At 42.7% G+C, this 144,179-nt stretch overlaps 1 protein-coding gene and 2 non-coding genes across 3 annotated transcripts; 2 read left to right on the forward strand and 1 right to left on the reverse strand.

Moving 5' to 3' along the window:
* The first annotated feature begins 13,639 nt into the window (after window positions 1-13,639).
* Window positions 13,640-91,912, forward strand: ENPP6 (ectonucleotide pyrophosphatase/phosphodiesterase 6). Its single transcript, XM_049771429.1, has 8 exons — window positions 13,640-13,924; window positions 51,317-51,496; window positions 71,629-71,740; window positions 74,249-74,390; window positions 75,684-75,863; window positions 78,085-78,222; window positions 84,578-84,701; window positions 91,523-91,912. Exons 1-8 carry the CDS (start codon window positions 13,687-13,689, stop codon window positions 91,726-91,728), a joined length of 1,320 nt encoding a protein of 439 aa, XP_049627386.1. The 5' UTR covers window positions 13,640-13,686; the 3' UTR covers window positions 91,729-91,912.
* LOC126007318 (U6 spliceosomal RNA) lies at window positions 21,936-22,042 on the reverse strand. The gene has a single exon (XR_007494900.1). It is a non-coding gene; the product is annotated as a U6 spliceosomal RNA (small nuclear RNA).
* A 35,730-nt stretch (window positions 91,913-127,642) lies between the features above and the next one.
* On the forward strand, window positions 127,643-127,825 carry LOC126008147 (U2 spliceosomal RNA). The gene has a single exon (XR_007495531.1). It is a non-coding gene; the product is annotated as a U2 spliceosomal RNA (small nuclear RNA).
* The last annotated feature ends 16,354 nt before the right edge of the window (window positions 127,826-144,179 follow it).

Raw genomic sequence — 144,179 nt, forward strand, 5'->3', positions numbered from 1 at the left:
TGGTTTTTGAGCCACACCCAGTGACGCTCAGGGGTTACTCCTGGCTATGTGCTCAGAAGTCGCTCCTGGCTTGGGGGACCATATGGGACACCGGGGGATCGAACCACGGTCTGTCCAAGGCAAGGCAGGCACCTTACCTCTAGTGCCACCGCCCGGCCCCAGTTTGTTGTTTTTTAACCTATAATCTGACCCTCCAAAGATCTGAGGGACTGTTGGATTAGGTTTTGGATGTATGTATTTCGAAGTATGATTTGTTAGGACTGACTATGCTTTGACTTCTGTTTTACACTTTGCTTAAGGGACCTTTCTTAGTTAACATAAGTTCAGCCATTACAGGACTTTTGACATTACAGACCGTGACAAGTGAACAATAAACAACTCACTGTCAAGAGTGGCCCAGCTAGTTAACAGCTGGATGAGAGAAGAAATGACTGCCTATTCCTTGCACCAAAGATGGGAACTGCAAGCTGAAAACATGGTTTAAAGTTTAGCATTAAGGGATGATGTGGGTATTATTAGAATACGCCATGTGAAGCAATAAACATAGAATAATAGTAGGATAGGAATCAATGCTATTTCTCACTTCTGTTATGGGCTTGCTATAGTATAAGTTTGCATAGTTCCCAGAGATCAAACTTCCCTAGTCAGCCTCACAGCCCTCACCACTCCATTACCATGGGAACTCGGTCTCCACCCTGGTACATCAGGACCTTTCTGGGGGCCATCTTGCACCACCCAGGCAGATCAGGACCCTTTTCATGGGCCATCTGATAGATACAGGCCATTTCTATGCAGACCACCAGGATGTGGGCTAGGGGAACTGACATCAGAAAGTAACTAAGAATGTTAAGAACTTGCGCCTTTTTATGTTTGCATTATTGGCCATTTTTGAATTGTAACATCTGTGTAAACCAATGAAATGTTTGAAATGTGGAACCTAATAATCATATGGATGCTATATAAACCCAAAGCTTTAGAGGCTCAGGATTCCACTAGTGAACCTGCTGCATCAGGAGATGATGGGACCTTGGAATGCTCTAGGTAAATAAATTCCACATGTGTTTTTACATCACTGCTTGGTCATTTGTCTCTTCCTTGGGAATTGGGACAGTGGGCTATTTGGACCCTTTAACAGGACAATGAACTGGCCCCCTGTTTAAAAAGTTTGAGGACCCCTGCCTAATCTAATCTGAGGTTATCCATGTTTTTGTTTTTGTTTTTTTTGTTTGTTTGTTTTGGTTTTTGGGCCATACCCGGCGATGCTCAGGAGTTACTCCTGGCTGTCTGCTCAGAAATAGCTCCTGGCAGGCACGGGGGACCATATGGGACACCGGGATTCGAACAAACCACCTTTGGTCCTGGATCGGCTGCTTGCAAGGCAAATGCCGCTGTGCTATCTCTCCGGGCACGTTATCCATGTTTTTTATTTGCACTCATTCCGGCTGTTAGTGTACTTTTCTATGAAAATAGAAATATACTTTGGCATTAGGTGGAGCCACAGACTAGTCTACAGATATTTGTATGAAATATAAAGAAATGATAGAATATAAATTCTATATTATTATAATATAGCTATAATATAAATGAATAGAATATAAATTTATATTCTTAGAAGATAATGTTTAAAGGCATGACAGAGCCTTTTAAAATCAGAAAACAGCTCAGTTCCCAAAGAGTTGACCCTGAGTGTTTCCACAGAGGGAAAGTGGGCCTGAACTTTTTTTTTTTGGGGGGGGGAGGTTTGGGCCACACCCGACGATGCTCAGGGGTTACTCCTGGCTGTCTGCTCAGAAATAGCTTCTGGCAGGCACGGGGGACCATATGGGAAATCGGGATTCGATCCAGGCACTTTAGGTCCTGGATCAGCTGCTTGCAAGACATACACCGCTATGCTATCTCTCCGGGCCCAGGCCTGAACTCTTAAAACCAAGAAAATAATAAATATAGAGCAGGCAGAGAGACAATAAAAGAGTGGGAAGGCAGAATAAATAAAGTTGGGATTGAACAAATATACTTTCATGGGGGCTGGAGAGATAGCAGGTAGAATGTTTGCCTTGCATGTGACCAACCTGGGTTCAGTCCCTGGCATCCCATAGGGTTCCCTGAATATTACCAGGAGTTAATTCAGAGTACGAAACCAGGAGTAACCCCTGATCATTTCTGGGTGTGGCCCCAAAGCCAAAATAAATAATAAATTACCTAAATGCACTCCTTGCATATAAATAAATAAAATATATTCCAGCAGGAGATAAAACCTATGTTAGACTCTGATCATGTTTATTCCTGCTCTCTCCTGAGTATTTACCTACTGGCTCCCCTAGGCAAGTTTCTTCAACTTTTTGGCATCAACTTCCTTTCCCCCAAATTGAAGAGCTCAAGACAAGATTATTTCTGGGTCTAGATCCCAGGTTCAAACCTGACATCTTATATGGACTCTGGCACCACCAAGTGTAGCTCCAAAACAACCTACCAAACAAACAAACAAACAAAAAACTGGATTATTTCTTTTATGTCTACCATCCCATAATTTTGTGATTCTAGTCAGTTTTCTTTTCCCCATAATAATCCATCTCATCTGAGTTTTCTTTGGTAAGCATTGTTTATTGACATGGTATTGCATTGTCCCTTCATTTTCCATATTTTAAATATAGAATTAAACATAATCCATTTGGCCAATCGTGGCTCAGTTTTCTTTAAAAAAGAAAATTAAAAAGAGAAAAAATACTGAGCAACTAAGTTTTTATTGGTCTTAAATCATGACATTCCACAATTGTATAATCATTATATAATCCACGTATTTCTCATTCGTATGATGAGTTCCACGTTTAAGGCCAAACAAGACATAAAGCCCGTAAGGTCATTTGCTCAAGGTTTTTGAGTCAGGACCCAGAACCTCTCTTTTTTGATGGGTGTGGTGACTTTGCTCATTTCCCATGATCTAATTTGAAGATCAAGTTCCTTTGTTACCTTGAATTCTGGTTTTAATGAGATGAACTTTCTTCTTTTTCCTGATGTATGGATGTGTTGATTGCTTAAAGATGGCGCCATTCTACAGCAGAACTTCTATGCCATCAATGCACAATTTTGGGGTTTCTGGATACTAAATCTTTATGACACATATCACCTGTATTTTCTTAAGAATCAGTGATTTACTGAATAAAGGAATATATCAAAGATGATTTTAATTTAATTTTGGATTTTAAGCTACACCTGGTGGTGCTCAAGGGTTACTTCTGTCTCTGTGCTCAGAAATCACTCCTGGTGAACTTGGGGAACCTTATGAGATGCTGGGGATCAAACCTGCTGTGCTATCACTCTGGCCCCACAATTGGGGAGGGGGGTTGGGCCACATCCGGTGGCTCTCAGGGTTACTCCTGGCAGGCGAAAGAGACCATATGGAATGCTGATGATCAAACCCAGGTCAGTTTCAGGTCGGCCGGGTGCAAAGCTATCGCTTTGGCCCCAAGCCCCACGATTTTAATTTTTAAATTTCCTTGAGAACAGGGATGAGCTGCCCACTCTGAGAACAGATTTGACTAGCCTTGGTCTTCTTTGATTCCTGAACTTTAAGATTTGAATCCTGGGACTGGTTACGACCTAGAGCAGCATTGTTACTTGTCAAATGTGAGTTTGGGACTAAGGAGAGGCTCTGTACAGGGGTGGTGCCTCACCAGGAGAACCACCTCGTGATCATAGGGCTGGATTTGGCATCATCTGACCTACAGCTAGAGTCTCATTACTCATTAATCCAAAGATTAGTTTCCTTATTTTATCTTCATTCTCCTAGTCTAGGACATTACCTATCATCAAACCCTTTAAAAATGAGAAGTTCCAGGGGCCGGGTGGTGGCACTAGAGGTAAGGTGCCTGCCTTGCCTGCGCTAGCCTTGGATGGACCGAGGTTCGATTCCCCAGGTGTCCCATATGGTCCCCCAAGCCAGGAGCGACTTCTGAGTGCATAGCCAGAAGTAACCCCTGAGCGTCACCGGGTGTGGCCCAAAAACCAAAAAAAAAAAAAGAGAAGTTCCTGATTCTTAGATCTAACCCAGTGTTTTTCAACCTTTTTTTGTGCAAAGACACACTTTTTTTCATGAAAAAAAAAATCACAAGGCACACCACCATTAGCAAATGTTAAAAAAATTTAACTCTGTGCCTATATTGACTACATATAAAGTAATTCTCTTGAATAGGTATCAAATAAACACAAATAAATTATTTTATAATTACTTCATTATGAAATAATAAAGTATTTTATAATTGTTCATATTTCTGTTCACGTACTTAGTGAAAAACCTGGGCCTGTTTGGTCTATTTGTGAGCCAAAGCCGCATGTTATGAATGAAATTGGAATTTTTCCCATGGCACACCAGACAATATCTCATGGCACACTAGTGTGCCACAGCACAGTGGTTGAAAATGCTGATCTAACCAGAAAAGGGACAGTTGGATGCTTACCCCAAGCAATGATCAAATCGAAAACTTTAATGAGCTAAGAATTATGTCTGCTTAGACGCAGAAGGACGGTGGTTCGAATCTCGGCATCCCATATGGTCCCCCAGTCAGCCAGGAGCAATTTCTGAGCATGGAGCCAGGAGTAACCCCTGAGCGCTGCCGGGTGTGACCCAAAAATTAAAAAAAAAAAAAAAAAAAAAAGAATTATGTGAGGGGGGGCAGAGCTGTAGCTCAGGTGACAGGGCATTTACCTTGCATGAGGCCAACCTGGGTTTGATTCCCGGCATCCCATAGCGTCCCTTCAGCCTGCCAGGAGTAATTTCTGAGTGTAGAGCCAGGAGGAACCCCTGAGAAGCTGGGTATGGCCCAACAGCCCCCCCCCCCTTAAAAAAAAAAAAGAATTATTTCTAGGGCTCGGTTACCAGAGCTCTGAAACATTGGGCTGGATGGACAAGACCCAGAAGGGCTAATGTCAGAGAATATGGCCTGACTTGTGCTTCCACTTTTGAGTATTTCTGACTCAAGCTACAAAAGTCCTTCACCTGTGATCACTCTTCAGAGAAGAGGCTGAGCCTTGAAGAGCTTGTTTCCTCAGAGTTCCCCCACTGCATGAAGCCTATATCCAGACTCTGGAATTGTGTCATTCTCCAGACCTTTCCCCTGGCCTCCCCTCTCCCAGCTTCTCCACAGTGTCCAGGAACCAGATGTGCGGGGAAGCACATTCCTGGCAACTCATGCAGATCCCTAGCAAGATCTGAAGCAACTTTGGGGCAAAGGTAACTCCAGCAGTTTTGCTCCGTCTGCAGAACCTGGGAATGCAGGGAATGGCCTGATAGTGTCATCAGCCCTTGACAAACAAGAGGACAATCCGCTCTGCACTATCTCATGCAGATAACCCACACAGGGCACCAGATAACGCCAGGTTTTGGACCACAAGATAGCTCATTGATTTCATTGATAATCTATTGTTATTCATCTCATTTAGGGGGACACACCTGGCAGTGCTCAGGCTCTGCACTCAGGAATGATTCCTGGCAGGCTTGGAACACTATGGAATGCCAGGGATTGAATCCAGATCAGCTGTTTGAAAGGCAAATGCCCTTTCCTCTGTGCTATCACTCCTCCCCCTTCTAGTTCTGTTTGAACTTTAAGATCTATCTTTTTCTAGACCAGGAAGTTCCAGATCTGGAATCTACCTATAGGCTATGTTAGGGTTTCCATATTTTTTATTCTGCTCCAGACATTTTTTCTTCATATGTTAAAAGGTTGAAGATGATTATTTTTATAACTTATTGATATATAACTTGAGAAAAATTTTCTAAACACAGTCATGATAAACATAACAGTCATCCAACAGTCATGTGGATCCTGGGGGACATTCTGAATCAAAGTTAGTTTGTTGTGTGTTATCCTCTTCAAAAGGCACTCAAGGAGCTATATTTTTTTCTTTTGGGGTCATACCCTGCATTGTTGAGGGGTTACTCCTGCTTCTGTGCTCAGGAATCACTCCTGGAGGGCTCAGAGGACCAAATGGGATGCCGAAGATCAAATCTGAGTTGGCCAAGTACAAGGCAACTACCCTAGCCACTGTGCTATCACTCCAGCCCCAGGGACCTATATGAACCATGTTTTGGTTTGAACCCTCTGCTAGGAGCAGATCAAAATAGGTATCATTTTAATACTTATCTTTAACCATTTTTGGAGATTCCAAGTGAGCTCAGGGAGCATCATCAGGGAAATCATGTGGACTTTGTGCTATGATTCTATCTACATTGTCCAAACTGACTTCTTTCTTCCCTGAGTCTTTTGCTTCCTCCCTCCTTCCCTCTGTTCCTTCCTTCCTTCCTTCCTTCCTTGCTTCCTTCCCTTCCTCCCTCCCTCCTTCTTTTCTTCCTTCCCTTGTTTCTTTCTTCCTTCCCTCCTTTCTTCCTTCTTTTCTTCCTTCCTTCCCTTCCTCCTTTTCTTCCTTCCTTTTTTCTTCCTTCCCTCCTTTCTTCCTTCTTTTCTTCCTCCCCTTCCTCCTTCCTTCCTTCCTTCCCTTTTTCTTCCTTCCCTCCTTTCTTCCTTCTTTTCTTCCATCTCTTCCTCCTTATTTCCTTCCTTCTTTTCTTTTTTCTTCCTTCCCTCCTTCATTCCTTGTTTTCTTCCTTCCCTCCTTACTTTCTTTCCCTCCTTCCTTCCCTCCTTCTTTCCTTTCCCTCCTCCTTCCTTTCTTCCCTCCTTCCCTCTTTTCTTCCTTCCTTTCTTCTTTTCTCCTTCCCTCCTTCCTTCCCACCTTTTTTCCTTCCTTCCCTCCCTCCTTCCTTCTTTCTTTCCACCTTTTTTCCTTCCCACCCTCCCTTCCTTCTTCCCTCCTTCATCCCTTCCTCCTTTCCTTCCCTCCTCTCTTCTTTTTTTTCTTTTTGTTTTGGGTCACACCCAGCAGTACTCACGGTTACTTCTGACTCTGCACGCCTGGTGGTGCACAGGGGACCATATGGGATGCCAGAATTGAACCAAAATTATTTGTGTGCAAGGCAAAAGCCTTAACTGATATGCTATTGCTTCTGCCCTCTTTCTTCTTACCTTCCATTCTTTCTCCCCTTCTAGTCTTTCCTCCTCTTCCTTCCTCCCTCTCTCCCTTCATTCATTCATTCTTTCCTTCCTTCCTTTCTTCCTACCTTCCTTCCTTTCCTCCTTCCTTTTTTTTTTTTTTTTTTTTTTTGTTTTTGGGCCACACCTGGAGATGCTCAGGGGTTACTCCTGGCTGTCTGCTCAGAAATAGCTCCTGGCAGGCACAGGGGATCATATGGGACACTGGGATTCGAACCAACCACCTTTGGTCCTGGATCGGCTGCTTGCAAGGCAAATGCTGCTGTGCTATCTCTCCGGGCCCCTCCTTCCTTTTCTTTTTTCCTGTCATTTTTATTCCTAGTATAACAATATATTATAACCCAGATATACAAGAATAAAATTTTGTTTATTTTTGTTGTTGTTTTAGAATTTTATTATTTTTTTGTTTTGGTTTGGTTTGGTTTTGGTTTTTGAGTTACACTTGGTGGTGCTCAGGGATTACTCCTGGCTCTGCACTCAGAAATCACTCCTGGCAGGCATGGGGGACCATATGGGATGCCGGGATTCGAACCACCATCTGTTCAAATCAGATGCATGCAAGGCAAATGCTTTACCATTGTGCTATCTCTCCAGCCCCTAAATTCTTATTATTTAACTAGTGAAAAGCCTTTCCATCTATTGGGAAAAAGAAAGTTTTATATTTGTCTCAAGTAAAGTGAGATGAGAATTTGTATGGGAAAATTATTTGCATTATTTTTATTGACTTATCAACAGTTTTCTATACAATAATATAATATTTGGGAGTACAAGGTTCATCTTTATATTTGTATATACAATTATAAAAATTCTAATATCATTTTATTATTAAATCATCTCTCTCCATTCATCTCATCTTCTCCTTTCCTTTCTAGAGGCCACTATAGTTTCTACTGAGTATAGGAGTTACTTTTTTGCCAGTACATTTACTTGATATTTTTATCAAGTGTGTAAAGCCAACCAGTTACTGTCTGTTCTTTCCTTTATTTTATCACTTAGCTTAATCACTTCATATTCCATTCATTTTGTTCCAAAGGGCACAGTGTCACCTTTTTCCTGGCAGATTAGTATTTCACTGAGTATTAATACTACAGAATCTTTCTCAGTCATTATCCCATGGGTTTTTTTAGGTCTATTTCATGCTTTTAGTTATTGTGAATGATGATTCTTTGAATTTAGGAGTGTAAAAATTTTTTTCCAAATGAGTATTTTCCTCTTCTTCAGATAAATACTTATGATTGAGAAACTAGCCCTTTCCTCTTTTTTTTTTTTTTTTTTTTTTTGGTTGTTGTTGTTTTGTAGTTTTTGGGCTACGTTCTGCAATACTCAGAGGTTACTCCTGGCTCTTTGCTCATAAATGACTCCTGGCAGACTTGAGGGACCCTATGGGATGCCAAGGCTCAAACATAGGTTGGCCACATGTAAGGCCTTCCCTCTGTGCCATTGTTCTGGCTATGCCCTTTTCAATTTTATTTTTCAGGAATATCCACATTGTTTTCCAATTTATACTCCCCGAGTTCCTTTTCCCCTATACCTTATTATTTATAATTATTTACAATTAAGTGTTATTCCTCAACACTTGTTATTTCCAGTACTTGTCATTTTCTATGATACAACACCTTGTTCTGGTTTGCATCTGAGATGTGATTGGCTTTGATCAATGTATTTCTACTTATTTTTCTTTGCAGCTCACTTTAGAAAGTGACCAGTGATCTCAGTTAAGGGACTGAACTCAGAAATAGGGACTGGACATAGAAAGAAAGGTGAGATTTTAGGGTCATAGTTCAAAGAGTCATTTTCACACCCATCGAGGCAAGAGCCCTTCCCTGTAATACTTTACTGAAGGCCCCTGATGACAGAATGCTGATGATCCCACAGTGATCAGATACGCATTAAAAGTCATTACTTTATGCAGATGTTTTATTTTGTTTGGGGGACATACCTGGAGGTGCTCAAGGGTTACTCCTGGCTCTGCACTCAGAAGTTACTCCTGGCAGGCTCGGGGGGACCCCATGGGAAGTCAGATATCGAACCTGAGTCAGCCACATAAATTTCTGAAGATCTTGAGCCACCTAAAAGGGCATCAGGATATCGAGGCAGAGAGGCAGATTTCTGTCTAAGAGACTGGCAGGGGATGGAATGGGAGAGGGTTATGGAGGGGCATTAGTGGGGGAAGATCACAATAGTGAAGGGTGGTATACATTCTGTGACTGAAACCCAGTAAGAAAAATTTTGTATACATGGTGATTAGATAAAAAATAAAAAATTTTAAAAAAAGATGGCACCAAGGTTCCACACTGTGCTTTTCCTCACCACCCACTTCTGCTTATTACACCCCAGCCTCCTCCTTATCAGCCTTCTATGGCCCCCTCTACTCTGGCCCTCTGGGCATGAGGTCTATGTGACCTTTTCTGGCTCTGCCTTTCTTTTCCCACTCTCTCTCTCTCAGCTCTCTGTCTCATTTCTGCCCTTTCCACCCTTCTACCAGTAACAGCTTCTGCTTATCCCAGCTCTAAAAACTTCTTTCTGGTCCTATTGCTCTGCAGAGATACACACACCCCTCTCCATGGATAAAAAAAGAAACACACCCTATAGGTAGGATCAGTGCATGTGAAGACAATAAGTGGTCAGGGCATAGACCCATTATTTATTTTTTAATTTTTTCTTTTGGGGGCCACACCTAGTGATGCTTAGGACTTCTTGCTTTGTGCTCAGCGAGCACTTCTGGTGGAGAACTTACGGGGTGCTGGCAATCAAGTGCAAGTCATGCTCATGCAAGGCAAATGACAATTTCCCCACTGTACTGTCTCTCCATCTTCTAGAAAGGTTTTTTCTTCTGAAACAGATGTGAACTGCAGAGAAAGTTCCCAGAAAGCCCTCATGCTTCTTGTTCTTATACTTACTTTTGATGTGTTTGCTACAGAATAGTCAGCAAGGAATCTCCATATTACTTTCCATAAAGGCTGGACTAGACAGCATTCCCACCAGCAGTGAATAAGAGTTCCTTGATTCAACTATACCACTCCTAGGGATATATCCTAGGAACACAAAAATACAATACAAAAATCCCTTCCTTACACCTATATTCATTGCAGCACTATGTACCATAGCAAGACTCTGGAAACAACCAAGATGCCCTTCAACAGACGAATGACTAAAGAAACTGTGGTACATATACACAATGGAATATTATGCAGCTGTCAGGAGAAATGAAGTCATGAAATTTCCTGTACATGGATGTACATCGAATCTATTATGCTGAGTGAAATAAGTCAGAGGGAAAAAGATAAACACAGAATAGTCTCATTTATCCATGCTTTTTTTTCATCAATTCAGTTTATTTAAAAAGTAGAATAGCAATAATAGGTTTGCTGCCAAGTATTCATTAATTCAACTTTATTCAACTATTATTTTTTATTTTTATTGTGACCAAAGAAAGTTATAAATCTTTCACAGTAATATTTAAGGTACATAGTGATAATGAATAAGAGGAATTTGCACCACCAGTGTTGTCCTCCCTCCATCCCTTTTCCTAGCATGCGTCCTACTTCTCCCTCCTTTAATCCTCAGGATGCTAGTGTAACTGGTCCCCACTTGTACAGTTTATTGTAGATTGGATATTGATTCTGTTGTTGACTTTAGATTTGGTGTTCAAGTCTGATCATTTTTTATTTCCACTAAATGTTCATGTGACTGTCTAGTCCTGATGCCATCCTTTTTTCCCCTTAAAATATGAGGCTGAGTAAGATGATTTTAGTAATGTGGTTCTGTTGGAAGTAAAAGAAATGAAAAGGGAAAAAAGAAAAACAAAACAAAAAACAAACAAATGAAAACAACCTAGAAGGAATCGTCTAAGATCTCTAGCTACAGAGGCCTGCTGTTATCATTCACAACTGAGCGGAAAGATTCCTGGCACCATAAAAAGAATTCTAAATGTGAAAATGAACGTGTATGGAGCCTATAGTAGTTCCTATGGCAGTATGCTTCAAGGGCGGAGAAACCCTGTATCTCTTAGGCTAAGAGAATTTCTTCTCTAATTTCCCCAAAACTTACTGTGCCTATGCAAAAAGAAAGAAAGAAAGAAAGAAAGAAAGAAAGAAAGAAAGAAAGAAAGAAAGAAAGAAAGAAAGAAAGAAAGAAAGAAAAAGAAAGAAAGAAAGAAAGAAAAAGAAAGAAAGAAAGAAAAAGAAAGAAAGAAAGAAAGAAAGAAAGAAAGAAAGAAAGAAAGAAAGAAGAAAAGAGAAGCAGAAGGAGGAAGAAGAAAAGAAGAAGAAAAAGGAGGAGAAGAGAAGAGGAGGAGGAGAAGGAGAAGAAGGAGGAGGAAGAAAAAGAGAGGAGGAGAGGAAGAAGAAAAGAGGAGGAGGAAGAAGAAGAAGAAGAAGAAGAGGAGAAGGGAAAGAAGAGGAGGAGGAGAAGAAGAATGAGAAGAGGAAGAGGAAGAAGAAGAAAGAAGAGGAGGAGGAAGAAGAAAAGAAGAAGAAAGGAGGAGGAGAAGGAGAAGAAGGAGGAGGAGGAGGAGAGGAGAGTTTGGAGGAGAAGAAGGAGGAGGAGGAGAAGGGGAAGAAAAGGAAGAAGAAGGAGAAGGAGAAGAAGAGAAGAAGAAAAAAAGAAGAGAGGAGGAGGAAGAAGAAAAGAAGAGGAGGAGGAAGAAGAAGAAAAGGAGAAGAAGGAGAAGGAGAAGAGGAGGAGGAGAAGAATAAGAAGAGGAAGAGGAGGAGGAAGAAGAAGAAAAGAAGAGGAGGAGGAGGAAGAAGAAAAGAAGAAGAAGAAGAAGAAGAAGAAAGAAGGAGAAGGAGAAGAAAGAAAGGAGGAGGAGAAGAGGAGGAGAGGAGAAGAATAGGAGGAAGAAGGAGAAGAAAAGGAGGAGTTTGGAGGAAGAAGAAGAAGGAGGAGGAGAAGAAGAAAAAGAGAGAAGAAGAGGAAGAAGAGAAAGAAGAAGAGGAAGAAGAAGAGAAAGAAAGAAGAGGAAGAAAGAAGAAGAAGAAGAAGAAAAGAAGAAAGAAGAAGAAGAAGAAGAAGAAGAAGAAGAAGAAGAAGCACAAACCTTTTTTTTAATTTATTTATTTTTGTTTTTTGTTTTTGGGCCACACCCAGCATTGCTCAGGGTTTACTCCTGGCTGTCTGCTCAGAAATAGCTCCTGGCAGGCACAGGGGACCATATGGGACATCGGGATTCCAATCAACCACCTTTGGTCCTGGATCAGCTGCTTGCAAGGCAAACACCGCTGTGCTATCTCTTCGGGCCCACACAACCCTTTTTTAAGTAATTACCGGTTTGGGTTGTTTTTCTTTTCTTTTCTTTTTTTCTATGCATGGGTGTTTGTGTTTTTTTTTTTTTTTCTTGTTCTTTTGTCTTTTTTTTTTTTTTTTTTTTTTTGCTTGGTTGTTGTAGTTGCTGGTTTTGGTTTTGTTCTTTTTTTGTGTGTTGTTACCTTTTTTCCCTTTTCCCCTTTTCTTCTTCTAAATTCATATTTAGAACTTTTTATTTTTGGTTTTAGGCTCACACCCGGCAGAGCACTACATTCAGAAATCGCTCCTGGCAGGTTCACGGGACCATATGGAATGCGGGGATTTGAACCACTATCCTTCTGCATGCAAGGCAAATGCCCTACTTCCATGCTATCTCTCCGGCCCCATATTTAGAAATTTTTTAAGAAAATTTAAGGACATTATTGTAATAAAGCCCAGAGACAATAAAAATGAGGGCCAGAGAGGCCAGAGAGATAGCATGGAGGTAAAGCGTTTGCCTTTCATGCAGAAGGTCGGTGGTTCGAATCCCGGCATTCCATATGGTTCCCCCCGAGCCTGCCAGAAGCAATTTCTGAGCATAGAGCCAGGAATAACCCCTGAGCGCTGCTGGGTGTGACCCAAAAACAAAAACAAAAACAAAAACAAAATTGAGGGCCAGAAGGACTGGCTCACAATATGAAGCTCACCACAAAGAATGGTGAGTGCAGTTAGGGAAATAACTACACTAATAACTATCATGACAATCTTGATGAGTGAGAATTCCTGTCTCAAATACAGGCAGGGAGGCAGGGGTTGGGAAAGAGGGATATTGGTGGTGGGAATGTTGCACTGGTGAAGGGGGGTGTTCTTTTTATGACTGAAACCCAACTACAATCCTGCTTGTAATCTATGGTGCTTAAATAAAGATTTTATATAAATAAAAAAAACAACAACAAAACCAGACTCAGCAAGGGTTGAAATCAGGCCAGGATATGGAACCCTAGCCAGTGTCAGGGTCCCCCTTGGCAGGGGGTGGGGGAGATTGACCCTTAGTTGAGCCAGGGACAGGATCATTTGTGACATCTTTCTTCTAAAACTTCTGTAGATGCTCAGATTATGGGGACACCCAGTCCCCAAATGGTCAAGTAATATGCTTCACATTCCTCTCTCCCAGGCCTTTTTTTTCCTGGTTCCTAGGGAAACCCAGATTCTCTGAAGGATACCATATGTGTCTTCCTGGGCAAGGGCCAGCAAGATAAATGGATGCTGTACCTTTAAATTCTGCAAGTCAACTTGGCCAGGAAGGGCCAGCACTCAGGGTCCAGCCCCTACACAGAGAATAGCTCCACTCTGCCTCCTGCTCTCTGCAAGGGGTCAGGCTGTGCCAGCTGAGCTCTCTCTGGCAGCTCCGGGCAGCATGGCAGCAAAGCTCCAGTCCCTCCTTCTGGTCCTCCTGCTCAGTCCCGGGCAGCTGGTACCAGCCAGGAAGCTTCTGCTCTTTCTGCTGGACGGTTTTCGCTCTGACTATATCAGCGAAGAGGCCCTGGGGACCCTGCCTGGTTTCAGAGAGATGGTGAACAGGGGCGTGAAGGTGGATTACCTGACCCCAGACTTTCCAAGCCTCTCCTACCCCAATTACTACACGCTCATGACTGGTGAGTGTCCCCAGTTCTGGGGCTCAGAGGGGAGGGGGTGTCAGGACACTCCAGGTGTCCAGGTTTCTTTTTTCCTCTGGTGACCCAAGAATTGGTAAGAAATCTGTGTTGTTCTTGGTCGTGTGTGTGTGTGTGTGTGTGTGTGTGTGTGTGTGTGTGTGTGTGTGTGTTCTCTGTTCTGCAGAAAGTTCTCTTGAAAAATTCCTTTAGAATTCCCTTGAGGAGGGCAGAGTAGCAGGGATGCGCGGTGAGGGGAAAAAAGGGAGGGGTGTTATTTCTAGAGCAGAAGTCCCAGAGAACCCTCCTTTATTCTAAGCTCCAATTTTCAAAGCTCAACAAGTGTTTCCCCTACATTTTCCACATCTAGAACCTCCTGTCCCTTTGCTCAGGGACATTTGTAGTTCAGGAGGTGTGTGTGTGTGTGTGTGTGTGTGTGTGTGTGTGCGCGTGCGCGCGCGCTCATGCACACCTTGGTGATCGATGCACCAGATTGAGAAGGTGACACCTGTGATTCCTGTACAGTTCCGAGGGAAGTGCTAGGTCCTGTCCTAATATTCCTTGGTAATGCCACTTGTTACTGCTTTGGGCAGAGGACAAGGTGAAGGGGGAAATGTCATGAATTTTAGCTTTTTTTAAATCTTTTTGTATACGATTCTTGGCACTACATAGCCTTCTGGAAGTACTGTTAAGTAGTGAGCCCTGAGCACAGAGTTAGGAGGAGGCCCTGAGTACTTTTGGGGAGGGGACTTGGGAGATTATCAAATTCCTTCCCCCCCCAAAAAAAAAGAGTGAAAATCAAAACAAATCTCATATCCCTCCAAGTTTGAAGAAGCTTCTTTGATCCAAAGGCGACCTTTGTCTGGTGTTCTGGAATGTCAACCACAACTTCGATCTTACCAGGTCTTTCCTGTACTCCAGCTGGCTTCTCAGTGAAGCTTCCTGAAGACCAGGGAGAAGTCAGGAATTTAGGAAGGATTTAGGAATGTGCTCTTCGCACTTCTCTGTGGGACCCCGTGCTCTGTGCAGGGAAAAACACTGGAATGGATGTGAACTGGGAGGGGATCAAGCGCTCTGCCATCTCCCCCTACAGCTTCACAAAATCTGGGTGACAAATGACTCTGGAAACCTGAGAAGAAACTGGGGACTTGATCTGGGACTTGGTGTTGAGGTACCACCCAAATAAAGGCAGAAAGGAGGTTGAAGAAGTTAGAATCAAAGGCACAGAGAGTAAAAACACCAGTGCAAACTGCTCACAGGCAGAAGAATTTGTAGAACAATCAGAATCTAGGCTCTAAGGAGGATGAACCCGAAGAGGCTCTCTGGCTGCCCTTGGCACCACCACCCTGCCCAGGACGCCGCGTGCGGGCTGCTGGCCGCCACACAGCTGTCATTGTGTCTTGCACATGGGCTCCAGCCAGCCCCAACCTCCCTCGTGTAAGAGCGCATTGAAGAGGGCAGCCGCCTTTGGGGCTTCTTGCAAGTCTACAGCAGCTCAACAGAATCCTCCTCAGAAAATCAAGAGTCAATAGTGTCTGTAAGAGTCCTCAGAGATGCAGCCCCAATGACAGGGTGTTTTGTGGGCTGGACCCTCAGATGTCACAGAGAATACTGTGTATAGAGCTTCAGTCACAGGTGGTCTCATTTCCTGCCCTGGCTTGGTCAAGATGAAATAGCCCTCTCGCAGGTATGGGATCAGCTTCCAGGATCTCACATGCATCTCACCCCGGAAAGTCCCTGATCTTTATACATGTTCTTCCTGTGTGCTTTAATTATTTTTGTTTGTTTGTTTGTTTGGAGGCCATACCTAGAAAAGTTCAGGGTTACTCCTGGCTCTTCACTCAGAAATCACTCCTGGAAGGCTCAGGGGACCTGGGATGCTGGGGATCAAACTCAGGTGGATTGAGTGCAAGGCAAACTCCCTCCCCACTGTATTCTCTCTCTCTCTCTCTCTGTCTCTCTCTGTCTCTCTCTGTCTCTCTCTGTCTCTCTCTCTGTCTCTGTCTCTGTCTCTCTCTCTTTCTCCCCACTTCCTGTGTGCTTTGCAATGGAAATGCCAAAGTTCTCTCTCTCTCTCTCTCTCTCTCTCTGTCTCTCTCTGTCTCTCTCTCTGTCTCTGTCTCTGTCTCTCTCTCTTTCTCCCCACTTCCTGTGTGCTTTGCAATGGAAATGCCAAAGTCTGTTTCTATTTCAGTTGATCTTGCCATTTGTAAGGTATAGAGCCACATGTTCTCCCTGGCAGTGCTCAGGGTTTACTCCTGGTTCTGTGCTCAGGGATCACTCTTGATGGTGCTGGGGGACCATATGTGGTATTGGGGATTAAACCAACATTGACCATGTATGAAGCAGGTGCCTTAATTCCTATCCTACCTCACTAGCCTTGGCTTTGCCATTTCCATACAAGTATGAGTATATGTAGACAGGATGTGTCTGTAACATGTAGGTTCATGCACTCATGCCTTTTGAATTATGAGATGCCTGGCTCTAATGTTCTATAGTGAATTTGAGAGTTCTCAGCAGGATTGTGGGTTGGGAGCTGGTTGACCATGGGGCTGGAGGCATCTTTAAGCCCTGGAAGCAGAAATAAAGTTACACTTTTTCCATCTAGATCTAACTGTAAAATAAACCTCACATTGTGAAATTAATCCCCACACACCATATATCCAACCCAGGCAGGCAGGTCTGAAGCAGGTAGGGTAGTGGCAAAGAATTAATAAACCAAGCCAGTCAGGAGAGAGTCATGGAGTCAATCTGTGCCTTGTGGTGTCTCTCTGCAGGAGGGCAGCAGCCAAAACTGCTCTTTCTTTATTCTCCCATAACAAAATCAACCTGGCAGGGTTGGACAGAGTGATCCAGATGAGTTTTTACATATCAAAGGAGAGGTTTAAAGGAAAGAAGAAGATGGGGGAATGCCTTTGTTTGGGGTTAATAGCTGGATGTCAATTGCTCACCTAAGATTGAACACATTTTTTTCCTTCATATAAGAACATGAATTTGGGGGTCTGAGAGAAAGTACAGTGGGGAGGGCATTTGCCTTGCATGTGATCCCCAGCATCCCTTAGGGTTACCCAAGCCCTCCAGGAGTGATTCTTGATCACAGAGCCAGGAGTAACCCTTGAGCTCTGCCAGGTATGGCTCAAAACAAAAACAAAAAGAACAGGAGTTATACAAAAGCATTTAAGCATTATATGAAGCAACCAGAGAATCATACTAAGTCCTTAATTTGGTTTGTCTTTTGGACCACACCTAGCAGAGCTCAGGATTAACTTGGTGCTATGCTGAGGGATCTCTTCTGGGCATGCTCAGGGAACTATGTGTAGGGCCAGGATCGGATTCAAGTCTGTCACATGCAATGCAAATACCCATTGTATTACCTGCTATATCCTTGTGGTACAAAAAAATATACAATTTCTATTGCTGTTGTCTTTTGCTTCAGTCTAATTTTGTAAGGGGAGTGTTGCCTAGTAGTGCTGGGGGATACTTCCAGCTCTGTGTTTGGGTATCTCTCCCAGCAGAGCTCTGGGGACCATATATGGCTCAGAATCATGCCAGTTTGGGCTGCATGCAAGGCAAGAGCCTTAACTCCTGTACAACTCCTGTACTTCTCTTCAATCTGAGACATAGTTTTAAGTTTCTTCAGAATTTATTACAAAGGCTAGAGCAATCTGGGTTTGGAGCAACAGCACAGTGGAGATGGAATTTGCCTTGTATGCAGCCAACACAGATTCGATCCTCAACATTCCATTTGATTCCCTGAGTACCTCCAGGAATAACCCCTGAGCACAATAATACCTGAGCACTGCTGGGTGTGGCCTAAAAAACAAAAGGCAATGATCTTATCTCATGAATGATTGACCATGATCCATAAAGCTCTGAGCGCTCTTTTTTGAGGGGTTGTGGGAGAAACTTTATCTGGTATCCATAAGAACAGCATTGAAGGACCAAACCTTTTCATTGCTCTGCACCCCATTCCTCAGTAGCTAAACCCTAGTTGGGTCAAGCATGTAGGGGCCATTCCAAGATTGGAAAGCGAACAGTGGAAAGAGGATTAAAGAGATGTACATCCTACCTCCTCCTAGAAGGTGCTGATGTAGAAGTCAAGCAAATGAGGGAAGCTCTCAAAAGAATTTCAAGGAAAGCCAGTTGAGTGGTGAGGAAACCTGAGCAGTGACAGACCTTGAAGGAACCCTGCAAATTGGCCAGGACAACTTCCAGTACACTTGCTCTAGTGGATTTTCTCCATCAAACTGATTTGTCAAACTGAAATTGACAATCCACTAGAGATAAGAAAAATCATCCAGGGGCCAGAGAGATAGCATGAAGGTAGGGCATTTGCCTTGCATGCAGAAGGATGGTGGTTCAAATCCTGGCATCCCATATGGTCCCCTGAGCCTGCCAGGAGTGATTTTTTTTATAATATTTTATTTAAACACCTTGGTTACAAACATAATTGTGGTTGGGTTTCAGTCATATAAGAAGACAACCCCCATCACCAGTGCAACATTTCCACCACCAATGTCCAAATATCCCTCCTTCCCACCCTGCCCCCACCTGTACTCTAGACAGGCTTTCTATTTCCCTCATACATTCTCATTGTTAGGATAGTTCGCAATGTAGTTATTTCTCTAACTAAACTCATTACTCTTTGTGATGAGGTTCATGAAGTGGGCTGTAACTTCCAGCCATCCTATATTTTATCTCTGAAAATTATTGCAAGAATGTCTTTCATTTTTCTTAAAACCCATAGATGAGTGAGACCATTCTGCATCCTTCTCTTTCTCTCTGACTTATTTCACTCAGCATAATAGATTCCATGTATAGGAAAATTTCATGACTTCATCTCTCCTGACAGCTGCATAATATTCCATTGTGTATATGTACCACAGTTTCTTTAGCCATTCGTCTGTAGAAGGGCATCTTGGTTGTTTTTAGAGTCTTGCTATGGTAAATAGTGCTGCAATGAATATAGATGTAAGGAAGGAATTTTTGTATTGTATTTTTGTGTTCCTAGGGTATATTCCTAGAAGTGGTATAGCTGGATCATATGGGAGCTCAATTTCCAGTTTTTGGAGGAATTGCCAAGAGCGATTTCTGAGCGTAGAGCCTGGAGTAGCCCCTGAGTGCTGCCGAGTGTGACCCAAAAACCAAAGAAAAAAGAAAAGAAAAAAAAAAGAAAAATTATCCAGGGGCCAGAGAGATAGCATGGAGGTAAGGCATTTGCCTTGTATGCAGAAGGACAATGATTCAAATCCTGGCATCCCATATGGTCCCCCATGCCTGCCAGGAGCAATTTCTGAGCATAGAGCCAGGAGTAACCCCTGAGCGCTGCTGGGTGTGACCCAAAAGCCAAAAGAAAGAAAGGAAGGAAGGAAGGAAGGAAAGAAGGAAGGAAGGAAGGAAGGAAGGAAGGAAGGAAGGAAGGAAGGAAGGAAGGAAGGAAGGAAGGAAGGAAGGAAGGAAGTTAGTTAGTTAGTTAGTTAGTTAGTTAGTTAGTTAGTTAGTTAGTTAGTTAGTTAGTTAGTTAGTTCATCCAACCATTGCATGGGGCACAAAGATGAATCACACAGGGCCCCTGGCCCTACTCTCATGTTGAGGAGAGACATTTCAGAGTCCTACTGTCAGTCTCAGTTGTGTTAAAGGGTGGTTTGTGGTTCCTCAAATTCATCCTCAATTCTCAACCCACAGGACCAAAGTATCGTGGAGGATAAAGTCTGATGATGAGGTTCCAAGGGGGCTTGAGAGCTGGACCTGAACCAGAATGGCTCATGTTTTTTAAAGCAGAGAATATAAAAATAGACTGTGGTGATAATATCCAGAGACAATAAAAGCAAGGGCCAGGAGGACCAGTTCATGGGCAGGAGCTTTTCACAAAGAGTGAGGAGTGCAGTTAGGGCAGAGAAGAAACCACTAGGACAGTAAAAGTGGGAAATGGTCACTCTAGACAAGAACTGGGTGCTAAAAGGAAGGAAAGGGATAGACATTATACCCCTTAAGGAACAATATTGCAAACCACAGTGTCTAAAAGAAAGAGGGAGAAGGAGGGAGAGAGGGAAGCAGGGAGAGAAACATACACAGAGAGAGAAGAGAAGACATGAGAGGAGAGGAGAGGAGAGGAGAGGAGAGGAGAGGAGAGGAGAGGAGAGGAGAGGAGAGGAGAGAAGAGTCTGTCCATCCCAGAGGCAGACAGGGGAGAAGGTCTTAGAGATGGGAGGGAAACTGGGGACATTGGTGGTGGAAAATTTGTCCTGGTGAAGGGTATTGGACATTGTATGACCGAAACTCATTCACAAACAACTTTGGAACTGGGGGGAACCCAACTGTATTATGAGCAACCTTATAAGCCACAGTGTTTAAATAAAGTAATTTAAAAGAGAGAGAACATGCTGCTAGGTTTAAGCAGAGACTCCCCAGGAGCACCCAGAGCAAGGTCATCCATCTTTCTGCTCACCAATGATCAAAGCTTCAAGAAATGTCAACCTGGTCAGATGCTAGCCTGTGGATCCACCAGTGGCTGTCAGCCTGCTCTTTGGTCACTCAGCACTTTGCTGTGGAGACTGGAACTGATGGGCAGGCAAAGAACCAAAGATGCTGATCTTTCTATATTCTGAAAGAGAGAGAGAGAGAGACAGAGAGAGAGACAGAGAGAGAGAACAGATCTAAGCCCACATGCCTGAAGGCTGTTGGGGTAGATCTGATTTGCTGGTCTGCATTGGGTGTAGATTAACTGAAATTTTGTTAAAGTATAGCCAAAGTGGGCTTGCACTTGGGATCCTTTCTGCCTTCATTTGTGGCTCTGTAAGTTTCTTTCAGGGGTCAGAGAGATAGCATGGAGGTAATGCATTTGTTTTGCATGCAGAAGGATGGTGGTTCGAATCCCGGCATCCCATATGGTCCCCCGAGCCTGCCAGGAGCGATTTCTGAGCATAGAGCCAGAAGTAAACCCTGGGCACTGCCAGGTGAGAGCCAAAAACAAACAAACAAAAAAGTTTTTTCTTAACCTCTCTCCAGAGGTCCAGGTACATTTGATTTCATGAGGGTAAAAGTACTGAGTGTCCAATGCAGATCAGAGCTATGCTCAGGGAAAGCATGCTGTGTATATGTCAGAGCTGATAAAACTCAGCCTCACTTGGCTAAGGATAATGGCAGAATTTGCTTGTAATATTTGTTTCTTTGTTTTGGGGTCACAACTGGCCATGCTCAGGGCTTACTCCTGGCTCCATGCTCAGAGATCACTTCTAGCACAAAGCTTAGAGTTCAGAACATTGAACCAAAGTGGTCATGTGTAAGGCCAGGATCTTGGCCCTTTAACTGTCTGTCTTTCTGGCCCTACTTTGTAATTTTTGATATCTTCTGGGGAAGGAGTTGTCAAAATAAATGTCCTGCATTGTAGGAAAATCTACCTAAGATTTATTATTTTATAAAAATAAACTACCAAGAGTTGCATCTATACTGGAATATACTTTCTGTACAGTAGATTAGTGTTTGTACCATATTCAGGAACTAGAAAATTTAGAGTTGGAAGTAGGGGGGTTTGCACCAGAAAAGAAAGTCAGAAGTTGGGCCGGAGAGATAGCGTGGAGGTAGGGCGTTTGCCTTTCATGCAGGAGGTCATTGGTTCGAATCCCGGCACCCCATATGGTCCCCTGTGCCTGCCAGGAGCAATTTCTGAGCCTGGAGCCAGAAATAACCCCTGAGCACTGCTGGGTGTGACCCAAAAACCACAAAAAAAAAAAAGAAAGAAAGTCAGAAGTTGTCCTTGAGACTGTGTCTAGTAGTCACACAAGTCACTGGTGACACTGATTTTTTTGGTATTGTTTTAAAGGTTTGACCCAATATCTTAGGATAGATTTTATTTTTTACATATATATTTTACTGATTTATTTAATTTTTCTTTTTTATTATAACACTATGATTTACTAGTTGTTCATAATACAGTTGTTCTAGGCAGTAAATGTTCCAACACCAACAACTTCCCTGCCCTGTGGACTGGACAGAACTGTGGATATTGAAGATTCAACCTCTGGAACGCTTCACGAATTTGCGTGTCATCCTTGCACAGAGGCCATGCTAATCTTCTCTGTATTGTTCCAATTTTAGTATATGTGCTGCTGAAGCGAGCACTATTGATGACCCAACCTCTGGGACCCTAGAATGTGATCATTTTGAAACTCTCTGGAGCTGGGTTAGTTAACCATGAGGTCATGAAAGGGGCATGACCCATGGTAGCTGCTGGTCTGGGATTAGAGAGGTTGGGGCTAAAGTACAGATGAGAGGCAACCTGGGAGGACACAGGAGAGGAAGATGGCTATCTCTATGCCAGGGTGTGAGGCCTCAGGAGACACTTTCCCTGATGACCTTTTGCTCTGACTCTAGAACTGGGAGAAAACACTTCTGCTATGAAAACACTAGGATGTCCAGAGAACATTTTTCTGAGGATTGTGGGCCACAGTCAAGACAGGATGCTGACAGGAGGCCAAAATGGGGTTGTGGTTGTCCCCACATCCCCACAGACTGCATCCACCTCAACCTGACTGTCCCAGAGAATTCTGGTTGTTTCTGGAATTGAGGCACTAGTGCTAATGCATGAAACTATAGCCTGGAAAGTGACTATGAGGCTGGAATGGGGGTCCTCACAACTTGGAGAGGCAGGGGAGGGGCAAATAAGGTGAGGAGAGGACCCACTTCTCTCTGATTGCTCTTGGGAGCAGCTGCACCAGCCCCTTCAGCTTCTGGTCTTGCCAATCATGTACATCAGAGATGCTTTGGCAGTATCTTTCACATTGGTCAGCATGGCCGCTAAATCTAAGAGTCTCTGCATCTCTGTCTCAGCATCTGTCTCTGTCCTATCTCTTCCAAGAAGGACACCCATCATATTGGATCAGGGCCAATCTAATGGCATCATCTCCATCAGTTGGAATTCTCTCTCTCTCTCTCTCTCTCTCTCTCTCTCTCTCTCTCTCTCTCTCTCTCTCTCTCTCTCTCTCTCTCGTTTTTGGATCACACTTGGCAGCGCTTAGGGGTTACTCCTGGCTCTATGTCAGAAATCGCTCCTGGCAGGCTCAGAGGACCATATGGGATGCCAGGATTTGAACCAACAACCTTCTGTACACAAGGCAAATGCCTTACCTCCATGCTATCTGTCCGGCCCCTAGAATTCTCAATGAGCTTAGTTCCCTAAAAACAATCATACTCATATCTACAGGTACCTAGGGTTAGAACTTCAACATCTATTCATATATCTATAATACATTTTGGTGTATATAATTAATTTGATTATAGTTTAGGTAACATGGCCACCTGGCATCATTAACATTTGTGGTAAAAATGTACAAAGTTACTGTACCCCATTACCACACAAGACCTTATCAAGGTCCCCATGACACCTCTACTGTGCCTCTTCCTCCTTCAGCCTAGCCCCCAAGTCTTTGGTCATCTGATTATTAGTCTATAACCCAAAGCCAAGGGTTTGATATCATTCAGTACTGTCTATTTCCTTGTTTAGTCTCACAAATGAGTGTGTCACCCTATATTGGCCCTTCTCTCTCTGACTTAAAACTGATGGGAGGAATTGATGGTTCCACTGAAGACATTCCAATAAAGTGCATTCTTCCTCTTTCCCACATCAAACACTTGAGCATCTCCCATTCTTGGTGGTTTGCATTTACAGAGATGAGTAGAACTATGAGGCTGCATCCTAGTGACCCTGAGATGATGGGAAAAGTGACCATGGAATTACTAGAAGGAAGGAAACGGAGCTGGGACACCAGTGAGCAGCAGTGAGAAAAATTTGATTTGTCATCAGAATCATTTTCAAGTCAGACTAGGTTATTCTCCTTGAGGGATTCGGTGTCAGTGTCATAAGCAAGAGTTCCATAAACACACAAGGACATTAAGGAAAAAAACTGCTCCTGGGGGTCCCAGATATTACTCAACTGACCACACAAGAAATAGAGGATACTCCTCACAACTGTCTTCTCCATCTGCATGAAATTTTTGGTTTGGTTCTTGGTTTTTAGTGCTTAGGAGTGACTCTGGGCTCTGCGGTCAGGAATCACTCCTGGAAGGCTCAGAGCACCATATGGGATCCCAGGGATCAACCTGGTGTTAGCTGCATGCAAGGCAAGCACCTTCCCCACTGTTCTATCACTCCAGCCCCATGTGCATGATTTTTCACTGACATTTTGCCAGTTCTGTCCCAAGGATACTAATATTGCCTGCTTACAAAGCACATCTCTGGGAGACCAGAGAGAGCTCAACATAATGATTGCAAGTTCTTCAGTGGGAGGGCAGCATTCCAGCCCAGCATGGCGTGGTACTCCCTCCAGCACCAACAGGAGCAACCCAGGAGCACAGAAATGAGAGTAACCCCAGGGCACCAACAAGAGTTGCAATAAGGAAATAAACTGTTTCTGTAGTGAGTTGTGACTCAGTTGCCCAGCTGGTTTGGTAAGCCAGGAAGAGGATTGATTGATTGATTGATTGGCTCATACCTAGAGAAAAAAGGAGTGCCCTAAGAATGATGTACACCCCAGTACATCCCAGGGGAATCCCCTCAAAAACATCTCTAGCTGGGGCTGGAGAGATAGCACGGAGGTAAGGCATTTGCCTTGCATGCAGGACGGTGGTTCGAATCCTGGCATCCCATATGGTCCCCCGAGCCTGCCAGGAGTGATTTCTGAGTGTGTAGCAAGGAGTAACCCCTGAGCAATGCCGGGTGTGACCTAAAAAATAAAAACAAACAAACAAAAACACATATCTAGCTGTAAAACTTTGGATACTGTGATGAGAGGGTCCCAGTTACCTGGAGGACAACCGAGGAAGTTTCTTTCTACACCAGCCAACCCTCATTTCATAGCCTCCCATCCTATGTAGACCGAGTCTCTGGAGCTCAGGAGAATTCGGTTCCCTCATTAGCTTCCTCTCTGCAGATGTGCAGGAACCAATGCCTCTACCCAACGCTTCTGGGAGTTAGGATGGGGAAGTTGGGAGATGTTGCATCACCCAAGTACCTGCTAGTCTTCCAATATAGGTTAAAGGACATCAACTGATAACTCAGAGGGAGTCTACATTAGCCTGTTAATGCTTGAGCTTATTTTGTAGCTATTGGGCCACACCTGGAAGTACTCAAGGTTTACTCCTGGCTATGTTCAGAGGACCCTATGCAATACTAGGAATTGTGATTCAAGTCGGCTGGGTATAGCATAAGCACCTTAACCTCTCTTTTGTCTCTCTGGCTCAATGTGTCAACATTTTAAGCATCTGTGAATGGGGCCATTGTGTTCATCATCTCCCAGCCTAGGTTCTGTGATAGGCTAGAGCCCTCTCCACTCACCACCTCAGTTCTATGTATAGCATTTGGGTCTCAGGGCCAATTAGGTTGACATACTCCCTGTCTTCAGCCCTTTCATGGCAAAGAGAGATGTTGGAGTCTGGTGTGGGCAGACAGACAGGAGGCTGCCTAGGATGACATCCTAAATAGACTTCTGTTTGTTTGTTTAGTTTTTGGCTTTTGGGTCACACCCAGCAGCGCTTAGGGGTTACCCCTGGCTCTACGCTCAGAAATCACTCCTGGCAGGCTCGGGGGACCATATGTGATGCCGGGATTTGAACCACCGTACTTCTGCATGCAAGGCAAAGCCTTACCTTCATGCTTTCTCTCCAGCCCCTAAATAGACTTCTGGTAAGAAATCCTGCAAAAACTTTTACCCTTAAAGAAAGTAACAAGTCCCCAGAGAATGTGGTGTTTCCTTCTAGGACTCAAAATAAGAATTGATATCAAATCAACCATCTTGGACTTCTCTTAAGTTCACTGGACTCCAGAAATGGATCTAATTCCAGGTTTCAGTCAGTCTCTTCCTGAACTTTTGTCCTCTAACATAGTCAAATGGCCTCGTCCCAAATCAAGACATGCCTCTTGGGACATCTCTGAGGAGGGTTTGCAAAAGCCACTGAACAGGCATTTGTCTATGCAAAACTGCACACTCAGACTATGTGAATGAAGCAAAGCATAGGTTAAAACATCTACTAGATCCAATCTATGCATTACCTATGCAGGACATTTAAAAATATAAAATAAGAAAAATAGATGGAACCTTCAAAATATTAAGTATATTTATCGGTCTTCAGATACACAACTCAATTCTAAAGTCCTAGATATGAAATCAACAGCAGATAATTGTAGAAATAGCAAGCATTAAAATTGGCTTGTCTTTTTATTATTTTTTGGTGGGATTCCTTTCCATTTAGTGGTATATTACTTATAAGATATATGATTACAATTATTTTTTCTCACACAGGGACTGTCTTTTTAGTTTCTTGGTGGAGGATCATGAAGAGGCAAAAGTACTTAATTTTGATGAAATTCTATTTATCAATGTTTTCTGCCAACTATATGTACTTTTTGTGTCATATCTAAGAAACAATGACCTAATATAATATTGTGAGTATGTACTTATGTGTTTTCTTCTAATGTACCTTGTTTTGGGATTTTTTGAGGTTTGGGATCCACTTTGAGTTAATTTTTTAATTTATTGAATCACCATGAAATAAAGTTACAAAATTGTTCACGATTTTCAGTCATACAATGTTTGCACATACATCCATTTATCAGTGTCCACTTCCCTCCACCAACGTCCCCACTTCATTTTTGTGACTTGTATTAGATAGTTATCACAGTACTATTCATTGAAAAGACTATTGTTTTTTAACCATAGAATGGCCATTACACTTTTGTTGAAAAAGCAACTAACCATGAATGGTAGATCTTGTTCCCATGCTCTTAGGTTTATTCCATTGGTCTGTAGATTTTTTTTCTCATACTTAGACCACAATGCCAAGATTTCTGTCATTTTGTAGTAAACTGTAAAATCTAAGTCCTACCATCTTTTTCTTCTTTTGATTAGTTTTTCTATTTTGAGCCATCCTATTTCTTATTGAGTTTGTCATCTTTGTGGGGAATGGTAGAAATCCAAATAGGATGTCACCAGGAATTGTAATGTCTTTAAATTGTGATTATTGAACAGATATTAAATAAGTTAGGCAGTGTTCTTACTCATGCATATGGAAAACAATTCTGTTAATTTGGTTTTCAAATTCTTTCAGGAATCATTTGTAATTTTCAGTACTTAAGGACTGCATTTATTTTGTTAAATATTTTTCAGCATTTTATTCTTTTCAAAGTGGTAGTGAATGGATTTTTTTATTTTTTTGTTTGTGTTTATTTGGGAGAGGACACAATTGGCAGTGCTAGGGTTTACTCCTGCCTGACTCTGCTCTCAGGAATCACTCCTAGCAGGCTTGGGGGACCAATATGGGATGGCAAGAATCTAACCTGGGTTTGCTGCATGCAATATGATTACCCTACCCACTGTACTACTGCTCTGGCTCCTAAAATTGTGCTATTAAGTTCATTTTTGAAGTGTATGATAATGAATTTGGGGGTATTACTTGCATTTTGTTACTTAATGAAGTTATTCATTTTAATAATAGTTTGTGGATTTTTCAGGTACATACACATACACAGACATGTAGGATTGGTCATGTTTCATGAGTGTAGCAACAGCTCCTTCTTCCTTTTTTTTCTTTTTCTTTTTCTTTTTTTTGTTTGTTTTTTGGGTCACACCCAGTGGCGCTCAGGTGTTACTCCTGACTCTGCACTCAGAAATCACTCGTGGCAGGCACAAGGGACCATATGGGATGCTGGAATTCGAACTACTGTCAGTCCTGGATCAGCTGCATGCAAGGCAAATGCCCTACCACTGTGCTATCTCTCTGGCTTCTCCTTCTTTCTTTCTAATCTTGAGACCTACACTGATCTTCAGAATAATCTACAGAATAGCTATTTCTGCAGATGACAGAATTCAATCTAGAGAGAGTAGATAGGTGCTGTGTTTGAAGTCACTTAGACAGGAAGTGAGACAATCAGAACAGGAGCACTGAACATTTGTCTCCATTCAGCATTTGTACCCACCACCTCCAGGAAGCAGAGTCAAATATTCCAGCCACACTGATTGTCTTCCTTGGTTACACCCTGATAAATGCATCCAACAAGGATCAGAACATGCCTTTCCGATAAATGCACCCATACTGTGCACCTGGGTTGGGTGGGGGTGGTTGCCACCTTCCAATACCCTTGCAACTAAATTCCCACAAATGCCCTCAAGGCTGGCATAGTTTTATTTGACAGATGAGCAAACTAAGGCAGAGAGAGACTAAATGGTTCAACATCACAGTGCCCCAGCTATGGTGGATGGAAGCAATTGGAAACTTCACACTCCTCCAAGGACATCCTTCTTCCTCCTTGATGGAGTGACTCTTGGGGAGGAGGTTGAGGCAGCAGCCCTGGCACCAGGCTGTGTCTGGTCCTCAGACAGTGACCTTATAGCTTTGATCAACACATGGCAGAATGCTGAACACACAGACATCCACAGTGCCCAATGCCCTGCCTTTCCAGGCTTCTTCCAGACTAAGGTCCCTCCTAGGCAGTTGTAGACCTTCCTTTGTGCCTCTCAATGGACAATGCCCTACAATGAGCGCCTCTGGGCCCGAGCATAAAGAAGAGGATTCAACCCAGACACTCAGCTGCTTATCCGAGAGGGCTGGGGCTGAGCCTTTGTGAGAACTGCTGGAAACAGTCCCCCTTTATATGTGCCACATCTGGTCTATGACCCCCCTCTACCACCAACCCCCACCCAATAGTAGCTGTGCAGCCCAGAACTAAAGCTTCTGATTGCACTTTCATCCTGGGGTGCCAGGAGGGCCTGGTGGTCCCCATGGGGGCAGGGGCTATGTCACTCTCTGTCCCAAGTCCACTGTCTCTCTCACTAGCTCTGAAGAAGAACTCGATAAATGGCCTCTTTGTCTGCTGGCTTTAAAGTGACTCGGAAGTTGTAGTGCCATTAATATTCAGCCCGATGCCTTTGAAGCTGTTCCCTGTCCCCCTCGCATCCCTGACTTCTAATAGAAAGGGAATCCCTGTTGCCAAGCCACCAACAAGGCATGCAAATAGAAAACCCTAATGGGTAGTAAGAACCCCCTCAGAGCTCCATGATGTCTCTTCCTCGAGCCAGTCTATATTCGGTCTGGAAAAGTCGTAGGAACCTTGCCGAGACAGGTTTAATGAAGGCATCTGCAGACAATCTCAAGTATTTTAAGAGGCAAGTAGATACCTCACTGAAAACCCAGTGGCTTCACATTCCTGACCAGTGAGTAACCCAGTAGGTGCTCTCTTGTCAAGCAACTTCTTTTCTATTCTTGAGCTGTTCCAGGTTGGGGAGTTGAAGTCATTCACAACTTTGTGTGGAAATGTTCTCAGCAGCGACGGGTCCCAGGGCAACATGGCTTGTGGGCCAAGCAATTCCAAGTCACCAGCCTCCTGTGCCAGGTGGCTTTGTGGTAGGCGGGAGAATATGGATTTCCTCAGAATGTGAAGAGAAAAGGTCATGTTTCTGTCAGCCACGGTTTCCTTGAGTGCTGTAGGCATCTTGTGTCTCAGCAATTCTCGTGGGTCATAGTCCTTTCACGAGAGGAAAACGGGTAACACGAGCGGCCAAATATGAAATATGAAATACATAAAACCACACAGGGAATGTGGGGTCAGCACGTTTCTGGCAGGAGTGCGACAAGTTTAATTTTTTGACCCGGGGAATTTATAGGGGTAATAGTAGCCACAGGTGAAGAATAATTGTAATCACAAAGCCTAGTACAACAATAACAATACCTAAGCTATGGGTGTGACTGTAAAAATTCTAAGTTACAAGAGAAAAGGTCACAATTCAAGGTAACTCCTTGCAAGCTTACTTTAAATGCAAAATCAGGATTAGGAGGAAGTAGGAAATATCTAGAAACTTGATCTTTCTAGGCTGGACTCTATAGTTTTAGAGGTTAAGTGAAGGGAGGAACCTAATCCCCAAGAATGAGCTTCCCTATTTCTAAAGGAGGGTCAATAGTCAAGATCTGCATTCTACAAAAAAAAAAAAAAAAAAAAAAAGATCTGCATTCTGGTTACACCCTTGATTACCAGAAACTGCAGTTGCAAAGAGAAAAATTGTCTTTGCTTTTAGGGCTGACTATATCCAGAAAAAGGGGTTCTCAAATAAATGTTGGTGCTGGAATTTCTGAGCCAAATTATTTGATAGAGGCCATTATTTTGCCTGATATATACAAAGGAGAGATAGTCAAATACTGGCTGAACATGTAATGCCAGGCATCTCTTTGGAAATTCTTCAACCATCCACACAGGGGAGAAAGGCGTCCACAGAAGGCCTTTTGAGGAACCCCACGGGGGTTAAATTAGTTCTATCCACCAGGAAAATCTGAGGATACATCTGGTGGGCTGATCCCTGTAAAAGCTTAGGCATGCCCTAAAATCTTAGGTATGCCCTGGCACTTGAGCTTTCTATAGCCATAGCTTTTATATTCTCAGTTCCTTGTGATACATAAACCCTTATTGTTGCTCAGACCCAACTTCAGGACATGTGTGAGTCCCACTTCTGGCTTTACAAAAGCCTCACTTCTGGTCTTGCACATGTTTCTCACTTCTCTGAGAGTCCTGGTGGGCTCATTCCTCCAGTCTTTATATTCCTAATCTTACCCTGCCTGTTCCCTGTTGCCCCTATCAAGACCTTCTGCTACTGCCTCTGGGCCTCTGGGTCTATAGCTGACTTTTTCTGAGCCTCCTTTTTCCTCTCCTGAAGGTTGTTTTCTTTTTTTGGGGGGGGGGGCCACACCCGTTTGATGCTCAGGGGTTACTCCTCGCTAAGTGCTCAGAAATTGCCCCTGGCTTGGGGGGGACCATATGGGACACCGGGGGATCGAACCTCAGTCCTTCCTTGGCTAGCGCTTGCAAGGCAGACAACTTACCTCTAGCGCCACCTCGCCGGCCTCTGAAGGTTGTTTTCTATTAGTTCAGAGAGGACATGCTTCAGGTCTGCAGCTTCTTGTCTGGTGTGTGCCATTAACAAAGGAAGCCTGAGGTCTCCAGTTCTGGAGGCCATTAGGAGTCACTGAATAGTTGATGAAGAAATGACCTACTTTACTTGGAGCAAGAATCTTTGGTAATATTTCTTTTCTTTATATGTTATGGGGCTGGTATTTCAGGGAAATGTATGTCTGTATATCTTGGAAGTCAGCCCATAGAAGCCAATCTTAGTTCATGTTTTTGCAAAGAGACACAATTCAGAATGGATTTAGGCAGCATCTAAATGAACTCTTGACTTCTGGAAATAAAACATCAACATGAGAAGGAAAACAGATCTCTGGGCTTATTAAACTTGTGTGCTTCCAGACCTCTTTCTTCAGATGGGCTCCTTAGAGCACAGCTTCTTCACGTGACTTGAATTATGTAGCACTAGTGACTTTAGCTCCTCTAAGGAACCCAATAGAGCTCCAACAGCCAATAATAAGAGGGGATGTATGATGCATTTTGGGAGAGAGGTGCTAGTGACAGGAGTTAGCTGCACTCAACAACTGGCGTACAGGTTTTTGTAGTTATATAAAATCCCAGTGTGGCAATGCTCTGAGGTTACTCCTGGCTCTGCCCTCAGCTTCAGGTTTCCTAAGTAGATTAAAGCCTTCCACCACTAAGGCATTGTCCAGGAAAAAGGACTTGTCATGTTGGGAGGGGGGGACTATGTCTCCTTCTGACCCATTGCTCCAGCCCCTTCATACTAGAGTTTGATTGAACTAATACTATGCCATCCTATGATTAACCTTCCCAGGTTTTAATAGCCTGAACATCCACATTCTGAACATTGTGCTTCTCCAGTTGACTTTTTTCTTCCCTTGAAAAGTATGATTCTTTTCTAAAGGGGTACCATGCATTATTTTGTTGTGTTTTCTGCTGAACGAGCTGAAAGCAAGATGCAATCACCCCACCCCTAAACACTGCAACATGTGCGGGGTTGAATCCCCAGGATTGGAACCTCAATTATTTTCAGATTTTCTCAATTGCTGAAAAAGAAAAACTTCTATAATGCTTTCCAAATTCCAAATGAAATCAAGACTCAAGCTTGTTTGTTGACCCTTGTGAGAAAGCATACTCCTTAGTTTGGACTTTTGTTTGACTTTTTTTAAAATAATGATTTCTTTATTTAAGCACCTTGGTTACAGAAATGTTCATAGCTGTGGTTCAGTCATAGAATGTTCACTGCCCTTGACCAGTGCAACTTATCGCCATCAATGTCCCCCATTTCTCTTCCATCCCCCAAACCCTGCTGTCTCTGGGACAGGCATTCTGCCTTTTTTGTTTTGTTTTGTTTTGTTTTTGGGCCACATCCGGCAATGCTCAGGGGTTACTCCTGGCTGTCTGCTCAGAAATAGCTCCTGGCAGGCAAGGGGGGCCATATGGGACACCGGGATTCGAACCAACCACCTTCGGTCCTGAATCAGCTGCTTGCAAGGCAAACGCCGCTGTGCTATCTCTCCGGGCCCGGCATTCTGCTTCTTGCTCTCTCACACTCTCTTTCCTTTCTAACATTGTGGTTTGCACTATTGTCAATGAGGGGTGCCATGCCTATCACTTCATCCCCTTTCAGGACTTGGGTTCGGGGCAAGAATACCATGTTTTGTTTTAATCCACATAAGGATAAGGTGCCATATTGGCTGGCAAGGGGTAATGAGTGCAGAAGGCTGAATGGAGGACTTACTTAGCCTGACTCTAGAAATTCTATATTCTCTCTCCACACCCAAGCTGAGGTCATGTGGAGTCATGTAACCTTGACTGGGAATGTCCCTTAGCCTTTTCTTTGTTTGTTGATTTGGTTTGGGGTTTGGTTCACACCCAGTGACAGAGGTTACTCCTGAACCTAAGCTCAGCTATTACTCTTGCAGTTTCTGTGGACCATATGGGATGTCAGGGATTGAATCAAGAGAGAATAGAACTTGAATTTCTTAAGCTGATAGCTCTAGCCCAGGTTCAACCAAGGCACTGGTGGGCAACATTGCCTTTAAGTAACCCCAGTGCACCACAGCTAATGAATACATGCAATCAAATCCTGCATGCCCAAAGAGTACAAACTAAAAGAGACCCCAGAAGAAACACCCCAAGACACATCCTAGTCACAATGACGAATCCCACAGATAGAGATAGAATTCTGAAAGCAGCAAGATCGAAAAGAGAAATTACATTCAAGGGAACATCCTTGAGATTTACTGCAGACCTGTCACTGGAAACACTCAAGGCCAGAAGGCAGTCGTGGGACATAGTGACAAAACTCAATGAAATAAATGCTTCGCCTAGAATATTGCACCCAGCAAAACTCACTTTCAGGTTTGAAGGAACAATACATGGTTTCACAGACAAACAAAAGCTCAGAAACGTTACAGACTCAAAACCATTCTTTTTTTCTTTTTTTTTTCTTTTCTTTCTTTTTTTTTTTTGGTTTTTTTTTTTGTTTTGTTTTGTTTTTGCACCACACCTGGCGATGCTCAGAGGTTACTCCTGGCTGTCTGCTCAGAAATAGCTCCTGGCAGGCACGGGGGACCATATGGGACACCGGGATTCGAACCAACCACCTTTGGTCCTGGATTGGCTGCTTGCAAGGCAAACGCCACTGTGCTATCTTTCCAGGCCCTCAAAACCATTCTTTTTTTTTTTTTTTTTTGGTTTTTGGGCCACACCTGGTAATGCTCAGGGGTTACTCCTGGCTATGTGCTCAGAAGTTGCTCCTGGCTTGGGGGACCATATGGGACACCGGGGGATCAAACCGAGGTCCGTCCAAGGCTAGCGCAGACAAGGCAGGCGCACCTTACCTTTAGCGCCACCGCCCCTCAAAACCATTCTTAAAAGAAAAACTGAACTGCCTATTTTAAGACAAAACTGACCAACAGACACACCAAAGTAAGATATAAAGATGGCACTAACTCCCAGGACAATTCTTTCTCTCAATGTCAATGGACTAAATGCACCAGTTAAGAGACACAGAGTGGCTAAATGGATCAAAAAACTCAATCCAACCTTCTCCTGCCTACAAGAAACGCACCTGAATAGTCAGAACAAACATAGGCTCAAAATAAAAGGCTGAAGGAAAATCATCCAAGCAAACAACACCCATAAAAAAGCTGGAGTGGGGGCCGGCGAGGTGGTGCTAGAGGTAAGGTGTCTGCCTTGCAAGCACGAGCCAAGGATCAGGACCGTGGTTCGATTCCCTGGTGTCCCATATGGTCCCCCCAAGCCAGGGGCGATTTCTGAGCACTTAGCCAGGAGTAACCCCTGAGCATCTAATGAGTGTGCCCTGAAAAAACAAAAAAAAAATCTGGAGTGGCCATACTAATATCAGATGATGCAAACTTTATACTTAGGAAAGTTGTAAGGGATAAAGATGGACATTTTGTACTAATCAAGGAATATATACAGCAGGAAGAAATCACTCTTCTAAACATATATGCACCGAATGAGGGGCCAGCAAAATATTTAATAAAATTGTTGACAAATCTGAAAAATAATATCAATAGCAACACAATAATTGTGGGGGACCTCAACATGGCATTGTCAACATTTGACAGGTCAACCAGACTGAAATCCAACAAGAATATACTAGACCTGAAAAGAGAAATGGAAGAAAGAGGCCTAGTATATATATACAGGACACTCCACCCCCAGAAGCCCGGATACACATTCTTCTCTAATGTACATGGGACATTCTCCAGGATAGATTATATTCTAGCACATAAAACCTACCTCCATAATATCAAGAGCATAGAAATTTTACAGGCTACCTTCGCTGACCACAAGGCCCTGAAATTATATGTGAACCACAAAGGGACACAGAAGAAAAACTTTAATACATGGAAGTTAAACAGCCTAATACTGAATAACCAGTGGGTCCGAGATGAAATCAAAGAGGAAATCAAAACCTTCCTAGAAACAAATGACAATGGAGACACAAACTATCAGAACCTATGGGACACAGCAAAAGCGGTACTGAGAGGAAAATTTATAGTTTTGCAAGCACACATTAGGAAAGAAGAAGGGGCATACCTGAATAGCTTAATGATGCAGCTCATAGAATAAGAAAGTACTCAACAAAAGGGCCCAAAAATAAGGAGACAGAAGGAAATAACAAAGCTGAGAGAAGAAATCAATGAAGTGGAAACCCGAAAAACAATCTAAAATATAACGAAAGCAGAAGTTGGTTCTCTGAAAAAATAAACAAGATTGATAGACCACTGGCAAAATTAACAAAGAAAGAGAGAGAGACAAACTTGATAACTTGTATTAGGAATGAAAAAGAAGAGATCACTACTAATATGGTAGAGATCCAAAGGGTAATCAGAAACTACTTTGAGAAACTCTACGCCACTAAAAATGAAAACCTGGAAGAAATGGATAAATTTTTGGACTCTTATAATCTTCCACGGTTGAATGAAGAGGATGTAGCATATCTAAACATACCCATCACTATTGAGGAAATTAAGACAGTAATCAAATGTCTGCCCAAAAACAAAAGTCCAGGCCCAGATGGATTTACTAATGAATTCTTTCAAACCTTTCAAGAGGAACTTCTACCAATCCTGGCAAGACTCTTTCATGAAATAAAAAAAAAACAGGAACACTTCCAAATAGCTTTTATGAAGCCAACATCACCTTGATACCTAAAGCAGACAGAGATGCTACCAAAAAAAGAAAATTACAGACCAATATCGCCGATGAATACAGATGCAAAGACCCTCAACAAAATCCTGGCAAATAGGATTCAATGCCTCATTAAGAAGATCATCCACTACGATCAAGTAGGTTTCATCCCAGGAATGCAAGGCTGGTTTAACATCCATAAATCTATCAACATAATACACAACATCAACAACAAGAAAAATAGAAATCACATGATCATATCAATAGACGCAGAGAAAGCATTTCATAAGGTCTAACACCCATTCTTGATCAAAACTCTCAGCAAGATGGGAATGGAAGGAACCTTTCTCAATATAGTTAAGGCCATCTACCACAAGCCAGAGGCAAATATTGTCCTCAATGGAGAAAAACTGAAAGCCTTTCCTCTAAATTCTGGCACAAGACAAGGCTGTCCTCTCTCACCACTCCTATTCAACATAGCACTGGAAGTACTCGCTATAGCGATTAGGCAAGAAAAAGATATCAAGGGAATCCAGATAGGAAAGGAAGAAGTCAAGCTCTCGCTGTTTGCAGATGACATGATACTCTACCTAGAAAACCCTGAAGTCTCTACAAAAAAGCTTCTAGAAACAATAAACTCATATAGCAAGATGGCAGGCTACAAAATTAACACACAAAAATCAATGGCCTTTCTATACACCAATAGTAATAAGGAAGAAATGGACATTAAGAAAACAACCCCATTCACAATAGTGCCACACAAACTCAAATATCTTGGAATCAACTTGACTAAAAATGTGAAGGACCTATACAAAGAGAACTATAAAACTCTGCTCCAAGAAATAAGAGAGGACACGTGGAAATAGAAGCATATACCCTGCTCATGGATTGGCAGGATTAACATCATTAAAATGGCAATACTCTCCAAAGCATTGTACAGATTTAATGCAATCCCTCTAAAGATACCCATGACATTCTTCAAAGAAGTGGATCAGGCACTTTTGAAATTCATTTGGAACAATAAACACCCTAGAATAGCCAAAGCAATCATTGGGAAAAAGAATATGGGAGGAATTACTTTCCCCGACTTTAAACTGTACTACAAAGCAATAGTTATCAAAACAGCATGGTATTGGAATAAAGACAGGCCCTCAGATCAGTGGAATAGGCTTGAGTACTCAGAGAATGTTCCCCAGACATACAATCACCTAATTTTTGATAAAGGAGCAAGAAATCCTAAATGGAGCAAAGAAATCCTCTTCAACAAGTGGTGTTGGCACAACTGGCTAGCCACTTGCAAAAAATTGAACGTAGACCCCCAGCTAACATCATGTACGAAGGTTAAGTCCAAATGGATGAAAGACCTTGATATCAGACCCGAAACCATAAGATATATAGAATAACACGTAGGTAAAAACACTCCAGGACATTGAGACTAAAGGCATCTTCAAAGAGGAAACTGCACTCTCCAAGCAAGTGAAAGCAGAGATTAACAGATGGGAATATATTAAACTGAGAAGCTTCTGCTCCTCAAAGAAAATAGCGCCCAGGATACAAGAGCCCCCCACTGAGTGGGAGAAACTATTCACCCAATACCCATCAGATAAGGGGATAATCTCCAAAATATACAAGGCACTGACAGAAATTTACAAGAAAAAAAACATCTAATCCCATCAATGAAATGGACAGACACTTTGACAAAGAAGAAATACAAATGTCTAAAAGACACATGAAAAAATGCTCCACATCACTAATCATCAGGGAGATGCAAATCAAAACAACTATGAGGTACCACCTCACACCCCAGAGATTGGCACACATCACAAAGAATGAGAACAAGCAGTGTTGGAGGGGATGTGGAGAGAAAGGAACTCTTATCCACTGCTGGTGGGAATGCCATCTAGTTAAACTAGTTAAACCTTTATGGAAAGCAATATGGAGATTCCTCCAAAAACTGAAAATCGAGCTCCCGTATGACCCAGCTATACCACTCCTAGGAATACCTTAGGAACAAAAAATACAATACAAAAATCCCTTCCTTACACCTATATTCATTGCAGCAGTATTTACCATAGCAAGACTCTGGAAACAGCCAAGATACCCTTCAATAGATGAATGGCTAAAGAAACTGTGGTACATATACACAATGGAATATTACGCAGCTGTCAGGAGAGATGAAGTTATGAAATTTTCCTATACATGGATGTACATGGAATCTATTATGCTGAGTGAAATAAGTCAGAGAGAGAGAAAGATGCAGAATGGTCTCACTCATCTATGGGTTTTAAGAAAAATGAAAGACATTCTTGCAATAATAACTTTCAGACACAAAAGAGAAAAGAGCTGGAAGTTCCAGCTCACCTCATGAAGCTCACCACAAACAGGGATGAGTTTAGTTAGAGAAATAACTAAGTTTCAAACTATCCTAATAATGAGAATGTAAGAGGGAAATAGAAAGCCTGTCTAGAGTACAGGTGGGGGTTGGGTGGGGAGGAGGGAGATTTGGGACATTGGTGATGGGAATGTTGCACTGGTGATGGGTGGTGTTCTTTACATGACTGAAACCGAAACACAATCATGTATGTAATAAACTTGTTTAAATTAAAAAAAAATAAAAGTAACCCCAGTGCCTAGGTACCAATCATCTTCACAGCTGCTATTGCCAGATAAAGCAGGGAAAAGCTTTTTCTTCAGGCTCTGTCCCAGTGGCCAAGAAGTTAAGTGAATAGGAGGCTCTTTCTTGCACAACAACAGACAACTAACCCATATACCCACATCAATGTCAGGTGTGGCATTCTAGAAAGAACCTGGTTATTTTTGTAAAGGTTCTTATGAGGAGTGGGGAGAGGGAGGTTGCAGCCTTCCTATAAGCAATGGATTCAGCTGAGGGTCCTATTTGGTTGCTAAAACCCTAAATTGAAATTTGATGGGAAACTTCATAGGCAAGTAGCTGAATCTGACACCATGAAGCTCCAAAAACCAGTTTAATGAAGAGGGAGTCAGGCAGAAACTAGGAGCATGTGATATGTGGTAATTGCAATTACTCAGTCCCATCCATGAAAGGAATAAAAAATGTGAATATAAGCAGGCCTCCAGATTGGACTTATGGTTTGCTAGAAATATGGAAGCAAAAAGAACCAGTGAGTAAGATGATGGGGTGGCAGTGGCCACATTAAGCAGATAACACTCTTTCAGGACAACTGACTCTGTGTCTTCAATAAGTGACTAGAGATGAAGCAATAAAGGAAATAGCAGAGAACCCCCAAAGATAGCAGGAAACTGAAAGGCACCATGCCATCTCTGGGTTCTGTCTAAATCCATATTCTAAGGAATGAACTGCACAGAGATAATTTTGAGACTGTCAGGGGGAACGTTTGAGTGTAGACAGAATGCTGGCTACCTGGTTTGGGGAACTTACTGTTCAGTTTGTTTACAATGGAATAAACAAATTCTCTCGTGCATGAGATAGGCATGGAAATCCTGGTGACTTAAAATAAAATAAAATTCTGGGATTGGCTTTAAAAATATTTCAGAAGTGGTGTGTGTGTGTGTGTGTGTGTGTGTGTGTGTGTGTGTGTGTGTGTGTGTGTGTGTGTGAAAAAGCATCTGAAATTGGGACAGAATGTTCTTGGCTGTTGTTTATCCTCCCATTTTGTACGTTTGAAAATTTTCATAGCAGAGAAATTGTGAAAACAAATGTACCTAAGCAACTCAGAAGGAGAAAATGTTGACTTAGATTAGCTCTTTGGAAAGGGGCGAGATTTGACACTAGTTTGTGGGATTTGGAAAAGGGGTGGAGCCAGGTTGCACAGGGTTGGTGCAGAACCATCACCCTTGGGATCCAGTCTCCTGTGGAGACTGGTTCTGAGGCAACAAGGTCCTGGGTGGGACTCACATAGGCCACTGTGAATTTAGTGGGAAAAGAGACAGATATAGGATGACTGCAGAGAGGTGGGTCACAGGGGGGGGGGAGGGTGGTGATGGTGGTGGTAAATTAAGGGCACAACAGGCTAAATAACAGCCTGGCAGATCAACTTTAAGGAGCCCAGAGCAATCTGCTGCCTGCAAGTGTCCATCTCTACCGCTCCCTATAGGCAGTGTAGAACGTAACCCTATGAGTCAGTTCCTGCAGGCTGGCTGCTTGGAGGCAGCTGTGCCCAGGGCAGTACCATCAATGGGAGACCACACTTGGGGGAAATAAGGCATTTGCCTTCCATGCAGGACGGTGGTTCGAATCCCGGCATCCCATATGGTCCCCTGAGTCTTCCAGGAGTGATTTCTGAGTGTAGAGTCAGGAGTAACCCCTGAGAGCTGCCGGGTGTGACACAAAAACCAAAAAAAAAAAAAAAGAAGAAGAAGAAGAATGCTGATATTCAGGGCGATAGCACAGCAGGGAGGGTATTTGCCTTGCATGCGGCAGAACCAGGGTCAATCTCCAACATCCCATAGGGTCCCCTGAGCACAACCAGGAGTGATCCCTGAATGCAGAGCCAGGGGTAAACTCTGAACACCGTCAGGTGTGGTCCAACACTGATATTCAATACTGATCTCCAAACAAGAAGTAAAAACCCCTTAATCACGACCAATTTTGTAGCACAGCACTAGATATGCATATACCTTAATAACATGTAATACAACAGATTATTATTTGTGAGTTCATGTATTTGTAATAAAACATATATTAGAATTGATGAACCAGCATCAACTTCTTACTGTTAAGCAGAATCAGAAAATGGCACTTTGATTTTTCAATGTATCAGTCTCTAATTTTGATGTGCTACTTATTATACTCCAAATCTTTGAATGAAACATTATCAGAAACTCAAAAAAGAAAAAGAAGGGCCCGGAGAGATAGCACAGCGGCGTTTGCCTTGCAAGCAGCCTATCCAGGACCAAAGGTGGTTGGTTTGAATCCCAGTGTCCCATATGGTCCCCCGTGCCTGCCAGGAGCTATTTCTGAGCAGACAGCCAGGAGTAACCCCTGAGCACCGCCGGGTGTGGCCCAAAAACCAAAAAAAGAAAAAGAAAAAGAAAAGTGAAAACCCTAAGAAAAGGGAAGTGAATCAACAAGGATAGGGACAAAAGGAGGGAGGAATGACTAACTAACCGGCGGGCCCCCGGATTTTCCCCAGGGCTGCAGTGCAGAGGGGGGCCTGATTGGATACTCAGCCGCCCCTCTCCGTTCCCATCTTGTCCTGGGTAAATTCAGCATCTTTTTAGGCCCCTCTGAAAGATCCAGGATGCTCTCAAATCTGACTCTGAATAGCTGTGGTTGGTGGCGATTATCTTGATGACCACTAGAGGGCAGGGTCGGGCCAGGCATGGCCCAGGCTCAAGCTCTGTTTTTCTGTTGGTTGGTTGAGTTTTCTGTTTGTTTTCCCAAACCGGATTTATTCCCCTCATTCTTTCTCCCACCACACCACCCCCCTTACAAACATTCCCCAGCACAGTGCTTCTGTGCTGACATCTCTTTTTCTTTCCAAAAATTTGCCTCAAAGTCTGCCTCCCAAAAGTGAAGGAAATCTATGAAGAGTGAGGCAGCCCCAGCCTCCTTCCTTCTAAGAAGCTGCTCAAACTGTGGCTACTTGATGTGAAATTCTTTAAAAGAAGGTGTAGGTGATGGTGTGTGTTTACCAAACGCTTACTTTGTTTCAGCCACCTACTGGCATTTTACCTCTATAAAATAAATGTCTTTAGGGCTGTAGTGAAAACACAATGGTTAGGGCATTTGCCTTGCATGCTGCTGTCCCAGATTCAATTCCTGACAATCTATAGGGTCCCCTGAGCCCAGCCAGGAAGGATCCCTGAACACAGAGCCAGGAGTAAGCCCTGAACACCACTAGGAGTGAAGCAAAAGCAAAACAAAACAAAACATCCTCCCCTGCAAAAACTATAACCCTGAAAAGAGATAAAATACCTCCTTTTAAAACAAATGAATTCTTTAACCATTATGAGATAGACATTCATAAAGTTGTTCATTATTGAAGTTTAGTCATACAATATCCAACACCCTTCATCAGTGCACATTTCCTACCATCAATCTAGCATAAATTTTTCTTCTTTCTTTCTCTCCCTACCTTTTTCTTCCCATTTTTTTCTTTTAGGTACTGATTCGGTAATATGCATGATTCTCCTTCAGTAATGATTGCCTCCATTTCTCGAATAAGAACCAGGACTCTCTAGGTCAAAGTGACTTAGGGCAGCCCTCAACCTCCGAAATCTCCTAACTTCTGAGCTCAGGTGTGGGTATCTCCTCCCCCAACTTCTTATTTACCCCACCTGAGTGATCAGAACTGCCCACAATTGAAATGGGTGGATAAAGGAGGCTGACTTGGGGGAGGGGAGTTTAAGAAGGAGTTAGAGAAGTGGGGCAGAAGCGAGAATCAACAGTGAGATTCAACAGAGAGATTCAGCATCAGCATTGAGCAGCAGCAAAGAAGCATCAGAAGTAGCATCAGCAAGGGGAGTCAGTCAGCAAGGAAGTCTGGAAAAAGCACCTGAAAGGGAGACAGAGGCAGAGAGAGCCAGAGAAGGAGCAGAGAAGTGGTTCCTTGGAAAAGGCTTAGCATTGAAGCCCTGTGAGGAAATGTACCTGGTGGTTAGGAGACCATGAGAGAAAGCTGGCTGACTCCTGGAACTTCATCTGACTGCTTTGTGAATTTCTCTGCCCTTATCCTGCAACCTTCAGACTTGCCAGACCATAGTGGCTGTGGGAGCCAGGCCTAGCTTTCTCACCACCACCCCCACACACACACACACACCAACTTAGGACTCTTTAATTTATATTAAAACAACACTCAGGGATGAGGTTCAGACTGTGGCCTGTTGGACTCCAAAAAGCTTTTCCCTGAGCTCTGGGTTTCTAGGTGCTGGGATCTCACTATTCTCCTCCTGCCTAATGCTTGATTCTTCCTAATGTCCTGCATGGTCTGGGAGGCTGTCACCGCATTCAAGACCCCTTATCACAATGTATAGAATTAGTTTGTCATTCCCACCATGAATCAGAATTTCTCAACACTTGGTTCTTATGCTGGGAGACTCATAAGGAAGGCAAAGATCACCAGGCAAGGCTCAGATTGGCTCCAAATCCTGTTGGTAGCTAATGGGCACCGAGTGAGGCTTAAAGCTCTGGCCATGTGTGAATAAAACTGTTTTCCTCCAGACCCAAGAAAGGTCCGTCTCCCTTCCCAGCATCACCTGACCAGATCAGCATCCGGTGGTGGGTACCCAAACTCACCAGGTTGACAAAGAGGAGTTTTCTTCCACTTCTTATCAGAAAATGGGAAGAGGATGGATTTCTTGTTCTGGGCTTTTCTGTTTTATGAAGATGTGCTGACACAAGACGAAGCCATCGAAGTAGTTGATAACATCAGGTTCCTAACCAACTGTACTTCATCATTTTTCCCTCTAAATTTCAAACAAGGATCCAGTGTATTTGAGTATCTATCTCTTGCTCTGTTAGATTTTTCCACCAGGTTCTATGCTAGTTGAAAAAGCGAATTGAAGAAAGCGCTTGGATTCATGAGTCAATATACCTTCTTTATAAACATTGAATATTTTGGGGCACCATGATTGTAAAGTTCATGGTGGATATTTCATGAATATTTCAAAAAAAAAAAGAAAAATAAATAAATACTTCAACATCCCACTATCCACCAATGTCAACTTTCTGCACCATGGTCCCAGGAATTTGTGCTCTATACCTATTATCTTTGGATGCTTATTGCTTTCTTAATATGTTCCTTCGTATATGATGGAAGGAGGTCATCTGTATCTGTCTATCTCTCTCTCCCTCTCTTTTTATTTATTTATTTTTTTGGTTTTTGGGTCACACCTGGCAGCGCTCAGGGGTTACTCCTGACTCCATGCTCAGAAATCTCTCCTGGCAGCTCAGGGGACCATATGGGATGCTGGGATTTGAACCACTGACCTCTGCATGCAAGGCAATATACTACCTACATGCTGTCTCTTCGACCCCACTCTCTACTTTTAATGCTCAGACTCAAGTCAGCATTGAACCACTGACCTTCTGCATGCAAGGCAAATATACTACCTACATGCTGTCTCTTCGACCCCACTCTCTCTCTTTTATTAACTCAGAACTCAAGTCAGCATGAACATCTCCAGATCCATCCACATAGCAGAAATTTGTATGGTTTTATCTTTTCTCAAAGCCAAGTAGGATTCCATTGTGAAACTATGTACCATAGTTTCTCTATCCAGTCATTTATTCTTGGGCACTTGGGTTGTTTTCAGATTTGGGCTATTATCAACAGCACTGCAATAAATATAGCATTGCAAATGTCTTTTCTGAAGAAGGTTTTGGGGTCCTTGGGTAAGTACCAAGAAGTGAAATTGCTGGATCATCTGGGTGATTGATTCCTAATTTTGGGGTTTGCTTGTTTGTTTTTGAGGCCACACTCAGCAGCAATCAGGTGTTACTCCTGACTGCACTCAGAAATCACTTCTGGCAGACTCGGGGGTGAAGGGGGGAATGACCATGGGATGTCAGGGATCGAACCCGATTCATCTTGGGTCAGCTGCATGCAAGGCAAATGCTCTACCGCTGGGTTATCGCTCTGGCCCCTGGTCCCTAATTTTTTGTTTTTGTTTTTTGAGGGGCCACACCAGGTGAAGCTCAGGGGTTGTTTCTGGCTATGCGCTTAGAAATTGCTCCTAGCTTGGGGGACCATATAGGACCCTGGGGGATTGAACTGTGGTCCATCCTAGGCTAGTGTCAGCAAGGCAGACGCCTTACCACTTGTGCCATTGCTCCAGTCACTGGTCCCTAATTTTTTGAGATGTATCTATATTGTTGTTTTTTTTTTTTTTCAAAAGGCTGAACTAGTATACTTTCCTACCTGCAGTGGATGGTGAGGAAATGGGCTCTGTTTTCTGTAAGGGAAAGGACAATGATGCTTTGGGATAAAAGCATAAACTAAATTGCTGAAATCAAGAAAGAATGAGAACAAAGAAAAATTCCCTCCAAACTCTCTTTTTAGAAGTCTCTAGACATACACAGGTTCCATCTTAAAGGCAGTGATTGATTCCAACTTTTTCTTAACTCTCCCCACAGCTGAGGTTCAATTCAATAGTCTTAAAATTTCCTGGTGTATTCCTAAAAATCAGCTTGCCAGAAAATGGTTTCAAGAAGATACTCCAAGTTTTACTATGGTTTTTGGTCCTTTTGCAGGCAAAAAAATTTTTTTATTTCTTTTCTAAATTTCACTTGCTGAAATCATTGTGCCAAGGCCTGAGCACTTGGAGAAATAAAACAGTTCATTCCTTTGAGTGCAGTGACCTCAAAACTATGCATGTGAATGTCTGGAATCAAAATTATCTCCCCTTTTAGCATTGGGGGGTTATTTTTGTTGCAAGCCCTGCACTTCACACTATAATCAAAGCCTGTTATCTCGGTCTTGTAATATTTGTGACTCAGACTAATCAGGACCGTGTCTGGCACATACATCAGTAGCTGAGTTTTAAGGATGTGAAAATTGTGATCTTTTAACTTGAACTTGCCTCTCCACTGGAAAACACTCCTTTAACCTCCCAATCCCTCCTTTTGTAACAAGTGCAGAAAACAAGATGTTCTCCCGTTCCTCCACCCCACCCCACCCCCATCCAGAGGTGAATTATAAAGCAAATGTCAGTTTGTGAATTTCATGCTTTAAGCATGGTCTTATTCATTCATTTACTCATTCATTTATTCATTTGTTTGTTCACTTGTTCATTCATTCATTTAAGATGTGGATTGTGAAGTAGCTATTCACAGGTTCACACATCTCAACAGGATACAATCAGATATTTGAACTCTCCAAAGGCTCAAGGAAAAGTTCTTAGAGGAGCCAATTAGTGGGCAAATCTGATTTCATGAACGTTTTCAGTCTGCCTGGTTCTGATTCAGGCATTGACACTCATATTTTTTTAATTTAAATTTTAGGTAATTTAGAAATCACTGATTATAGACTTTCAGACATTCAATGTTCTAACTTTACACATTCCGCCAGAGTGTTCCACCTCCTCAACCTATACCCCCTGTCCCAGACTCCTGGTTCTATATAGATTTATATTCCTTGAATAACCCACATTGAGTGCCATTTAAAAGTGCTCTGCATGGGACTGAAGTGACAGTACAATGGGTAGGGCATTTGCCTTGCATGCAGCAAACTCAGGTTTGATTCCTGGCATCCCATATGGTTCTCTGTGCACTGCAAGGAGTATTCCTGAGAACAGAACTAGGAGTGACCCCTGAGCATTGCCAGGTGCGGTCCAACAAACAAACAAACAAAAACTCCCAAAAGAAAAAGTGCTCTGCATCACCCATCATTGGAAAATGCAAATTTAGATGAGTTATCACATTAAAAAGAACAAAAACAACCAGTGTTGGTTGTGGGGGGAAAAGGGACCCTCTTCCTTGCTGGTGTGATTGTTGACTATTTCTAAAAGTATGTACATCTCTTAAGAAACTAAGATGTGAGCTTCCATATGATGACACAGCAACTCCACTTTTGGACACTTCTTGAGGTCACATCAGCTTAAATAAATGTAGCATCTTCAATATCTAAAACATAACCATGAACTCCTAAGTCCCCAATTTTAGACATTTGGGAACTTCTCCGTCCACAGCTGGACTGCTTCTGGCAGGGGAAGGCATGGAAAGTTCTGGTCTGCTTTGTTGGAATCTCTTGTCTGGAAACCTCTTTGCAGTGAAGATGCTTGCTGGTCATCTTTGCAGGGGAACTCATGACAAGAGATAAGTGTGTCTGGTTTGTGGAGTTCTGTGCACCCCACGTAGTGAGCTGGTGAAATTCTGTGGTGAAGACCTAGATGATGAAGCAATTTCCATTAAAATACCCAGCCTCAGGGTCGGTGAGCCAGCCATCAGTGTCTAGAGGAGAGGGCGAAAGCCTGGCAGAATGTAGTGCAGGTCTGAGAGACCTGACTTTTTTTTTTTTAATTACTTTAGAAAAACAACATAGTTAAAAGGTTGTTCATAAGACAATTGAGTTCTTTTATAAATTATTTTATTTTATTTTTGGTTTTTGGGCCATACCTGGTGTTACTCAGAAATAACTCCTGGCAGGCTTGGAGGACCATATGGGATGCCAGGGATAGAATCTGGGTCAGCTATGTGCAAAGGAAATGCCTGTGCTATCTCTCTGGCCAAGGTGAGTTTTTTTTTTCAATTATAAGGTTGTTCATAATTGAGTTTCAGTCATACAATACCCAATACCCTTAACCAGTGCACATTTCCTACCACCAGTGCCCCCACTGCTGCCTAATCTCTGATTATCACCAGGAATGACCCCTAAACATTGAGTTGGGAGTATCCCCCAAACAAAAAATAAATAAAAATAGAGCTAACATATATGATACAGCAATTTTTCTCCCAGGTACCTGCTGCAAGAACACAAAAACACCAATTGAAAAAGATTTACACTCGCCTATTTTCACTCTACAATAGCCTCATCCAGATGGGGTTCATCCCACATGGCAACACTTGCTCAGCGACAGAAAGGTGCATCTTGCCAGTTGCAGTGGCATGGGTGAGGCTGAAGTAGGTTGTGCTGAGTGAAGTGCAAGGGAAGAGGCGGCAAATATCAGGTGACCATACCCCTGTGTGTGATGGAAAGAAGCAACACAGAAACAGACAGAATCTATGAAAAGAATGCTTAGATGAGGAGAGTAAGACCACAGAACTGAGGTATAAAAGAAGGCAGAGAAAGCACAGCGATCTCTGGTGGAGGGTTAACTTCTGACTTCCAAGGGGGCAATGGAACACCATTTCTGGGACATAAGACAGTAGAACTGCAACTGAAACAAAAGTGATGAGGTTCCAATTCAAAGAAACTTCTTTTTTCTCACCACCTTCCCCTTTCCTTTCCTTCCCTTCTTCCTTCTTTCCTCCCCTCCTTCCTTTCTTCCTTCTTTCTTCCTTCCCTCCTTCCTTCCATCACTCCTTTCTTTCTGTTCTCCTTTCTTCCTCTCTTCCTCCCTTTATTCCTTCTCTCCTTCCTTTCCTTTTCTCTCTTTCATTCTTTCCTTCCTTCTTTCTTTTTTCCCTTCTTTCCTTTTTTCCTTTATTCCTTCCCATTTCTTTCTTCCTTTCTCCTTTTCTTTTTCAGTCTTAGTAACAATATGCAAATTTGAAAGTAGAGCAAGCACTCTGTAAGACATAATTGAGTTACTTGGTTTTTCTTTTTTCAAGGAACTAAATTGTTTTTGAGAAAGTTTAAAGCTGAGGAGTAGAGAATGGGAGGAAATGAACACATAAAATTTATACAAGTCTGAGGCTCAGCGTAAGGGCCACAGAGAAAGTCCTGATGGGGTGAGCTGCAAAGACTTCTCTTTTGGGGGGAGATTTGGGGGTCTCCAAATTATGATCAGGAGGGCTAGAGATCTTTGTTCCCCTGGAGCTAGTGAGATGAACAAGGTTGGCTACGTGCAAGATCCCCTAGCCCTGAGCTATGAGGAGTTTTCAGACTGAGGGTCCAGTGTAAAGTTCGCTGCATCATTCCCTTTCTCCCTTCTCTCACCCCTATATCCAAAGTCAGCTTTTGTGTATGTGGAGTTTCCCTGTGGGTTATTGTCAAGGATAGTTTCATACTCAAGGAAAAGCATTTATGATGGAAGTCAGAGAAGAGACTGTAATGTGACTGTAATGAAGTGAATCTCCCAAGAAGGATCAAATTTTGGGGAAAATAGGGTTGGAACAAAACCAAGTGGAGCAGTGAAGAGGAAGAGGAAAGGAAAACCAACTCTAGACTAGAATTTCATGTGACCCACTATTCTAACAACAGCAATAATTTTCTATTTATATCATTCTATTCTAAGTTGTGCTTACCCTGAACTCAGCATACATATATCTATGCTCACAGCTTGACATGTATGCAAAGCATCCTACTCATATGAATGGTTCACATAAGGACAAGATACAGCTGCAACACTTGAGTTCAGTAATGCTAGTTGCCCGACAACACAACTTCCATTTCAGTTAGGCAATATCTGAACGAAAATAAATCTGGCAACCTTACTTGTTTTCACACCTTTTTCTCAATGAGGAAATTGAGGCCTTTGCAGGAGAAGCTACTTTGTTCTTAGTCACACAGATCAAGAGAAGCTGAGCTTGGGTTTGAACTTGGTGCTCTGAATTAAAAATCTGTGCTCTTAGTGACATTCGACATCATCTCTTACCTCTCCCAGACTCTTTCTTGTGCCAGACTGATAGCTGTAGTCTGTGTTAATGCCTGTAAACTCTGGGATCTCAGGGATGACATTGCCCTTGGGGATAAAGGAGAAAAATATCCAAGTAGGTTTGGGCATTTGACTACCAGGAGCTATACATGTTTTGTTTTTATTCCAGTGAAGATTGAATCAAGCTGAATTTCAGATGCATGAAAATACAAGTGGGGGGCAGGCAGCAAGAGGGAAGAGTGTAGGTTGCTGGAGCCCAAATGCTGTGTTTTGCTCTGTTCTAGACTTCCAGCCACTCCTTCTCTCCAAACAATTCAACAGAAGGAGATGGGGAGAGAAGGGCAGGAAGGTAGCCTGCCTAGACTGCTAACTCTAAATCTCAAATAAAAGGAAAAACAAGTTCAACTGAGAGAGAAGTCTAGAAGGGAACATGCACTCAGAGCACAGGGGCACCCCAAAACATTTGTGATGAAGTCTAGCAAGAACATACCCTGATAGGTCACCTTCAGGTTTAATAGGCCAAGAAACTAGAACTCACTGTCCCAAGGTCAGAGGTGACCTTCTGGGAAACTAGCTCCATCTATAACTGAAGATGGAGGAGACTTATGCCAGGAAACAGTCTGGTTCTAATATCTTCTTCAGGTTCCAGGCACTCACAGGGACAGTAGAAGCCCCATCCTGCACACCCTGCTCAGCCTTGGCAGAGGGTTGAGTCTTGGTGGAGGGAGTGGGTCTCCCAGCTCCAAAAGTCTGACTTTCCCTCAGAAGGGCTGAGCCCAGACCAGCCAGCCATCTGTGAGCTGAAGCAGGAAGCAAAGTCCTCATTTGAGTTTGTGTCTCAACAGGCAGGACCATAGGCAAGTTACTGCCCCAGGCAAGACCACAATTAAGCTTTTGTGGCACTCATTGAGTCTCAATACCACCAATTTCATGGGCAGGGCAAGGAAGGTTCTGGCGGATGCTACCCATAATATAATTAATGGTGAAGAAGGAATGAAGACCCTTGAGGAAACCAGGCAAATGGACTCATTACAGGAAATGGGATTTCTTCATCTGAAAACTTGGAACAAGCTCTAATTATACACTCACCACACTGGCCCATCCTGGTTTGCATCTCTTGCATCGGAAAGTAGGTGTATGACATGGAGAATTAAGGTTAGCAGAAATCTCTAGGATGTTCTTTCTGCATCTTTCCCTCTCTCTGTCTCTCCCCCCTCCCCACACCCCACTCTCTTTCTCTCTTCTCTATATCTTTTTTTCTCTTTCTCCTTTCTCTTCCTTCCTTCCTTATTTCCTTCCTTCTTTTCTCTCTCTCTTTCATGTACAATCGATATGTATTTCTTTATCTTTTTTCTAGAGAGCAAAGAAGAGGAAGATCATATTCACTTGTTAAGGTCTAAAGAATTTAGCCTGAGTGTGAGAAAGAAGAGGACATGGTTAGCAAAAAATTTGGTGGGGATTCTGATATGCAAGTTTAAGTTATGAAACGTTCTCTTTGATGACTTCCCCATTTCATCTTGTGAAAAACACACCATTCCTATTTAATTTTGTGTTTCAAGCCTTTCTTATTCAAGAAAGAGTCCAAATCATGCCATATTAAAAAAAGAGATCCCTGCACCTCTCCCTGCTTACCACTCTCCTATCTGATGTCCGCAGTGTTGTCCTGATATTCATTCTGAAGCATTTTCTATACACCCTTTCCTCAGTGTCTGAGGACCCAGGTCTAGCTCAGACATCTGGGCATGGGCAGATGCTAAAAAACCAACATCTGTTGAGTTCACCTCCTTCAAAATGACAACAGCCCTTATAAGTGACTGGATTTACATGTGCTTAATCCCAATGAAGAAAGAAGAAAGGAGGGAGAAGAAGAGAAAGAGGAGGAGGAGAAGGAAGAGGGGAGAAGGGGGAGGAAAAGGAACAGGAGGAAAAGGAGGAGAAAGAGGAGGAAGACCAAAAGGAAGAGGAGGAGGAAATAATGGAGGAGAAGTTAGAAGAGAAGAAAGAGGAGAAGGAGGAGGAAGAGGAAGAAAAAGTGGTGGCAGAAAAGATAAAGGAGGCAGAGTTAGAGGAGTAGAAAGAGGAGGAGGAGGAGGGAAGGAAGAGAAGAAACAGGAGGAAGAGGAGAGGAGGAGAAGGATGAGATCTTGCCCTAATTTTGGACTGTATGAATAGGTCTTATCAGCAAAGGTAAAGCATAGGACTCAAAGGTGAAACACAAAACTCTCCAACACAGAGACTTTTTGTATTAATTATAAAATATTGAGTGCTGAAGTTGAGGAGAGGCCTTTCTTGTCACAGTGCTTATAGCCCCTTAGCTGGTGGGTCTGAAGGTTAACGGTGGAGAGATTCACAGCAGTCAAAGTTTCAGGAGATATTTCATAGCCCTAGCCTCCCTGTGCATTTTTCTCACATGGTTTCTATGCTAAGCTTTTCAAGCAGCCTCTTTCAGCTGCCCTCTATGATTCCTTGCTGCCTCTTTCTCTTCCTCCTTCCCCCCAGGAAACATCTTTATTTCCAACTGCAGACTCTTCCCTACTGTGGGTGGGTCTGACCATCCAGGTGATATTAGCATATGTAATTGGGGGAGGAGTAACACAGACCGACAGCCCTATGTTCTGCTTACCCAGGTCGCCACTGTGAGGTCCACCAGATGATCGGGAACTATATGTGGGACCCTGCCAGCAACAAGTCATTCGACATTGGTGTCAACAAAGACAGCCTGATGCCTCTCTGGTGGAATGGATCGGAACCACTGTGGGTGACTCTGATCAAAGCCAAGAAGAAAGTGCACATGTACTACTGGCCAGGTGAGTAAGCTGAACCAAGAATCCTCCAACCTACTAAACCTCAAAAACCCACAAGATCACTGGAGACAGAATGCAGGTGTCATGTGGGTGTCCTGCTTGCAGGCCCAGGCAGGGTGTGGCGAATGGAATATTGACTCAAGAACTATGTCTTAGGGCATGTGTGGTTTTAACTTGGTTGTGATCTCTCTAACAAACCTTATCTCAGCAGTGATTAACACAGGCCTTTATGAATGTTTTTGGGATGTCTAAGAGAGATAGGTTACATAGTCTACTTATTTGCTTTGCAAGAGAATTAGGTGTGTCATTTCTTTAAGATTCTGAACTTTCTGGCCATATTGGAAAGAAGGTTCAAAGATGAAGTTGATAGTACAGCAATTAGTATGCTTTTGCCTTGCATGTGTCCAACCTGAGTTTGATCGCTGGCACCATGTGGTCTCCAGGCATCCCAAAAAGTAGCCCTAGAGCCTCCTGAGCATGCCCAGGTGTGGTCCTTGGAGGTGCCTCACTATTGATGGACAACTGGGTGATCCCTGACCTTGCATTCTGGGCCCTTGACCAGAATTGCAGGTAGAGCCTCTTTGTTATTCTTTCATTGAAGAAAACAAAGTCACTGTGCTGATTGCTATGAGCTTAGCAACCCTGCCAACATCTTGGGCTGGTTGAGCAGCCCTCAATACACTCCTGGTGTCCATCCTAACCTTTCAGCACAGAAGAGAGGAGCCATGAATAGAAATAACCCCACCCATGCTAGCTCCCATGGTGGGATTCATTCTTTATGTGATTAGGCTACTTGGCTTTTCCACGAAAAAGGTATAGCATTGCCATCTGTAGATGTTATGGAAGGCATGAGAGCAGTAAAGGGACACAGGAGAGGGAATGCTCACCTAGCAAAAAAACAGTTTAGTAGACCTTCAGACAATGACATCATGACACCCTGGAGAGATATGACAATTTTCACGAATTTTATTTTAATGAAGTTTTTTTTCTTGATGATTCCATTACCATTTAGTTGTGCCAAGAAATATTTAGCAAACATTCATACCTGCCAAAGGGCAGGCTTTGAGGAGGCTGGGAAACTAATGACAAAGGTGGAGGAAAAGTTACAGTGGTGATGGGATTGGTGTTAGACTGTGGAATGTCAGAAATATCTGTGTAATGACTGCAATAAAGACTGAACTGGAAGATAATATACTAAATAAAGTAAACCAGAAGAAGGCTTAATAAAGGATACTATCAATTAGAATAACTGCATTAAAGAATGCAGTGTTTTAAATGGTGTTTGTTGAGAACACTCTTGACCCCAGAGTATAGTGATGAAAAGGAAAGAAATTGAGTGAGAAGAAAGACAAATATGAAATAATGGAAGATGAGGGCCAAGGGCACTCAGGTTCATCAGTGGTGTTAAGAACGGACATAACTAAAACAAACAAACAAACAAAAGAACAGAACTAAATATTCAAGCTATAGAGTCAACAATACTGAAAACATGAGATCCAAACTCTAACAACCAAACTTAAAAAGGTGCCTGTTAGGGCCGGAGAGATAGCATGGAGGTAGGGAGTTTGCCTTGCATGCAGAAGGATGGTGTTTCGAATCCCAGCATCCCATATGGTTCCCCCGAGCCTGCCAGGAGCCATTTCTGAGCATAGAGCTAGGAGTAACCCCTGAGTGCTGCCAGGTGTGACCCCCCCAAAAAAATGCATGTTATAATGGCAGGTTAGGGCAGAGAACTATGCATAAATTCTGGCAACATTGGTCGAAGGATACTGTTGATGTAATTGGTGCTGAAACACTATATGTCTAAAATCCAACTTAAATAACTTTGTAAATTACAATGCTTAAATACAAAATAAGAAAAAGAAAGAGGGGCTGGAGTGGTGGTATAAGCAGTAGGGCACTTGCCTTGCACATGCTAACCTAGGATGGACTGTGATTTGATTCTCCAGTGTCCCATATGGTCCCCCAAGCCAGGAGCGATTTCTGAGTGCATAGCTGGAGTAACCCCTGAGTGTCACTGGGTGTGACCCAAAAGAAAAAAAGAAGCAGGAAGGAAGGAAGAAAGGAAGGAAGGAAGGAAGGAAGAAAGGAAGGAAGGAAGGAAGGAAGGAAGGAAGGAAGGAAGGAAGGAAGGAAGGAAGGAAGGAAGGAAGGAAGGAAGGAAGGAGGGAGGGAGGGAGGGAGGGAGGGAGGGAAAAGAAAAAGAAAGAAAGAGAAAGAAAAAGAAAGAAGAAAGAAAGAAAGAAAGAAAGAAAGAAAGAAAGAAAGAAAGAAAGAAAGAAAGAAAGAAAGAAAGAAAGAAAGAAAGAAAGAAAGAAAGAAGAAAGAAAGAAGAAAAAAGAAAGAAGAAAGAAAGAAGAAAGAAAGAAAGAAAGAAAAGAAAGAAAGAAAGAAGAAAGAAAGAAAGAAGAAAGAAAGAGAGAGAGAGAGAAAAAGAGAAGAAAGAAAGAAAGAAAGAAAGAAAGAAAGAAGAAAGAAAGAAAGAAAGAAAGAAAGAAAGAAAGAAAGAAAGAAAGAAAAGAAGAAAGAAAGAAAGAAGAAAGAAAGAAAGAAAGAAAGAAAGAAAAGAAAGAAAGAAGAAAGAAAGAAAGAAAGAAAGAAAGAAAGAAAGAAAGAAAGAAAGAAAGAAAGAAAGAAAGAAAAGAAAGAAAAAGAAAGAAAGAAAGAAAGAGAAAGAAGAAAGAGAAAGAAAGAAAGAAAGAAGAAAGAAAGAAAGAGAAAAGAAAGAAAGAAGAAGAAGAAAGAAAGAAGAAGAAAGAAAGAAAGAAAGAAGAGAAAGAAAGAAAGAGAAAGAAAGAAAGAAAGAAAGAAAGAAAGAAAGAAAGAAAAGAAAGAAAGAAAGAAGAAGAAAGAAAGAAAGAAAGAAAGAAGAAAGAGAAGAAAGAAAGAAGAAAGAAAGAGAAGAAAGAAAGAAAGAAAGAGAAGAGAAGAGAAAGAAGAAAGAAGAAAGAAAGAAAGAAAGAAAGAAAGAAAGAAAGAAGAAAGAAAGAAAGAGAAGGAAAAGAAAGAAAAGAAGAAAGAAAGAAAAGAAAAAGAAAGAAGAAAGAAAGAAAGAAAGAAAGAAGAAAGAAAAGAAAGAAGAAAAGAAAGAAAGGAAAGAAAGAAGAAGAAAGAAAGAAAAGAAAGAAAGAGAAAGAAAGAAAGAAAGAAAAGAAAGAAAGAAAGAGAAGAAAGAGAGAAAGAAAGAAAGAAAAGAAAGAAAGAAAAGAGAAAGAAAAGAAGAAAAGAAAGAGAAAAAGAAAGAAAGAAAGAAAAGAAAGAAGAAAAGAAAAGAAAGAAGAAAGAAAGAAAGAAAGAAAGAAGAAAAGAAAGAAAGAAGAAATTTGATGTAGAATAAAGATGAGAGGGGCTTCAGTCACATACCCTGCCTAGCAAGGAGAGGAGGCAGCAGTTGGGAGGCCAGGACCCAGGCCAGTTGTGGGGGCAGCAGAGACAGTGGAGATAGGGGAGCAGCTGAGTCGTCCAAGGCTGAGTCACTGATGCCCATATGGGGGGTGGGGGTGGGAGGAGGAGTCTCACCAGCCATTTGGAGGATGCCTGTTGGGTGGGTAAGAGCTGTGGGAGCACAGGCTGTGCTAGCAGTCAGGAGCATGTGAGCACAGACAGATGGAACCCAGGAGAAAGCATGTAGGGTGGAGGATGACACCCACAGGGGAGTCCCCGAAGGGCAGAGCCGGCTGCAAGGGCTGAGAATAAGGCTCTGGATTGGCTCAGCCAACAGTTAGCTTCCTCCGGGGACTTTCAGAAGATACCAGAAAGTCTCTCCTCCAGCCTCCCTTTGACATGACAGAGCTTTCAGCAGCGGAGGAGTTGAGGAAGACCCCACTGCCTGCGACGGAGACGCCCCTTTACAGAAAGGAGCAGAACAGAAGAGAACAATCTGCATTAGCGGTTTGCTGGAGGAACCCAGAAGTGAGCTCAGCCGGGTGATAAGGGTTGCGTGGGCCACTCGCCCTGCATTCGTGATTCTTCCTCAGGAGCATCTTTTTCAGCATATCCAAGGGCTGCTGCACCAGCGCAGGAGAGACTGGATGAGCATGCTGCCTCAGTTTCCTCTTGGGACCATCAAGAGGAGCATGACCCCAAAGCCATGAGGACCATGCCTCTGGCCAGTTGAACTTTCTATGCTCTATGCCTAGGACTTGAACCCTAGGCCTTTTGAAGAGCCTCTCCCCTGTAACTTCTCCACAGCTTGTCCCCTGGACCCCCTCCTGTTGCTGGCATTTGGACAATCATAGAATGATAGTAATGCCCACAGCAAAATGGGGAGAGGGCCTAAAAGGGGAGCAATGGGCAGGTATTTATTTTGTCTGCATTAGGATGGAATATCAGTCACTATACATACATACATACATATATATAAATATATATATATATATATATATATATATTTGGTTTTTGGGTCACACCTGGTAGTTGCCAGGGGTTACTCCTGGCTCTGTGCTAGACATAGGTCCTGGCAGGCACAGGGGACCATATGGGATGGCAGGATTCGAACCACCGTTGGCTTTGGTCTGCTGCTTGCAAGGCAAACACCCTACTGTTGTGCTATATCTCCAGCCCCTATTAGTCACTATTTTATCCAGGAGCACCAACAATGTGAATGTCTGAATCAATGGCAGCTAAACACTCTCAAAGTTGATTTGCATGCATGTGAAAAAAAGAAAGTCCTCCAAAAACACTTTCTTCAGGATGAGAAGGGACCAATTGCTTCTATGGATTCACATTTCATTTCAAAAGCTAATATGACATGACAAATACTCCTCTTTTTTTTATGGTTTTTGGGCCACACCTGGTAACGCTTAGGGGTTACTCCTGGTTATGCTCTCAGAAATTGCTCCTGGCTTGGGGGACCATATGGGACGCCGGGAGATTGAACCTCGGTTCGTCCAAGGCTAGCGCAGGCGAGGCAGGTACCTTACCTCTAGCGCCACCGCCCGCTCCCCCCCCCCCACTAATACTCCTTAAGGCCACTTTATAGTGTTAACTATCAGGAGGAAGGAAGCCAGAAGATAATGCTCCTCAAGATTTTCCCAGAGGGGACCAGAGTGATAGTACAGTGGGTAAGGCACTTGCCTTGCACAAGGCCAACCTGAATTCCATCCCCAGCATCCCAGAGGGTTTCCTGAGTACCACTACAAGGACTGATTCCTGAGTGTAGATCCAGAAATCACCCCGGAGCATCCCTGGGGGTGGTTCAACAAACAACAAACAAACAAAAAGATTTCCCCAGATGAAGATTAGGAAAGATCTAGCTATGTCAAAACCTTGTTTGAAATGAGATACTCTTTTGTTTTTTAGAGACTGTTCAGCCCTTTTAAACTAGACCCACAGAGAAACAACAGTTCCCAAGAACTCAGTATCTCTGTGGGTCCCTGTGGAGTTCAGGAAGCTTTCATTCTTGTTGGTTGATTTGAAGGATAAGTAATCCCTTCAACCTCCACCTCAGTTCCCCCAGCTCCATCGAATGAATGCCGAGGGAGCATTCATTTGTCTTGGCAAGATTAAGCAGAGTGCAGTGGCATTTCTTCTAAACATGTCTTGATTTCCTTAAGTTTTATATTTCCTGCCCAAATCCTCCTCTTCCTTCTTGACATCCCTCAAGACACTGTGCAGGCCTGTAGATGAGGCCTGGAAATTTTTTCTTGCTCGGGTGAAGTTGTGTTACGACACTTTGAGTCCCGCCGTTATGTCAATATTTAGAAGTGCAATTTAGAAATGGCCCGAGTTCAAGTCCTTCTGTCGGGGAGCTAAGTCAGCAGACTGAAAAATTAATCCAGAGGAAGAGGCCCAAATACCCTTCCTTAAATCCAGAGAAATTGAATATTGTAAATAGATATTTTATTATCTCACCTCAAAGTACCATTGAGCTATACAAATGTCCCTTGGTCTGTGGTTCTGGGTCCTAAACTAAATATTGTATGTATGAAGTGAAAAGACCCAATGAAATCAGCTGGGACCTGCATTGTAAGACCCTCATAGTGGTTCTGCAAAGGATAAGAGATGTGTTTGTGTGGTTTGGTGACTATCTCCTTGTGTCCATCTCTCTGTTTTGAGGACCAAGGAATTTTAGAAAAGGGAAAAGAAAGCTACTCTAATAATGATTATACCTTGAGAGTAGCCCAAAGTAGAGAAGGCAACCAATAAGAAGGAAGAACCAGTAAATATAGATTAAGTAAGATGTAGGGACATGGAGCTTACTTAAATTCTTGGCATAATGAACAATGCTCGCTAACACAGTGGCTCTAGTCTTTACATTTCCTCTTCCGGTGACCATTAAATATAGAAAGGGACAAAATTCTCATTTTGTTTTTGTTTGTTTGTTTGTTTGTTTTTTGCTTTTTGGGCCACACCCAATGACACTTAAGGGTTACTCCTGACTATGCACTCAGAAATCTTTCCTGGCTTGGGAGACCAGAGGGGACGCCAGGGAATAGAACCACAGTTTGTCCTAGGTTAGCAGTTGCAAGTCAAGCGCCCTACTGCTCCGACCCTAAAACTCCCACTTTTAGGTGAGTTCATGATAAGAACTCTGGGACTTAGTGACTCTTGTGTGTTCTGCCATGTTAAGCCAACTACAGCCATGGAATGTGGGTAACTATATTTCAACCTGATGCTTCTTCCTCTACCTGGCTTTGGAATGGTGTTGGTGTTGGACTGTGGGTTCTTCTTTTGACCTCTTTATGTCATTAGCTTCCTGCTTCCTCTCTCCTTGGCTGAGCAGAGTGAGGCTGGGTGCAGAATTAGAGGGTGGGCATTCAACACATCACACAGGGCTTGTCACACAAAAGGTGGTTTTGTCTAGATAACCAAGGAGACACACGTGGGCCACCAATTAGGGATGAGCACTCACTCATTCTCTGCACTTTCTCCTTTCCTGCCACCATAAGTTCCCAACAACTTTTCATTGAGCTGAACTTGGGTCTACACTTAGAGGATAATAGGCAGTTTAGATCTCAAAGTGCTAATTTCTGATTGGGTGGAGAGATTTCTTTACTTTTGAATCAAATGATTCACATAGAATTACTGTCTAGTTGATTAAGGATAAAGCTATCTTGCAATGATAGAAGCATCTAATTCAACTGGCTGCCTGAAAAGGGCGGTGTGGGGGGGGGGAATAAACCACTAAGGGCAAGGTAGGAAAGGAGCAAGGAAAGTCCAGTGTCTCAGATAAAAAATTTTACTGGCACTGGGGTGAAGGGAGGAGGCTTCATTTCCAAGCAGAATTTTGTGTGGCAGATGCAACACTGGAAAAGGTTTTAGAGACCTACATGTCTAGACCTGGTGTCTAGAAACATCTCCGACAGACTTAACTGACCCATTATATTTATACTACTTTCATGGGCGTATTATCATGGCAAAAGCTGTCAGTTTTATCTTGTTTTCACTATCATTGGCTCTCAAAAAGTTTTTGAATTCTCATGTCTTACCAAGCTAGTGGCTGTTCTCAATGATAGCAGGAATTACCTCAATCACAAGCCAATTCCTAGCCATGATCAACATAGTATCAACACATGTAAGACTCAAACACAGGGAAAACTAGGCCAAGGTGTGAGTGAACATTAGCTCAGTTCATTACCTCGATGGATCTGAGACCAAGCGTAGGTCTAACATGTAGATTTAGGTCAGGCAAATATTTGCTATTGCCAATAGGAGGGATCTATTATTGCTGAATTTTCCCATAATATCACCAGCTTGACTTAACATTAGGTTTTAAGTGGTTTGTCATATCACAGCCAGAAGATACATGGGTCAGTATGTCCTTTCCTGCTTTCAGTGTTTGCCAAGCAACAATCTTTTTATTTTGGAAAACTGATTCTGGGCCAGAGAGATAGCACAGGGGTTAGGGAGCTTGCCTTGCATGTTGTCAATGCTGATTCAACCTCTGGCACAACCTCTAAAGGAGTCCAGGGGTTACTTCTTAGCACAAAGACAAGAATAGCCCCTGAATACTGCTGGGTATGGGCCAAATTTTCTGCTTCCAACCTGCCACACTTAAATGAAGACACATAAAATAATGATGAATTTCTTTATTTCTAGAAAAACATACTTGCACATACTTCACTTGGGATTTTGCACTTACAATATGCCAGAGATGAGAACTTCCAAGTGGTCTTTGACATGGTAGCACAGATGCCTATAAAATAAGATTGCTGTGAAGTTCTTATGTGCTGGGAATATGTATTATAAACTCCCAACATGTCCTGTTCACCCTAAGTTCCTCTCATTAATATTGTCTGGCAAAGGTAGGCTTGAGTCAAAATTCTCTCTAAGATTCTTTGGGTTGACTTCATCTTGGAGTCCTTCCTTTGTATGCTGAATGACACTGGGAATGCCTGCATGAGTGACATACTTGCCCTGCTACAGCAAGAAGATCCCAACTTCACCTTTCAGGTTTGATCTATCTCAGAGCAAAAACCTTCATAGGGTTCTACAGGAACTTTCCGCAGAAATGGTAGCGGTGCTGCTGCTCTGAACAGCTGCACTCAGTAGCAACACCTACAGTTTCCAAAGGTCCTCATAGCTCTGTCACCATATCCATCCTCCCTCTGCATGTGGTCATCCCTCAGAGCATGTGCTAAGGTGCAAAGACAGAGCCAATAAGGTGAGTTGAATTTGTAGAATTGCAAATGCAAAAACCATCATGCAGTTGTCTCCCAGGATGGGGCTATGGGAAACCACAGAAATTATATAGAGAGATGGGGGACACATCTAGCAGTGCTCAGGATATATTCTTGGCTCTGTGCTCAAGGATCACTCCTAGTGGTGCTCAAGAGACCATGTGGTGATGCTGGAGATGAAATTGGGGTTGGTCATGGACAAGGCAAGTGTCTCAACTATGCTATATCTTATCCCAAGCATTATGGTGTTTGTGAGGGACCCACACCTGGCGGCGTTCAGAGGTTACTCCTGGATCTATGCTCAGAAATCACTTCTGGCTGGCTCAAGGAACTAAATGGGGTAACAGGGATTGGTCCCAGGTCAGTTTCATGCTCCCCTCTGTACTATTGCTCTGGCCCACAGAATGATTTTTTTCTATTTTGATTTATGTTAAGGCTATATATGGAAGTATTCAGGTTTTACTCCTGGTTCTGTACTCAGTAATTACTCCTGAAAGTGCTCAGAGAACCATATGGGATTCTGGGGATCAAACCCATGTTGGCTGTGTGCAGGGCACAAGACATAACTGCTGTCCTATCGCTCTGTATCCAAAGCATAAGTAGTTTCTAGAGTGTTCCATTGACTTTGGGTGAAGCACAGTGGATAATAGTCAAGTGACCACATTTTGTAGACGCATGTGACCTCATGCAGTTAACTGTCCACGGCATCTCTCAGAGCTGCAACAAGCCCAGCTCCTTTGCTCACTGGCTCATCTTCTAGGTTCTCCTGCAAGAAATTCCAAACCTCCTTAAAGATTTGCCCAAATACCCACAACACACACAAGGAAGGAAGGAAGGAAGGGACATGGATGAGGTTTGGGAGCCTGTGCTCCAGTATGAGGGGTTGAAAACTGAGGTATCTCTGGATGGGGCCAAAAGATAAAGTCCAACCAGCTTTGGTGTGAAAGGCTTGTGAGCTTCTTGCTGGTTTTGAGCAGATCTGACAGGCTATAACCCAGGAGGGGTTTGTAGCAGGCATGCCCAGCTTCCTCTGCAGGGACCAGCCCTACTTGAGCCATTTGCAAGATGATCTGAAATCACTTGTCTCATCCCAAGGTGCTGCTGTTTACTTGCACCAAAGGGCACCTAGGGTCGACATTTCAGGGATGCTCACTCAATTTTTCCCAGATCTCTGGGAACAAGGCAGCCTGTCTCAGGGACCATCTGAAGCTTCCATGCACAAACTGCAATGAAAACCCCTCCTTGGGTGTCCCATAGTCTCTTCTGAAAGCAAAGGCCAGACCAGGAGTCATTTTCAGGGGACTTTGGTAAAATTCGCTCTACTGAACGGTGGCTGCATATTAAAGCAATTGTCTCCTGGCTGTCTCCTGCTTTGGCACACTAGGCTAGCTTCAGAGGTCACCTCTGCTCACCACCAACTCAGAAGAATCCAGCAGGACCCAGCTGCCAGGCCTGGTCTCAAGCCCAGGGGCCCACCAACCCTAGAAGGAAGGTCTAAGAGATCAAAAGCTCTGTTTCCACCCCCAAGACTTGTTCCCACATGTTCCAGCACCTCAGATGTGTTTTCCTGGAAAAGGTTACATGTTTCTATGAGAGTTAATTGGCTTAACCATTTTAATAAGCTCTCTGGAGACATTCTACACCTGTCTCCTATCACATAAAACCAGCTCACAGGGTTATTGTTACAGGATGTGCCAAAGTTGGCAGCTGAGTAGCCCCAGGAAGGCGCGTCCTGACGGCAGAGAAGTTTGCAGAAATGGAACTTTTATGAGCTTCCCTTGGTGGTCCTAGGGGAGAGTCGCCAGCAAGCCAAGATCACTTGGGAAAGTAGGGGTAAAATGGAAAAGAACGCAGAAAGCTAGTGGCTGGAGGACAGAAGGCCAGACCTTGTGGGGGCTGATGTTTTGGTTTTATGCAGCTAACAAAGAGACAGATTTCAGGGTTATGAGTTGGAGCAGGTCCCACCTCTGCATGTAGGGCACCACCCCCATCAACAACATCATAGATTTGCATGGAGTTATTTTTTGTCTTTTTGTTTTGTTTTACACTTTTCAAAACACCTTACAATATCTTTCTATATATTTTGAATTGCAGTTGAAGTCATACTGTGACCATATTTTTGATTCTTGGCAGGCCAGGATGGGGGTGATGAGTAAAGAGATTTATTAAATTCATTTTCTGACATTCAAGTTAATTGTCTAAAAAAAAACTGCATCAAAAAAAAAAAAGGTTTTGCATGATTCTCTCTGCTTGATCTGGCCTGTGTGCTAACTCTTGAGTTTTCTCCATGAGGAGAGATTTATTAGATTGGCGAAGATGATTGTACCCAGCCTGAGGTGGGGTTGGTTGGATGAAGGAGAGCAAATAAAGATAAGAGCAGGCTGGAAAACAAATGAACCCTAATTAAGAGCAATTCCCTGTGAAGTTCAATGAGGAAATAAGATGTCAGAAAGCCAAACCCCACCTGCAGAGACTGTGAAACTAGAATCTTACTCCAAAGTTCCCCAAGGATCACAAATAGGTTCATGAAGGTTTTGCCTTTGTTGTTGTTTCTGTCCACAAATACCCTCCAGAGAGACCTAGAAATCCCTGTTCTCCTCAGTCTGTACGGGGTCAAGCTGCATGAACCCAATTCACCAGATGCCCATTCCAAGAGATGTGAACAGGCCTAGAGCCAGTGGCCTGTGAATGAAGCAACCACCCACATGTATTGAGTGAACCTATGGCATTAACCAGGAAAGGTGCCCATATTCTTCTGGTGAGAGAAAGATCTTCAGGGGTCCACATACCTCCCTCAGAGAAATATCTTCCGGTATCCACAGAAACCCGTCAGAGAGATAGCTCCCAGAATCTACAAACCCCCTCCAGGATTCCATAGAACCCCCTCAGAGAAATATCTCCCAGGATCCACAGAAACACCCTCCCCAGTCTCTTCAGCTCCACTAAAGACTATAAAATAGCAGACAAAACACCCACAAAGTCACCTAGTCATTAGCCTGTGTCAATTATTATCTAACACCCCCAACTTCACTCATTTCACATCCTCTGGCATCATCATGGCCATTCTGCTGTCTGTCTCAAGACTTTGGGGCTTACCCAAGTAGAAGTGAGGTGAAGGCTTTTGGTCTTTAGGGAATCTCCTCAAGGAGTGGCCATTCTGGGTAAAGTTAGTAAAGGTTGAATGCTTGCTTCTGCTTTTGCCTATTTGGGTATTGGTCTATCTAGTCCGTTTTCAGAGAAACATGGTAGTATGTGGCACCTCCCCCCATATTAATTGTGCTTTCAGGATTTGCCTTTACTGTATCTCTGGTGGGTTAAGACACATCTTTTCAGCCATGATTCGTCTCTTAGAAAAGAAAGTCAATGGTAAGATCTCACTTGCTCTATGCTCACTGTTCTCTCTCTTTCTCTCTCTCTCACTCTCTCATCCTCTTTCTCTCTCTCTCCCTCTCTCTCTCCTTGCATCAAGTGTGGGGCAACTCCAAAAAAAAATGAGTGAATCACACAATTGTCAGTCATACACACCCTGCCCCCCACAACCTGAAGGCGCATCTGCTCTCTGAATACTGCAATATCATGGTCCATGTTCAGGGTCCTAGTTCAAGGGTCTTCAAACTGCTCCCAGAAATTTCCAACAGCAAGATTATTCTAAATATAATTAAATTAAGAATTCTCACTGTTCATACATATTGAGAAAGTTGTCCTGACTAAAGCAGGCCCTTTTTTTGTTTCATAGAAGGGAACTCTTTAATTACCAAGAATCTTCTGGAAGTGTGTTGAGCCAAGAACGAATAAGCCCCTCTGGCATCAAACAAAGGGATAGTGCAAATTCTTGCTGTCAGCGCTGAGAAAATGAATGCAACTCCTGACAGAGTCACAAAATAATTTTTTAATCAAATCATTCCTAATGCTTTCTTTTCAATTATTTAGAAAAAAATTATTGAGGTGTCAGCTGAAGCCTTATTTAAGAATTTATGATGATAATTCCCTGTGGGGTTTGGCATTCAAAGAAGTAGTTCAAAGAATTAAATGCCATTGTCATAATGATCTACTTCCATTTCCATCTACTTATTTATGTGAAAAACATTTTTTATACTCAGATCTCACAAACAGCAATGAAATAGATTTTGAACTTGTCTCATTTTAAAGACCTGTCAGATTGGTTCCTAAACAGGTAAATGGATATTTCAAAGTATCCCTCTTAATATGAAATACACTTCTAGTCAAATGTGACTTTTTAATGTTTAAAATTCATTTATTTAAATGTAGGGATTTCCTCTTGATACATGGATAGGGTAAATGGTTAAAAAAATAAAACACTTCAGCAACAACTAAAAAAATCAATTATGGGGGTTTGTATGTGAGAACTCAGAGACATTTCAACTCAGAGACAAGAGAAATTGAGAAATGGAATACCTGGCAGAATGTGTCCGCTAAGTACTGGCCTCAAAAATGGTCCTTGGGGGCCCGGAGAGATAGCACAGCAGCATTTGCCTTGCAAGCAGCCGATCCAGGACCAAAGGTGGTTGGTTCGAATCCCGGTGTCCCATATGGTCCCCCGTGCCTGCCAGGAGCTATTTCTGAGCAGACAGCCAGGAGTAACCCCTGAGCATCGACGGGTGTGGCCCAAAAACAAACAAACAAAAAAAATGGTCATTGGGAAATTAAATAGCTTCTAACAATGTTATCTGGTGGAAGAAATGACAAAACTTAGATTTCACAGGTCATCTAGCAAAAGAGATGTAGAAAACAGGCTTTAGGCTAAAATAATACAAGCAACAGGGTAGGAGTAAGATTAAACTAGAAAGAGACAGGATAATCATTTCTCAAAGCCTAAAATAACCTTAATAAAGAAAAACCTGAGATTTGAATAATCTGGAGTGAGATAGTCAGTCCAGAGAAGGTGTTTGTCATGATCAAAAGCCAGTGTTCTCTAGCAAAATCTCATAACAAAAGCTATCCAATGATCTCTAGAATAGGATAGATTATATGCCACATATTTAGCTATGTAGCATGCCAGCATACAAAACACACAAAAAATGAAATATAGGAAAATAAGGCCTGCTTGAATGAATAATCAAAAAATAAGTAGAAAATAAATATAAATAAATAGAAAAGACTTAACTGAAAAAGTCAATAGGGACAAAAAAAAATCACAGGAAACAAATTCAAATTCATCAATGAACCAGATACCAGAGACAGACTTTGGACACAAGTGATAGTTGAGAGAACACACTGGTTCATTTCCAGAACACCCAGAAATGATCAATAAGCTCAAAAGTGCCATGCAAGCCAGGAAAGAATGTTGGAAGTGTTGGTTTGCATGGCACTTTTGAGCTTATTGATCATTCCTGGGTGTTCTGGAAATGAACCAATGTGTTCTCTCAACTATCACTTGAGAAAGTCTTGTAGAGCCGGAGGAAGTTATTACATGGGACAGTGGACTTTGGAAGTCAGATGACTCCACAGAGGTACTGGGATTGAGAAAGACCCAGTGAGGATTTGACTTTTCCCTGCTGCATTATTGCTGCTCCCATTCCTTTCTGTTCAGTTTGGGATTTGGGAGAGACCTTTGATCCCTGGCCTCATGAAGGATCTTCCTCCTGAAACCAAGAGCCAACTAGCCTGAAGAGAGACATTCCTTCTTTTTTTATTTTTTATTATTTTTTATAATATCTGTATTTACACACTATGATCGCAAACATGTAATGTTTGTAGTTTGTTTCAGTTATTAAAAAAAGAACCCTCTCCTTCACCAGTGCAACCTTCCCACCACCAATGCTCCCATCTCCCTCCTCCCCCACATCCTGAGACAGACATTCTATTTTTCTCACTCACTACTATTGTCATGATAGTTGTTAGTGTACTTATTTCTCTAACTGCACTTACCACTCTTTGTGGCAAGTAAGCTTCATGTCATAGGCCGATCCTTCCAGCCATCATCTCTATTATCTCTGGGTATTATTAACATGCTGTCTTTTATTTTTCTTAAATCCCACAGGTGAGTGAGACTATTCTGTGTAAGACAACACTTCATATGGCTGCTTTTCAAATGCAGGTCTTGAACCAGGGTAGACAATGAAATCAATCTATGGTCACCAAGTCATAGTTGTGGGGAGAACAGCACACAGCAGATCAAGAAAGTATTCGTGTGCATTATTGACCAAGTGCCTGCTTCTGCACTGTGTCACAAGGCAGTAGAAATAGATTGCCAGGGGTGACAGATACAAAGTTGAAACATGTTCATATGAAAAAACTCTGCTGCTTGTCCCCCAACTTCCAGCATTCTTGTTTGAAGTCTGTGTCTTGTTAATTGCCTTGATAAGAAGGTCTCTACCTGCAATTAATTACGTGGTGATGACAACTCCCCTGATTTGCCCCCGACCTAAATAAAAATGCATCCCAGGAAGTTTGGAAAGGCAGAATTTTCACGGTGGTTAATAATGAACCTGTCAGGAGAGCAAGTTCCTTTTTATATCAAGTTACAGAAAAGCTTTCTCTTCGACTTACAAAAAGTTGGATTTACTTTGACTTAACTGGCATTAATGTCTAATTCTATTACTTATGGTCAGAGAATATGGTTTGTGGCTTATAAAACATGTGCTTTTTTTTTTATTAGACGCTACTGAGCTTTTTCTCTGTGAGCTTAAATAGGATTCCTTTTTCCAGCTGTTTGTTTAAAAATAATGCACTTTTTGGAGTCAGAGCGATAGCACAGCAGGGAGGGTGTTGCCTTGCTTACAGCTGATCCAGGTTTGATCCTAGGCATTCCTGAGCCTTTAAGCTTTCCAGAAATAATATCTGAGTGCAGAGCCAGGAGTAACCTCCCAGAACCACTGGATATGGTCCAAAAAAAAATAAATGCACTTTTTATAAGAATAAAATAAGATGTGTAGAGCTATTAAACTCAGTGCATTGACACTAACATTCAAATGCTCTAGATCTTTATATACCTATAACATAACATCTATTATTTTGATATCATTCGGGGGGGATAGTTTCCCAAGTAGTGCTCAAAAGACCTGTTTGTGTTACCCCACAATATTTGACCACAATTCTAGAGCCAGAAAACAATGCTGGTTGGGTCTGTAGTACCATAGACCATGAGGGCCATCTTGGTAGTATTGAGGGGCAACTAGGGTCCCACCTAGGAATCAAACTTGGTACTATCTCCCTTGTCCTCATTTTGTTTTGTTTTGGGGCCAAATTGGGTGGTGCTCAGGGCTTACTCCTGGCACTGTACTCAGGAATTAACTCCTGGTGGGATTTGGGGGCCCTATGAGGTTCTGGAGATCGAATCCTGGTTGGCCACATGCAAAGCAAGCACTCTATCAATTGTACCATCTCTCCAGCCTTCTGGCTTTATTCTTGCTATCATGAACTACCTTTAAGTCAATTCTCACTGCAATTTTTCCCCTTCTATTTTCAAGTTTCCTTTAGATGTGTGTGATTGTGTGTACGTTGTGTATTGTGATGTATGAACAATCAGATACCATCCATCTATGGATTTGTAGTTGTTGCAGGTTTTTTGGGAGCTCAAGTGTCACACAGTTGACATAACTAATCTTTGGATTTTGCCTTTGGATTTTTGTTGTTGTTGTTCTTAATTTACACTTTGGTGTCTTTTAGTTCGAGTGTATAATTTGTGCTCTTCAGTAAATTTTATTTAGATAATTTTCAATTGTAGAGTTGAAAGTGATATATTTCCATTTATTTGGAAAGTGATAGATTTAATTTTCTCTTTAAAAAATATATATACCTGGGGGGATGGGGGGAGAAATTCCTCCCTAGGCATCCAAAAACTACAGAGGCTCGGCTAGGCTCAGAACACTCCACATGCCAGGATTTCGTGGGCTTTTGACTGGTATGATGGGGGCTCTGGGCAGGACAGCTAGCCATAGGACCCCTGGGCTGACCACTTAGTCCAGGTGAACAAGATTCCCCCCACACCAGGCGGGTCTTCAGGGCCACGCCTGGTTAATCGGGCCCTGGGGGGAGGGGGTGAGAAATTCCTCCCTAGGCATCCAAAAACTACAGAACCGCGCGGGGTATTCAAAATATTCCTTATTCTTATGTTATGTTTTCTGTATACAGAATGTTTATTTTGTATTCTGCCCTTTCCCACAACCCTACAAAGCTCTTTTTTACTCCTTAACTCTCTAACCCCCTCTCAAACATCACTAACCTACTTTACTCTTTTTAATTTCAGTAGTGTACAATCCTAATCACAGTCCAAAGCTGTGCATTGTGTGTGACAACCCCAAACTGTTTCAAGATACATAAAATGGACACGTATTTCTTTAGAATATTTTGTGTTTTTTCTCTGACAGCTATAATTCTTACTAAATGTTGTCTTATACAGTGATGATTCTAACCACTTTTTATCTTCTCTTTTTGAGCTGTTTAACAAGGAATTTTGGTGGAAGAGTCCCCCAGTTTAATGCTTATGATTGAACCATGTCATGGGAATCATTGTAATTGTTCTTATGGCCCCCATATGCGCCAATAACACCATGTGGCATTGCTTCTTATTTGCATAGGCACATTAAAATGGGAAAATACTATACATACAAATAAGATCCTATCTAATAGAGATTGGAACACACAAATCTTGTAGTGCAAAGGGACCTTACACCCTGAACATTGACATAACGACCTGGCACAGACCTCAGAAGAAAGGGCATAATCCATTCTCCCCTGAACCAGGAAAGCCATCCACGAAACATCCAGGCTGGTCTATAACATCATCTGGAAGCAATCCTCTACCACGGAAGACCTACACTGCTCAGACTTTGACCTGCTCAAAAGAGACTTCCCTTAACACTGAGAAGACTTAACAACAACAACGACCTGCTTACAGGACAGGGCTCCCTGCATTGCCCTTTGATTGTGAGGTGAAAGGAGAGGATGCTCCACATCCTGACTTCAATGTAAGATATGCAGATTCCAGGATCTTTAATACAGAAACATGATACCAACAACAGAGACTGTGTGAAAAATAAAAGTGTGTTGGCACTACAGACAATGTATTGGATTGGACGATCTAGCTTGCCTGGAGCCTAGACTTGGTCTTGTGCCAGGAAACTTCAGGGGTCTGGTCTCTTTGTACTTAGGCCAAGGTTATTTCTTTCCATGTCCCTCATATTTTGGTGGGCCTATGCAAACAACAATTGCCACTCTAACACCATTTTTACTGTGCTCCTTTGACTCTAATCCTTAAAAAGAACTCACTTAAAATTTGAGGTTAACTTAAGCTAATATGCATGTATATGGAAATGTAAGAAAATACTATGCCGGGGCCGGGCGGTGGCGCTCGAGGTAAGGTGCCTGCCTTACCTGCGCTAGCCTAGGAGACGGACCGCGGTTCGATCCCCCGGCGTCCCATATGGTCCCCCAAGCCAGGAGCGACTTCTGAGCGCATAGCCAGGAGTAACCCCTGAGCGTCACCGGGTGTGACCCAAAAACCAAAAAAAAAAAAAAAAAAAAAAAAAAAAAAAAAAAAAAAAAAGAAAATACTATGCCTGTAATGTTTAAGGAGTTACATAAGTTTTATGGCTTTAGATTGCCTTGTGTACTGTTAAGAAATATTATAATGTGTTACAATCTGGGGACTTGAGGAACAAAGTAATTGTACATGTATTCTGTCTTATTTATCTTAATGTTCTTTGGCTGAAATTTCAAAGTTAAGATATCAACAAGGGGACTTCTGAGAATTATGTTATGGGTGATTGTCCTTCCACTGTAACTTTACCTTGTCCTCTTTCTTTGCACCCTTGTTCTCATAATTAAAAATAAAAATTAAAAAAAATATATATAAAAAGAAAAAGACACACAAAAAAAGATAAAAAAAAAATATATATATATATATATATATATACATATAGGGGCCAGAGAGATAGCATGGAGATAGGGCGTTTCCTTTGCATGCAGGACAGTGGTTCGAATCCCTGCATCTTATGTGGTCCCCCGAGCCTGCCAGGAGCAATTTCTGAGCATAGAGCCAGGAGTAACCCGAGTGCTGCCAGGTGTGACAAAAAAAACAAAACAAAACAAAACAAAACATATATATTCAGGAGCAATAGCACTGTACAGCACTGCTAGTACAGGTAGGGCATTTTTCTCATACACAGACAATATGGGTTCCATCTCTGACATCCCATATGATCCCCCGAATTTGCCAGGAGTAATTGATTTCTGAGTGCAGAGCCAGGAATAACCTGACCACCGCCAGATGTGGCCCAAAAACTAAGACAAAAATATATTGTTTAATGCTTCTTGAATATTCCTCTTATTTTTCACCTTACTGATATTTCACTGATTTTGAAGCCTTGTTCATCTTCCTTTGGTGATTTAGAAGTTATGCATGCAACTTTTAAAAATATTTCAGAGTTTTAAATCAATGTCTAGATAGTCGTTGTCCCATTCCTTCAAAAATAAAAAACATTTTATTTCCCTGATATTTTTCCATAATTTTTGCTGAGTTAATTGTGTACTTTAGATTTTTTCTTTTTTTTTTTTTTTGGGAGGGGGCACACCCAGTGATGCTAGGGTTACTCCTGGCTCTGTGCTCAGAAATCACTCCTGGCAGGCTCAGGGACATATGGGACATATGGGACACCAGGGAGCAAACGCAGGTCCGTCCTGGGTCAGCTGCATGCAAGGAAAATGCTCTACCCCTGTGCTATTGCTCCTGTCCCTCAATAAAGTATTTTTTACACCTGAATATAGATTATTTACTGTTAATCCTGTTTCTCCTCTTTATTGTTTACCACTGAAAACCTCGTCTTTCCTCTTGAATTCTTCCATTTTTACTGTACTGTAAACTTAAGTAATTTTTGATAGTGTGAAAATTCCAATGTCTGTTTTTGCATGTTTGAAATTTCCAGAGCTATTTGAAGGTAATATCTAAACGTTGAGTGTGAGATAAAATTCCAAGATGACTTTCTCCTGGTTCTTGCACCATGATAATGTCAACATGGCTTCACCTTTTGTGTTTGTTCCTGATTTGTAAAATGGAGGATGTTGTCTTACAAATCCTTAATGCATTGATTTTTTAGACATATTGATTTAATACCATTCTTACTGAGGTTAGATTGGTGAAACAATTATTCCAGTATTCTTGGCTAATCAAATACTTTCTAATACTTGATTTTAGAATAAGTAAAGGTATCTTTGATGAATTACTGGTTAGACAAAAAAAGTAGAAAAAAATAGTGGTAATTAAGAGATATATTTATAAGCAGGTTAATATTTTGAGTAAATGTGTAAACACAAACATTGGCTATTTTTGCTGGTCCTTGTTATAGGATATTGGTCTGGCAGAGAAATGACATTTGAGAATCTCTGTTCCCATTCAACAAAATTTAGTGACATAGCGACAAAGGAGTAATAAGTTCTTCCATTTCAGGAAAATAAATACAAAATTATCTATCTTGCTTCTTTCCTAACATAGACATTGCATCTGTACCTGGTCCATGAAAGAAAATAACCACTTACCCCCTGGTTTCCTCTTAGGGTGTGAGGTTGAGATTCTTGGCATCAGACCGACTTACTGTCTAGAATATCAAATGGTCCCCACAGACATTAACTTTGCCAATGCCGTCAGTGATGCTCTAGACTCGCTCAAGTAAGTGTCCACAATTGCTCTTCAGATCGTCTTTTTTTTTTCCTGCTTCTGGGACCAAAAGTGAATTAAAAGTGAATTGATTGCTCAGCATTAGAGACAACATTGTGTGTCTCAAAGGGTGATGTGCCTTAAGGTGGCGACTATTAACTGAGCAGAGAATAATTGTGCTAAGTCATTTCAGCCAGACACTGTGTTGAAATGTTAAATTGGGTGACAGACATCCTCAGAAATTTGGGCCTTCCTTCCTTCCTCCCTTCCACCCTCCTTCCTTCTTTCCTTCTTTCTTCCCTCCCTCCTTCCTTTTCCTTCTGCCTCCCTCCTTCCCTTTCTTCCTCCCTCCCTTTCTTCCTTCTTCCCTTCCTTTCTTCCTGCCTCCCTCCTTCCCTTTCTTCCTTCCTCCCTCCCTTCCTTCTTTCCTTCCCTCTTTCCTTCCTTCTTTCCTTCCTTCCTTCATCTTTTTCTCCCACCTTTTCTCCCTTCCTTATCTCCCTCCTTCTCTCTTTCCTCCTACCTTCTCTTTCTTCCTTCCTTCCCTCCCTCCTTCTCCACCTTCCTATCTCTCCTTCCTTTCTTCCCTCATTCCTCCCTCCCATCCTCCCTTCTCTCTTCCTTCCTCCCTTCCTCCCTCTCTTCCTTTCTTCCTCTTTTCCATGATTTACAAAGTTATTGATATTTGAGATATAGGCATATAATATTTCAACAAAATCTCAGCACAAATTTCCTCCATCAGTGCTCCCATGGCCCTTCCCCCTCACCCCCTAAAACTTTAATGGGCACATTACGAAGATTGGTGGTTGCAGCTTAGATCCCATGTTTTTTGAGTCTGTGCTTTGGATGTAGAGCTGGAGCAGTCTCCCATATCCCCAATATAAGCAAAGCCCCAACCCCCATTCTCCCCATTACTTCCCTTTCTCATTTTCTTCCTTCCCACTTTGATTTCTTCCCTTCTCTGTCATCCTCCCTCAGCTCTAGGCCAAGGATGATCTAGGCATCCCCTTTTATTCCATGGTATTTCCTCACCGAGTTATTTACTTTATGAGATCATCCTGTATCTGTCTTTCTTCTTCTGGCTCACTTCACTCAACATGAGATCTTCCAATTCCAATTGGGTTGCAGGAAATTGCGTGATTTCATCATTGCTTGCAGCTGCCTAGTCTTCCATTGTGTGTATCTACCACATCTTCACAGTCCATTCATCTGTCATTGGACAGGTTGGTTCTATCTCTCAGCTACTGTACTAAGTGCAGCCACGAATAATGGTTTGCATATGTCCACTGAATGAATGTTTTTATGTCTTGGGGGTAGATGCCCAAAGATGGAATTTCAGGGTTCTAAGGAAATTCAACCCTAAATTGAGGACTCTCCATAGTGTTTTCCATGGGGTTGAACTACACAATATTCTTGCCAGCAGTGGCTGAGAGTTTCTTGTTCACCACATCCCATAAATTTCCATTTTTAACAGTGCTTCCTCACATTCACAGAGAGCTAGAGTTGACTTGCTCTAGAGATTGTATTTTCTTGTCACAAAAACATCACTCTAGAGACAGACAAGATAGACCAAAGGTTTAAGCCTTTGCCTTGCAAGTTCTCCTCTCTTTCCCCCTTTTGTCCATTCCTTCCCTTTTCTCCACCTCCACCTCTGTCCCTTCCTCAGTCTCTGCCTCTGTCTCTGTCTCTCTGTCTCTTTCTCTAAGCCTCTCTGTGTTGTCTCTCTCTGTCTCTCTTCTCCTTTCTAACCTTTCCTTTTGGGAGGAGATTGTGAGCAAAGGCATAGCAGGGGGTGCTTGTCTGGGTGGAGAGAGCCTGGGAAAGGTTGCAAAATGCCCAGTTATGTATTTTCCACCTCCAAATGGGTTCAATTGCTGACATTTCCCCCCTTATCATCAAGGTTCTGGCCCAAACAGAAGTTTTGACAGAATGGGATTTCCTCAAACCCATGTTACATGGTGGCAGCTGGACCTGACCACACACTGACCCTCACCTTCCTTGGGCTGCACAGAGTTAGGATTCTGGGGTTGCCTGCTGATGTCAAATTCTAACCTGGAGTTTGGAAGGCCCCTGGAGGTTGCCTGTGGGGTGGGACACATTCTTATTATTGCCAGTTAGACCCTCCCTAGTGAGCTCTGTGCTTCAGTGGACACACTCATAGGTTCTGCTCATAAAGGGAAAAAAGGATCATGAGCTGTGACTGTCCCTTCCCAGCTTTCAGCAACCATGGATCTGAAGGCAACCTCAGAGTCCTGCCAATGGGCAAGGTCCTCTGAACAACATCCTCCAATTGTTTGGGTGTCATGAGCAAGAGTGCAAAGGGTGCATGTGTTCTCTGATGCTGGTCCCCAGAGTGCTCAGGAATGGGGGAGCCTTGCTGATGATGCTATGGGACACCCACCTTGCTGATTGATGTTCAGCTCTTGCCTGACATCTGGAGCAGGAAGGAGCCAGCCATGACTCCTCAGAGACCTGCTGTCTGGATGTTGTCTTAGCTGTGTCTTTCTCCTGAATCCCTAGGAGTGGCCGGGCTGACCTGGCCGCCATCTACCATGAGCGCATTGATGTGGAGGGTCACCACTATGGCCCTTCATCCCAGCAGAGGAAGGATGCCCTGAAGGCAGTGGACATAGTCCTACAGCACATGACCAAATGGATCCAGGTAAGCCTGGCCATCGGCCTGTCCTTCCATCATGGAGTTCCCCAACTTCCATGAAAGGTCAGCGTTCTTGGCCTTTACTCTCTCTGTTGATCCCCAGGTCTCTTCAGCTAACCAGAGGGTTCTTGTGGGCTTTAAGAGACATAACCAGGCTCATGTCCTCACAGGCAGTGCTGGGTTAGAAAATTTCCTGTCACGGAACAAGCTTGTCACCTGTGTGGTGACCTGGGAGTCTGAGGGGTCTCTTCCAGACTCTGCCATACTTTTGTTGAATGACTTAAAGAAGGTCGTGGTGGTTCTCTCTCCTCCATGATTCAAGTGAAAATTGTGGCAATTTTCTATTTATGGGCAATAAGCAGAGGACGGTTCATAAGACAGCCTCTGGCTTCTCTGTGCAAAAGACTCTGGCATCAGGGCCATTGAAGGCCCAGAGTGATGCCCTCACTGCCCTCCTGGTTCACCCTGCCTGTCCCTGTGGCAATCACCCTCATTTTCACAATCCAAAGACTTCTTTGTTGATCTGCTCATTGACTTTGGTTTATCCCATCAGTGAGAGGAAACAGCTGGACTTTCACTTCCTGGTTCTTTCCAAGAGCTTCATGCTCTCACGCCCATCTAGTTGTGAGCAAAGACAGGCTCAACCTGGCTCAAGCCCGGAGCTTTCTTAGCAGGATGTATAGACCACAGCTGTTCTCTCCAGCTATGGTGGATCACGTTTGAGTGTTTGTGGACCAGGTGGCGAGGAACCCGGAAGTGCAAATGCTCTTGTAGTTTCACACCTTGCTCTCCCTGGAGTGAATATCTGTATCACATGGAGCTTGCAGTTTAATTTTATAAAGAATCTCTAGATCTTTTATTTGTGGGGTCTATATCCAGGAATGTTCCTCCAAGCAGTGAACCAGAGTTCCATCTCTCGTCTCTCTGGCCAAGGAAACAGCACCTTTGCCTTCTGATTTTTTTTTGTTGTTGTTGTTTGTTTGTTTGTTTCTTTTTTAGTTCCAAGTGAGGGCATTGTGGCAGTCCTGGTCCTAAGTCAGCGGGAATTTATGTTTCACATATGTAGAATAGGCGAGCAAGAGTTATTCCCTTGACCACTGGAGGTGATGCCAAGAGCAGAAGAGTTAAAAATAAAAAAAAGAGGTGACTCAAAACTTTTTGCACCATTTCCTGGCCAGAAGGGGCTGTAGGCTTCTCCAAAAACCCCTCCCTGAGGGGCTCCTGCAGGGAATCAGCCACGTCTCTCCCCAGGGCAAAGTGAGATCCTGGTGTCCTCATGACCGCCTTTGTCCACCCCAGGAACGGAACCTGCAGGATGACCTTGATGTCATCATCTTTTCCGACCATGGTATGACAGATATTTTCTGGATGGACCAAGTGATTGAGCTAAGCAAGTACATCAACCTAAGCCATGTGCAGCAAGTGAAGGACCGAGGCCCCGTGGTAAGCCTGTGGCCGGTTCCTGGGAAACATGCAGAGGTAAGAAGGGTCCTTTGAGGAAAGGGGATGGGAGGCCCAAGCACCCCTCTGTCACCCCCACTTGGAGTGGCATCTTTCTCTGGAAGTGGCCCTTTCACTGGTGTGGCCCTTAGAGCCTTTGTGAGCAACCCTGAATCTCCCACCATGAAGGGCCCTGCCATCATGGTTTCACATCATCCCAGATCTCAGACATGAGTCCAGGAATCTCTCCTTGTGGAGCTAGTAGAACTAAAATGAGATGGAGGGGCTAAAGTGATTGTACAGTGATAGGCCACATGCCACTGATCTATGACAGACCCGAGTTCAATCCTTGGTATTTCATATGATCCCCTGAGCCTGCCAGAAGCGATTTCTGAGCAAAGAGCCAGGAGTAACCCCTGTGTGCCACCAGGTATGACCCCTCCTCCCAAAATATAATGGAGATATGCTGAGCTTTGCATATGACACCCTTTAGGGAGAAGAAGCTATTGGGGCCAGAAAGAGTGTGTGTGTGTGTGTGTGTGTGTGTGTGAGAGAGAGAGAGAGAGAGAGAGAGAGAGAGAGAGTGCATGCCAGAGAGAGACATATAGACAGAAAGAGAGACAGTGACAAAGAGACAGAGATAGAATCAGACGTAGAAAGACATAGAAAGAGAGCAAGGGGTTAAGACCTTTGCCTTGTACAAAGCTGACCGTGGTTCAATCCCTAGCACTCTGGACAGTCTCTCAGGCCCTACTAGGAATGGCCCCTGAACACAGAGCCAGGAGCAATCTCTGAGAACTGCCTGGTGTGGCCCCAAACCAAGAAGGAAGTAGTAACTCTTCTACTATTGGTCCAAATGTTCCTGGGAAGTCTGAGGACTTCTGGTGCAAAGAAAGAATAGTCCTTCTTTGTTGTTGTTTTTGGGGGGAGGGAAGTAGGTTTCATCTAGCAATATCAGGGCTTACTCCTTGCTCTGTGCTCAGGAATTACTCGGGTGGTGCTCGGGGATATCTGATATCAGGGACCAAACCTGGGGTTGCTGTGTCCAAGTCAAGTATCTCCCCCACTGTACTGTCTTGGGACTCTAGAAGGTTCTTTTGTTGGATAAGAGCAACCAGTTTGCTCTACTTTCATCAGGGACCTGAGATACTGATGAGGCTGAGTGAGAGAACAGGGGCCTCCTGCTTGCTTCACAGCGTCCCCATACTGCACAGTACCACTAGGGGTCCCTCTTAAACACGAAGTGAAGACTAATTTCTGAGCACCATCAAGTATGCCACCCTAAAAAACACACCTCAAAAAAGAGTTGAACTGGAGCCCAAGAGATAGCACAGTGGTAGGGCATTTGCCTTGCACGTGGCCAACACAGGACAGACAGTTGTTCAAATCCCGGCATCCCATATGATCCCCCGTACCTGCCAGGAGCAATTTCTGAGCATAGAGCCAGGAGTAACCCCTGAGCTCTGCCAGTTGTGACCCCCTCCCAAAAAAAGAGTTGAACTGGTGATGTGTGAGCAGAGGGTTGGGGCCCCAAATTGGTTCCACTTTTCTCCCTCAAGACCACTTAGCTTGAGGGCAGCTCCTGAGCCAGCCCCTGCATGTCTTTTCATGGCTGCATGTGTAGACTCTGACAGATTCTCCTTATTCCTTGGAGTTCACCCACCACCAGAGCCAGAAGCCTCATTTTTAAGCCTGTATAGTATTTTCTGGCAGAACCATACCACAATCTCTTTTTCTCTTCCACCATCACTGGACATGTGGGCTGACCCATTATGTGCCATCTGCCCCTCTACCCAACAACAGGGAATCTTATCCACAGCCTCCTGTTTCACCCCTAGGGGTTAACCTGTTAGATCTTTTTTTTTTAACCTGTTAGATCTTCATGTATATGAATCCTCAGTCTTATTACAAAACCCTTGTTTCCTGAGACATACAAGTAGCTCAATAATAGTTCTTTTTCTTTTGGGACTGTTGGGTCACACCCAGGGCTTACTTCTGGCAATGTGCTCAGGGACCATCTCAGTGATTCATCTAGGGGTTATATGGGGTTCCAGGTATCTAACTGGGATCAGACCCATTGCAAAGCCTTACCTCCTGTCTCCTTGCCTCAAATTTCTCATCTGTATGTAGATAAAGTTATGGAGTACTTGGGTGATTTCTTGAGTCCTCTAAAATCCTCCTTTCTTCACAGGTCCAATAAATCCTCACCCCTAACTAAGAAAGAGAATAAACAACTGACTCTTGTTGCTTTCCATGATAGATCTACAGGAAACTGAGCACCGTGGACCATATGACCATCTATGAGAAAGAGGCCATTCCTGAAAGGTTCTATTACAAGAAAGGGAAGTTTGTTTCTCCATTGACCTTAGTGGCAGATGAAGGCTGGTTCATCACAGAGGTAATGAGAAATTAGATGATTTTTTCCTTCCCTAAAGGATCTCCAACAGCTCAATGAAAAAATGGCAAATCAAGTGGCGTGTACACTCAAACAACTTCATTTTCTCCTAAGGGTGTTCTTGCATTCTTCCCTTCTTCAGAGAATCCAAGTGTACTTATGTCAAGCTACTGTGAAGACAGAAACTGTAAGCCTGGGACCAGTGTCACCTTTCAATGTTCTGGCTCCTGATATGCTGGATTTTCCCAAACAGGCCTTAACTCTATTACCCAGGATTACAATAGAACCTATTCCCGTTAAAGTACAGCAATTGCTATGAACCAAAACAATGGCCTGACAGCAATGAAAAGCCAGGCCAGGCTCAGCTTGGCTTTCACTTTTCAGAGAAATGGTTGGTAGGCCTGGAGAGATAGTACAGCAGGGAGCACTTGCCTTGCAAGTAGCTGACCTGGTTTTAATCCCATAGAGTTCTCTGAGTATGCCAGGAGTGTTTCTTGAGTGCAGAACCAGGAGTAACCCCTGGGCATCACTAGGTGTGGCTCAAACCAAATGGAGGGGAGGAGAGAGAGAGAGAGAGAGAGAGAGAGAGAGAGAGAGAGAGAGAGAGAGAGAGAGAGAGAGATGTCTGGCAAACAGATCTCTACAGATCTAGGTCCTCTCTTTGATCAACCCCTGATTTCACAGAGGAGTTTCACTTGCATTTGGGGCCCAAACCTTAATTACTTCATATCCTAGTGACCCAAGCTCCCTTCCCCTGGCTTGTCTGAAATGTTCCCCTGATCCTTGGTCCAGATTCTGACATGGAACAGTGTGAAAACATCCCATGCACTCCACTACTCACATCTCCTTTGAACTCCGAAGGAGGATGGATTGATTATTCACTGCGGCCAAGCAAGTAGGCTAGTAGGGCTGGTGCTGTACAATCTCCTCAGCCCCTTGAGCAGCTTTCTCAAGATCTTGGAGTTTGGGGGACGAGAGACACACCTGGAAGTGCTCAAGGGTTACTCCTGGCTCTGTGCTCAGGGATGATTCCTGGCAGGCTCAGGGGATCCTATAAGTTGCCAGGATTGAACCCTGGTCAGCTGCATTCCAGGCAAGTGTCCTCCCCACTATATAACTGCTCTGGCCCCTGTTTCTTTGATTTATTTTTTGTTTCTACAAGCCATGCATGAAAATGATCACTCCTGGATCATTTTGCTTTGATTTATTTGCCTCCTGGAAAACCCTCAGTCACCAGCCCCCCTCACCATCCTGCTTGTGTTAGGCTGTTTCCCTACACCTCTTTCTGCTCTTTCTTTCTTACTCTTCTCACACAAGAGACAAATGATATTTCTATGCTCTGTTCTTGGCCAGGCTTTGAGCCAGAGACCCAGGCTCCTTTTCCTGCTTGCACAACATCACCCCATGTGATGCAAGAACATCGGGGATTGTTCTTCCACCTACGGAGGAATGCACACACCCCACCTTCTGCTGTACTGCAACATTCTCAGCCCACAGAGCAGACTCTCTGGGGGCCCTGTTGGAATAACAGAGGAAGGACGATTTGTTGTTGTTGTTGTTTTGTTTTGCTTGGATGGAAGGAGGTTCTGATTTCTTGGTTGCTTTTGATACAGTTAAGGAAGCAAAAGTGTGTCAATGGATGCTGATTGCAGGGGCGGGGACCCCAGTACCTTTCTCTGTTCAGTTTATCCCACATACAAAGCATGACTAGACCTCTGGGAAAATGCCTTTCCTAAGACAGGGTCAACTTTTTAGTCCCCGAGAGTGGCTGAATCAGAGAGCTGCTCCAATAGAAAGGATCGGCTGGTGCCCCTTAGCCCTGGAGTCACAGTGGTAGCAGCCACAGGACAAGACCAAGTCAGGGCAGGGCAGGGCATGTTTGGCTGCTTACGACTGTGGGGTCACCAAGATCATGACTGGAGGGCTGTCTGGGAGCTCCTTTCCCACCTAGAGGCTGCAGAATTTTTCTTCACACACTCACAACCAACTCACCCCAACTTACAACCACATCTGTTCATCCACGCATCTCATGTGCACTCTGCACATAATCAGACACATACCACATTCGCCCACACATACACAAATGCACACCCTCTTACATACAGACACATTCACCTACACATAAATATACACATGTACGCATGCAATACCCTCTTAGACACACGTTCACCCGTACATATACAGACATCTCCACATGAACGCATGCAGACATTCATAAGTATACATAAATGCACACATGTACATGTACATGCCTACATGTCCACACGTTTGTGCGTGAACTCACATACACGCACAAATACAATTCACACACATATATGCATATTAGTCACCATTCAGGTGCACACATACCATATTTTTCTGTGTATAAGATGACTTTTTCACCCATGAAAAACTTCTTAAATGTCGGGGGTCATCTTATATGCTGGTATACAGCATGTTGAAATTTACTCCAGCTTCAGGGACGAGTGATCCACCCCCTCTTACCGCAGCATCCCAGCTGCAAGGTGTCATCCCTCAGTCAACTTCAGAGCACACAGAGGAGCTGAGTTACTGAACCTCACTCCCATCTAGCCACTGGGTGTCATCACTGGTATGCAACTTTCTGGGGCTCAGTCCTCTGTTCAGCTTGTATGGGACACAGAGGAGGCACTCTGTCTCCCTCCAGCTGTCCTATTAATCACTGCACCTCACCTAGCTGCTCTTGGGGAGCCTGCTCTCCCTGCTCTCGATGCAGATCACAATTAAAAAATCACAGCCACTCACTACACATGACAAATATAAAATGTTTGTTGGCACTCTAAAGTCTAGCTTTATTAAACATATACCGTTTACCTTTGAGGGTTCTATTCTGTTTCTCTTATGTTTTTTAATTTCTATTTGGTGTGTGTTAAAAGAGAGATAGTCTTGGGCCTGGAGAGATAGCACAGCGGCGTTTGCCTTGCAAGCAGCCGATCCAGGACCAAAGGTGGTTGGCTCGAATCCCAGTGTCCCATATGGTCCCCCGTGCCTGCCAGGAGCTATTTCTGAGCAGACAGCCAGGAGTAACCCCTGAGCAATACCGGGTGTGGCCCAGAAACAAAAACAAAAACAAAAAAAAAAAAAAGAGAGAGATAGTTTTAAATGGCGAATATAGCCCAACACCTATATTTTAACAGGAAAAGTAGGGGGCCATTTTATTTGCCCAGTCGTTTTATACACCAGAAAATATGGTATACATGAGCATTTACTCGCCACCTACATACACACATATGCAGATGTACTCACCACTCATGTGCCCACGCATGCACATGTACTTCCTTCACACATGCACACATGTATTCACCACACAATATACCCATCACACATGCGCACACACACCCTTACCACTCATGCACATATATATGCACGTATGCTCACTGTACATATATATGCATGTATACTCGCCACACATTTATGCATGTGTATTCACTGCCCATGTACTCGACACTCAGGTGTATACATATATGTACATGCATGCATCCCCCATGAACACATATATGTGCAGATACTCACCACTCACACACAGACATTCCACTTTCCAATTCACAGTGATGTTCACAAGGTATACTTACATGCCAGGGTGCTACCTCAAGATGACACCACTAGGTAGTGCCCTGCAGCAGACCCCTGCCTGGTAGGGGCGGGGGTGGGTGGGCTCAGACCCCTCAGGCAATAGCTTTAGCTCCCCCCTCTGCACACATGCACTTCATGTGGCTCCACATTGGAGCAATGGGGGGGAAAAGTATGAGTACAAACAGAGACCCCAAAACACAGTGGAGAAGGAAGAGGGGAAGAGCTTCAAAACCTCAACATGCCATTCGAGTTCAGGAGGGTCCCTGGCAGCTCCCCAGACCTGGCAACACTTTGCAAAACATGCCTCAAAATTGTTCTTTCCTCTTTTTTTCAGTCCAGTAAAACAGCTCTCTGGAGGGCAACTTACCATTTTCTTTTCCTTTACTTTTTCTTTTTTCTTTCTTTTTTTTTTTTTTTAGGATTTTAGATCATTCCTAACAATGCTCATGAGTTACTCTTAGCTTTGTGCTCAGGAATGACTCCTAGTGAGTTTGGGGTGTTAAGGTCCGGACGAGACCACACAATTAAAATAAAGCAAAGCAAAGCTTTATTCTATCAACCAACAGCTACAGACTGATCGATCAGGGCCATCTCCCACAGGAGGTGATCCTGCCCAAGGGTCATAAGCCAGGTCATTTAAGGCTAGAATCAGGAAGTCTTGCCCTTTAAGTTGATTGGCTGTTATCTAGGGTGTTTCTAGGATATTTCATCATATCATTTTATGGCTAGATGTCTAAGGTGGTATATTGTGGTTTATAGGGCCTTGGGGTCTGTGTTATTATTGTTGGGATAGAAACTTAGCCCTTACATAAAACTTAGCCTTGTTAGCCTTAAATAAATATAAACCTAACTTTAGGTTGACAAAATGGAGTTCTTTCTGCTCCAGGCTTCACAAGGGGACTGAATGGGGTGCTGGGGATAAAACATGGGTCAGCCTTGTACAAAGCAAATGCCCTACCCTCTGTACTATCTCCCCAGCCCTGCAACTGGGCATGGGGAGATAGTAAGATGAAAGCAAGTGAGGTTATGCAGGATTCATTAGGACACACACACACACACACACACCTTTACCACTATCACCTTCAGGCCTCAGGTTTTCACTGCTGAGTTGGCGATGAGGAAATGTTAGCAGTGAGTTTCACAGCAAGCAGGTGTCTTATGCTCCTCAGGCCTGGCCCTGCGCCTCTGGGGCAGGACGCACGTATGGATGGGCCTGGGCTCAGTGCCGTGATAGTCACATAATGTTCTACCTAGTACCCAGGAATTGCCGCCTCCTTGGTGTTGTGAGTAAGACAGCACCGTAAATGAGTGGAGGAGACTAAATCAGGACTAGCTGTATCCACACCCAGACAGATCCAGAACCCCAAAGCCCCCTCACACATCAGCAATGCAGGAAGGGAATGAAACCCACTGCCCTGGAAAAGCACAAAATCAGCAAACAGGTCCCAAAAGAGGGACAAAGTGGGTGCTGGAGAGGTAGAACATGGGGTGCTCAAAGGGGTATTGCTGAAATTTAAGGGGAAAAGGCCCCTCCAGGGCCAGATAGAAGTGAGCACGGTGGTCTGGAGGGAACTCAGTCTGTGTCATGCTCACTGCCCTGTGGCCCAGCTCAGATGCACTTGTGACCAACCCACAGGCATTAATTGAACACTTTCTGCTCTCGGGGTACTCATCTCACATTCCTGTCTTCTCCAAAAGTCCCCGAGCAGGCATGGTTGTCCCCAGCATGTGATGATGGAGGAAGTTCCTATCATGGAACCTAGTGTTTTACTCTGGGGTTTCTTAGCTTCATATCTGTAGGGAAGGAAGGCAGGTACTTGCTTAGAGGGGCAAGAGAATTGCCAGGGATTTCGCTATCCTAGGAAGCTGGAACAAAGACCAGAAAAGGTGTGTGTGTGTGTGTGTGTGTGTGTGTGTGTGTGTGTGTGTGTGTGTGTGTGTGTGTGTGTGTGTGTGTTGTGAAGCAAGAAATATTTGGGAGAGGGAAGATCATATCGAGCAGCACTCAGGGGTTACTCCTGGCTCTATGCTCAGAAATTATTCCTGGCCGGCTCAGGGTTTACCATATGGGATGCCGGGAATCTAACTTAGATTAGCTGCATGCAAGGCAAATGCTCTTCCCTCTGTGTTATTTCTCAGGCCCCTGAAGCAAGAAAGGTTTCATTGAAATGTATTTAGCGAGATGTGAGGAGAGAAAGAGAAGTACGTGTTCAAGAGAGAACATGGGCTTCTCTAGAGTGGAATTAGGCAAGCAAAGACATTTTGAGACAAGAAAGCTAGGTAAAGTGTCCAAGGTACAAGATGGGCTTGAGAAACTAGCCTGAGCTGAAATCTGACCCTCCACTCTGAGTCACCTATGCCCTCTGTGGTGACTCTGAAATGGGCTGAGAGTTTTGCTCCAAGTAAGAAATGACCTTCCAGGACTGGAGTGTTAGCACAGCAGGAAGTGAGCTTGCCTTGCATGCAGACAACCAGGGTTCAATCTCTGGCATCCTTTAGGGTCCTCTGAGCACTGCCAGAGGTAACCCCTGAGTGTAGACCGTCTACTAGAGACCCAGGCATAAACCCTGAGCATCACAGGGTGTGGTCCCAAAGCAAACAAACTGGAAATAACCTTCCCGCTGAAGTGTTGATCAGAGCACTGGGTTCTCTCTAAGGTCCAGGCCAGCTGGGGCAAGGGAGCTCAGATCTTAATGACCCGGAAGTAGAGAGTTGAGACAGGCCATCACTGGTACTCGCTGGCATTCATTGCCTGGTTTGGTTTCAGAGTCGAGACACGCTGCCCTTTTGGATGAATAGCACTGGCAAGCGGGAAGGCTGGCAGCATGGATGGCATGGATATGACAACGAGCTTATGGATATGAGGGGCATCTTCCTGGCCTTTGGCCCAGGTAAGTGAGCTCCACATCGTGCATTCCCAGAGGGTGGAGACCAAGGAAAGGCCCTAGGAGCATCTTTAGGAGCAAAGCTGAGACCACTCAGCCAGGTCCCGTGAAGCATCACTTACTGGCTCCGTTTCAAATGCTTCTTGGGTTTGGCAAATGCGGTTGACATACTTTTCCTTTTAAATTTTTGAGTGCAGTGGAGAAAATGTATTCCACATGTTTGCGATTCTTTTTATTTTTTTCACCCTAATGCCTCCAAATGTTATTTCACAGCTAGCTGATGTCCAGAAAAGTTGATGGGACCTCAAGTTGCTGAAAACCGAGCCCCAAAACATTAACAGAATCACTTCCCGGGGTCATACTGTTCCCGTTCCTTCTCTTCCAGGGCGCCCACCTCAATGGGCTTTTCTATTTCAGGGTCCAGTCAGAAGCTGAAATGTACACAGTGACAGGTGGCTCCATGACCTTCAAAATAGACTTTGAGAATGAGCCAGAATGACTAGGAAGCGTTTAGAGGAAAGGGAATTTTGTGCCTTCATTGACCATAGAACCAGAGGAGAGAGGAGGTGAAAAGGGAGGATTTGATGCCTTGCTTTGGTTGTTTTCTGAGTACATCTTGGACATTGTGGGAAATTGTATTAAATGCTTGGTAGGGAGCTGGAGAGGTGTTGAAAGCAGTAAGGTATCTGCCTTGCATGCTCTAGTCTAGGACGGACTGCAGTTTGATCTCCCAGGGTCCCATATGGTCTCCCAAGCCAGGAGTGATTTCTGAGTGCATAGCCAGGAGTAACCCCTGAGCATCACCAGTGTGGCCCAAAAACAACAACAACAAAATGCTTGGTAGAATCCTACTGTGAACTGCACCACCCCTAAAATCAAAGTGGGGGAGGGTAGTGCAGGAAGCTTTCCATAACCATCATCTTTGACTAGTTCTGCATGACTCTTCCTCTGACTGTGCCCACTATCTTTATTGGACTGGGTAAGCCCCCTGATTCTAGAAGTTGGGCAGCAGCATGGTTCAGCCCTTGAAACTTCACACACTATAGATTAGAGCTGATGCTCCCAATGGCCCTGCTCTTCCAGGCCATAGCAGATAAGTAAGTAGACAGTCAACCCATCTTGTTCCATTCTCCAGCTTTCAAAAGCTGTGAAGACGGGACCAGAGCAATAGCACAGTGGTATGGCATTTGTCTTGCACACAGCTGACTCAGGACAGACCTCGGTTCGATCCCTCGAGTCCCATATGGTCCCCCAAGCCAGGAGTGATTTCTAAGCACATAGCCAGGAGTAACACTCTGAGCGTCACTGAGTGTGCACCCACCCATCCCCCCCAAAAAAAGCTGTGAAATAGTACCAAGTTTTCATTTCTGCACCAACCATGGGGTATTTACAGGACCTGAGTTTAGGAAGAAAATTGATCCAAATCCTCTGCCACCTCTGGTTCATGGTCTGGGCACACCTGAGTCAGGAGCAAGTACAGGAACCAGGTTCATAACATGGGCCAAGAAAGAGTTTAGAGGGTGGTGGACGAGCATGTAGCAGTCAATCAACAGTCACTCTTAATGCTGCCTCCCGCAGCCAATCCTGAGGCATCTCTGCAGATCTCTACTAGTATCTAAATGAATTAGGGATGGAGCCTGGAGAACTTGGTCAAAGTCAACTGACAAGATTCAGTTGGCAGCATTTCAGAGCTGAAGTCTTTTTTTAGGGAACATTAGAAAGTGGGGCTTTCATTCCAAACCCGGGCCTCCTCTTTTTTCCCCCACAAGAGAGAAATCAGGCCATGAATGCAAACCAATTGTCAGTTAAAGGAGTGTTTATGAGCAAAGTGACTCGGGCATAGAAACAAATGGAGCCACCAATCCTCCCCCCAAATCAAACAAAGTACCCCAAGCTGCATTAGCTGCAAGTTCAATTCAACACGGAGATTTTGTCCATTAACGAAAAGCCTCCATCGATGTGCCTTTAAAACTAAAAGCTGGAGTGTTTTATGGAGAGAGTTGAGCCCTGGTGAAAATGCACGGGGTACTTGGGGAGGGGGCTAATTACAAAAGTGTTTCCAGGCAGATAAGGCCCAGAGAGCCACCCTGAAACCATCACATAGCTGGCTCCAATTCTCATGAAAGATTGAATAGTTTTACCCACAGACTGTTTACTCAGAAGAAAATTTAAGAGCTAGGCCTTTCATAGCTATCTAGCTGCACCCTGTGATGAAAAAGCATTCCCTACCCCCACCTTGTTAATTGTTGGGGGGGCCTCTTGCTTTGGGAGGAAGTTGGGCATCACATGGCTGAGTAGATGCTGGGATACCTGGGCTAGCCTAGAGAAAGGATCATCATTCTGCAGAAATCTCTCTCTCTCTCTCTCTCTCTCTCTCTCTCTCTCTCTCTCTCCTCTCTCTCTCTCTCCTCTCTCTCTCTCTCTCTCCTCTCTCTCTCTCTCCTCTCTCTCTCTCTCTCTCCTCTCTCTCTCTCTCTCTCTCACACACACACACACACACCAGTTTCTACTTTGAACTACCTAATCCTGCCCCCAGAGAACTAACTCCATAACTCCACATTCAAGATAAAAGATAACAAGTGAGTTGAGTGACTGTGCATTGCTCTGCCAGCCACAAAACTGGAGGTGACCCTGTGGCCAGGTCCTCGCAGGTCAAGAGAAACAGATTCTGAATAACCACCTAGTTTAAGTCCACAGAAATAACACGAATTTCCAGTTCAGTTTCCATAGGTCATCTGGAGCAACTGGAAGCATGGCTGGGCTCATCCAGGTTGGTTAAGGTATCTTCTAGAAAATTCCAGAATTTTCCAGAAAATTCCAGAACTCATTCCTCTGATTAGGCCGACAAGACTCAAGCCTGCTGACTGGTGAGCCTGAGCTAAATGGAAGAAACAAGAAAACTCATTCCTTCTTGCTTATATGTCCTGCATAAGGTTTTGCTTCCAATGTACATAAATATACATAAACTCACATTGAACATTTTTATCAACAGCACCTGATCTCAGATTTTTCTGCCAAGTATGGATGAGGCGGAGGTTTGAAGGGAAGGGTAGGATATTTCGGGTTCATCATTATCCCCACCCCCTGGGCAGGCATGTACATGACAAGGATAGGGCTGCCTTGGTGGAGTGCAGTCAGTGTGACATCACATATGGGGGGCCCTGACAGCAAAGGGAGGGAGAGAGGCTGCAGGTCTCGGTGGGACCCTGCTTGATATCTCAGCCTGTAGTGGCTGTTTCTGCAGCTTCTAATACACCATCAGCCTTGGTGGGAAAGTGCCTGTTCTCCCGGGAGCCCCTCGGCTTCTAACCAGGAGGTAAACTTGTTCTTAGGGCTGTTTCTTCTTAAGGCCTGCTGGGCCAAATTAATATGAGAGAGAGAGAGAGAGAGAGAGAGAGAGAGAGAGAGAGAGAGAGAGAGAGAGAGAGAGAGAATAAATCTACAAATAATTCTCAAGAGGAATATTGCTTTTCTTCTTTCAATTTCTTTCTTTCTTTGTCTTTCTGTCTTTCTTTATCTTTCTTTCATTTTCTTTGTCTTTCTGTCTTCCTTTTCTTTTCTTTTTGTTTCTCTTTGTTATTTCTCTTCTTTTTTGAGAGGAGAGGAGAGAGGAAGGAGGAGAGGAGAGGAGGGTAGGGGAGGAGAGAAAAAGGGAGGGAGGGAAGGAAGAGAAAGGGAAGGGAGTGGAGAAAAAGAAGAGAGGGGGAAAGAGAGGAAAGGCAAGAAGAAGAAGGGAGAGGAGAGAGAAGAGAGGGGAGCGGAGGAGAGAGGAGAAGGGGAGAGAGGAGAGAGGAAAGAGAGCTCTTTTCTTTTCTTTTTTTTTTTTTTTTTTTTTTTTTGGTTTTTTGGGCCACACCCTGTGACGCTCAGGGGTTACTCCTGGCTATGCGCTCAGAAGTTGCTCCTGGCTTCTTGGGGGACTATATGGGACGCCGGGGGATCGAACCGCGGTCCGTCCTAGGCTAGCGCAGGCAAGGCAGGCACCTTACCTCCAGCGCCACCGCCCGGCCCCCAGCTCTTTTCTTTCTACCTTTTTCTTCCTTTCTTTTTTCTCTCCCCTTTTCTCCCTCCTTTATATCTTCCCTCTCTTTTCCTTTCTTTTCATGTTGCTTTGTCACTCCCTTTCTCTTTCCCTTTCTTTTTTTTATTTTTTATTAATTTTTTGGTTTTGGGGGTCACACCCAGAAGCGTTCAGGGGTTACTCCTGGCTCAGCACTCAGAAATCACTCCTGGCAGGCTCAGGGGACCATATGGGATACTGGGATTCAAACCATCGACCTTCTACATGCAAGGCAAATGCCTTACCTTCATGCTATCTCTGTGGCCCCTCCCTCCCTCCCTTTCTTTCTTTCTTTCTTTCTTTCTTTCTTTCTTTCTTTCTTTCTTTCTTTCTTTCTTTCTTTCTTTCTTTTCTCTTCTACTTCTTTCTCTCTTTCTCTTTCCCACCTTTATCTTCTCTTTTTCTCCCTTTTCCCTTTCCTCTTTCTCTCTCATTTTTCTTTTCTTTTTGGTTTTTGGGTCACACCTGGCAGCGCTCAGGGGTTACTCCTGGCTCTACACTCAGAAGTTGCTCCTGGCAGCTTGGGGGACCATATGGGATGCCGGGATTCGAACCACTGTACTTCTGCATGCAAGGCAAATGCCTTACCTCCATGCTATCTCTCTGGCCCCTTCTTTTCTTTTTCTTTCTCCTCTTTCTCTCCTCCTCCTTGTCCTCCTCCTCCTCCTCCTCTTCTTCTTCTTTCTTCCTCTTTTTCCTCCTCCTCCTCTTCTTTCTCCTCGTCTCCTCCTCCTTCTCCAATACCCTGCTATGCTCACAGTGCCAGGGATCACACACAGGTTAACTGCATGAAAGGCAAGTATCTTACCATCTATATCTGGTCAGAGAGGAATATTTTTAACTCATCATCTGCTTGTGGGAACTTTTTCTCCATGTTATTAACAACCACCCAGTGTGCCTGGAGCTAGAATTTAGCACCATTTTCACATTTATTTTCTGAAGTGACCCAGCTAAAAGGGGGTGGAGGCTGGTTGGAGTGCCCATATATCTATTGATTCTAATAGTCAACTTTAATTCCAAAGTGAGTGAGCCCACCCCGTACAGAGTGAGTTTCATCTACTTTGAGTCAAGTTTCCTGTGTAACTGTTTTTCCAGAGGCATCATTTTGGGCTAATGCTAGATCAGAACCTGGTACTGAGTTCACTCAACTTCTGTTACTGTCAGTTAGTTTGCATGTTTATTTGTTTTTAAGTAAAGTGTATGTGATCACTTTAGCAAAGCCATTATGATGATTATTTTTCCAAAGGCAGGAAACTTGGCTTTACCACCCCTTCTTTTTTGGGAGAAAAAAGAGTCTTAAAGCACATACATTAGCCTTTATTGTTTGTTAAATCTAAAATCTCCTTTTTTAATAATATCTTTATTTAAGCACCATGATTACAAACATGTTTGTAGTAGGGTTTCAGTTATTAAAAGAAACATATACACACCCCTTCACCATTGCAACCTTCACACCAATACCTCCATTTCCCTCCTTCCCCACCTCCTGCCTGTATTCAAGACAGACATTCTACTTATCTCACTCACTACTCACTATTGTCATGATAGTTGTTAGTGTATTATTTCTCTAACCGCACTCACTGCTATTTGTGGTAAACATTATATCATGGCTGTTCCTTCCAGCCCTGATCTCTATTGTCTCTGAATATTATTAACATACTATCTCTTATTTTTCTTAAATCCACAGTGTGTAAGACCTCCTTCTTGAATTCCACCTTCATGTACCTTGGGTTTCTCTGCTGAAAGCTTTGGTTTTGAGCCTAAGATGTGTCTGACTAAACTCTTCTATTTGTTCTTTAAACAAATGATTCCATTCCACATCTCTGCCTTTTGTGGGAAGACACCATCTTGCTGGAGTTGCCTTTTCTTTCAAGCTATGATGGGCAAGTGTGGGTCCTTCTTACTGTTCCTGCCTCCCTCAAAGCTTGGCACCACCTCTGAGTGCTTCTTCCTGTTCTCTTAGAGCCTTCTCCACTTGGTCCCAGAATCCCAACTCAATCCCATTCATTTCCTTTTCACATGCTTTATTCTTTTTATTTGTCAGAGTACGATTCCCAGGAATGTTCCAATGATCCTTCAAGTGTATTTCAGAAAACTTGTTGCTGCTGAGTTCGGCAGCTCCAAGAAAACAGAGGTTTCTATTCCACCCAGTTCAAGGGGGGACCCACCCTTCAGTGGCTGTGGCATTTCTGAAAACATCCACAGTGAGGCTGGCAGTCAGTGTCTGCTAGAGGAATGTTCTGGGAGATAAGGGGACCACATCATGGGGAGACGATTCAAGGAAGTTTATCAGCATAAGCAGGGACCTCTCCTACTCTTCAGGGCTCTGGCAAAGGGGGGAACTTCCAGTGGTTCCTCTAGAAAGTACTGTCATCACAGCTATGCAAGCAACAGTGCATTGAACTGACTGCAGAAATTCACTTTTTTGTTTGTTTGTTTGTTTGGTCACACCCGGCAGCGCTCAGGGGTTACTCCTGGCTCTATGCTCAGAAATCGCCCCTGGCAGGCACGGAGGACCATATGAGATGCCGGGATTCGAACCACCGTCCTTCTGCATGCAGGACAAACTCCTTACCTCTTTGCTATCTCTCCGGCCCCAGAAATTCACTTTTTTTTCTTGACCTGAAGCTGAAGTCTCAGGGGTTTGGCCATACCCGAGAGAAGAAGAGGAGGAGGAAGAAGAGGAGGAAGAGTTTCTGCCCACGTGCTGCTGTGTCCCCCATCCCTCTCTTCTTGACCACTCCGTTTGTTTCCCTTTCCCTTGCAGATTTTAAAGCCAACTATCGTGCTGCCCCCATCAGGTCAGTGGATGTCTACAACGTCATGTGCAGAGTGATGGGCATCACACCTTTGCCCAACAATGGCTCCTGGTCCAGAGTGGCATGCATGCTCCGGGACGGGGCGAGCTCAGCTGTGCCTTCCTCGCTGGGTGGCTGGGCCCTGGCCTGGATCTTCCTCTGGTTATTTGCATAGCTGCCCTCAATTTTTTTGTATTCCCCTGGGCACCAAGCAGAGGGGCTGTGGCAAAAGAAAGCTTTAGACTTGACTTTCCTATTGGAAATTTGAGTCGCTTCCTGCACATAATCAAGACAATGAAAATCATGAAGCTGTTGTTGTTCTGGGAGGTGATATCGGAAATTCTCAACTTTAAAAATAATAATGAGACTTGAACGATAGCACAGCAGGGAGAGCATTTGCCTTTCATGTGACCTACATAGGTTCAATCTCCAACATCCTAAAGGGTTCCCTGAGCATTGCCAGGAATGATCCCTGAGCACAGAGCCAGGAGTAATCCCTGATCACTGCCAGGTGTGGCTCCAAAATAACAGCAAAAAAAGACAAATAAAAAAATTTTTTTAAAAATAACTTGTTTTTTCTTTAGCAATAAGAAAATATCTAGCTCTTTGTGGAGGGGAATTCTTCCTGGAGAGTTGTTGAGTTCTCTGTCCACACCAGCAGTGTCCTTGTCCTTCAGCCAGAGGCCACAGAGCTCCAAGGATCCTTTCCTCCACAGGAAAGCAAAATAGGCATCATCAGCTGCTCTGGTGGAAAAATGTTGCTTCTTGCACAAAGTCCCAGGAAGGCGATAGCTTACCTGAGCCACCAAATAATCAAAGTCACTAAGCACTAGAGAATTCTCAGAACAAAAGGGAATCATGGGGCTCCCTCCCTAAGGGAGCCTTGATTTAAGAAACACTTCCCCAACAGTCAGGACTCCTCCAAGAAATCCTTTAATGGTTCCATTCCCAGAAACAAATATTCTTATAGTTTTATGCTAGTTTCTTTTTATATTTTAAGTTTTGGGTCACTCCTGGTGGTACACAGGGGTTACTTCTAACTCTACTCTCAGGAACCACTCCTAGAAGGCTCAGGGAACCATTTGGGATGCCAGGTATTAAACCCAGGCCAGCTACGTGCAAGGCAAATGCCTTGCCTGCTGTACTGTCACTCTGGCCCCCTTTTCTCTACTTTAAAAAGTTATATATTTTCAAACACCTATAAGACTAGATGTTTCCGGGGCCGGGAAGGTGGCGCTAGAGGTAAGGTGTCTGCCTTACAAGCGCTAGCCAAGGAACGGACCGCGGTTCGATCCCCAGGCGTCCCATATGGTCCCCCCAAGCCAGGGGCGATTTCTGAGCACATAGCCAGGAGTAACCCCTGAGCGTCAAACGGGTGTGGCCCAAAAACCAAAAAAAAAAAAAAAAAAAAGACTAGATGTTTCCAACTAGAATGTCTGTTCTTTGTTCACTGTAATCTGAATACCTTCTACATAAGACTGTCTAACCTAGAATAGTTTTTAAAAGATTAAATTAAATTAAATTAAAAGTTGGGGATTGGGGCCACACCCAGCAGTGCTCAGGAACTGATCACTAGTGGCAGACTTGGGAGACCATAGAGAGTGCCATGGATCAAAGCTGGATTGACTGCATGCAAGGCAAACACTCTATCTTCTGTGCTATCACATTGGCCCTTCTAGCCTAGAATTTTGTCTCTTCTTAACCCATTCAACCCAGAGGACAGGTTGTAAAACAAATATAATTCTAAGTGGATATCAACAATCTCACTTTCTCAAATTGTTTTACTATTTATTTACTTTGATTTTTAACAAAATATATAGAATATTTGTTTAACTTTTTTTTACACAGGCAACCTCTTAAACATCTAGAAAGACTAGATGTTGTGATTTAGGACATCTGTCCTTTATATACACTATATATGCACAACTAAATAATGCAAAATACAAACATGACATGGGGATTTAATTTAGACCGTCCAATCCCAAACCCCAGATCTCAATCTTAGAACTGGTAGTTCCCTGCAGCAGTACCAAGAATCAAATTCCCCTTGTGGGAGTTCCTAATATCACTCTGGCACCAATTTGCATCAGGGTAGGTTCATATGACATCCTGATAATGAGGAAACAGCAACAACTTGATCTAAGGGCAGGGTGCCTTACCTCATCACCTAATAGTGAGATGAAATGAGAAGACACTTTGTCCTTGAGCTGTGCAAAAAACAAAATCACTAATTACAGAAGATTGACTACAACAACCGTGACTGGGCAGAACTTCTGGAACCATAAAGACTCTGTCCTAGACTTTGTCCTAGGATCTGTGCAAAAACCAAGATCTCTAATTACAGAGGACTGCCTATGACAAGCACAATTGAGCAGAATGTTCCCTGGCACCATAAAGAAAGACCTTGGGGTTCAACAATGAACATGTCCAGAGCCTGTAGTTGGTCTCCTGACAGTATGCTTTAAGGGTGGAGACTCCCTGTATCTCTTAAGCCAAGGGCATTTTCTTTCTAATTTACCCAACACTTACTATGCATATGCAACAAATAAACAAACAAACAAAAACCCTTGCCACACCAGCCTTTCATTTTTTTTTCTTTCTTTTTCTTTTTTCTTCTTTTAAATTTATATTTATAGCTTCTAGAGAGGGGCTCCTGCTTTTTTCTTCTTTTTCTTTTAACAGAACCAAAGAACATGAATCATATTATTCTGCCTCTTATTTCTATGTCTTTCTACAAATTAAGAAAAAAAGTGGATGGTACCAGGGCAAAGATGTCTCATGAGCATTGAATGGAAATAAAAAATGGTCAGAACTAAATACCCAACCCAAAATCAATGACAACAGAATCAAGAGACCCAAACAACATCAAGTTATACACGAAAGGGACCTGTTACACTAGCAGTCCAGAAAACTAAGGGTGAAGATATAGGATGCATGCTGGGAACAGTGGTGGAGGGAAATCAATGCTGGTGGAGCCCTAATTCATTGTCACTATGTACCTTAAATATAACTGTTAAAGACTTGTAATTCACATTGGTCTCAATAAAAATTATTTAAAAAAAAAGTACAGACATAAGGGACAAAAGCTAATCTTGCTTAACTAAAAACATATTATTCTAAGGCCCTTTGTGCTTTTTTTCCTCCCTCTCTGAATGACCACAAATGTGAACTGTTCAGAAGCACTTTTTATATTCTTGTCATTCTATTTCCAAAAGAATATCTTTAATGTATTTTAACAAAAATGTATCTATAAAATGGGTGAATTTTACTACCTCTACTTTTAACATACTTTGTGCACTTCTAAACATCTAGAAAGACTAGATATTTCAAATAAGAACTTAGTTTGTCTTCTATAAGCATAGTAGTGTTGAATAAACCACACACATGTAACAATGGTCATATTCCAAAGAAGAATAAGTCTTCTTTGAGGTCTAAAATCCTTCTCCCATTCTTTTTTTCTATCACCAACCCCTTCTGAGAGTAAGTGCAATTTCATTTTCAAAAGTCTTTGGATGAATTTTAACACAAAGTGTGCAAAATGTATTAGTTTATTAACTCTACTTTTGTTATACATTGGCAACCTCTTTAGTATTTGGAGACTAAGTATTAAAAATCAGGACCCATTTGCCCAATTTATACACAGTACATACATAAAAGTTATAGATAAAATGTAAATAAAGTTTAGGGGAGCAAATAAGCTGAAAGTTTTTACTAAATCCCAGAAAACAACTTTCCCAATTTCTTCCCCTCTACCTCCCTCAGCCTAACGCATAAGGAATATATTGTTTGAAGAGATGGTTTACCAATTTCCTTTCTATGGATATTCCCCAGCAACTTCTTCAAGTTATATATAAGCATTATAGTAGTTTTAACTACACTCAACATTTATCTGAATAGCTAGAGAGATACTTTATATAAGATCTTATCCACAATGTACGCACCATTAAATTCAAAATGCTCACATAGCAATGATCATATTTTGAGGTATCTTCTAAATATCAATATTTTGGCCTGAACTTTTCCCTTATCAATTCTTCCCTTCACCATCAATCCAACCTAGTGTACAAGTATAGGAATGTGTGGGATTTAGAGATGAACTAATTCATATCCAAAATTCACTTACAGAAACCCTTCCTGTAACAGTCAACAGTCCCAAAAGTGCTATATTTACTTTTTGGCCACACTGGCAATTTCTTTAAGATTCAGAGCTGAGGTTCTCAAATTTATTTGATAGTGCTCAAACTATAAAAAAGTTCCCAAACTTATCAGAGGGAAAAATCACTCAGTACCTTCCTGGAAATCATCCACTGTAAACATCACTTAAATCTAGAGACTAGATGTTTACAAAAATTATGGACCACATGTGCTTTGTATTGAATCAAATTGCATACTAATAAAGCCATATTCAGTGGTTTTATCACATCTAAAAGTATTTTCTTTGATCTCTACTTAACATTTCATTGTTTTCCCCAGAAATATTCTACTTGCTCTAAGTGTGGTTAGTGAAAGATTAGTTTGCTCAGTTTGTGGGCTATACTTTGGGTGACACTGAGCCAACTGGATTGGGTCAGTGGTAGGTCATTGTGCTGGCCCTGCAATGCCAGGAACCACCAACACTCTATATACCTAGTAGTGTAGCAGGTATGAGGAAGACAACCTTCGTGCCAGGATTTGAATTTGAATTTTCTAGGTCTTTGTTTGTTTTTATGTTTCTTGGCCACACTTGGCAGTTAGTGCTCAGGGTGAGCTCAGATAGTGCTCCTGAATCTGTGCTCATGGGTTATTTCTGGTGGTGTTTAGGGGACCATATGGGATACCCAGGTCAGCCACATGCAAAGCAAACACCCTACTCACTGTGCTATCACTCCAGACCATGAATTTGTTGGGTTTCAGCATATGTCAAGATTGAAGCCCTAACCACTGAACAATCTTCCTGGTCTCTGTTTTTCCGGTTTTAAGAATATTTCAGATAGGTACAACTGCAGAGACAAGATGTGGGGGTTGGGGTGGTGCTGGAAGACATGAAGAGATGAGCTCATTAGGCAGTGATGAGCAGGTGGGTATGGAGTCTTTGGGAAGAGAGAAAGAACTGTTAGAAATTTTATTGTTGTAAAGTATAGCTTATAAGTACACTAGAGTCGTAAACCTAACTAGATGAATTATGCTGTGTGTGAATTAATTCCTATGTAAGCCATTTCATATATATTTCTCAATAAAAATATGTTTAGCATTTTTTTTTGGTTTTTTTTTGGGGGGGCCACACCCATTTGATGCTCAGGAGTTACTCCTGGCTAAGCGCTCAGAAATTGCCCCTGGCTTGGGGGCACCATATGGGACGGTGGGGGATCAAACCGCGGTCCTTCCTTGGATAGCGCTTGCAAGGCAGACATCTTACCTCTAGCGCCACCTCGCCGGCCCCTGTTTAGCACATTTTAACTCAACCCTCTTTCCTTCCCTCCTTTCTTCTTGAAGTCAAGTTTTTATAATCCTGGGATGCAAAGTCCTTAATGCATGAAATAAAGGACAAATGTATTACCAATTGAGTGATAAGTACAGATAGTAAATCCAATGTGAAAATTTATTTAATTTGAAAAAGTAAAGACAAAGAGAAAGATTAGGTCAACATAAACAAATCTCTTTGGTGACACTTAATTTCTTTTTTTATTTTATTCAATAAATCTTGTGGTCATTTACAAAACTTTGGTGGTGCTGTTGTTCTAAGTGTGATTTTGTGAATTCAAAGCAACATATGGATATCTGTTTTGTAGCATATACCTGAGAATCAATTTTAAGTGTTTTCTAACCAGCCTACTGAAACTATCACCTCCTTTTTCTCTAGCAGGTAAGGAGAACTGACTTTGGTCTCTCAAAAAATTGCTTAACCAGATTAAACACAGTAACACTTGGAAATCTCTGGCGATTCACAGTGCCCTGTCACTGAAATGCATACAGAGTTGTCTTATAGCACAGTTGGGGATCTTAGTCCTATAAGATGTGGTATGTGAGAAGCAAACTTTCTTATATGTCTTCTTTGGTTTGCATAGCTGGAAGTGTGGTCTGACTGGGATTAGTCTGGGAGGCCCCTGTCACCCTTGCCCCTGGAGTGAAATTGCTGAAAGGAATCCCAAGTTTCACGAGAACTCATTTAGAACTCAGAACTCATCTCTTAGAAGAGCAAGCCCAAATCTTAGGTAACTATGGCTGACAAGTGTGGTCTGTGTGCTGGCTTTGCATGGGAGAGGTCTGGGTTCAATATAAGACAAAGAGACAAAAAATTAAAAAGTACCCTGAGAACCACCTGTGTGTCCCCCAAACAAAAGACTTGTTGGAGCCGCTGCATCTCTAAGTATGGTATCATCATACCACTCAAAAGTCCAAAGAGTTGCCAAGCACCACCATGCCCAAATTCACATCAGATGGAGAACCCCAAATCCCTTTCAAAGAAAGAATTAGAACTTTTCACTTAGGAATCTCTTCATCTAGCAAGGAAATCCTTTAGGGCTCCATATTTATACTTCGCTCCTAAGAACGGAATGGAAGTGTGTCTTGAAGATTAGGTTTATGGGCTAAGAAAGTGCATCTCAGCACTAATTTGAGGCTCTTTTATTTCATTCATCTTCAGTATCGGCAGATCAACCAGGACCTTCCTCTTGGAATGAGTAGAGTAGTAAAACCCTCTAGAGAGAAAGTGTCTCTCTGATTCCTGGAGATCTGGAGATCCCACAAAGAACCCGAGATTTTGTGTGTGTGTGTGTGTGTGTGTGTGTGGCTAGTTTTTCAACTTAGCATAGAGTTAGCAAAGTGGCTGCATAAATCACTATTTCACAGGATCAGAGAGATATTTCAGAAGGGAAGGTATTTGCCTCGCATGCAGTCAATCCAAGTTCAATCCCCGGCATCCCATATGGTCCCTAGAGTCCACCAAGTGATTTCTGAGTGCAGAGTCAGAAGTATCACTTAAACACATCAGGAGTGAACCAAAATCCAAAATAAATAAGTAAACAAATAAATAAATAGATTAAAACATTTTTATCACTACTTCATTCTTTGTATTTCCAAAAAATATTCCATTTTATTTATTCATAAACATTTGTTCTGTTCCAGGTTAAGGGTTGTATGGAAAATGCTTCTCTGATCACAGAATTGGGACTTTCTTTTCTCTTGAGAATGCTCCATAAGGGGAATCACTGAGTCCAATGGAAACTCTTAACCAAATCTGGTTGGAGAAGCTTCCAAATTGTTTCAACTTGTCTGGACCAGGCTTGAAAGTTCTGGTTTCTCCAACACACTCAGCCACACTTTCTATTTTTTTGTCTTTATAAATAAGAGTAGGGATGCAGTATTTCCCACTGGGCTGTGACTTGCTCTTCCCTTCCCTTCCCCTTCTATTTCTCCAGCACTTCACTTACACCCTTTCTCCTCTCCTGGATACCTCCTCCTCATTCCCTTTACAGCTCAATATAGATGCTGTTTCCTTATAGAACCCCTGACTCCATTCAGTGTAGCTAAACAAACACCCCTTTCCACCTCAATCCTGGCACTCACCTGACACTCACTTGTGTCTTTCTTTAAACATTATTATCGAATACTGTCTTTTTTCTCACTGGAAACTCCATTGAGAAGAGTGGTCCATGTCTGAATTCAACTTGCCAACCCCTAGCACATAAGTTTCAGGAGACATTTGTCATAGATTTACCCACCCATTATTAGAAACTTTCCCCAGACATACTTTTCAAAGTTCCTACTGCCCTATTACAAAAATCGCAGCGGATCTTCTTTTTTGCGGGAGGGTGGGGCACGCCCAGTGACACTCAGGGGTTGCTCCTGGCTATGCGCTCAGATATCGCTCCTTGTTTGGGGGACCATATAGGATGCCAGGGGATAAAATCGCAGTCAGTCCTAGCTAGGTTAGTGCATGCAAGGCAAATGCCCTACTGCTTGCGCCACCACTCCAGCCCTGCAGCAGATCTTCTTATTTAATCCCATTTTCCTAATTAAATACTTCACTTTGATTTTAGCACAGAGAAATGTAGTAGCTCACACTTACCTGTATTTCTACTTCCCTGAATTCATACATATTCTATTTGGCATGAGCTGTTTTGCCAGCTAAATATGGATATATGACATGTCTCTTCTTTGTCTCATTAGATTATAGTTTCTTGGAAGTTAAGAGCTTTCCTGCCTTTCTATATGTCCTCCCACTCTCCCCACTCTCTCCTTCACACTTTTTTTCTTTCTTTTGTTCTTCCTTTCTTTTTCTTTCCTTCTTTTATTCTCTCCTTCCTCCCTCTTTCTTCCTCTCTCCATCTCTCTTTTCTTTCAGCCTTTGATAAGATTTGTCAATTATTTGTCATTATTGAGATTTCTGTGCCCACCCTCCAGCAAACGTGCATGTATACTACATAGAGCAGCTTCTCTGTGAAGCCCGGCCTAGTATGCTTTCGTTCTTTCATTTATGACAAAACAAGCTCTGTGGATGTATCTCCACTTCTTTGCAAGTCTTTTTAGGCTGTCACCTAAGTCAAAACCCAGAACTGTGTCTCCTCACTTTTGGGATTCTCTAAGCCGAGTCTACAGCAAAGCAGTTATATGTGTCTGGCAGATACAGCAACAGAAGTTTTAACAAATGAAAGAAGTGAGAATGTTCCAACCCTCTGCTCAGGAGATGACCCGAATGTGCCCAGGAGCTCCTGACAGTGCTGAGTCTGAAGACCAGGTGAGGAAAGGGTTTGTAGAAAGATGCAGGTTGTGTGTCACAGACTGAGACCCTAGATATAGAGGTCTGTTATTTATCATTCAAATCGGGGCTGAAGTCTTCCATACACCACAAAAGCACCAAGGGGAGAGTAAATGAACTTGAAAGGAGTCTATAGATAATCCCATGACAATATATTCCAAGGGTGGAGAAACCCTGTATCTCTTAGGCCAAGGGGATTCCCGTATCAAATGACCCCAATATTTACTGTGCCTATGCAGGAGGGGGAAAAAAAAAGAGACAAAAAAGCACAAAATAATCTTTTTTTTTTTCTTTTATCTAGTTTTAGTCGATTTCTTTGTTTTGGGTGGATATCATAGTAGTGGTCAATTTTTTTTATTTATATATTTACTTTTTCTTTCTTCTTTTCTCTTCTTCCTTTTTGCAATTTGGTCATGGTTTTCGATCTCATGACCATGGCAATTTTGTGGTGTATATCTTTATTGCTGCAGTGCTCACTGGATATCTTATTTGATACCTCTTTTTTGAACTGTTGTGATGTTTCACTTTTTTTCCCCTTTGTCTCTCAAACTAAGGAGGAGAGCCTCTAGAATGATTCTGCTCATAGTCGGCATAATTGATTTTTACCCCATTTTATTACTTTTCTCTTCATCAAATAAAACCACATAACTTGAACTATCTAGTCCCGCATCCCAATTAGAGGGGGCAGTAATGAAGGCACCAAGACCAAACAGTTACAAGACCACTAAGTAATAACTAGACACAGAGGGGACCACGCATTCTAGCAGCCCCTGGGAGGAGAGTGGAGGATATGGGAGGTAGGATGTGGAAGGACGACAATTCGGTGGTGGGAACTCCCCTGATTCAATGTAAATATGTACCTGAAATATTACTGTGAACGATATGTAAGCCACTATGATTAAAATAAAAATTATATTTAAAAAAAAAAGAAAGATACAGATTTGACAAATGACCTACAGCGTGACCCTGGAACCCAGGAGCCAGCTTTCTATTCCAGCCTTTCAGCAGCCCTCCATGCATCACTGTGAGCAAAAGGAAGTGGGGCAGACGTGAAGAAAGGCAAAAAAGATAAATGAGCTCTGTCATCACCATGTTTAATTTGACTTTTCAACAAGACCAAACAAGAGCCTATACTGCCATCCCCCCCTCAGCCTGGATAGGACAGCAGAGGGAATTCACGTTCATTGCTCCCAAGATGCAGCCTCTGGAAGAACAACAATATCACCATGACTTTCCTTCCATGTCTTCTGAGTATGATGTGTCTTCTATGCAAAGGTGAGTACCTGGGGATGAAGGAGTGGCTGGTAGGGATAGACAGAGAAAAGCTTTCAGGATTTTCAGGAAAGGCGAGATTGGGGGGGGGGTTAGTTTTTGGGTCACATCCAGTGGCACTCAAGGGTTACTCCTGGCTCTGTGTTCAGAAGTCACTCCTGGCAGGCTCAGGGACCATATGGGATGCCAGGATTCGAACCAGGGTCCATCCTGTGTTGACTGCATGCAAGGCAAACGCCTTACCACTCTGCTATCTCTCTGGCCCTGAGAGGCAGAATTTTTTAGGAACTCATTTTGGCTTGAACCCACCTGTTTATACTTTTCACTCTCCCCTGCCATTCTGGTTCCAAGGAAAGCAGGCAACATCCAACATCTGGAGAATTAGGAGCTGATCCTTAATCAAATTGATTGGATCTGAGAGAAATAGCAGGAGAACTTAGAACTTTTAAAAACAACTACGCACTTGCACTTCACATCATTTTAATGTTGGAATTGAACTTGATTAGGAAATTTGCCCTTGGTACCTTATGTCTATATCTAACTTTATTTGGAAGTGCCTTATAATAAATACCAAAGTAAAAATAAAAATATAATCAGCGAGAAGATGACTTTTAAGAGAGCACAGGAAAAAAAATAGTGTTTGAGAATAACATACTCCTTAGGACCCTTCAACAGATCCTGATCAGAAATTTCCCGGGGCCAGGCAGGATTCAACGCTATTGGTGTGGCCAATGGAAGAAAATATTGGGAGAGAATTAGAGTTAGGAAAGCAAGAAAGAGCTCTTAGAAGTCAAGAATATTACCCTGAGTCACAAGTCATGAATCTTTGTAGAGGAGGAATTCTTACCTTTGGAGGAAACTATCTCAACTGGTTTACTCCTCAGTTACAACCAAGCAATTTAGTGGCTCACTGGTGTAGAGAGGGATGAACAATTAAACTTAGGAGCTATGGAGAGTTGTTGAGAATCTGTCTTTCTACAACACAGATACTCAAAGACAGGTTTTTGGTCATAAGAGGTAAGACCCAGGGCTTACTAGGGAGTGCTTAGATGCCAGCACAATAGATAATGCATGGACTGTCTCTGAGAGTAGGGGAGCCATGGAGAAATAAGCATGTGATGATGCGAGAACTCATGTCAGACTCCCTGATAGAAACTAGGAAGGTCGCCTCTCTAACCCTTCCCCTGTAAATATAGAATGTGCTTCTCTCAGTAAAAAGGCTGCTTCCCCAAGCACGTGTAAGCACTGAAACATGAGTCATCAAATCCTTGGACTCTGGAGTGGGTGGTGGGTGGGGGAAGATGAACTTTTAAAGCTTCAAAACAGTGACAACCACCATAAAAGGAAGCATCAAAGGGGTAAAAATGGAGCAAAATGAAGTTAAATGAATCTCCCAACAACAAAAGGGAATGGTTGAAAAGAACTGCAGTCAATATGGTGCAAGGTGAGGATCCTTTAGTTTTCTCAAAGGGTAACCAATGAAAACATGAAACCCCTCAAGTAACTCTTGTTTAAAGACATAGATCACCAAACACACACACACACACACACACACACACACACACACACACACACACACACGTCTTCAAGCGCAGAGAGAATTCAGGAACTCATTGGGGTAATACAAATAAAAATTGAATGTGACTTTTGCTTTCTGTCATCTGCAAAGATTTGCTCTGTGGCTGTACCAGATAGATGTCAGGGGGTTGTGCTGGACAGAAAAAGTTAGCCACAGGGTAGCATCCTTCTATCCCACAGGGAAGTAGGGTTCTGACCATGTTGGGCACACGTGTCTTCAGAGAGCAATCTGGTACTTACATAATCTTACACAATCCTGTAAGGATATTGAACCATATACCCTTATCACTCTGCATATTTTAATATTTCAGATTATTTACTGACTCATTTATTAATAATTGGCACATGAGAAACAAAAAAGACAAAGTGATTGGCGAGATGGTATAGGGATTAAAATGCTTTTCTTGCATCCCTCCTGCCCGAGCTCAAAACCCTGACACCACAGAGTCTCCTGACAGACATCAAATATCATTATGCCTGAGCACAGAGCCAGGAGTGAGTCCTGGTCAACCCCTGGTGAGGCAGAGAAAAAGAAAAAGCACTAAAAGATTAGAATGAAAGTAGCAATTGAGGGAGTCCCCTGGCCTTCCCTTTTCTACTGCACCTTTGGGCAGAATCTTGCCCATTGAGGTCCATCTTCCTGTTCTTTCCATCACCATCATGCCAAGCATTTACAGTTTGGACATGACACTGTCTAGTCCAGACCAGTGGACCTGGCACCTGATGTCCTGCTCACTGAGGAAGCGCCCAGACTGGAACTGGAGTGATAGTTCATGACTTGACTCACCTGCTGACTTCCATAGTCTTCACTTCCCTACCTTGTCCCTATCGTCATGGGCTAACCATTATCTTCATATCCTCACAGTTTTCTAGACACGAAGGCTTTTTTATTTTCCAAATGTGCTCTTTTAATTAAATAATTAAACACTGTGATTGCAAGGTTGTTTGTGGAGTGTTTTTTTTTTTCACAACTGCAAAGTTGTTCATGATTGAGTTTCAGTCACCCTTCACTAGTGCACATTTCCCACCATCAATGTCCTTAGTTTCCCTTCACCCTCCCCCCCACCCGCCTACCTCTGGAATATATTTATTCTTTCTCTCTTTCTCTCTATTCGTTTTATTTCCCTTTTAGATACTGTGGTAGTATTGTATCTGAAAGGGTATCATAAATGTATTTTGTTTTGAGCATCTTAGTAGAATAAGAGCAGTATTTCTGTGCTGACACAATATGCTTTTTTTTTTTTTTTTTGTAAGTTTGTCTTGGGGGCACACCTGGCTGTTCTCTGGGCTGACTCCTGGTGGAACTTGGGAAGCCATGTGTGGTGCTGGGGATTAAACCCCAGTTGACCACATACAAGGCAAGAGTCCTTCTGGCTGTACTATTCCTCTGGAAACAGATGAAGTATGTTTTTCTGAAACTTCACCTTCCTTCCAGACAATAAATGCCACAGGGAAGAAATGAGTTGGGAACTTAACTCTCCATCTTATGGCATGTGCAAATACCGAGATCACTAGCTACAGAGGCTTGATTTTATCATCCATGATGGAGCGGAAAACTTTCAGACACCACAAAAGGATCTAGGAGAGTAAAAGAGCATGTACGGAGCCTGTACCTATACCCATGACAGTATACTTTAAGGACGGTGGAACCCTGTTTATCTTAGGCCAGGGGAATTCCCTTTCTAATCTCCCCAAAATTTTACTGTGCCTATGCAAAATAAAAATAGCATAAATTAAAATTTTTCTTTAATTTTTTTTGTAAAGATTGTTGCCTGTGTTTTTGTTTTTGTTTTTCATTCTCTTTTCTTTGCCCTTTTTTTTTCTTTTGCCCATGCTTTGATTCGTCTCTGTTTCAGGACCGTGGTTATGTTTGATTGTTGTTATTGTTGCTGTGGTGCTTTTCAGGTTTTTTGTTTGTTTTTGTTTTGTTTGATTTTGGGTTTGATTGTTCTTGTATTATTTGTATGTTTTTCTTCCTTTTTTCCTTTCTTTTCTTAAAATGAGATTTATAGTCTTTAGAAGGACTCCTCCCGTTTTTTTGCTTGTTTGAATTTTTGCCCCCCCCCTTTATTTTCTCTTCTTTTTTTTCTTTTCTCTTACCTTCAAACAGAAATACATAACTTGAACCATCTTGTTCTGCCTCACAAATTGAGGGGAAATAATGGAGGGCACCAAGACCAAACAGTCGTATGAACATTGAGTAGAAATAAAAAATGATCAGACTTGAACACCAAATCCAAAGTCAACTATAACAGAAAGGATACCCAATCTACAACAGGCTACACACAGAAGGTACCACTTGTACTAGCAGCCCGGGAGTCGGTGGGGGGGGGGGGACAAAGGAGGGGCAAAATGGGATGCAGTCTGGGAACAGAGGTGAAGGGAGGACAACACTGGTGGTGGGAATGCCCCTGATTCAATGCCCCTGTCACTATGTACCTGAAATACTACTGTGAATGATTTGTAATCCACTTTGGTCAAAATAAAAATTATTAATATATATATAAAGAAATAAATGAATAAAAGTGTTGCTAACTCAAAAAACACACACAAGTGACCTTGCACTAAAAACAGTAATGAAATCATGAGGAACTTGAGAATAAAAGTAATGAGTTTAGTTTATACCTTCCTACCCATCCCCTCAAAAAAAGAGCAAGGAAAAACCCAACAAACTATAGCCAAAAAAAAAAGTGATTATTTTTGGGGGTTGTAAAATTGCAACTGCATTAATTTTCTTCTTTACCTATATGCATTTTATACATTGTCTGTAACAGACCTCTCACTGAAAGAGATAGCATTTAATTAAATATAAATATTTTCAAAAAATAAAATTGTTATTAAAAACAAATATTTTACCAAGTACTAAAATGTTTTAAAGTGGAATCATTAAGCAGCCCCAGCTTTAGAAATTCAACAACTCTTCTAAGAGTTTTCTCCTGAGCATACATACAAATTTATAAGGGATCCCACAAGTCTACAGGGAAGAATGGCCTCGTGGCCATATTGAATGGCTCAGATCAGAGAGGCAGATGGTTTCCACCATGTTACTTGGGCCCACTGCTGTCAAATCTGTTGTGATGCAAGAGCATATGGAAGAGGTGGGACATCCACTTTTATTTTAATGCTCATTGGTTGCTTTCTGGGACATTAAATCAATCGACAATCTATTTCCAGAAGAACTTTCAAGACAATGGGAAATAAAAGAACATTCTCCCAGCAAGACTCCCACCACAGATATAAAATAATCCCATTTCCTGAACCCAAGTTTGTGCATGCAGTATCTTCAGGAAAAGGCTTTTAGCAAACAGGGCCAATAGGTTTCACAGGCCACTGATGGTCAAGACAAGAGAAAGGTCAGCAAAGTGGCTTAGAAGCCAGAGTAACTGAATCATCTAGTTGGATGCACTTTTTTATGAAGGCCAACTTCCCAGCTGCCTTGATTTCCCTCTTTCCAAAGAAAAAGTAACTTCACCTATTCTTTCTCTTCCAGGGGTGCAATGAACGTGCATGAGTAAAGGTTTATAAATACCCCCAGAGCCCTGAAGAAGCATGATTGTGTGAGCTCAGGGCATTGCACGTGCCTCTCTCAACAAACATAAAAATAGAGGGAAGATGTTCAAAAGGAGGATTGAGTTTAAAAAAAAGCTCCCAGTGTTTTCTCGGTTGTGGTGGGTGCTATATAGGTCTCTCTCTAAAACCAACTCACTGCAAGCAAGGTGAGTGAGAAACACAGGACAGATTCACAGCCCACTTCCAAGGAGGCTCATGTGCCCAGAACAGTGAGTTCTTATTTGAAGCTGCCCGAGGGTTGCCTGAGAAAAAGCCACAAGTTCTGAGAGACCCTCCAGATGGGTTAAGGTTGGTGTAACATTCTCAGGTTGGAGACAATAATAAAATTATCTGGTGGTGTGGTTAAAAGGTATTTCTAGCCTTGAACTTTTGAAGATATGTCTGTGGAACCTGCATTTTATTTATTTTGGTAGGGGAAGGGAAGTTTAACAGTGCTTAGGGCTTACTCCTGGCTTTGTGCTCAGGAATGACCCCTGGTAGTGCTCAAGGAAGATCATATGCAATGCCAGGGATCAAATCAGGGTGGGCCACATGGAAGGCAAGTGCTTTATTCCCTGTATTATCTTTTAAGCTCCAGAGCCTGCATTTCAGTAACTGTATGCATCCCAAACTTTTTTGATGAGGAGTCTAAAGTTTACATCTGAACGTTTGTGATGAATGACAAGTTCTCTGAAGGTAAGAATGGGCTATCTGGATTCTAACCTAAGTTCTGGATGGTCAAGGAGACAGCATAAACTAATTTGTGGGCAGTAGACTCTACACCCATTACTCAAGGAAGTTATTCTGTCCTTGAAAAGGCCATGGGAAACCAACTGAGCTATTGTCATTAATTAGACTAGATCCATGTTCTAGATTCATTCTAAGAGGACACCCAGCATCAGTGACTGCTGAACACTTCAATGAGACCGGCCCGAACTGAGAGTTTATATAAGTATAAAAGATGCTTCAGATTTCAAACAGGTAATGCCCCTCAAAATGGATGCAAAATATTTTAGAATAAAAATATCCTTAATTTTAAAGCATTTTTTCCTTTATATTTTAATTTTCTTTAATCTTCTAATCACCAATATCCCAAGTGTCCCTCCTCCCCACTCCACACTGGCCTGTACTCTAGACAGGCTATGTACAGGCTTTTTTTTTTACAGGCTTTCTAAAGCATTTTCATGTAAACACATAATAAAATATTCTAATTGATGAAATCTTCTTTTATTTTATTAATTAACACATTGAAATGATAACTATAAATTGAAATGATATTTATATTAAATGAAATATGTGATTAAAATAATGTATTAAAATATTGTATTGAGTTAAATACAGTAGTAAAATTAATTAATTAATTGAGTAAAATCCATTAAAATTAATTAATTGTCTTCTTTTCTAAAATGAGACTACTAGAAAATTCTTTAATGATTTACGTGACTAGTGAAGAGTAATTTTTAAGAAATATAGTGCCTAGGGTCTTTTTTGTTTTGGTTTGGTTTGGCCACACCTGGTGGTGCTCAGGGGTTACTCCTGACTCGGCACTTGGAAATCACTCCTGGCAGGTTTGGGAAACTATATAGGATGTCGGGGATTGAACACCAGTCTGTACTGGGTAGGCCACATGCAAGGCAAAAGCCCTACCACTCTGCTATCTTTCTGGCTCTGTGCCTGGGGTCTTAATTTATTGAAGTCCTTGATTCTAGATGGATTCATTCTGGAGAATACTAGAATCCTTGTTTTTTGCCTCCAGAGAGGAAAGAGGAGATAAGCCAAATCCAGTTCCACCATCAGTCCAAAGAACTTGCCTTGTAAGATGAAACCCTACCAACCCCAAACAAAGGTGTTCCCTCAACTTCCTCCTTCCCTAAACGTCTTCTTTTGTGATAAGTCAGAGTATTTTGAAAGCATTTCAGACATTTTTGTGATAAGTCTGAGTTTTTAACCCACATTTTTTATCTCAAGAATCTTACAAACTAATATAACAAATAAAATTAATATCAAAGTTCCCAGCATATACATCATAATATCTATATATTCCATGTTGGCTATTGGAAGAAAGAAAGTAGCCATTTGTGTAAGGAAAATCCAAGGCCCTTTGATCCAAGAATCAACCCTAGTCATAACTCTAATCCAAAGAGACACAAGCTCACAAACCCAGAATGGTGAAAACCAACTAAGAAGCCATGAAATTAGCAACTCACCAGTTGTCAGCTGAATCCCTGTTGGGGCACCATTATGTAAAATTAATCCTCAGGTTCTAAAGCAAAACACTGGAGAGAAGTGGGTCTGGAAGTAAATGTTGATCAAGGAAATAACACACACACACACACACACACAAACACACACACACACACATACACACACAAAACACACATGAATTCAGGAATTCCAACACATAAGGCTTTAGCTCCTAAGAAGCAGCAAGCTTCATGGAAGCCCAACAACACCTTTGGTGGTAGAAAGGCCATGGATCTTGGCCTCTAGGATGCTGCTCAGAGTCTTCAGCTCTCTTCTCTTCACTGCCTACTTCTCTCCCACCTGAAGGGGCCTCTGCCATGTTCAGAATAGGTGCCATGTGCACCAATGTTCTTATGAAGGACACTGCACACTTAGTCCAGTTTAAGGAGGCTGTGATGGTGATTAGCCACCGGAGAGTCAAGGCATTCACCATCATTGGGATCTTCTCTGTTTGGGCACCAGTTGTAAAATAAAAATCCACGGTTGTGATCTCACCCCACATGCCCTGTTTCTATCCCTTTGGTAGATGGGTCTGAAGACCCGGGCTAATGTTGAAGCAAAACTAAATCAAGCAGTCAAAAAAGAATGTTCATGGCTTTTGCATCCTTTGCCTCATGCTCCCTCTGCCTCAGTCTAAACCCAGACTACTCTTTTTTTTTTGTTCAAACAAATTCTCAATGCCAGAATGAGGAAGTTCGGGTAATCCAGGTGGGCATTTATATAACAAAAGAAAAGGTTTAGGAAGGAGAAAGTTGGGTAAACACCTTTGTTTGGGGTTGGTATATGGGTTTCATCTTATATTGTCTAACATAGATTGCGGACATAAAGAGTCAAAGGAGAGGATTTAATTAACACCAAAAAGATAACACACCCCTAGGTGTGTTACTAGTGGTATACTAAAGGGTAGGTTATAATTTTGACAGAAGGGAAGAATGGTAAGGGATGAAGAGGTGAGGTGAGGTAAAGGCCTTGGTACCCCACCTCAAGAGAATACAAGAACAAATTTGGGTCATCTGACTTTAGCCTGGAGATCATGTGCTTCTCCAGTACCTATCCCACCTTCTCTGCAAATGGTTTGAAAATGCCAGGGGTTGGGTGGGGAGGAGGGAGATTTGGCACATTGGTGGTGGGAATGTTGCACTGGTGATGGGTGATATTCTTTACATGACTGAAACCCAAACACAATCATGTATGTAATAAAGTTGTTTAAATAATAAAAAAAAGAAAAGAAAAGAAAATGCATGTCAGAAAAAATTTTTTCTTTCATGGAAAAATATTCACTGCACAGCTACTCAGAGACCAGTAAAGAGATGTTTAAAAACAAATTATTTTCAAACCACAGAACAAGCAAAGATTCGTTTGTAGGTTATTTGGGAACATGACAAATTTTACACCTTGAGGAAGGTGTAAGAAAAAGACATTCTCACTTTGTTAACAAAATGAGAACTGAAAATAAAGATTTGAAAGTGCTCTAAGTTCTTGACTTCATAGGGTTTTGTGGCACCCTAAATTTCCAAAGTGATTCTTTTTTTTTTTTTTTTTTTTTTTGGTTTTTGGGCCACACCCAGTGAAGCTCCGGGGTTACTCCTGGCTATGCACTCAGTAATCACTCCTGGCTTGGGGGACCATATAGGACACCAGGGGAACAAATCGTGATCTGTCCTAGGTCAGCCTTGTGCAAGGCAAATGCTTTACTGCTGCACCACTGCTCCAGCTCCCAAAGTGATTCTTCTTTTTTTTTTTTTTTTTTGGTTTTTGGGTCACACTCAGCGGTGCTCAGAGGTTACTCCTGGCTCTGCACTCAGAAATTGCTCCTGTTGGCACGAGGAACCATATGGAAGCTGGTATTCAAACCACTGCCTGTTCGAATAAGCTGTGTGCAAGGCAAATGCCCTACCACTGTGCTATCTCTCCAGTCGCCCACCCAAAGTGATTCTTAAATACCAGCCTCTAACTTTTTAGAGAGCAATGTTGGGTTTCCTATGATTTCAGTCCATTGATTCAGTCCAAAACCCATAGTGACCCCACGAAGTTTTCTCCTTGAACCCCAAGATTTCAGGTAGAAAAAGGGCATTCCCTCCATAAGTTTTGAGTCAATGGTTATGGTGACTAGGACCCAAAATGTAGCAGAGTTAAGGTCAATACCTATGACTCACAGTGAAAACAAATCAAACCAACGGCTCATGTTGCAGAGTTAAAAATGTGTAGCCTCAGCTAGGATTTCAGGGTGGGTTCATCCAGTAGAAAAAACAGAGCCAGACTAAAAATCTAATCACAAGGAAATTGTACTTCCTCTTGCCCTAACTGGCAAGGTCCCCAGGATATCAGTCAGGAGTTCATGTGCAACTTGGCCTACTTTCACTGAATTCTATTCTGTTGATGATGGTAATCTACTTTTAGGAGATATACAAGATACATCACAGCCATTCTTCTTGGTCACAGGTCAGAGGTCGCAAGGTCTCCTACTTCCACCATTTTGTTGCTCTTTTTGTGGATTTTCTGACAGGAAATGGGAATTTGGTGGATAATTACCAGGCATACAGATAAAGTTTCCTCATTAAAGTCTCATAAAGGCATGAAAATAAATCACCCCAAGTGGAGAGAGAAAGAAAATCTTCTGTTTAGACATTTCCATGACCATTGAGGCCAATTATTTCTCCTCTCCACTTGGTGACTTTATTTAAACTCACACAGGGCCAGGGTAGTTGGAGGAAAAAATTTAAAGACCTCACAGAACTTTTCTGATTCCAAGTTAGTGACAGTTAATGACTTGTCAAGGTATGTCAAGGACAGGACAAGCCTGGCAAAATAAATTATGAAAGTGCAGCTGAGGAGACCCAGAGGAGGAAAGTCGGATAACCCACATTTGCAGAGTTAATATAAACAAAAGTAAAGCTACAATTTCGGGATGTCTAAGGGGTTCCTTTGACCCTTCTGGAGACCAAAGCAATGATTCTCAGGAACAGTGAAAGATCCAAATGAACTCTGTATTCTATCTATACCCCCTATATTTGTCTCCCTACATCCAAGAGTGACTCTATCTTTTCTAAGCAGCTACTGTTGGCATTAGGGACACTCACTCATATACTTCTTTTTTTCTCCCAGAACTTTTCTCTAGGCATTTTCCAACTCCATCAGGAATCTTCCCATTTTCCTAATATTATTTTTCTGGTCTCAAGTCCTAGCTCTTTCAGGATTTTGTTTTTACCTAGAGCTAGTTGGACCAGTCTCATCTGGCATCAGAACAGAGATGTTTGGATCAATATATGTTAACAATGGGCTTCAAGGTTTAACCCAGGGATCCTGAAAAATACCTACCCGTGGCCTGTCAAGGCATTATCTAAGAGAGAAGTATCTGTTATGCTTTTACAAACTAGCAGAGGAGGGAAAGGAATATACTCTAAAGTTGGTGAGTATAGTCACCACCCCTTACTAAAGTTAATATGTGCTGAGAAATGTATCCTTAAATCATTTCTTCATGGATGAAATGTCATAAACTGCAATAACACAAATCCAAGTGCTACTATTACCATGCACAGAGACTTTGTGTAAAAATCACCATCGTTGTGATCCAGTGTATCAGGCCTGGCACATGTGTGTCATCTTCATTGTCATCCACAATGACTTTAAAAATTCTTGTTAAAAATAGCTATAACATCAGAATCAAACAAATCCAGGTTATTCTAATTCACATTATTAAAAAAAAATCCAAGGGAAGATTCCTGAGTAACAGACCATTCACCATTTTGTTTTCCAGGATGGAAGAAGAATTTTTTAAAAGCAAAACCCAGACAAACCTGTGACAGTGGTGTCTCTCTATTGCATATAATAAGATCTGAACCGAAACCCTTCACTTTGCTTATTCTCTCTTTACTAAGAGATAAAAAACATATTTAGGCCCTCAATGTGAGCCTAGGCACTCCGTGGCCAGCTATAGCACATGAAAGTCTTGCAGCTGGCATTCGGGGGAAAGGTCCGCAATTAAAAGATTTGCAGTGCGGCAGAAGGCAAGTGTGCCAGGTTTCTGCTTTCAGCTCACCTGGGCAACAGGCAGGTCTGGCCATTGGAGGACCATGGCATTGTGCAGCAGTGTGGACACTTGGCTCAAAAGGTTAGCCATCACGGTCTAGGCATTGACCAACAAGTACCTAAATGAAAAAAGGTTCTGATTTAAGTCTGTGAGCTATTTCTTGGCCTTATAGACCATTTCTGGCCAATATAGAAAAATAAGTATCAGCTGCTTTCCAATATCCTAGAGATTAGTGTGTGACTGACTCTGTTTGCCCTGTCCTCACTAGCTGGATGACTTAAAGAGGCATTCATTCAGTCACTAACTCGTTTTCTCACAAATTCAGAGGCAATAAGGGCAAAGGGCAAAGATTCGAGTTTGTTGGGTCTGGTGAGGTCTCTCCTTACCTATAGCCATCTTCTTGCTATATCCTCTATGACCTTCCTCTGAGTATGAAACTCAGAGGGAGCAAACAAAGCTTTCAGGTATCTCCATTTATAAGGACCTTAACCCTATCTGGTCAGGACTCAGTCACTGGAGATCTCTTTAGACCATATTACTTTCTCATCAGTAGAAACAAAACTCAGAAAAGGCTGTGATATTAGCTAACTAAAGGACAGGCAAGTATTGGAGAGAAACAGAATTCCAGCATTTTAAACATGAAGGTTACCGAGATGGACACTTCAGTCTTATCATACCAAAGGTTTCCTCTCTTCTTTGTGTATGATGAAGCAGCATTGTCCAATAATATATCAAGATATAAAAACAAAGGTCATTTCACAGACAATTTTATTCATTTGAAATGTCCAAAGATGGTCCATAGCATCAAGACAGACATAAGGATTAGTGGAGGTGAGGGAAAGAGTGGTGAGTGGCAAATAATAGGTGTGGGGTTTCCTCTGGGGTTGATGAAAATATTCTGGAACCAGAAAAGAGGTGATGATCATGTAACATAATAATTTTTTCTTCTGGGGCTGGAGAAATAGCATGGTTGTAAGGTGTTCTCCTGTCACCCCACCCCCATCTTCTACATAACCTTATCTGATAGTAAGACCTGCCCATTTCTGGGAGGGGTCTTTGGGAGGTATCAAAAGGTTTACCTCAGGGGCAGGAAGAGGATTGGGGGATTGATTAAAGGATTCAGCAAGGGAGAAGCAGAGGGTATTGGCAGGAGAGACAAGGTTGAATGATGGGCTGATAATGGATCTGGTTTGAAAGGTTATGATAGGCCATACATGATGGCCAGGGCCTGAATAAAGCTGATGTCTCCTGAAATCTCATTGTTGTGAGTCTTTTCCTCATGGTCACCCTGAACCCTCAGACCTACCAGCTGAAGGGAGTTGGAGGAGGGTGGCCGAGGCCGGCAGAGAAAGGCCCCTCCATCCATCTCACCATCATCCACATCCATCCAGCACTCTTTAATTAATCAGTTTTTCAACATTCGCCTTGCATGCGGCCAACACAGGATGGACCCTGGTTCTATTCCCAGCATTTCATATGGTCTCCCGAGCTTGCCAGGGGCAATTTCTGAGTGTAGGTCATGACCTACATCATCTGAGGAGTGGCCCCTCGGTGCTGCCAGATGTGACCACTAATATCTGAGTGTAGGTCATGACCTACATCATCTGAGGAGTGGCCCCTCGGTGCTGCCAGATGTGACCCCCCAGAAAAAAACCCCAAAAAGTAAAATAAATTCATCTTCAACCACTAAATAGCTTTTGAAATTGGTTGCTTTTATGTGAATGTTAACTGAATCAGCTTAAATGAAGGATAACAACTAATTTAAGAAGAAAATAATAATGTTTCAACTCATGATCCTGAATTCTGTCAAGGTCATGCTTTTTGGAAGGGGCATGCCCAGATGTGCTTGGGGTTTTACTCCTGGGTCTGCATTAAGGATCACACCTGGCAGAAGTCTGGAGGACCATACAGGGTACCAGGAATCAAATCCATATCAAATAAATGCAAGGCAAGCGCCATACTCTCTGTGCTATCTCTCCAGCCCTTCAAGGTCATATTTTTTATTTAGCTGCTATTGTGTTGAACTCTTCATTTAGCATTCTGGGGAAATCTGTCAATGACTATATAAAAAAAGGAAAACTGGGGCAGAGGGATAGGATAGTGGTGAAGGCACTTGCCTTACACCCAGCCAACCATCACAAATGATCCCCCAGTGTCCCACCAGGTGTGACCCCTTGAGTACAGAGAATAGAGTACGTTCTGAACAACACCAGGTTCCAAAACCAAAATAATAACAACACAATAATAATAATTTTAGGACATGCCCAGTAGCTTGTGCCTGTCAGTCAGGCCTCAGGGGTCCTTTCTAGAAGCTTCTCCCACTGCTGCTGCTTAGTCTGTGCTCTGCAGGTTAAACTGGACCCAGATATGCCTCTCAGCAGCACCCAGGAGAAAAGCTGAGTACAGAGGCCAGGGTGTTTCCAAGTCTATAGGTCCCCTCTATGTGTCACCACACCCTTTCTGAATCCCTTCTTGCCTGGCAGGGGAGGGAAAAGTAGAAAGGTAGAGACAGTGGCAATGTTCGGAGGAAAGGAGTTGGGAGCAGGTCAGGGAGGCAGGACAGAGAACAGGGGTGCCTAGTGCATCCTGGGTCCCCCTGTTTGGGCTGTCACTGGCTAAAAGCCCCCCATGACCTACATCAAAGCTCCTTCTTCTGTTCTTTCTCCTCAGCACCATCCCCTGAAGAGAGGAGAAAACTAGACTTCTCTGGCTCAGATCAAGAAGCTGAAAACGTACCCATTTTAGAGGGGAGTAATAGAGTCACCCAATAAAGCATCTAAAAAGAATATAGTTGCAGACAAAGCAGATCAGAACTGACATCATTAGTGTGTGTGTGACACTTTTCTATTTCTCAATTTTCTTAGCCAAAGCAGTGAACACATACGAAGACCATAGAAGAGGCCAGGTTTGGGCCTCTGGCGGCACCTGCAAGAACTATTTATATTTCACCTTCTAAAATATGCCATGGGGAGGTTTGGAAAACAGGTGCCCAAGAAATCTACTATGTCCTATTTTAGACTGAAAATGACAATAAGTGAGGGTTAAGTAGCAGTTATCCAGTTCGGCCCTTGAATGAAACTGTAGCATAAGAGATGAAGTCATGAAATTTTCCTATACATGGATGTACATGGAATCTATTATGCTGAGTGAAATAAGTCAGAGAGAGAGAAAAACACAAAATGGTCTCACTCATCTATGGGTTTTAAGAAAAATTAAAGACATTCTTGCAATAATAGTTTTCAGACACAAAAGAGAGGAGGGCTGGAAATTACAGCTCATCTCATGAAGCTCACCACAAACAGGGATGAGTTTAGTTAGAGAAATAACTACATTGTGAACTATCCTAACAATGAGAATGTATGAGGGAAATAGGAAGCCTATCTAGAGTACAGGCGGGGGTGGGGTGGGGAGGAGGAGATTTGGGACATTGGTGATGGGAATGTTGCACTGTGATGGGTGGTGTTCTTTATATGACTGAAACCCAAACACAATCATGTATGTAATCAAGGTGTTTATAATAATATATATATATATATATATATATATATATAATATATATAAAAGAACACTCAGTGTGGGGGTACTAGAGCAATGGCACAGTAGGTAGGGGGTTTGTCTTGCATGCAGCAATCCAAGTTTTGATTCCCAGCTGTCCATATTGACTCCTGAGAACTGCCAGGAGTGATTCCTGAGCACAGAGCACTGAGAACCACTACCAAGTGTGTCCCAAAAACCAAAATTAAAAAAAAAAGAAAAAGAAAAAACAAAGCTCTGTGAACTGGTATAGTTTTGTAAACTATAGTTTAAAAAAGACCTATGAACAATAGTGGTCCACAGTTCATAGTTTGAGGACCCCTGCATGAGATTGAGAGGAGAAGTTGAGAGACAGAGGAGGAGGGAGTCAGAGAATGCAGCCCATATCCCGAACATGAGCAACGTAGTCAGGGATGTGTCAATGGCGCCAAAAACATCCAGCAGACCAAATAAATGTCCTTTGTAGACTGCATGTGGCCTGCAGGATGTAATTTGAGGACTCTTGCACTATGTCATCCAAATGTCTCTAGAAGAGGAAACCCCTCTGCTGGTCCCAGCATACTAGGTGGTACCTCTGGAGGCTGCTCAGCTGAGTTGTCTGGAAGGCTTTTTGTTTGTTTGTTTGTTTTATTTGTTTGTTTGGGGGCCACACCCGGTGACACTCAGGGGTTATTCCTGGCTATGCACTCAGAAATCACTCCTGGCTTGGAGCCAAATGGATCATATGGGACCATATGGGATGCTAGGGGATCCAACCTCGGTCTGTCCTAGGTCAGCCACATACAAGAAAAACAACCTTAGGGTTGAGCCATCACTCCAGCCCATCTTGAAAATTTGACTCTGTCTTTCAAGTGTGTATAGTGCTTGTATGTTGGCTAGGTATAAGGCTCCACCATGGGAAATAGCTTACGAGTTTTCCTACCTCTTAGCTTAGGACCAAGATGTCTCAACTGTGCCCACAGCCCCCAAGGCCAAGTAAGAAGTTTTTAGCACCTCAGGAAATTTCTGACCACTTTCTCCTGAATCTTCTTTGACGGACACAGTCTCCTGCCCACTCAGACTCTGTTCATTGTTAGCCCAGGAGCTTATAAGTCTTGCAGTTGCCTAAGATAGACTGAGGATACTGTTGGAGAAAACATGGGTTGGACTGGGTGGAGGTGTTTAATGCCTTTCCTTGGCAAAATCATCATTTGGTCGCTTGGGTTTTGTTTGTTGGTTTGATTTGGGGGCCACACCCAACTATGTTGAGTGATCACTTCTGGCTCTCAAGCAGGGCTCATTCCTGGCAGTGCTTGGTGTGTCAGAATGAGCAAGGGGTTATACTGGGGCCAGCCACTCACAAGGCAAGTGCCTTAACTCTTGCACTATCCCTCCAACTTTTCCATTTTTATTTTGAACAATTATTGGTTGGGGGAAATTTCAGAATCTAGTCCTCACTGGCCTTCTGGAACTATAGAGGTGGGCAGCTTCTCCTTTTGCTCTTAGTTACTGGTCAGAGGGCAGCTGAACTAGATCCTGAGTCACATATATGCAGGCATTCCGCGATGGGACTAGCAGGGGTGATGCTAGCGTAAACCAATTAAGCCCAAAATCTCATAAGCTTAAAACAAGCACCAACTTTTTTTTTTTATAATTATCCACTTAGTGCAGTCTAATATAATGGGTTCTGTCTGCTTGTCATGGAAGGAGCCCACAAAATGGGGATACCGTTTGTCTCTGCAATTTCTGCAACCAATAGGACACTGAAGGGCAAACCAGAGAGTCTCCTACAAGAGAAGGGCGATGCCCACCTCTCCTTAACAGATCTCAGACAGCTAGATCCAATCCAACAGGAATAAAGGTGAAGAAAAGATGGGGCAACATCCCTCCTTTGGGTTGAACTTTCAGTTCAACACTGCACATTTCTGCCCATATGGACTGCCTGGTAAGAAGCCATTGATTGGTCAATCAAGGCAAGATAAGCAAACATTTTGGTTCCCAACTCCAATGCCAGCATCCTAGAGGCATCTATAGATACAGGCAAAGAAGGGCATTGGATTAGAAAATTGACACAAAAGCCTGTGTGAAGGATGGGATGGAAGGTGAAGGCAGTAGAAGCTTCTAGATTAATCAGGAGGCTATTGTAACAGCCCAGCAATAATATTTGCCACATCAGGAAAGTGAAAAGTAGTGAAATATGAGTTCTGTTGGAGATTCTAAGGAATGTCAGGTTGGAGATCCAGAGCTCAACATAATGGGTGACATCACAAAAGTCAGCCAAGGGGCAGAGGAGAGTGGTGGGGTCAGCTGGGGGAGAGGGAGAAGTCTGTGATAAGAAGACTTATAACATTTTGGAATTTCATTCTTTCTTTCCTTCCTTCCTTCCTTCCTTCCTTCCTTCCTTCCTTCCTTCCTTCCTTCCTTCCTTCCTTCCTTCCTTCCTTCCTTCCCTTTCTTTTTCTTTTTTAAAACATTTTTGAGTTCAGCTCAGGGGACCATGGGATACTGGGGATACCTGGGTCATCTGCATGCAAGACAAGCACCCTCCCCAATGTGCTGTCTTCCTGGCCCCTGTCTCAGATATTTCCATTTCTTTGTCTTCCCCCAACTCTTTTCATACAGCCTGCCCCACCTCTAAACTTCATTTCATATATCTACTGTTCCAAATACCCAGTTTGGTACAATGAGGACTATTGGACGCAAGACATGTATAACACTTTACAAACATAGATGACTAAGCAAAATGCCACTTTGGTCAAAATTAAATAAATAAAAGCTCTTAGTGTGTTCTATGCTAACACACACCAGAATCTTGTCTTCAGAGGAGATGAAAGATGCTCTTAAGCCTTTGTTTGACAGACTCAGTCCAGCAATCACTTTTGAAGCCTCCTCTCTCAATACCTATAATAAAAACAAATGATTCAATAAAAATAAGAGCCAAGGGTAACCAGGCATCAAAATAACAAATATCGACTCATGTTTAACCTAGCTCTTAATTGATTTAGGATCCCTCAGCTCAGCCACTCACACCTAAGTGACTTTGGACAAAGTCCTTGAGTTCTCTTCATCTTTCCTATCCCCTGAAGTGCCATCATGCTCCCACCACACAGGGACGCTGTCATAAGTGAAAGAAGCTTATTAAGTCATTGGTGGCAATGATGGACCATGGTTGAGGAGCCTTTCACCCAGACCCCACCTTTGAAAGGAGCAAGTGAAGCTTTAGCATTTCAACCCAAACATTTCAGCCACTTCAGCATTTCAGCCCAAACAAGGCCATCACCTACGGCCTGCATGCCCTAAAGCTCTGGTATTTGCTGTTCTGCACATAATATCTTCCTTGGAATAGGATTTGAGTGCATGCAGGTATGCTTATCTTGGACATTTGGTCTGAGAGAGACAGAGAGCAGTAGCAGCTCACCTAGCCACACTTCTTCCTGCCCTTTAAGTAGAGCACACAGACAGTGTGCTCTTCTAGATCAAAATGCTCTCTTTGGTCCCTTACTCGGGTTTACCCAACTAGCATGAGGAATCTCGGACTTTCCCTGGCTCCATGGATAACCTAGTCTTTAAGGATCTCCTAAGCCATGCCCTTAAAGACTACTCACTGCCTTTGTTTACTCTCAACTACCTAGCAGGGGCTTGCACACACCAAAGATGTTCAGGCATGTATGTCAAGCACATGTATGAGCTAAAACTTGCAACCCCTCTCTGTTCTTAGGGGCAGTCATTTAGGTATCAGGGTGGTGATAGGACTGAAAGGATTCTCTGATGGTTGATCTCTGAAAACCCAACTTCAGTGGTAACAGGAGTAAGTTCTGAGGCTCTGATATTCAGTGTCAATAACACTGTTTTATCAGTGAAACTTTCCCAAGTGGTAGAACTTCAATTTCTTGCCAAAATAAGACAGCAAACAAGGAGGCTGATGTATAGGTTGCTGAACTCGATGAGGAGAATCTGTCTGCCATGGAGCTTGATATTAAATCATGACATGCTTTATCTCACAAGCACACATTCAGGTCCTTATACATTCTTCTACTTGGGAACAGTCCTATGTGTAAATATTTTTAAATGTGCCAATGATTGCTCTAATAGTGAACAATGCCAAAGGCAGGTGATCTAACAAAAGATCAGTTTTAAAATTGATCTTCAAAATACACTATTGCCTGATTTTCCAAAACTTGTTTTTTGGCAGGGCTCAGGGGTTGTTCTAAGCTCAATGCCTGCAATATCATGAAGAGCCAGGGTTAAAACTCAGGCCTCCTACACACAATGCATATATATTTAGCCATTAGACATTGTTCCCTGATTGTTTTCTAAACAAGAAAAATGAAATGGACTGAAAAAGTCAGTGTAATCTAAATTCAATGTCCTTATTGGACTCCATGACATGATCATTACTCCTTTCCCCCATCTTCACTAGGGCTAGTTTTCATTTGAACAGTTTCAAAGTGCCATTTGCTTCTTGTCTCCTTACTCCAGCTTGCTCCATGAGTTTGTATATGTTGTGTTTAGGGTTTGTATAAGTCATGTAAACTTCCCTTCCATAAATGGAACTCAGTTTAGATATAACTAATGAAATTAAAGTCAACGTGGGGCTGTCTGAGAAGAGAGTAATAAGGTCTAGCTTAGAAAAGCAACTGATTGTAGAGGGTCTTACAGTAGATGATAAAGGAATGGAACCAAAGCCTAGCAGGTGATGTGATGGGTATAACCCATCTTCAGCTTAGAACTGAAGAAAAGGGGAGGATGTATGACTGAGGACGCAGGAATAGCAGCAAAGGAGGGATAAGATGGGTATCAATTTAGGGACAGAGGAAGGAGAATGCTGAGTGCAGACATGAGTAACAGGTACCCCTCGCCTGCATTCAGGTCCTCCTGAGATTCTTTACTTACCTGGGCCCTGCATTCTTGATTTGCTGAGTGCTGGGATGGCTACTTATGAAGATCTTTAGGAGAAATATCAAATGAAAAAAGGAATGGACATGTGAGCATTCCAATATCTCTGGAGGAAAACTTACTGGAGAAACCCTGAAAAAAAAGAAGAAAAAAACTCTGAAAACTCACTTGTAGATCTGAGTTGAATCCTTCTCTATCATTCAGGGAACACAGAAGCACATGTATTGTTTTCCTGCTCACCACCTGGGATGACTCATTCCTACACCAATCATGCACTTGGAGAGGCAATTTGTAGAAAGATAAATGACAACATCTATTTTGAAGTTTCAAATCATTCTTTTGTAAACAGTTGGTGCTGCTGATTTGCTTCCTAATATTAACAGTCCTAATTCCATTAAATCCCTGATTTCTGCTCATTCTTGAAGAAGGGCCTAGAATAAATCTCCAGACATGATCAGCTGTTCACTCTACTTCTTCCCTTTGGTCTGTCTACTTCAGGTTCTGTCTCTGGGTGGTCAACTACTCTCATATCCTGGGGCCAGAGACTATATACAACCCACACATGCAGAATGGGACATTCTCAGGGGCAACTTCTGCACAGACACCCCCAAAGAAACAACAATATTCATGGCCTTGCTCCTAGCACAGAAGAAGTCACCTATGAATGGAGACAGTGAGCATGTAGAAGCATCATCTGAAGACTGAAATGTGTGCTGATAGTGCTAGGTGTCAGGGACACCATGGAATACAGAAGATACCAAATTCAAGTTTAGACTGGGTTGATGTGGAAATGATTGGGAAGACTTGCCAAAAAAAAAAACACTAGAGAGGGAAACAAAACAAAATATAAATATGGCAGTTTAAGGCAGCAAAAGGGGCCGTCAAGATGGCTTAAGGGCTAGTGCTTTGGCTTCATATGCAGGACGTCCAGATCAAATCCCAAGACCACAGAACCCCCTGGTCCCTGACAGGAGCAAATTTTGAGCAGCATTATGGAGCCCTCCCCAAATGTTTTTTAAGAAAAAAATTTTTTGTGTTAAGGGGTCATATTTAGCAGGTGCTCAGGACTTATTCCTGACTCTGTGTTCAGGGATTACTCCTAATTTTATGCTAAATGGCTCCCTATATGGTACCAGGGATAGAACTGGAGTTGGCCACATGCAAAGCAAGTAGATGTTTTACCCCTGTATGATATCTCTTCCTCCCTATACTTCAATTTTTTAAAAATCAAATGGGGGGAAGGAGCTTTTAAAAAATCAAATAGAAAAAAAGTCTCGTGCCCATGCTCTCCCCATGTATAGCGTAAATGGAGAATCAAAGACCTTTATTTGGGTGAAAAGATACAAAAATTAAAAGATATGAGGGGTTAAGAGGTCTGTAGTGCTAAGTGGTTTCCCACAGGAACTGCTGTTTCTAGGAAAGAAGAGAAATGACTGAATCCAGGACCTTTCTTATTCCTGTAAACCAGGGGTCTCAAACTCAATTTCCCTTGGGGACGAAGGAGGCAAAGTCAGGGTGATCCTTGAGTGCAAAGTCAGTAGTAAGCCTTGAACATTGGGGGGTGTGACCCAAACAACTAAAACAAAACAAAACAAAAAAAAAATTCCTCTACGGCAGGGCCACAAAAAGTTGTACAGAGGGCCGCACATTTTGTGTAAGGTTGACTTCTTTATTTGAAACTCACTTTGCCATTTCTCCCCCATCTAAAACACGAAGCTAAATAAGATAAAACAGGAACTATTATAAGATAAACCAGGAAGTAGTACAAGCTAAAATAGGAAATAGCACAAGATAGGACAGGAAGTAGTACAAATAGTACAAGATAAGGTAGAAATAGCACAAGACAAAGCAGGAAGTAGTACAAGATAAAAGCATCAAATTAGAAGGAAACCATGATTTATTCTCAGCTGTACTCAAGTAAATAAGAAGTCTTAGGGTCTTCTTTAAAGGAAGAAAGAAGATCTGGCAGAAATGCATTTTTTTTTCATTTAATAATTAAAGTTAAGATGTGAGCCCCTCCCTCTTCTCATGGGTCACGCAGACTTCTAGGGCCCATTCATCTCCAAGAAATGGTCTGGGTTTGGTGGTGGTGTTAGTGCTGGAGTGGTAAGAAAAGGTACTACTAGCATGGTCAGAAGGTCCAAGCAAAGTTCCAGAAGTAAGAAAGAAGATTTGCCAATGACTGAGGTGCTGGAGGAAACACAAGAATGTGGCCAAAAGCCACTTCAGTGTCTGGAATGAGAGAAAAATCAGGCTCTGTGTAGGCAGTGGTCAAACTGCATGTTTCATTCAGCAGGTCATGTTCAACTGAGGGCAAGTTTAGACATAGGTGGGTGCAGTGCCAGAAGGAAAGGATTAGAGGGGTATTAGAACCTAAACCTCTTGGAATGGGGCTCCAGAAAGCTATGAAAAACTGATGGGCCAAGAGTGGGATGGACAAGAGGTACAAGGAGCCTCAAATCTCCAGCAGGATAGAAGAAACTGACACACTCTAGAGCCAGGGCTGGCTTTTCTCCTAGAGCACCCCTGGTCTTGAGGGGTGAATGGAGTATAACAGGGGCCCACAGAGATGGGGGTGCTGACTTGCCAGTAGGAAGCCAATTTCCTCCCACCTAGAGGCTACTTGTCTTGATATTTCTGCAAGGAGGCGGCTTCTGAGATTGAGGGTTCAAATTACCAGCACAAAGATCAGAAAGCAGCAAGACCCAGGTGGGAGGAGAGTTGATATAGGGCCTGAGTTTCCTCTCTTGGGTTGCCCCAGCTGTCTGTCTCCCTGAGTTGTTCTGGCTTTTTTCTTCCTGACCTCCAAATCAATTGAGGGGTGCGTATGAGCCTGGGTAGGTGGGAGTGATGCTGTAGATGCCAATATCCAGTCGGGAGCTCTTCATGCCAACCACAAGCAGGTCTATATGGAGAAAGTGATGTTTAGGGGTGGATGCAGGGGTGGTGGTGTGGGGTATACCCCTCTGTCCAGATGGGAGCTGGAATTTGGAGAGAGGGGACTGAGGTCTCTTACCTTGTTGGGTTTTCCTTTCTCAGACTCAAAAATCTCAGAGCGGGTCACCCAGTGTGTGCCAGGCAAGACCCTTGAACTGGTGGAAAGCGAAGTCCAAGGCTGGGGCATTCGGGCATGTTGAAAGACTGGACGTGCTTCTTCCCTTTCCATATCCAGAGTATCACCTTTGAAAGCACTGGTTGAAAGGGCCCTGCTGGAGCTGCATTGAGGGGGACACAGAGAAGACAGAATGCTCAGGATTGGCTGTTGCGTATGTAAACATTTTTATGGGATTATTATGTTACCGACCCTACCTTGATCGGTGATTGTGCCCTACCCTAGGGTGTGACTTGGCATTCTGCTCCCACCCTAGGGTGGTTCCTGATTCTTCTCCCACCATTGGGTACCACACAATGATGGGATCAGACAGGCATATATCAGTGATTCTTTTAAAATCATACAAAGTCCAAGATGAGTTATGACTCCAAAGTTTTAGTAACTCCACACTGTATGGTGATTTTGGACCATACTCTTTACATGCTTTTTAAAACTGATCTAATTCTTCCATCTGATAGGGTACATAGTTAGAAACATTTACCCCATGTAAAGGGGATGAGGCCGGATTAGCAAAATTACTCTGAATACAGCTCTGAGGCTGTGCATGTGGTTCATCGTCTGACTCTGTACTGTTGTGCGATTCAATTTTATGAATAGAATGAGGCCTCACTTCTGGAGTTAGTACTGGAGGTTGATCATTGTCTGAGTCACTACTGTCATGTGATTTGCTAGAATCAGGCTTAACTTTCTGAGTTGTTTTTCTTCCAGGAAAAATTCCTATATTGTTGATGGTGGGGCTGGATTCGTCAGCCCGCACCTTGGTCTGAATTTTCGTCTGAAAAATTTCTTTATTATCCATACTGGTTTTAACATCACCATTTCTACACTTTCTATTTCCTAAATGCCAGCCAATACCTATGCTCACAGTAACAATGTGAGCCAGCACAGAAATTCCACAAACTATGCCATTTTCATTTGAAATCTAGACCACAACCACTCAACTGTAGTGATTGTCCTTAGATCCAAACCAATTAGTTTAAAACAAAATGGAATAATCCATTTGTATAATAGAGAACCAATATGTATGCAAAAAGGTGGCAGAATCCACATGACTAACCACAGAAACCATTTAATGGTCAGCAGAGGAAATTTCCAATGAAGTATTTCACTTACAATTATTGAGGGTCCAGGTTCAGCCTGTTCAGATGCCATAAGGAAAAAAGCCCCTCACCTTCCACAGACCCTTGCTTTTATGCCCCAGAATCACCCAATGGTGGGATCAGATACCACCCAATGGTGGGAGCAGAATCAGGTACCACCCTAGAGTGGGAGCAGAATGCCAGGTCACACCCTAGGGTAGAGCACAATCATTGATCAGGGTAGGGTCAGGTAACATAATAATCCCATAAAAATGTTTACATAACCAACAATTGACAAGGAATTCAAGAACCTTTTATACCTTCCCCTCAGGCGGTCAGCTCCCTGCAGCTGTGGAGCCCCTCACTATCCGTCATTCTCTGGCCAGAGATTTCTCCTCTGGGTCTGAGCCTTGACTCTGGGTCTAAGATTCTGATTCTTGGTCTTTGTTGTATTTGAAAAGTGACCCTCTGACATTCTGACTCTTTCTCCTCCTACAGGAAAAAAATCAGACCTATTTAGCCCTTAGACATGTATTCAAGGGCTGAAGAGTTAATCCTAGGAGTAAGCCACTTATATTTGACCAAACTTGGTTAAATCCCTGGCACCACATATGTTGTTCTCCAGTGTACCACCAGGGATCATTGCAGAACATGAAACCAGGATAACCTCAGAGCACAGACGGGTATGTCCCCAAATTCAAAAATAAATGAATAAATTCAATAATAAAATTAAACAAAACATTTCTTTGTGGGAAAAATTAAACGTGTTCAGTTCACTCTTAGTATATAGGTTCCTGGGAACATTCTAGTCTCAGGAGCTGAGATCTTCGGGTGGGTGCTACTACCCCTCTACACACACCTTATTCCTTTTTCACCCTGATCTCTGAATGACTATCTCATGTGGCCAGCACTTAGGGGTCAGGTTTTAGGACCCTCAGATCCTCGCATGGCCAATCTGTGACTCAAATACCAACTGACCTTCTACACTTTCATTGTTCTCCAATACAGATCAAATATGGGACTCAATGCCTCCCTAGGTGAGTGGATCCACTTTCCAATGAGGAATTGATAGGTAGACTCTTGCCACTCTCAACCTCAGGGCAGGACAGATCATAACTACTACATCAGATCTACTATTGGGTCAATGCCTTGTTGCTCCCCAATTTAAATACATGCAAAACACACAGCCCATTGGAGGGTATCCCAAATAATAGTCAATACCATTGATGATTTTTCAAGACTTTGGTTAAAAACAAACAACAAAAAAACATGGTGCCTTATGAAAGCAGTGAAGCAGATTTTTCATTGTCCCTTGAAGGTAGCACCCAGACAAGAACAAGAATGGACAGACATTGAAAATGGAGAGAACATGGAGGTCTTTTTGCTATAGATACACATCAGACCCAGATGTTCCTATCTCTGAGGAGGACAATGCATACTCCTGGCCTTGTATTCAAGCCTTCACCAGTTATCAACAATCAGTGTCCTTCCAGCCTCACACTAAAGGCCCAGGTTGGCTATATTTCACTGCTCAACAAATCCTGAAAAATGAGAAGGAAAATTTACTGCCAGAAACATTAAAGAAAATGATGCATCTGAACTGTAATTCAGGTCAATGACTAAACTACCAAATTTGATTTCTAATACTTACCCAAGAACCATGGATTAGATAGTCAAAGGGCAGAAAGAGGGTCCTTCTGAGACTCTTACCTTCTCCTGGAGACGACTGTTTCCATGATGAGCTCTGCAGTCTTCTCTGCAGTTGTACACACATCAGCATCCCCAAGACTGCTGTTAGGCATCTCTGACCTGCTGCCCCATTTCACCCCCTTTGACCTTCATTTCCCTTTGAAAGGTTTGAAAAAGTCAGAGTTCGAGATGTTAAACCTTTCTGCTTTCAAGATACAAGTTTTGGCAGAAACACCATCAAGCTTTAATTGTAAAACTGTATATTCAGTTCCCAGTATCACCAATGAATGAATGGTACTGCCAGGTAAGCCCTTCCCCCACAAAAATGTACATAAATGCTTGATGTGCTAAACTTATTCTTCCAACCTCCTTGTCAATTTGAAATACCTTATTGCTTCTCGACCTTTTAGCTAAGATCAAGTGTAGTATCTGTTCTTATCAGTTTAATATCTGATATGTCCTCTATCTGAGGACAAGATATTAAACGAATTTTTGAAATCAGAAGAGGAACTTGCTCTGTCCGCTCCGCGCATCGATCTGGTATGCAGTACCTCCAGGAATGGTGCACCAAAAAGAAAAAAAGAGAAAAAAAAACAGTAAAAAAAGAAATACCTTTAAAAAGATAAGAAATATTTACAAAGTAAATTTTTACAATGGTTGATGGAACAATTCTAGACACATTTAGTTAGCAAAAAGGAGAGTTTTGACCATTGTCATGATAGTTGTCAGTGTAACTGAACTCACCACTCTGGTAGTGAGTGAGAAAAATAGAATGTCTTATATACAAGCAAGGAGTGGAGAAAGAGGGAGTGGGGGGCATTGGTGGTGGGAATGTTGAACTGGTGAAAAGGGGTGTTCTTTTTTATAACTGAAATCCAACTGCAAACATGTTTGTAATCATGGTGCTTAAATAAAGATATTTAAAAAATAAAATACATTTTTTTGAATTTCTTTTAAAAAAACAAAAAAAAAGGAAAGTTTCTTTTGAACAAATGAATAAAAACCAAATGGAACTCATAAAACTGGACTTGGGTTTTGGAATTACATTACGTACTGGAAAAAATTATAGACATTGGGATAATAAACTTGCAGTCTACTATTTTTATCCTCAGTCAAGAAGCTATTTTTCTTTTATAGAGGCATCAGAAAAACAAAATATGTACCTCTAGGGACTCACAAAACTTATCATGTCTGTGACCTTCTTAAAAATGTATCTGGAGATACTCAGCCATTGATTGAAAGGTAATTATAATTCCAGTTCTAGCTTCAGTGTATTATTGAGTTAAAGAACTAGCTCTGGTCGTTAAAATCAATTGATAGCATCAGATCTCAAAAAAAAAAAAAACATAGAACATTAAAAACAAGTGCAAATAAAATTTAGATTCTTCACAGCTGTAGAAGATATACAATGCAGAGTGATGTAAGAAAGAACAAGCCAGGGGCCGGAGAGATAGCATGGAGGTAAGGCGTTTGCCTTTCATGCAGGAGGTCATCAGTTCAAATCCCAGCGCCCCATATGGTCCCCTGTGCCTGCCAGGAGCAATTTCTGAGCCTGGAGCCAGAAATAACCCCTGAGCACTGCCGGGTGTGACCCAAAAACCACAAAAAAAAAAAAAAAAAGAAAGAAAGAACAAGCCAGGGGCCGGAGAGATAGCATGGAGGTAAGGCATTTGCCTTTCATGCAGAAGGTCGGTGGTTCAAATCCCAGTCCTCTGAGGCTGCCAGGAGTGATTTCTGAGCATAGAGTCAGGAGTAACCCCTGAGCGCTGCCGGGTGTGACCCAAAAACAAAAAAACAAAAATAACAAAAAAAAAAAAAAAAAGAAAAGAAAAGAAAGAACAAGCCCCCTTTTTTTTTTTTTTTTTTTGGTTTTTGGACCACACCCGGCGGTGCTCAGGGGTTACTCCTGGCTGTCTGCTCAGAAATAGCTCCTGGCAGGCACGGGGGACCATGTGGGACACCGGGATTCGAACCAACCACCTTTGGTCCTGGATCGGCTGCTTGCAAGGCAAACGCTGCTGTGCTATCTCTCCGGGCCCCAAGCCCTATTTTTTAAACAACTTCTAGAAGGGGTGTTGGCATTATGTCAGCATGATAAACCATCATTAATAGTATTGTAAACCAGAGAAACTCAATCAATAAATTAAAAAATAATTTTTAAAAGTTAGGTAAGAGATTAAATAAGAACAACAGCCCTGATTTTATAGGGGGATGAGATAAAAACTAGCCTTGGCTTTAATCATCTGTAAAAAGCAGAGAAAAACAGGTGAAGATAGATAGAAGAGAAAAAAGACACTTTGGCAAGAGAAACTGATGCTGGTCTTGCCTGAGTCTCAGGTCCAGACCAAAGTTTGCCTAGATAAATGTGGAGTGCAGTAAGTGCTATTGCTAAAAACTTAATGGTTGCAAAAACTCATATTCCGGTGCTGGAAGACCCAGGACAACTTGGGAGCTTGGGAGTTTGTTGCATACTTGAGCAAGAGCGAACAGAAAGGATCTTGTGGCTCACGTGTGAAGCTGGGGACCAGCTCTCTGGGCCAGAGAAATAACACAGTAAGAGGGCATTTGCTCTGCACATGGCCAACCCAGGTTTGATCCCTTGCTTTCCATATGGTTCCCTGAGCCTGCCAGAAGAGATTCCTCAGCACAAACCAGGAAGACTCCCTGTCACTCCACCAGGTGTGACCCCCCCCCCAAAAAAGAAGGGGGCCAACTCCTGGCTTGCCTCTCAGATGGAGGAGACTACAGATAGGGTGAGAGGAACAGGAGTAGGGGGGACATGAAACAACCCAGACATGACACACATGAAATTCAGGAGCTGGCTGTTTTTTCTCAAGCTGATCTACTTGGCCATAACGATAGAATTGCAGCCATACATGATTATGATGGTTCCAGGCCTAAGAGTTTCTGAAGTGCAAATAAATTGTAGGCAACCAGACTACATACATAGGCCACAATGGCCACTTCTGCCTCGATCCAGAGCTCAAGGCAGCCTTGATGAGCAGCTGACAAAGGGAGAAAATCACTCCAGCCTGACTCACAGATGGCTCAGGACCATCTGCTAGACCAACCCAGAGGGGACTGGGGCCATCATCTCAGCCCCACTCAGGGGTGACCCTAAACAGTGTGGAAAGGAAAATATCCCAGTGGACAGCCCTTTGCCTGTAAGACAAGATGACCTGGAAGAAGCCAGCATTGATCTATGGCATAGCTGATGGCATACCAGATGGTTAGAGTGAGTGTCCTGATTTAAAGAGCCCACAATACCCACTAGAAAATGTTGTTTGATTTGAGTCAAATAGCATTAACAACATTTTGTGATTTTATCTATTAAAATAAACTTATTGTGGTGAGCTTCGTGCAGTTAGAGAAATAACTACATTGAGAACTATCTTAACAATGTCAGTGAGTAAGGGATGTAGGAAGTTTGTCTCATACAGGCAGGGAGTGGGGGAGATGGGAGCATAGGTGATGGGAAGGTTGCACAGGTGAAGGGGGGTGTTCTTGTTATGGTGTTTAAAAGAAATTAATTAGTTAAAAAAGGAAATTCCAAATAAAATAAAATAAACTTATTGTTTACCTATACTTACACACACATACAAAATAGTCACATGAAATTTATGCCATAAGAGTCCCATGATGGTTGGTTTTTATTTTCTTCCTTATGTTTGTCTAGATCTTTTCTCAATAATTATATACTATTTCTATAAAAGCAGGGAGTTAACCAATGAGTTTTAGTTTTGAAACACAGCTGGCATGCTTAGTGGCAGTGATTTGGCTCTGAGGTCTATTTTCTGAAAGCCACATTGGGGTCCTCTGTAACCACATCCTTCTCAACCTTTGTGAGCCTGATGAGCCTGTTCCATCCTACAGACCATGAAATCAGGATGCTCATAACTAGAAAAGTCATAGCACTATAATAGAAAATGAGAGCCCATGACAGCTTTGTGCCTTTGAAAGTTCTAGGGCTTGGGGTGAGAGTGCCTGGTGTTGATGCCTGACTCCACTGTTCAGTCCTGGTATGACCTTAGACATTGCAACTGACCTCTAAACCAAAGGTTTTCTTCTTCAACCACTTCTGGGATTGTTCTAAGACTCAAGATTTGGGCTCCTGAAGGCTGAAAGAGTCCAAATGGGTAATGTACTTGGTTTGCATGCAGCTGACCACTTACATCCCATATGGTCTTCCAAGCAATGCCAGAGTTTGTAGCCTGGATTCCCAATTTCCATTTCTTTGTTGCTTCCTAAGGATGTCAGGTGCTCTGAATCTCAGACCCCCTCATCTGTGCAATTAGAGTAATGATTAATTCATCTTAAAGTCCATAATCCTAATCTGTGAATAGTCATGGAGAAATAAGCATGGTTCGATTATTTCCTAAGAGAGCTGGAGACTTTTTGGAACTGTTAAGGAGTACTGTTAGTGATCCCTGTGATTTGAAGGCAGCAAGGGACAATGCAAGAAAACAGGAGAAAACTTATTATAGCTCATAGCAATAATAGAGTCTTACAAGAGGAAGGGCAGATATGGTCCATGGGCTGCCGCCACCTGAAAAGGAGAACAATTTTCTGGCCCCCAAGATACAATCATGCCCCCAAGTACCTCTGAGATAAATCTACCCATTGAGTTTTATTAATAGACTATAAATAGTCTATGAATAGATCTACCCATCGAGTCTTTTGGGGTTAAGTGTTGTTTCTGACAAAGGGAAGGTTATTCTTTAATGCTTTAGGAAAGAAAGAAGGTGAACAGTTTATTCTGTGTGTGTGTTTAAGAGAGAGAGAGAGGAAATGACTGAGCAGGAGAAAGAATGAGAAAAAGGGCTGGAGTGGTGGCGCAGCAGTAATTTGTTTTGCCTTGCACGCGTCTGACCTAGGATGGACCGTGGTTCGATCCCTGACATCCCATATGATCCCCCAAGCCAGGAGCGATTTCTGAACGCATAGCCAGGAGTAACCTTTGAGCATCACCAGGTGTGGCCCAAAATAAAAAATATGAAAAGAAATGAAGAAAGGAGGAGGAGTTGAAGATGAGAAAAGGAGAAAGGCTATAGGGAGGAGGAACATAAGAAGGAAGGAAGGAAGGAAAAAAGGAAGGAAGGAAGGAAGGAAGGAAGGAAGGAAGGAAGGAAGGAAGGAAAGAAGGAAGGAAGGAAGGAAGGAAGGAAGGAAGGAAGGAAGGAAGGAAGGAAGGAAGGAAGGAAGGAAGGAAGGAAGGAAGGGAGGGAGGGAGGGAGGGAGGGAGGGAGGGAGGGAGGAAGGAAGGAAGGAAGGAGGGAGGGAGGGAGGGAGGGAGGGAGGAAGGGAGGGAGGGAGGGAGGGAGGGAGGAAAGCAAAGAATTCTTTCATTGGTTTCCTCAATACAATCTATTATTTCTGGGAATGACATAGTCTTGCAGAAACATCTGGGATTCATCATGCACCTTCTGCTCCAGCAGAACAGAGATGGTCTCTGGGTATTAATCTAACATAGGGCAATTCTCTAGCCCGCGCAAAGGAAGTGGCAAGCTTTTCTAATTTACTGCACCAGATGGGAGAATTTAGAGATTTGTGGGCAAGTTTTCACTGTCACGTCTAGGTGGGAGTCTGAAGGATGCTCTCATCCAGAGCTACATAGCCCCAGCTGCTAGGGGGTGTGGATAGTGGACAAGGGAAAACAAGCTCTATTCTCTGTTTTGAAGGGAAAGATAAAACTTTGGGGTAAAACCTCAAAGATAAAACTTTGAGGGGTCAGCAAAGGGGAAACAGAGTTGCATGCTCTAAACTTTATCTCTGAGATCCTCACCTGTGGCTATTGGTAGTAATAAATAGTTTGGGAAGTGTCCCCAGCAGAGCAGCTGACATTCCATTCACCTCTGCAGAAACAAGTTTCAACCTGAAAATCATAATCTCCCACGGACAATGAGTTTTCTCTCTGGACTGATCAGTGAGAGCCCACCTCGGTCGGTCATGGCGGGTCTTGGGACATTTCAGCATCATTTCTGCAATGTTTTCATTCTTCTTTTCAAGGAAGAAAACTGAAGGGATTGGAGGGATCTAAGGTTATGGTCAGTATAACACAGAAGCAGAAGAACAAGGACAAATGGACCTTCCTTGTGTTTCTATTTGTTCCTATGTGGCTCTTCTTCCTAGAATAACTGGTTTTAAATCAAAGGTGGCTAAAAGCAGGTTTCTTTTTTTCAAGTGACGTCAAAAAGAAAATATTCAGTGTTTAGTGATGAATGCTAATCCTCAAAGCTCCCAATGGGCTGAATATGATCCTGACAACCCAGTTATCTGTGATCTCCAGCCCTGCATATGTTTTCCAACCTCCACAGTCAGATGTGTGGTCCCACACAACAAAAGGGGTGTGACCCCCGTTTATCAAAGCAGAAAATGTGACTCTTGGTAAGCACAACAGAGAGGGGAAAAAAGAAAGTATCAGAAAGAAAAAGAAAGAAGCAAAGAAAGAAAAGGCAAGAAAAAAGTAAAAGGAAAACAAGAGGGGCCAGAGTAGTGCCACAAGTGGTAGGGTGTTTGCCTTGCATGTGGCTAACGTAGAACAGACCATGGTCCAATCCTCCTGTGTTCCATATGGTCCCCCAAGCCAGGAACAATTTCTGAGCACATAGCCAGGAGTAACCCCTGAGTGTCACTTGGTGTGGCCCTGAAAACCAAAAAAAAAAAAAAAAAAAAGAAGTAAGAAAAATAAAAAAAATAAAGAGTGAGGTGCCAGGGAGATAGCACAGCAGCAGGGCATTTGCTTTGCATGCAGCCAACTCAGGATGGACACCAGTTCAATTCCCAGCATCCCATTTGCTCCCCGAGGCCTGCCAGGACTGACTTCTGAGCGCAGAACCAAAAGTAACCCGAGTGCCCCTGGGTGTAACCCCAAAACTAAAAATAAATAAATAAATAAAGATTAAATGAATAAAAAAGAAAGATAAATTAAAACAAAAGAATGAATGGATGAAAGAAAGAAAATGAGAGAAAAAAATGGAAAGGAAAAGAGGTAAGAAAGAATTTACAGGATTTTTAAGAACAAAAATTTGCTTGTTGCTCAAAACTCATTTGACTGTTATTTTAAATTAGGAGGAAAATGGTTTCTAGCTTTTATGCATTAAAAATCATAACTATTTATTGGGGGCTAGGGACCAAAAGCTTTTCTTTGTTTGAAGCAAATGACCTATACCAGACAGTTACCAATTACCCTTTCACAGTAAAACTAGAACATTCAAAGTTCTAGAATTTGATTTGTGAGAATTGAAACATTCACCCCTCCCCAATATTTTTTAATTAGAGACAATTTCTGGTTCAATGAAAGTACACTGTTTTACAATACAACATTCCGTACACTGGGGAGAAATACTTTAAAGCTATTTATCATTCTACAGTGTTTTAATTTTCTGCTGACTGTTACAAGCTGAGGAGAAAAGGCCGTGTGTTAGGGATGGGAAAGCTATTTCTGAGTAGTCTGTGATGTGGAGCAGCTGTCTTCACTATACATCATATTTTTCAAAAATATGGAACCATCACTTCCACAAAAAGTGACCCTAAATAAGCCAGTGAAAACGAAGCCCACAACAGCAATCGTGCAAGAGAGATGTCAAAGAAAATAATCTTTGCCAGGCTTAGATATTCTTGAATTCCTTTATGATCGGAGAATAATAAATCCAGAAACTTGGTACATCTTGGGAATCTAATGTTGTGAATTAAAAAAGTATTGTCTGGCCCCGGAGAGATAGCACAGCGGCGTTTGCCTTGCAAGCAGCCGATCCAGGACCAAAGGTGGTTGGTTCGAATCCCGGTGTCCCATATGGTCCCCCGTGCCTGCCAGGAGCTATTTCTGAGCAGACAGCCAGGAGGAACCCCTGAGCAATGCCGGGTGTGGCCCAAAAACAAAAACAAAAACAAAAAAGTATTGTCTGGTGTGGGCTATGGTGAAAATATAATTTCAGTAATATTTTCACTCAACTGCTTGAAACCTGATGAAAATATCTTGGTGACATCGAACATAGGCCCCTCCTAACTTGAAGACCAACTCTCATTTACCTTGAAAATTTAAAGCAGTTCTATGTTCTTGGTTAGGTTTTAATTTGGGGGCCACACTTAGTGGTGCTCAGGGATCACTCCTGGCTCTGCACTCAGGGATCACTCTTGGCAAGCCCAGGGGGTCAGATGTGGTGCTGGGAATGTAACATGTATTGACAGCATGCAAGGCAAGTGCTCTACCCATTGGACTATCACTCAAGATACAGTTCTCAATTTGAATGTGCTATTTTGGGCCAGACCTATAAAAAAGTCTCCCAAAACACAAAGAGTTTCTTGCTCTGGAAATATTTTCACAATTGGAAATGACTCATTCATTTTTTTCCAGTGTGTCCCCCTAGCAGCCCTAAAAATGTAGTTTTACTGCTGCTTACTTAGATGTTTGGTACCTCACCTGCTAAACTCAATAGGCAGGACAACTTGGTAGATTTTATATTGGAAACTTAAAAGGCAAATGACAGAGGAAGGAGGCAGTTGCAGAAGGACCAGAATGAACGTGTCCTTTAAATGTGCTGGAAAATAAATTTCACACCTCCTGGTAGGCATGGAGTTGACTGGACCCCATTAATTGGGCAGGGTTATTTGACAATCGAGTTTGAAAACCTCAAACAGCCACATTGTTTTTTTGTTTTTTTGTTTTTCTTTTGAGGCAGTGATTCTAATTCCAGGAAACAGTCCTCTTTCTTCAAGAATGTCTGTGCCGGCCCCCAAATTCAACACCGGAAAAATGTTTAAGAAATGTCTGACAATGAGAAACAGAAGGTATATGATTTGAGAGGAGAGGCCACACTGCTGAAAAACATGGAAATGGAGTCACATGCAGTTTATATGGTGTGGCCTGTAGTTTGTTGAAAACATATAAAAAAATGTTAAAAGGTAATAGTCTAGTGAAATAATACTAGGGATCATTGATGGGGGTTTGAAGGTGGCTAATGCATGTTTGCTTCTTTTTCAGCTGAACCGAATTTTTTTATTGCCTATAATAAACAAACATGGATTCATTTTTAATGCCCAAAGCAGGACAGATATTAACTGTCAGTAAAGCGTAGTTACGGTTCTTAGTTCCTTCTCTGGTTCTGGCTTCTACTTTTTCCTCATATTGGTCCCGTGCTACTTCCTTTGGACCAGGAAAACCTTTGGAAAAGGGACCTTCCTACTTCACAGCTCTTCTTGTATGTATCAGACAGAATGAAGAAAGGACAGGGACACACACAGCACATGTAAATCTGTCTCAGGACCAATTCACTTGCTTCCTGTACTTGCTGTGGCTCCACTTTCTCGTCCAAAGATGAGTATTTTTGAAGCAAGTAGTTGAGGGGATCCAGCATCCAGGCCCAAGAAAGAAGATACACTTGATCTGGCAGTCTTTAGAATCTGGAGAGTCAGTAGAATTCCCAAGTAGTTTTCCATTTAAAAGATAATTATTTTAAGTAGTTTTCCATTTAAAAGATAATTCTTTTAAATGGACAAGAGGATTCTTGTCTTACAAAGAAATTACGGCTTTCTGTCCTTGCAAAATATCAGCGCTGGTATTGAAAGATCTCAGTAGGATGGTTTTCAAGTGAAGACTTTACAAATTGGAGGAATAAAATATTTTTGTTTGTCTTTTTTTCTTTAAATATAAATAAAGTCTGTATAGGAGGGGTAAGAGTGAAAATAAAAGCAAGAAATGTTTCTTATTTTCCTGGTCATTTTAAGAACCCACCAACAAAATCCAAACCACCAAATTTTTTTCTTTTTATTTTTTTTTTGAAAATTGGAAGAGAGCAGGTGAGTTTCAATTTTTTCCAATAAGACCCAAGTTTGGGCACCATTCTGGACTTAGTGAGTAGGACTCCTATATGAAAAGGTTTTGTAAAAGGTTTTTCTAGTAAATGACTCATAGTATAGGTGTGCTCTGAGAATTTTCACCTATGTACAGATCTTCCCAGACTTACTACCTACTGTCTCCTTTTCGGAAGGAAAAAAAAAGGAAAAAAATTCACTCTGTTGACCCCAGAAAATAACTTCTATAAATTAACAAACAGAAAAGGGATAAGTGATACCATCCACTTGGGAGATCCAAGGCTGATGTTCGTAGCTCAGAGGAGGTCTGTTTCCATGGGAAATAGCAGGTTTAACCCTGGTCCTGAACTGAATCATATAGCTAGAAGAAAGCACAGCCTTGATTCATTTTTTCCACCAATGTTCAAAGACCCTGGGCCACAAGACCCAGCAGCAGCCTTTTCAAGTACTGTAAAAACCCTGTTTCTCTATCGTCTAATCACCTGGCTGGAGTCACCAATGTACCCTCTGCAACCCACACCCATGACTGGCATAAAAGACCCACAACCCCAGGTCAATTGTCATGGCTTTATGCCATCCTTCTCCCCCAGGACAGCCTGTATCCACTGCAGATTGACACAGGGACAGAAAAGAGAGATTCCAAGATAACTTCCTGGGTGCACAAAGAGAAGGTCCCTGTGCCATCCCTAACAGTGAGAAGAATCCATTCCTACCCCATCCCTTTTTATTTTTAACCAACCACAGACTGGTTCTCCCTGGATGTTGTATTGAGGTGTTCTTGCAGAAAAGCACTTTTGTTCAGTCTGTATCAGTATAAGGCAGTCAAGGTCCAGCCCTGACTCTTGTCCCCCAGGACAGAGCAGGTGCCAGATGCTTTACCAGGCTCTTCCAAAGGTGCCCCAGCCTCCATGAAGATCTCCCAGCCCCTACTGCAATCAGAAACTATCCATCACTGATGAGTATTTTCCTCCTGTGCAGACCTTATACCTTAACCTGGACCAGAAAAACATCCCCAAGTCTGAGCAATGAGGGTCAAGGCCAGGGGAATCCAAACAAGAAGCTCTGCCAACTCTGGAAGGTGGAACAAAGGTCTTACCCTTCATTAGCAAAACCGAAGTAGACTGGGCACCATGACACTTCATGGACATCAGAAGTCTGGCTGGGGCCCACCATGATGGGAGGGGCAGTGTATTAGCAGCTCTTCAAACTAGAGTCTGACTAGGAGGCAGCAAAAAGGGTTTGAAGGTGTCTAACTGGAGCACTGAAGGGTGGTCATGGGGGAGAAGGGTGGCCAGAGAAAGGAGTCATAGCGTCTGGAGGGATTCGCCAGTCCTCACATTCAGTTGAAGTAAATACATTTTATTTGACTTGGAAAGAATTTTGTCAAGGGAATAATATAACAGGCCCTATATTTTTGGGTTCCAACCTCAATTGTGTATTCAACTATTTCAATTCACACAGAATAGACCAATAACATGCTTTCCATGAACAACTCTGGTTTGGTCATTAGCCCAAAGTGATCCCAGAAGTCTCAGAAAAACATGCACAGCTTTTCTCACTCATGAGAAAGAAGACTACTTGGATGATTCTTTGAAACTCATGCAAAGGAATGAACAAATGTGAACTGAAAGTCCGAGGGAGCATTTTCCTATCAGGAAGGGGGTACCAATTGTCTACTTCAGAACACTGAACTCACTGACTCTAGGAGTGGTTTGGTTGGGAAGCCTACCACTTCTCAGAGTTTTTGAAGCCATCTGGGACACACCACATGTAGATGAGAAAAGAAACAAACACAGAATACAGAAAAGTGTTAAAACAGTCAGTAGAGGAGGTGGGCTAACACAGAGGTTTGTTAGATTTAGGGCAATGATTCAAAGCTGTGGAGGAGGCAGGGAAGTAGGGGCTCCACCGATTCAAAGTAAAACAATAGTAAGTGTCACAGTGTCTCTCTGATTAGTCATGCCTAAAGTTTGATAACAAAAATGTTAGAAACCCCATACACACAATATTCATGATGCTAAGTTTCAGTCTAAAGGAAGGGTAATGCCATAGATTCTTTCGATTGCAAATGTATCTTTACTATTCCTGTTTTGATGCCTTTGTTGTCCATGTGTAGAGTCCTCTTTAGACACCCCTTTCCTTTCCAACATCTGCTTTAAAGATATAGTTTAGACCCTGACTGTCTGTGAGAATAGCTCAATTCATTCACAATTCAAAGAATTCTGCACAATAGTGCACTCCCCTTTGGCTTTTGGGTCACAGTATGAGGCATGGCTGGGTCCCATTTAATCCTCCTTAAGAACATAAGGAGCTAAGGATGGCTGAGTCCATCCCCATGAGGGAACCAGCAACTTCTGATAGTTGAGCATGGAGGCCAGCAGCTTCCATTCCCATGGAAGAGTCTCTCCAGACCAGCCTGGGGCCCAGAGCAACTTGGCACTTTGAATCCTGATTGCATAGAAACTTTTCTATGCAGAAGAAGTGACTTTCCCCTCTGAGCCTCCAACAAGACAACCATCTTGGCTTTTACTTCTTGCCTTTCAGATCTACCAATAGGTCCAGTCGTGGGAAAGAAGGCACTGACCATGTGGGGCTTAAACACATCTATTATGTCAAAATTGATATTCGAATATTTCCTTACATATGGGCATATTGGTGTCTCACTCAACTTAGGCTCCTTTTGCAAATGATAAATAATAGGTTTCTGAATTTAGAACAGCACTGTTCAGAGTATTGCCAAATTTAATCACTCATTGATTTTTATCACTTATTGATCTAGCTTTGCACAAGCCCAGCCTATTGCAACGGGGCCCTAAATTTTAACGATGCATCCTCTTAAGTGCTTAGTTACTACTTTTGGGAAGCAGTAGGTGTTCAAGTCTATAACTTTACAAATTAGGGTCAGAATAAATTCTGTGCAACAGGAATCACCAAGTTCTAGCTTTCTGGATAGAGTAGGATGTACTGAATGTCTCCACTCAGGCTCTTAGGGGAAAGGAGTTAGTTGTGCCAACATGTTTGGGCACAATGCTTAAGAACAGAATATGGAGAACAAATGAAGTGCTGGCTCAGACTGACCACAGAAGATTCCTTTGTCTCTTCAGGTGATAGCTTTCCTATGTCTCAAGAAAGAGAATCCTTACCTGTAATATTGCTTTTCTTTTTTCCCCTTCTTTGTCCTTCCTTCTATTGAAGAAATTCTAGATGCCCCTTTATTGTGACCAGGAGACTATTCTTGTTCTGAAAAGTAGGATCTAAAACTTGAGGATAATATGGATTTTTCTATGAAAGGGAAGCCTACAAGCTCAGTCCCCTATAGATATAGAGGATGCATTGAAGAAAACAGGAGAAGTGAAGGAAGCAGGGAAGATGGGACAAGACTATGCATGGGAGGGCCCTGTATCTCTGCCTAATATGCCCATCTACCATAGGTAAACTAGTACTTGGTTTACTTTTATCAGCCAAGAGTAAGGTTTTTGTTTATATATCTATATACTTATCTATCATTTATCCATAATCCATTCATTTATTGTCTGTCATCATCTGTCTATAAACTAATAACTTCCATCCATCACCTGGTATCTAACCATAATCTATACCACTTATCTACCCATCCATCCACATATTTATCTACTCCATCCATCATCTATTCTTCTATATCTATGTTCTCTTGAGCAAGTTGTAGCCACTGTACATATTCTGGGAGTATCCAGAAAGTAGTTTCCTAGTAAAAATTCCCAGTTAAGTTCTAAAGAGCCACATTCCAGCTGCAAAATGAACTAGTCAGAGCTCGGGATACTGTTGTAGCAAGATACAGGAAAGCTATCAAGCTTTCCAAATCAAGGACTTGTTTTCAAAGTGTGTGACAAGGCCAGAGGAGAGAAATGAGGACATTAAAATGAAAAATTAGCACGTCAAATTCACAGATGCCAAGAGAGAAGGAGCTGGAAGTTGGGGCGGGGGAAGAAATGACAAGAAACAGCAAGAAACGTGTGGGAGGATGACTGGGTGGATCAAGAGAGCAAGTACTTTTTTATGCTACTTTTATGGAAAGTTTGCATAAACAATAGTCCTCAGATTTAAGATACATTGAAAAGGAAACACATCAAGGTGGCAGCCATAAATACTCAGCGGCATGTTGGGAAGAACTCGGCCTGCAGCTGCCCAGCCAAGCAATATAAACAGCTTCTTCCTCCCTCACCAAACACTCCCTTCACAATGACATGTGCATTCACTGTTTTGGTTTTTTTTATTTTTTTATTTTATTAATTCTCTGACTCTCAGGGGCCTTCTGCCACCTCATTGAACTATTCTTTCTCCATGTGTAGGTTGACTGGAGAAATGACTCTCCTATATCAAAGCTCCCCCTAGTTTGCATAGGACCCACCTTCTCCCCTTCAACTTAGACTCTTCCTAATGCTTTCAGGGCCATACCATCATGGCTGCTTTTTCTTTGTAGCAGGAAGGTCATGAACCCACCAGTACCAACAATAAATGAGAACCTTCCAGAAAGTGACATGGTAGAAGCCAAGCACTCATGCTTCACCCCCATTACTTGCCTTGCCCATTTTCTTACCAAGTTCATTTGGTCCACTGAGAAATCATGAAAAGACAGAGACTGGTGGGGGGGGGGTAGATTTAGAAATAGTTTAATTGGGACCTGCCTAGTTTAGTTGTGGTCCTGGCATTGGATAAAATTTAAAGCTCAGCTCTTCAGATGAAGGAATGAGAACATAAGATTGGAAGTGAAGTCAGGGTTGGAAATGATCAGTGTTGTCCAAAAAAAGAGAAACAAAGGCCGAGCGGGGAAAAAGAGTCATTGTGAAAGCGAGTGCATTTGATGTAGACCTTGACTGAAAAAAGGCTGCCATTAGCATATGGAAGAGTCTGGAGCTGGGAGGAAATTGAGGCTTATGGAACATTCCATTCATGTCATAACATTCTTTCCAAGCACTGACATGAGACATAAGGGATGGCCACACGTTAAATATCACCACCAGTGACACTTCTCTGAACTTGAAAGTTTTTTAAAACAGGCCCCTGAGGGCCAAAAACACCATGGCCAAGTTTATGATCTTCAGCTGCTTAGAAGTTGAAAGAACTTTCAGAGATTTTCACTTCCCTAATGACACCTACTTATCACATCAGCTTCCTAGACTGTACAAGAAGAACTACTAACTATTCAGACCGCAACTGAGTGAGTAAGTCAAAGAAGATGAGGTAGAGGGAGTCCGTTCTCTGCACTGAAGTGAGAGGTTCTGCAAGGTGAAGAGGAGGTGGCTAAGTCTGTATTCAGATATTGTATGTCAGAATAAACTTGCATTTCTCTTACAAAGTTGCATATGGTTACATTGGAAGATACCTATAGACACATCAATATTCACAGGATGGAATGTATGTTTTCCTTCTGTGTCTTAAGGTCAAGCAATAATGACTCTCATGGTTAGGGAATACACTAGCAGTGAGATCTTGGTTCCAACACCATCTTGCAATGAAAAACCATTGAAGAAATGGCTGTTTCTAAAGATGGAGCAGAAAATAAGAAAACATAGCCTCTAAACTCTTACAGTGCCAGAAGGTTAGGAAGAACTCAAAGGCCAACAATATAGAGAGATAAGGCAACAGGCACCCTCAATTAGATCTCTGACATCACATAGGATCCCCCAACACTGCTAGGAGTGACCCTTAAGCACTGAGCCAGGAGTAAGCCTCGAACATGTGATGTGTGGCCTAAACATAAAACAAACCAGAAATGACTAGACAACCATATCAATGAAGAGTGTCTGAAGAGCTCAGGAATCAAATGGAAGTTAGGAACCAAGTTAGAGAAATAAATGTTACCCAAAAAAGACAAGAAATACCCAGGCATCTGTGTGGTTGTGAACTATGCAAGTGAACAACATAAATAAAAGAGAAGAGACAAATGTCCCCAGGAAAAGAAATCATGAATTAGACACCTCCTCACCAAGGGAAAGGTAGAGTGGAACTCATTTCTGGAGTATGAACTACAAGCAGTGACTTTCATCCAAAGGATCTGGGGAGGTCAAAGAGGAGCAAGTAGACATGCTGAGCTCAGTGTACTCTGCTTCTGGCCAGAAGGTCAACCATGGTTCATCAAAGGCTGATAGGTGCTCTGAGAGGGCACAATGAGACAGCACTTACCATCTGTAATCCGTTTAACAACACCCAGCTCAGGAATTGGGAGATGCTCAGAAGGCTGGAGCCCAAGCCTTGCAGGCTGCATGCCTGGACTCTATCCCTAACACCCCAACTTTCCCTAAGTACTGAACTGGGAGTAGTCCCTTTAGCATCCACTTGGTGTGGAGTCAATCTCAAAACTATCCCACTGAACTGACAAGTAAAGGATTCACACAGACCTAAATGGAAGCCAGTTATAGGAAGTTCCTCCTCATGCCTATCAAGCTCATCAAAGACAAACCCTCAGAAAATTTGAGTACAGAAGAGTCTCTGGGATGTAACTAAGAACAGTCTTGTGATATCCAGAACAGGTCCTTAAACAAGAAGGTGACACCTGCCACAAGCTGGGGGGACTTGAAAAAAGTCTAAATGACTTGACATGGGCCCACTCATTGTGATCAATGTACCATACTAATTATAGAGTGTTAATAATTGAGGGTGCTGGTATTGAGCATACGGGGACCCTGTGTACTCCTGTAATAGTAAGTACCAGTATGGGATTCTAAACTTGTGATTCAATATAAAGGTTGGGCTTGGAACAAAATTGAAATCACTTTCACCCAATAAATTTCACAAATAGGTTGACTCTTGAAATTGTCAGGAAGGTCTCTTAAAGTATTGGTGACTCTTCCCATTGACTAGAGTCAAAGCCAATTATCTAAGATAACTTCTGTCCTGCTCATTTGCCTGCCATAGTGCCCACTAGTGGCCTCCACCATGTCATTAAAGAGAGAAGGGGCCCACGAGGGAAATAAGGATTTAAGCAGACTGTTCTGTTTCCAAGGCCAGGGCTGTATTCCAGAATCCCCAAACTCTCCCAAGCCAGAGGGCTCATCTTTGACCTTTAACATATCTGTTTTATGATGACAATCGAGTAACATACAAAGGGAAAAGGGATAAAACCCTAGTTACCCCAGGC

Source organism: Suncus etruscus, chromosome 4 (assembly GCF_024139225.1).
Source record: "Suncus etruscus isolate mSunEtr1 chromosome 4, mSunEtr1.pri.cur, whole genome shotgun sequence".
NCBI lineage: Eukaryota > Metazoa > Chordata > Mammalia > Eulipotyphla > Soricidae > Suncus > Suncus etruscus.

Coding starts and splice junctions, on each gene's coding strand:
- ENPP6 (XM_049771429.1), top strand. CDS start 13,687: ATGGCAGCAAAGCTCCAGTCCCTCCTTCTGGTCCTCCTGCTCAGTCCC. Junction 71,741..74,248: donor GATGCTCTAGACTCGCTCAA/GTAAGTGTCCAC, acceptor CTGAATCCCTAG/GAGTGGCCGGGCTGACCTGG. Junction 75,864..78,084: donor TTCCTGGGAAACATGCAGAG/GTAAGAAGGGTC, acceptor TTTCCATGATAG/ATCTACAGGAAACTGAGCAC.